The following is a 144,179-nucleotide window of genomic DNA, read 5'->3' on the forward strand; positions in this document are numbered from 1 at the left end:
TAGTCTTCAAATCTCACAAAAGGCATACATATTAAATCCTTGCTCAACTTCTCCTTAATGAAGCATATGTCAATTTCAATGTGATTTGTCCTATCATGTTACAATTGATTGCGAGTAATATTGATGGAAGCTGTGGTCACCATACAATTTCATAAGACTAACATCATGTAACCTCATAGCCGCTAGTAAAACTTGAAGCCATATAAGCTGACAAATGCCATGAGTCATAGCTCCATACTTAGCTTTGGTAGTAGATCTAGTAACCACAGCCTGCGTTTTACTCCTCAAAGTAACTAGATTCCCTCCTAGTTCTAACCAAATTCTATGCTAGATATTGGGTTGATTCTACGATCCAAAACCCCATATGGTGCCTCTGTAATGTTCCAAAAGAAACAAGATGGATCCTTGCAGATGTGTGTTGAATATTGTGCCTCAAACAAAGTTACAACAAGGAACAAATATTCAATTGTTAAGTTCCAACATGTATACATTTAGGCCCCCCTAAACTACGCTTGTTACATCTATAATCATTGTTATTTGATTGTTCTAATGGATTTGTGTTGTGCAGGTCATTCGAGTCCTTGAGATGAATAGTGGCTTCAATTGGTAAAGAAGGTTAAGGAGAAGAAGGGTTGTTCAAGAGATGATTTTTTATCAGCAACGTCTCCAAGCCATGGTGTATGTTTTTTGTAGATGAATCGTGTTAGTGGATGAGATTAGAAAAGGAGTTAATGTGATGTCCCAGGTTTTGGGGCTTGAATAGTATTGTGTAGCAGGGTAGTATGCTTTTCTTTCGGAGTTTGGTTTACCGTGTTAGGTCGTTGAGATTCTCTTTCTACTCTTACTTAACCTCTCATAACTTTTTCGGGTTATAAACTTTGAGTTTTGGACACTAGAACTTGCCTTGGTTTGCAAAATCATTTTCTGAATTCTGGGCAAAACCGCTCATGCGGAATTGAAAACTGCCTGAGTAGAGATCCTCACAGGGTTTTTCAAACTTTTCAAGGTTTTCTGGGCAGAAAATCGCTTGAGCAGATTTCGGGTCCCGCTCAAGCGGATTTTGGGTGATTTTTCTAGGCAACTCTTTGGAGCAATCCACCATTAAGGCAAAATTTTCCGCTCGTGCGGAATTGTAACCACTCGGGCAGATTTCGCCGCTTCTATCTCGATTTCCATGCTCTTTTCCTCAAAACTGATGCCAAAAGTTGTTTTGCACAGATTTTTCTCTCCTCTCTCTCTCTATATATTCATCTTTTCTCTCCATTCTCTCTAAAAAACACACCCAAATGCAATTTCTCTTTAAGAATTAGCTCAAATCTTCAAGAGTTTGAGGGGGCTTTTTACACCAAATCAAAGAGGGGCGACGAGGGCTACATTTATAACCAATTGGATCATGTTTTTGCCAACATTGATTTCTAGGGTTTTCATTCTCTTCATCTCCCAAGCTTGAGATAGGGATAATTTTTGAGTTACATATATATTTTTGCAAGTTTATATATGTTTTGAGTATTTCCTCATTTTGTGAGTCATGATTTTGGGTTGTTGGACCCTATATGATGTTAGAGGTGGATTTCATCTATTTTTCCCATAAACTTTTGAGAATATGAGTATGTCCTAGGGTGTAGGTGTTGTTTTGGAAAAATCTTTTCAAAAATGGAACAAAAACCTTATTTTGATGAAAACCCTAGAATTTGGGAATTTTGGAAAAAAGTTGTAATATTGTGAAATTGATACTTGATAATTTACCATGCAAGTAACTGATGGATGAAATTCTATAGTTGTATCAAATGAAGAGATTTCATGAGAAAATGAGAAATTATAGAATTGGACAGTTAGAACAATAGTTTGTTGTTGTTATTGTGGAAAGACCAAATACTAAAAATGATATTTAACGTGTGGAGAATACATGAATGTTGATATTGTTATATTGCCTCTTGGAAAAATATATTATGATGTGATAAAAGATGTGAAATTTGATCACAATGGAGGATTGTGTAGATGAATTGAGAAATTTCAAGGCATTGATATAGAAATATATTGCATCAGCACTTGATTTAATTATCACCACCTTCCGAATTGTCATTGTTGAGATGTTTAATATGACACTTTATTATTGCATTGGACATTGCATCGTCATTCCATTTTATCATTAATGCAATTGATTTTGAATATTGCATTGGAAAAAGTATTTCTTTGAGAAAGGGAATTGTTTTGTGAGACAATATCATATGGATTTGTTTTTGGGGTAAAGACATTGATAAATTCGGATAGGGGATGTAATTGGTATTGGTAAAGTTGGCCCGAGTGCCCATGGTGAAAGACCGAAAACACGTGTGGAGGAAATACCACGTGCCTTCTGGTTATCTACCGGTAAGTGGGAATTGGTAGTGCTTGTTATGCCTACTTGCAGACACCAACCTAAGGATTACCTGAGTCGTATTTACTGCCCCTTTGAACTACATTGAAATTATTGAATTGTTAAATTCTCAAGATTGCATTGTGCACAAAAGTTTCAAAAGGTAGAGATGTATGTTTTTGAATCTGGCATGGCATATGCATTCATCCCATGAAATTGTATAAAATGTATATATTTTGTGAAGATTTTTCCTATTTTGTGCAAGAAATGATGTGGTGATTCCGCCGAGTTAGAGGCGTGGAATATGTTTTGAGAGCACAAGGCTTTTTTCTTTTGTTGTAATTGTTTTGACAAGTCAAGGGCTTTACATGTATGGGTTCGGAAAACCATTTTTGTGTAACCGGACTTAAGCCTTGAAATTTGTAGTCCTTGAGGGCATTTATTTGTACATGACTTATTATGCCACATGCTAATGTTAAATGTATACTCACACGTGAAATATCTTTTGTAAATCTCTTGATGGTTAATGAATACATATGTTGGGGATTTGAGAATGACGTCAATATTGAGATTTGATTTCCTTTTACATTAAACAATGGAAGTTGGTGAATTTTTCTTGTGTAAATCTTCGGGGTGTGACAGTTAACATTAAGTTGGAGACTTAGAGAGAAACACTTAAATCTAAAGGATTTAGGATAAGCAGAACTAAGACAAAGTACATGAAATGTAATTTTAGTAACAGTAACAATGGAAGCAAAAAAGAAGTGAAGATTGAAAACCAAGAACTACCTAAGAGTGAACATTTTCACTATTTATGATTGATTATCACAATGGTTGAGGAGATTGAAGCGGATGTAGTCTATAGAATTAAGGTTGAGTGACTTAAGTAGAAGAGTCTGGGGTACTGTGTGATAAACGAGTACCCACTAGACTAAGAAAGTTCTATAGAACGACTATTAGACCAGTGATATTGTATGGAATAAATGTTAGGCAACTAAGAAATAACATGTAGATAAGATTAGCGTTGCTGAGGTGGATGTGTGTCAAAACTAGAAAAGATAGAATTAGGAATGAGTATAGTCATGAATGGGTACGAGTAGCACTGATAGAAGATAAGTTGAGAGATAATAGATTGAAATGGTTTGGTCGTATACAACAGAGACTAACAAAAGCAGTAGTGAAGAGATGTGATACAGTTACGGTAGATGGAAGTATTAGGAAAAGGGCTAGAGTTAGATTGGCATGGGTGAGTGTAGTAAATAGAGATATGAATCTCTTTAATTTGACTAACCAAATGGCCATTGATAGAGTCGAGTGAAGAAAAATGATTTATGTAGCCGACCCCATTTGATGGGACTTAAGCTTGGTTTGGTTTGGGAACATCTCCAGGCCAGAACTTGCGACATCACAGAGACATAATTCCAGTGGAAGTGAATAGAGAAAAATTTAGAAATACTTACTTCTTCCTGTCTTGGCCTAACAAACCCAAGGAAACATTTTTTTTTTCTCATTTTATTTTAGTTTTTTTTTAAATAGTCAAACATTATCAAATCTTAAATCCATTAAACCCAAAAACAATACATTTATAATCTGTACAAGAATAAAAGATAGAGAATTTAATACAAACAAATTCAAATTCACACCAAACCAAAACCAAACAACAGCAGCACTAATTCCAGTACTTGCACATGAAGCAAATGGAATGCAACACCAACCAAATCATAAAAGCAGAACGATTTAATTAAACCCCTGACACGTAATCAATCTAAGGATTAAAAAAAAAAAAAAAAAAAAACACTGTAACTAGCAACAAAGTGCGAAATCGACACGCATATGTACATATAAAAGGAGAGGAAGAAGCACAAGTACCTTTGAGAAGAATGAAGAGTTAGGTCTTTTGATGAGTTTTATGGTTGGCTGAGAAAAGAGAAATGTGTATTAACGGGAACTTGATTCTGAAAGAAGAATCTTCTATCTTAATTTGGTGGTGTAAATTTGGGAGAATTGAAAGAAGCTCTATACGCAATTATTACCAACAGTTGGCTCTCTTTATCTCAATCAATGTATCTAGTCTGTTGACTGTGGTGTAGTGGTAGAGGTGGTCAGTCAAGTGGTGTTGTGGCCCAATAATTTTAAATTGATAGTGCTGGGATTGGGTGTGTCCCACTAGAGTGGTCGTTGCCTTTCAAATCACAAAGAAAAATATTAACCATTTTAAAAATTCTATTAAATTTTTTACTAAATGTCTTATGAGATTGTAAAATATATATTATATAGGTCTTACATTCATATAAAATATTTGATAAAAATTTTTATAATCTCTTAACATTACACATGATTTGTTTGAGATGTGCGTTGGCTTTTTGGTTATTGTTAGTCTGAGACTAAAAAGCCTCTTTTAGAACAAACTTTTTGACTTTTATAAGAGAAAAAATAAAATGATTATGACTTAAATGTGATATTTTGTCTTGGGCTAAAAAGTCTATTTTGTCTTTTTTATAACTAATTTAATTAAAAAGTTTCATTTTAATTTATGCCAAACGAATGTTCAATTACAAAACATGAGTTTGACAAGTCCAGATCCTCTCCTTGGAGGATCCCTACTTGGCTCCCTAGTTGGTAGGCCATTGAGCCCACTTTTGAGCTCAATTTCGATAATTCAAACCGTATTGTAACATTTGTCGAGTATATCATACCTATAAAACATCAAGTCGACTAGATATCGGAAACCATGTGTTCGGATCATCAAGCTAAAAACCATTTTATTAAAAAATAAAACTGTTTATTAAATTTTTTTAAGTTTCGTTTAGCGTTGGTTAATATAGTCAACTTTTTTAGCTGAGACTTTTTAGACTTTTTTAGCTTGGTTTTTTTAGTCTCGTTTGGTGTAAATTTTTTGATTTTTTTGACTTTTGTAAAGAAAAAATATAATGATTATGGGTTAAATGTGATATTTTATCTTATTAGCCTATTTTGTCTTTTTATACTTTTTTAGTCTCAAAATGATAGCCAAACTAGCGCTTAATAAACAATTTTTAGTTTGATGATTCGAACACGTGGTTTCCAATATTTGATCAACTTAATTTTTTACAAGTATGATACATTCAACAAATCTTAAAATGTGAACGGTTCAAATTATCGAAATTGAATCAAAAAATGAGTCTAATGGCCCACCAAATGGACAGCTCAGTAGAAATCCTCCAATGTGAGGATCTCGACTCGAGTTTGACTAGCCTTCTTGTTTGGAAATCGATTAATGGTGCTGGGGTTAGTTTTTGGTTTTTTTTTTTCCGTTAGCACAAGATAGCGATTAGTTGTTACAATTCAGATCGTTAAAATCACTGGAGCAATTGTCTGGAGTCCTAAGTGATTAAATTAGTCAGAAATTTAAAATTTTAGTATAAAAGGTTAAACGAATCCTTTTTGTTGCTTTTTTAGTGTGTTTGTAGTTTTTTATAAAAAAAATTGAGACAAGTTCCATTTTTTAGTACTTATTTATTGAAAGATTTCATGAAAATTATTTGAACTCAATAAGTCTTATTTGTTTAAGAATATATCTGTTTGCATCACATTTTATTTTTCTATCGATTATGGCCTGATTGATTATGGCTAAGTTCGATTATGGTTTGTTGATTAAGACCATAGACTATTTTTAAGAATAACTTTGACTACATTTGTTTTTATTATTATTATTTCTGTCAACAAGTATATTGACATAGTATGACAAGTATGCTAGTAACGTGGCATGGAAGAGATGATGATATAGCTTGAAAAGATTAAATAAAGCCAATAAAGATTTTTGTTAAAATCAATTAGAAACGATATGCTAAAATGGGGGGAGTGGGGATTAATATCAAGTCAAAGCACAAAATCTGCAAGTAGTTCCTATAAAGATATGTGATATGGTTGAATAGAGCAAAGATCAAGAAATATCATAGATTGATAACTACAACATAAGGTGGCCAAGCAAGTATAAAAGGAGGACTTGAGGAATGATCAAAAGACATCTCGCAATCATCAAACACTTGCAAAGAATTTATCTAGGAAGAGCAGAATAGTGATAGCTTTCTCCAAACCTCTCACTTTCCCACACTTCTCTTCTTTTCTTCTATCAATTGTTGTATTTCTTCAATCTTTGTTCTTGTTTAAGTTCTTGTAACTAGTGACAAATGACAATTCATTCGAATTAATACATATTCCGTTCTGTTCTGTTTTATTTTCTTCTTCATTCAATCACCTCCAGGGAAGTCCTTAATTTGTTTAAGGCAAAGAACTCAACCACAAAACCTGATTTTTTATTTGTGTTTATTGAAATCTATTTAGGCCTGTCAATCAATTGTTGTCGATTGGGCTTGAACTGAATTTTTACCAACATAAGGCCTCGTTTGGGAATAAACTTTTTTAGTAACTTTTTAACTTTTTGGCTAAAATATGATGTAAAAAAACTAGTATGTTTGGGATATTTTTTAGTTTTTTACGAAAAGATGTGCAAAAAGTAGAGAGAAAAAAAAATCTTTAACTTTTTGTTATAAGTTGTTGGCTTTTTAATTTTTTTAGTGACTTTTTAACTTTTAGACTAAAAAATGATATTGCCAAACGAGGCCTAAATTGGCACGCCCAGTGGGACCATTCTAACTTGGAGTGATGATGGTGAAAAAATAGACTTATCCTTATAGAATCATGCCTTCAACAGGTATGTTTACATCTTCTGAAAATTGTTAGTATTATGGTGGTGGTTCTACTACTTATTGTCAACATAATGGCATGACAAATGATATGAAAAGAACGATTTGGTATTGTGATGATAAAATTTATTAAGTGGCAATGTTTCCATCAATACAGATTATCAGTGAAATACATCATATTTTGAAAATTGTCAGTATTATGATGGTGGTTCTACTACTTATTGTCAACATAATCGCATAACAAATGATGTGAAAAGAATGATTTGGTATTGTGATGACGAAATTTATTACTGCGAGAGTAAAATCTTGGCCCTAAAAAAGGAAATTAATTCTCTTTATAGGCAAAGATTTCAAATAATTTCATCATCTCCATATTATTTTACACAGAGATTTAAGTTACCGTGATGAAAAAATTCATCAATTTAAAGGCCAAATTTTCCTAATTGATGAAGAAATTATATATTTAAAGAAAAAAAATTAGAAGACATAATGGCCAATGAAAAATTAAGATATGAAAATAATGTGGCTCATAAGGTTAATACATAGTTTTGAAGAGCCAATCATTCATGAAGAACCAAGGTATGTGGCTCAAAGGGTTGGCATACCAAGTCATGAAGATAATATGACTTTGAAAATTTTTCATAGGCCATTAATGTCTAAAATTAAAAAAACAACCCCTCATTTCAAAAAATATTAAGAATTCTGATGATAAAGGTTCACTTCGGAGGGCATGATGTTTTGCCAAAAGTGGCAAAATGTGACAAGTCATTAATGGTTAAAAAAGAAGAATAACTCATTCTCTCAAAAAAAATTTAAAATTCATTACAAAATAATGGTGAAGATTCACTTGGGGGGCATAATTTTAAGCCAAAGATATCCGAAAATTATAAACGTGAGGGGGGCATGATTTTAAGCCAAATATAGCTGAAAATTATGAACAACCCATATTTGTTGAATTTGAATTTTTTGACATCGTTAAATTTGTCAAAAGTTTTGATTTTCTAAAATCATTTGATATTATGATTTTTGCTACCCAACGACCATTGTGGGTTTGTGATTCACATCAAAAGTTAATTTTGATGAACTGGTTAACAAAAATAATATCTTATGTAAGTTTGATGGAATAAAAAAAAATGGATATATAATAGCCAATACTTGGCCAAACCAATAATGGCCAATGGCCAATTGGTTACTTTACATGAAGGCCAATTTAATGGCTAATTGTTTAGTGTCGACACATGTCAGTTTAATAGTCGATGGCCAATTGGTTATACTTTGTATTGATAGAGGGCCAATTAATTATTTTAACCACATTTTATTTTTCTGTTGATTGTGGCCTATTAATTATAGCCAAGTTCGATTATGGTCTGTCGATTGAAATCATAAATTATTTTCAAAGAATAACCTTGCCCACATTTATTTTTATTTTTGTTGACAAACATGCTAACATGATTTGAAAAACAACAATGGTTGAAAAATGCCATATGTAGTGAATTCTTTTTAGCCAAAATATGGCTAAGAGAGACTTGTTTTGTTTTAAAAATAAGAGATGTGGCTATTTGTTATGTCACTCAACAGAGCCAAAGATGGAATGTTCACAAATCGACAGTGATAGATTACTATGAGTATAATCTAACTTTTCAAGAAGTCAAATTATTTGTACCGTAAAATATTTTTCTGTCGATTATGATAAAACATCTTATAAATCATTTAATTGGATTTCATTCTTCAATCCATTTAAATAGGGAGGGGGCATTGTTTGCACCACATTTTATTTTTCTGTCGATTATGGCCTGATTGATTATCGCTAAGTTCGATTATGGTCTGTCGATTAAGACTATAGACTATTTTTAAGAATAACCTTGGCTACATTTATTTTTTTTTTTATTATTATTTCTGTCGACAAGTATGCTAACGTTGCATGACAAATATGCTAGTAACGTGGCATGGAAGAAATAATGATATGACTTGAAAATATTAAATAAAGCTAAAAAAGATATTTGTTGAAATCAATTAAAAATCATATGCTAAAATCGAGGGGGATCAATATCAAGTCAAAGCACAAAATCTTCAAGTAATTCCTATGAAAATATGGGATATGATTGAATGGAGCAAAGATCATGGATTGATAGTTACAACATGAAACAAGTATAAAAGTTGGACTTGGAGAATGATCAAAAGACATCTCTCAATCATCAAACACTCGCAACGAGTTAACGTAGGTAGAATAATGATAGCTTTCTCCAACCCCCCCTCACTTCTCTTCTTTTCTTCTGTTGATTGTTGTATTTTTTCAATCTTTTGTTCTTGTTTAAATTTTTGTTATTAGTGACAAGTCACAATTCATTCGAATTAATACATATTATGTTCTGTTTCATTTTCTTCTTCATTCAATCACCTCCGGGGAAGTCCTTAATCTTTTTAAGGCAAAGAACTCAACTACAAAGCTTGATTTTTTATTTGTGTTTATTGAAATCTGTTTAGGCCTGTCGATCAGTCACTATCAATTGGGCTTGAACTAAATTTTTACCAACAATATCCCATGAGTTTTTTTTTTTTTTTGGTTTAATTTCAGTGTTGTTTCATGAGCATTTTTTTTACCCTTGTTATGTTTCAATTTCAATCCATTTATATATGATAATTTAGATTTTCTTATAGATTGAGATTACTGATACATAATTTCATGAGATCATAACAGTCCCACAAATTTCTTCAATTTCTTCAATTTAGGGTTGGTTTGGCATGTTTGAAAAAAGTTAAAAAGTCAAAAAGTCACTATCTATTAAAGTCACATTTATTCTATTTAAGTTACATCACCTCTCTAACAAATCACTTCAAACCCAACCCAAACCCAACCCATATTTCATAAAAAATCAAAAAGTGCACTTATTTAGATCATCCCAAACAACCCTTTAATCACAAATAAGTCTTCAACGGTTTTGAATTCCATAAAGATCTTCCACAACTCTCTAGCCTCCTTATGCCACTCAACATAAGACAACGGTCATTTCCACCATTTCTATATGGTTTAGTTCTTTGAATTGCATCCTTCGCATCAACCACACCTTTTACACAAATAAAATCAAGTCGAGAGAGACGGAGATATTAAAGTGAGTGTCGGCAATAGTAGATTTGATCTTCAATACACTTTATATTGGTTATTTAAATTTTATGTAAAAAGTGTGAATGTTCGCATTTTTAATTGAATGATTTTAAAATGTGATATAGTGTTTAAAAATGTAAAGTTTTAAATTTACAATTTTTTTATGAATATTCACCCTTACAATTTTACGCTTTCCAAAAATTATTTATTATTTTATTTATAAAAAGTGTGAACATTCATATTTTTAAACATTATTACACCTTCAAACCATTCAATTTCAAATAATCAAGATGTTTGTTCATTGTTGACCTCTTTGATTAATGTTTAAAACTAATTTTAGATCCTAAATTAGTGACTTCCTATCTAAAGAATCTCTAAATTTTATCTTATTTAAAATTTTTAAATTACCTAATATATTTCAGTATCTGTTTTAATATTTAATTATGTAACTAGTGACAATTGAGTCATTTTGCATCACATAAGACTTGATGGGTGATAACAATTTTTCATGAGTAATGTTGTCCAAATGGAATTTTTTAATATAAGTGCCTCAATTGTTTAATATTATTTTGTTAAAAAAATTAATTTTTTAGTTAGTAGTTGATTTCCTTTTCATTTTTGTCGGTCAATTGAAAGGACCCGAATCAGGGACGAACCGAGGATTATGATTTGGGGAGGCTAAAGTACATTTAACTTCAAACCAATAAAATTTGAAATTTAATACTAATTTCTACTAACATAAAAAAAATTAATAATGTTACAATAAAATATTTAATTATATATTCCGTGTCAACATAGTTGAGTACAAAAAGATGGTCATACAGTTGAAAATATTTTTTTACCCATATTCACTTACAAAAAGTAGTAACTATTTCTACATGTATTTATTTACTAAAATTAGGCATCTTCAATTGAGCTCGACGAATTAATTTCATAATATCAAAAGCATAAATGATAGAGTCTACGTGAAACCCTCGAGCAATGTCTTTTTTAATGTACGTAATCAAATAACTAGCCAGAAAACCATCTTCCATCTCATTGCGCTAAAAATTTTCAAATAATTTAAAAAATTGGGAGGTTACTCTATATAATTTTGAAATTATCTAAAAAAATTGACGATGCGAACTCCTATAATTTTAAATTATTTTAAAATTTCTAGTATATTATATGATATTTTTCAAAATTCCCCCCAACCGGCCCGGCCCCGGCCCCGGCCCCGATCCATCATTGACCCCAGCACCTCACATTCGGCTTGAACTTGCAACCTCCACTATCGGAGTAGGAGATCCATAATAATAATCCTTGACCCCAGCACCTCACATTCGGCTTGAACTTGCAACCTCCACTATCGGAGTAGGAGATCATAATATTATTATGGTACAATGCACATTCGGCTTGAACTTGCAACCTCCACTATCGGAGTAGGAGATCATAATATTATTATGGTACAATGCTTTGGGTAATTAATATTTGATTAGAAGATCTAAGTTTTGATCATGTTTAAAAAATTTTAAAATTCTAAAGTTTTCATGAGTGAAAAATTTATTGAAATGTGCGAAAAGTGTATAAAAATATTTTGAAATAGGTAAAAAAATAAATTAACATTAAATATTTTTTCATTTTGTGACATTCTTAAAGATAACTCTTAAAACTATCATTAGTCAATCCTATTATTATTATCTGGATGAGAAAAAAAAAAAAAACACATTATAAATGTTAACGAAACAATGAGAGAGAAAATAATGATTCTAAACGTAATAAATACCAAAAAGAATATAGTATTCTCACTAATCTTGACAAAGCAAGGTAATAAAAAAAAAGAAAAGGAAATGCTGTAAATATTAATTGGGAGCTTTTTTTGATAAATTCATTTTCTAAAAATTTATTTTATTTAATTTATATTCTTTTTGACTATTCCATTAGGATCTATTTGAGATAAAAAAGACCAAAATACTCTTTTCATCTACTTATATTCTATTTAGTTCACATTATTTTCTTATGTTTCAATAAGTCCTATGGGTGACATAATTACTAAAATACCCCTAATGTGAAAGTTCACACCGTCAATGTGAATGTTCATATCGTCAATGTGTAGGGGCCCGACCCACGTCGATCCTCGTGGGTGCCCGGAAAAATTCGAGTCAGGCCGTTGACAATGTGAATATTCACATTGACATGTTAACATTCACATTAATAGGAGTATAAAATTGGTCCGCGTCCCGTGGCGGCCCGAAACCCGCTCGCAGCCCATGAGCGGGCCGGGGCGTGCCCGGTCTGGCCCGTTGACAATGTGAATATTCACATTGACATGCTAACATTCACATTAATAAGAGTATAAAATTGGCCCGCGGCCCATGGGCGGCCAAAAGCCCGCGCCGCGTCCCGGGGCGGGCCCTGCCCGGCCCGGCCCGTTGACAATGTAAATATTCATATTGATATGTTAACATTCACATTGATAGGAGTGTAAAATTAACTTGCGCCTCGTAGCTGCCCGAAACCCACCCACGGCCCGTGGCGCGGCTCGGGGCTGGCTCGGCTCGGCCTGTTGACAATGTGAATATTCACATTGACATGTTAACATTCACATTGATAAGAGTATAAAATTGGCTAGCGACCCAGGGCGGGCCCGACTCAGTTCGTTGACAATGTGAATATTCACATTGACATGTTAACATTCACATTAATAAGAGTATAAAATTGGCCCGCGGCCCATGGGCGGCCAAAAGCCCGCCCGCGGCCTAGGACGGGCTTGGCCGGCCCGTTGACAATGTGAATATTCACATTGACATGTTAACATTCACATTGATAGGAGTGTAAAATTAACTCACGCTTTGTGGCTGCCCGAAACCCGTCCACGGCTCGTGGGCGGCCCGAGACGGGCCCGGCCCGGCCTGTTGACAATGTGAATATTCACATTGACATATTAACATTCACATTGATAAGAGTATAAAATTGGCCAGCGGCCTAAGGCAGGCCCGACCCGGCCCGTTGACAATGTGAATATTCACATTGACATGTTAACATTCACATTGATAAGAGTATAAAATTGGCCCACGGCCTATGGACAGCCAAAAGCCCCGCCGCAGCCCGGGGCGGGCTCGGCCCGGCCCGTTGACAATGTGAATATTCACATTGACATGTTAACATTCACATTAATAGGAGTATAAAATTGGTCCGCGTCCCGTGGCGGCCCGAAACCCGCTCGCAGCCCATGAGCGGGCCGGGGCGTGCCCGGTCTAGCCCGTTGACAATGTGAATATTCACATTGACATGTTAACATTCACATTGATAAGAGTATAAAATTGGCCCGCGGCCCATGGGCGGCCAAAAGCCCGCGCCGCGTCCCGGGGCGGGCCCTGCCCGGCCCGGCCCGTTGACAATGTAAATATTCATATTGATATGTTAACATTCACATTGATAGGAGTGTAAAATTAACTTGCGCCTCGTAGCTGCCCGAAACCCACCCACGGCCCGTGGCGCGGCTCGGGGCTGGCTCGGCTCGGCCTGTTAACAATGTGAATATTCACATTGACATGTTAACATTTACATTGATAAGAGTATAAAATTGGCTAGCGACCCAGGGCGGGCCCGACTCAGTTCGTTGACAATGTGAATATTCACATTGACATGTTAACATTCACATTAATAAGAGTATAAAATTGGCCCGCGGCCTATGGGCGGCCAAAAGCCCGCCCGCAGCCCAGGGCGGGCCTGGCCGGCCCGTTGACAATGTGAATATTCACATTGACATGTTAACATTTACATTTATAGGAGCGTAAAATTAGCCCGCGCCTCGTGGCTGCCCGAAACGCACCCATGGCCCATGGGCGGCCCGGGGCGGGCCTGGCCATTTCTTTTAATTTTTTTTAATTTTTTCTACCAAAATTTTATTATTTTTCACAAAAAAAGACAGTAGGCCTCGGCGCTGACCGGGCCTTGGACCGAGCCTTAAATGGGCCTTAACGGGGCCAATGGGCCAAGCCGGGCTTTAAAGTGATAACCCAGACCCTAGCCTAGGGTCTCGGACTAGGCTTGAGCCTAGGCCCAAACGAGCCTTTCCCGGGCCGAGCCGGCCCACGGGCCAAAAAATTAGGCACAGGCCCTAGTCTTGGCACAAGGGTATTCGGGCTTTGGATGGGCCGATGGATCGAGCCTCGGGTCGGGTCGGTGGGCCTGGGCCTAGCCTCGAGCTTAGGTCGGGCTTGGGTGGACCTGGCCATTTTTTTTAATTCTTTTTAATTTTTTCTACCAAAATTTTATTATTTTCCACAAAAAAATTCTTTGCGCCTCTAGCGGGCTAGGCCTCGGACCGAGCCTTGAATAGACCTTAAGCAGGCTGATGGGCCAGGTCGGGCTTCAAAGTGATGGCCTAGGCCCTAGCCCAGGGTCTCGGACATGCTCGGACCCGGACCCAAACGAGCCTGCCCCGGGTCGTGGGCGGGCTATAGGTAGCCCACGGGTCGTGGGCCAATTCTACATTGCTATCAATGTACATGTTAACATGTCAATGTGAATATTCACATTGTCAACGGGTCGGGCTGGGCCTACCCCGGGCCGCGAGCAAGCTTCGGACAGCAGGTAAATTTTACACTCCTATCAATGTTAATGTTAACATGTCAATGTGAATATTCACATTGTCACGGGTAGGGCCAAGCCCGCCTCGGGCTGCGGTCGGGATTCGGGCCGCCCACGGGTTGCGGGCCAATTTTACACTCTTATCAATGTGAATGTTAACATGTCAATGTGAATATTCACATTGTCAATGGGCCGGATCGGGCCCACCCTAGGCTGCTGGCCAATTTTATACTCTTATTAATGTGAATGTTAACATGTCAATGTGAATATTCACATTGTCAACAAGCTAGGCCGGGCCCGCCCCGGGCTGCCCATGGGCCGTGGGCAGGTTTCGGGCAGCCACGAGGCGCGGGCTAATTTTACACTCCTATCAATGTGAATGTTAACATGTCAATGTGAATATTCACATGGTCAACGGGTCGGGCCGGGCCCGCACCGGGCCGCGGGTCAATTTTATACTCTTATCAATGTGAATGTTAACATGTCAATGTGAATATTCACATTGTCAACGGGCTGGACCTGGCCCGCCTCGGGTCGCCCATGGGCCCCGGGCGGGTTTCGCGCCGCCACGGGACGTGGGCCAATTTTACACTCCTATCAATGTGAATATTCACATCGGTCCGGGTCTGCCTCGGCTCGCAGGCGGGTTTCGGGCAGCTTACGGGCCAATTTTACAATCCTACCAATGTGAATTTTAAAATATGAATATTTACATCACAAAATTGTTAACCGTTCAAAATATATTTATAAGGGTATCAAAATTAAATATAGGGGCATAAATGTCCAAGAAAATAGTGTAAATCAAGAAAATGACTTTATGGAATAAAACTATACATACATGGGATTAAATGGATTAAAAAATTTATTCATGAACTTCTTGTATTAAAACACTTTTAAATGAGATTTATTAATAAAAATTTCATATTAAATTAGTGTATCAATTAACACATCAATTAAATACAATATTAAATAAGATCATGTTAAGTAATAGAATATACATGTATGTCTTGTATGTTAGTTGATACGCTCATTAATATTTTTAGCGTTACTCTAAGAAAAGAGGGCAACAGGAGGAGGCGTAAACGAAAAGGTAAAACAAGAAGGAGCTTGAAATTATCTTTCCACTCACACCAATTTGAAGGCGAAAGAGAAAGAGAAAACACAAGGGAACAATGCCAAACATTAAAATGCCTTCTAAAGTAAACTCTGTTCAAAGTCAGCTCTCTCACATCTGAAAATCAATAATCCCAACAGCGGATTATATATCTCCAAATCTTTTAATTTTTGTATTGAAGTACTTATGTCTATAATTTTAAATAACAATATCAAAAAAATGTGTTGGTAATTATCATAACTTGACAATATCAAGAATGTTGAACGATACATATCAAAAATTAGGTCTGCACACATATTCTTTTATTGCACAAATATCATAAAGGGTCTGCACACATATTTCTTATTGCACAAATATTATAAAGGGTCTGCACACATATTCCTTTCTTGCACAAATATTATAAGATAAGATCATATAACTTTACTATATTCCTCATTTTTCAAATCATAGAAGTATTTGATTATTTATTATTAGATAGACACATAATCAATATAATACATCAAAATATAGAGTAATTACCTTTTTTTTGTGGCTAATCATGTCATGCCCCCCAAAAAATTATTAAATATTCTCGGAATATCATGTGTCTATATTTCCTTATCAATTATCACTCATCATGTCTTTTCATAATCCTCAATTATCCAATACAAAATCATAATACGTCATATTCTCCATAAATTATAATACCATAAAGTATCATGTGATCGTACTACAGGACTATCCAATAATCACCCTACGTGAAAATGCAAATCCAATGTAGAGCAAACAACTTGCCGTTAGTGTTTGAAGTTTCGTTTTGTGGTTTTTTTGTTAACTTATTTCTGTCTTTAATGAAAGTTTTAAAAAATATTTTTAGACTTCTGAATTTTATTCACGAGACGAATTGAAAAACTAAAAGATTTATTTAAAAAATCCATGAAAGACAAATAATCCAGTAGATTTTTTAGGTCTTATTTTGATTTTTTCTTATTTTTGAATTAATTTTTATATTCGTCTAGACACAAAAAAAAAAAAAAAAAAGACATTAAAAAAAACGGACAATTTTTTTTTTAAAAAAATGAATTTAGGCCAAGTTTGGCATGTCACAAAAACTCAAAAAGTTATCACTATTCACCAAAAAAAAAATATTAAAAAATTAATTTTATCAATATACACCAACACATCAATCTGACGAAATCAGATCTGTGCTGCGGTTGTGTGACAAAAAGTTACACAGTTGGAAGCAATTTAACCACACTGCTGTTCGGCCCGTGGGGATCCATCACGGGTCCTGTTTTGATAATTTGAACCACTGAATGTGTAGAACTCGTCGAGTACTATATGGCTGCAAAAAATCACATTGATCGGATATCGATAACTACATGATCAAATCAGTTTTGTATAAAAAAATAAAGATGTTATAATTAAGGGTAGGAAAAAAAACAAACATGATCAGATCGTTAACGATATCCGATTAACGTAATTTTTTACAGGTATATAGTACTCGACGAGTTTTACACATAGAACGATTTAGATTATCAAAACGGGACCCATGATGGCCCCCACGAGCCGAATAGCACCGTCTAGTGCAATGTCCAAAAAGTAGACAATTACATCTTACCATCCATTACACCTTTGCTGACATGACAGCCGAACAAGTCACCCTCTAATCTTCTCCTACACTCTAACTACACACTAATTTATACAATATTTTAATACACATTTTTTCATAAAAATTCAAAAAATTAAAAAAATTAACTCAAACAATCATATTTTTTTCCTTAACTTTTTAATTTAAAAAGTCAAAAAGTACACTTATTTAGGATACCCTAAACAACCCCTTACTTGCAAGATCCCAAACAAACAGTGGGCAAAACACGGCGAGTCCGGATCCTATGCAGTGTTTTCCTGCAGGGTCCCTGTAGTTGTTCCAAAACGACGACGTCGTTTTGGCATTATTTATTTATTTTTTTTGATTTTTTGGTTTTTTTTTTTTTCTTCTTCTCTCTTCTGTGTGCGTTGACGAACATTACCGGCGAAGACCAAAACGAAGCTGTGGGGATGTATTTTCTGAATACCAACACGTGGCAAGGTGACACTGACGTGTCAGCCGAAGTGCCACGTGTCCTGGTTGTGACGCCGAGGTTATCTCGGCGAGGTCGAGGTTATCTCCGAAGATATCGGAATCCGAGATAAGTGGATAATGGATAATGGGCAAGAGTCCTAGAGTAAAGAGAAGACTTTGCTAAGATAAGGATAAAGCTCTTAGGGAGTTTATCTTTATCTCTTGAGAAATCCAAAGTAAGTACAGAATTGGAGTCCATAGAAGTCAAGCTTCTAGTGGGATTAGGATTGAGTAAACTATAAAAAAGAGGCACTCCCGTGGGTCTAAGGTACGCAATTTATGCTTTGAATAGTGAGTTTAGCATTTGATTATCTTTGAGAGATATACTGACTTGATCGTCGGAGTGCCCCCGAGTGGAAGAGCCACCGCCGGAGCCTTTTCTTTCTGTTACAGGTTTGCTGAAGCCATTTATTCTGCCGGTGCTCTCCAACTGATTACTAAGCGGGCAGTGTGGTCAGAAAATCACTCACACAATTTGGCGCCGTCTATGGGAATCTTAGAAGAATAGATGGCCAGTAACGGACAGAAGGAAAACATTGGGGGCGACACTCTTGCTGGGAGTGGCAGACCAATTGACCTTGACGTTGAAGGAGACAACCACAATGCAGAAACTCATGACCAAGGCCACGGTGAAAAAGACGTCGGTCAGGAGGGCGATACTTCGAAGAGAACAGACCAAGGCAAGTACTATCACGAAGACAACCTTCACGTATGGAGGGAGAGGTGCCTACGGAGGGATGAAGAAGTAAAAGAATTGGCGAACAAGTTGGCAGACCTATAGTCGGTCGTCAACTTCATGATGCAAAACAATGTCATACAGCCACCATACCCGCTGCAGGATACGCCGATGCCAGTAACTAACACCCAGAAGGGAGGAAGAAGAGTAATCCCCGAAGTCCCTCAGCACACCAGGAGCGGAGGGCACTCTCACCGACCTTCCAGGGAAGGCGGACGAGAGGAGTCCCGCAGCACGTATCACACAAATGACCCAGAACCCAAAGAACATCGGCATGTTCAAGGGCAGGCGTTTTGCTTTGACACAACACATGGAGAGAGATCAAAACGAGCCCACCACGAGGCCGAAAGTAGTGTGCCGAAGAGATTGAAGTCCAGAGATAGCCGAGCTCCAGGAAGGAGTAAAGAAGACTTGAGAGATTACCTCAAGAGAAAGCAACAGAATGCTGAAGCCGAGGTAACTTCCCCAGTTAAGCCGAGGACACCATTCTCGGTGGAACTGGACAAATTTCAAGCACCAAACGATTCAGTATTCTGAGGTTCCAAATATATGATGGAAAGTCAGATCCCAACTTCCACGTCGGGCTATACCTGAATTCGATGGCATTATATAGTGGGAACGAGCCGTTGCTCTACAAAGTGTTCCCCTCGTCCTTTAGGGAAATTGCATCAGATTGGTTCCATAAACTACCGAAGGGAAGCGTAAAGACTTGGGAAGGCCTGGCCGAGATGTTTGTGGCCAGGCTTGTGACGAACAAACTGCAGCCATTGAGGGTGGACGCATTGATGGCTCTGAAGATCAGCAAAGACGAAGGCCTTAGGGCCTATGCGAAAAGGTACTATGAGGTGTTTAATCGAATACCAGAATGTAATCAAGAAGTAGCGGTCGTGTCATTCAAAAAGACAATTGTCCACTACGGAAGTCTTTGGCAAAAACTTTGCCAAAAAGCATGGAAGAGCTCATGGCGAGAATTGAGAAATATGCTAGAGCCGAGGAGGACACATCGGGGAATAAGGAGGTAAAGCAGGAAAAAGGGAACGACTCACCGAAGCGAAACCGAGGTGACAACGGATTCAACAAATCGGAGATAGAATTGAGGGGTAAACAGGCAGTGACGACTGTGTTCCAAATCCCAGTACACAAAGTCCTAGATCAAATCCGAAATCAACCTTATTTCAGAGCACCAGCAAAGGCCCCAGGGGAATACATGGGAAGGAACGTTGGTAGACGTTATGCTTACCACAATGAAGAAGGGCACACAGCTTAGGGCTGCAGAGCCCTAAAAGCATACTTAGAGGACTTAGTAAGGCAAGGCCATTTGAGGGACCTCGTCGATGAAGCCAGGACAAGAGAAAAGCAGGCAAGATTGCCTCAAGCACCAGCGGCCCCGCCTCCCCTAGCACAGCAACCACAGGGAGGGGGACCTAAGGTGGTTAATGTAATTCACTCAAAAGTGAACGAAAGCGACATTCGGGGAGAAACCCAAAGAGTAAAACACCTGCAGCACGTAAACCAGGTCGGACCTTGACCTGAAAAGTGCCGAGGACCGATGATAGCCTTCATTGAAGCTGACCTAGAGATGGTCCAGCATCCGCATAATGATGCCTTGGTAGTATCCCTCCAGGTTAGGGAGTGCCAAGTGAAACGCACCTAATAGATCAAGGCAGCTCTTGTGACATCATGTACGTTAGATGTTACAAGGAGCTAGGCCTTCACCCAGACGACATGGAGCAATCGAATGGCCCGATGGTTGGCTTCAATGGAACGCCGACGTGGCCACTGGGCGCAACAAGCTTGGAAGTACAAGCTGGCACTAAGAAGATCAGGACAGAATTCATGGTGATTGACACACCTTCACCATATAACATCATCTTGGGAAGACCATGGTTGCATGCAATGGGGGCAGTTCCCTCAACATTGCATCAACTACTGCGGTTCCCAACAGAACATGGGATTGAAGAAGTCAGAAGAGATCAACTGTAGGCAAAAAGTTGCTCCATGGTAGCAATGAAGTCTACTTGCAGCGTTCGAGAGCCAAAAGAGGTAGAAATTAAAGATGAGGACGTGGAAGTACTAGAAGACGTCGGCAAAGAACCAGCCGAGAAGAGCGAAGAAGCGCTAAAGAAAATCCACGTCCAAGATGGAGACGAAGAACGCTTCTTTCTTCTCGGCTCGGGCTTAGCCAAAGAAGAGGAAAAAGAGTTGGAGACTTTTTTAAGAGCCAACATTGAGGTGTTCGCCTAGACACCTTACGAAATGCCTGGCATTGACCCCGAGGTCACTTGCCATAGACTGAATGTCGACAGGTCGGCAAAACCTATGATTCAAGGAGCCAGAAGACCGACGTTGATGCACGTCGAAGCAGTGGAAGAAGAAGTGGACAGACTTCTGGAAGTCAGAGCCATCAGAGAAGTCAATTACCCGACGTGGCTATCAAACATTGTGGTAGTAAAAAAGAAGAACGGTAATTGGAGGGTCTGTGTAGATTTTACGAGCCTGAACAAAGTCTGTCCCAAAGACAGCTTTCCTCTGCCCAAGATTGAGCAGTTGGTGGATGCCACATCTGGATATGGAAGGATGAGCTTCCTGGATGCTTATAGGGGGTACCACCAAATAGCCATGTACCCCCCAGACGAAGAGAAGACAGCGTTTATCACCCCAAAAGGCCTGTACTGTTACAGAGTGATGCCTTTTGGGTTGAAAAACGCAGGAGCAACCTACCAAAGGTTGGTAACCAAAATGTTCAAACACCTGATTGGCCAAACATTAGAAGTCTACATCGATGACATGGTCGTGAAGACCAAGGAACCTAAGAGTCATCTTGCCGACCTAAAAGAGGTATTTGAGATCCTCAAAACATATCGGCTCCGACTTAACGCATCAAAGTGCGCGTTTGGAGTTGGATCTGGTAAATTTCTAGGGTACCTGGTAACAAGGAAGGGCATAGAGGCCAGCCCAGATCAGATCAAGGCCATCCTAGACCTACAGAGCCCAACATCGGCAAAACAGGTACAAATGCTTACTGGAAGGGCCGCAGCCCTAAACAGGTTCATAAGCCGAAGCTCAGACAAATGTAAACCCTTCTTCAACCTGGTGAAAAAGACCACGGACTTCCTATGGATTGAGGAATGTGAGGCCGCTTTGGCCGACCTAAAGAAATATCTGACCACGGCTTCGGTCCTCTCGACACCTGAACCTGGGGAAGAGCTGTTTTTGTACTTAGCTGTGTCAGAACACGCAGTAAGTGCAGTGCTAATCCGAGAAGAACAAGGAGAACAAAAGGCTGTTTATTATGTAAGTAAAATCTTGGCCGACGCAGAAACAAGGTATCTACCACTAGAGAAATTAATGCTGGCCTTAGTAATGGCCTCAAAAAAATTGAACCATTACTTTCAGGTGCACAAGATTGTGGTGCTCACAGAGCACCCACTGAAGTCCCTGTTGCAACAAGGAGACTTAACAGGAAGAATCGCAAAATGGGCAGTTGCCTTGGGCCAGTATGACCTGGAGTTCAGGCCCAGAACAACAATAAAGGGCCAAGTTTTGGCCGACTTCGTGGCAGAATTTACTCCTGAAACCATCGAACATCTGGCTCCGTTGAGCCAGGATGAGCATTGTCCCAGCAAGCAAGGAGAATCCCAGCCTAGGGCAAAAGAGCAAAGGAAGCAAAAACTCAAACCCTGCAGCATCTACATCGATGACTCATTCAGACTGTTTGTCGATGGAAGTTCGAACCGACAAGGAGCGGGGGCAGGAGTACTGCTGATATCTCCAGATGGAGAAATAATAGAACAGTCCATCCGTTTGGGGTTCAAGGCCTTAAACAATGAAGCGGAATACGAAGCATTAATTACAGGGCTAAAACTGGCAGCAGCAGTAGCAGAAGCAGATGAGGTAATAGTTTTTTGTGATTCACAGCTTATTGTTAACCAGTCAACAGGAGAATTTGCAGCCAGAGACGAAAGGATATCGGCATATGCAAAAAAGCTCATCAGATTGGCAGCCCTATTTCAGAACTGCCGACTACTCCAAGTTAGCCGAGAAGACAACACCCACGTCGACGCGTTGGCTAACCTGGCAAGTTCAATGCAGACTGGAAAAACAAGGACAATTATGATCGACTATATGTCGGGCTCGAGTATAGAACCATAGAGCACAGAGTAGGAAGCAATGTGTGTAGACATGGGGCCAAGTTGGATGGATGCAGTTGTTACATTCCTGAAAGAAGGAAAGCTGCCAGAAGATCGTAAAGAGGCACACAAAGTTAGATTGAAATTGGCAAGATTCAGTCTGACAGCAGATGGACACCTCTACAGAAGGTTCTTCACTGGACCCCTTTTAAGGTGCGTACACCCTTTGCAGGTTGAAGATTTCCTATATGAAATTCATGAAGGAATTTGTGGAAGACATGCTGGGGGCAGATCACTAGCCCACAGGGCCATTACCCAAGGATATTGGTGGCCCTACATGCAAAAGGATGCTGAAGCCTACGTGAAGAAGTGTGAACAATGCCAAAGGTTTGCACCTTTGATACATCAGCCAGCTGCTGACCTAAACCCAGTATCCAGCCCTTGGCCATTTGCCCAATGGGGCATGGATCTTGTTGGACAACTTCCCCGGGCAACTGGGCAGAGAAAATACTTGCTGATAGCAACAGATTACTTTACGAAGTGGATAGAGGCAGAACCTCTTGCCAAAATCTGAGATGTGGACGTCAAGAACTTTATATGGAGAAACATCATCACCAGATTTGGGATTCCAAGAGCAATAGTTGCCGACAACGGAACACAGTTTGACAGCAAACTCATCAAGAACTTTTGTGCGAAATTCAAGATCAAGAATTACTTTTCAACACCAAGTTTTCCCCAAAGTAATGGGCAAGCAGAAGCATCCAACAAAGTAATTTTGGATGGAATAAAGAAGAGGCTGCAGGCAGCAAAAGAAAAGTAGGTAGACGAATTGCCCAACGTGCTTTGGGCATATCGGACTATGCCGAGAAGATCAGCAGGGGAATCCCTTTTTGCCATGGCTTATGGCACAGAAGCAGTCATTCCACTGGAAGTCGGCATCCCAGGGATCCGAACCTAGGGAGTTGAGAACGGGACAAATGACATACTCTTAGCCCGAGATCTGGATCTTTTGGGAAAACGAAGAGAGAAAGCTGCAATTCAGCTCGCAGTATACTAGCAACAGCTTGCCAAAGCTTACAACAAGAAGGTCAATCCAAGAGATTTTCAAGTCGGCGACCTAGTCCTGAGAAAAGTCGTCGGCAACAAGAAGGATCCCAGAGAGGGCAAGCTTGGCCCAAACTGGGAAGGACCCTACAGAATTACTTCGGTATTAGGCAATGGAGCTTATCGGCTTGAAGATAACGAGGGCAAAGCACTGCCACGACCTTAGAACACTTGTAATTTGAAATTCTTCTATCATTAGATGTGCATTATTTTTGGCCGATTTCATCAATAAAATCTTTTCCCTTTTCTTTAAACACATATGATTGATAAATTTTCATATTGGTGTTTTTGGAGACATGAATAATGAGAACCCAAGTAGAACTCAGGTTCACATTGGGGGCAGAGAGAAGACAGAGACACTTAATTCACTTGTTAAAATTTGTAGCAATTTACAAGTTGAAGTTAAGCCGAGATGGTTCCTTATCTTCACTTGTTGAAATTTGTAGCAATTTACAAGTTGAAGTTAAGCCGAGATGGTTCCTTATCTTTACTTGTTGAAATTTGTAGCAATTTACAAGTTGAAGTTAAGCCGAGATGGTTCCTTATCTTCACTTGTTGAAATTTGTAGCAATTTACAAGTTGAAGTTAAGCCGAGATGGTTCTTTATCTTCACTTGTTGAAATTCGTAGCAATTTACAAGTTGAAGTTAAGCTGAGATTATTCCTTACCTTCACTTGTTGAAATTTATAGCAATTTACAAGTTGAAGTTAAGCCAAGATTACTGTTTTTCTTCACTTGTTTAAATTCGTAACAATTTACGAGTTGAAGCAAAGCCGAGGTTATTGCTAAACACTTGTAGCAATCTACAGGTTGGTTAAACCAAAAAAGATGCTTAACACTTGTTGAAATTTGTAGCAATTTACAAGATAACGTTAAGCCGACATATGATCATCTGTTGAAATTTGCAGCAATTTACAGGTTGAGGAAAAAGCTAAGTATGTTGTTTAAACACTTGTTGAAATTCGTAGTAATTTACAAATAGATTATTGTTTAACACTTGTTATGTTAATCCTTGTTGATCCCTGTTACAGTATATGTTAATCCTTGTTGAAATTTGTAGCAATTTACGAATAGGCTAGACCGAGATCACCGTTTAAACACTTGTTGAAACTTGAGAAAAAGTTTATAAAGTTAACATTGAGTAGTATATGTTTCACACTTGTTAGAATTTATGAAAAGTTTGCAGGACAGTATTTTGCCGAAGTAAAAGTTTTGTAGCTATTATACCCGAGGTATGTAACCCTGAGAAGATTGCACAAAGGAGGCAAAGTATGAAAGGCATACAAAAAATTCTAAGTATAGAATCAAACAGAGGCAGTCAAAGAAAATGCAAAAAAGAATGCAGTCATTCAAAGAAAAGAAGGCACATCGGCCGTACAGAGAAGCTTCTACTGTCCAGGAAATAAAAAAGTACAAAAGACAAGAAAAGAGGGACATCAAAGTTATGATTCTTCTACTTCAGGTGCTATTTGAGACTGGACCTCGGCCAATTCTTGGAGAACTACCTCGGCTGATTCCTGAAGAGCTACTTCGACAATCTTTTCCGCCTCTATTTCGGCGTCAATCTGTGCAAGGGTTTCATCAAGACTTTTTTCGGCTGGAGGAACGTTAGATGAGGCCTGTTCAGGAGTAATTTCCTTGGCAACGGCATCACCATCATCATCTTGAGTCAGGTCCAAGACCTGCTCATTCAGAGAAGGAGACTTAGGCCTAACAGCCTCCTTGGACTTTCTTACTAAAGCCTCATCCTCACCTTCCTCCTCATCTTCAGACTCAGATTCAGATTCTTCTTCAGCTTGACTTGGAGGTGCAGGAGGAGGAGGGAATGGGAGAGGAATAACTTCAGCCTTGCGCAAAGGTGAATTTTCAAGAATATTGAGCTTTTTGACCAGGGACATCCAACCAAGAGAAAAGCCCCTGTTGCATGTCTGCCTAACTTGTAATTTGTATTCCTCTGTAACATCGGCCATTCCTTGGGCATAGGCTTTTTCGTCGGCCGCTTTGATTTCAGCGTCTTTAGTGGCCAGGGCCTCCTGAAGTTCCTTTTCGGCTTGGGCCTTTTGGTCCTCGGCTTCTCTCTTTTCGGCCTCGGCAACCTTCTTGATGGCCTCAGCGGATTCGGCCTTTTCTTTGGCTAGGGTTTGGGCTTTGGTGGCAACCTCAGCCTGGTCTTCCAGTTTTTTCATTTTTGATTGAAGAGTTTTGTTCTCCTTTTTAAGGGCAGAAACCTCCCTCTTCATGTCGGCCAACTTTGCCTTATTTTCAAAAGCTTGCATAGAGAGAGAGTGGGCATGTTGAATGGCCTGAAAGAGCACAGGGCAAAAATTATTACAAAATTTTACAAAGTAAAAGAGAAGACAAGTTTCCATGTAAAGACACTTACTTGGACAGAACGTTGGAGCATAAAGGCATAGTTCTCGTACTCACTCATCTTGGCATTCCGCTCAAGATCACCTGGGAGAAGTAGGATGGTACTGCGTGCTACGCCGACATTAATGTCGTCGGCATTATCGATGACAAGAACAGGCTTATCTTCTAAAGTAATTTCAGGCGTCCAGGGGACTTTTGGTATTCTGGACCCCGAGGTCATCGCAGACGATGACCTCGGCTTCTTTGATTGTGTGGACTCTGATGGCTGTGTCTTAGCAGACCTTTTTTTGGGAACGGAAGCCGTCTTCTCACTCCCTGCCAATTGTGAAATTGTCAGGGTATCCTCAGCCTCAACTTCAGTGGCTTTAGCCTTTGGCTGGGCTTTCTTGGTTCGTTTCGGCTTTGGTGGGGGCATGGTTTGCGTCAGCTGAGCATCGACGTCAACAGGGAGATCGGCAAGGAGGTCTTGAGCAACGGGCTTTGGGCGACCCATCTCAGCAATTTTGATAGGTCTTCACCGACGTTTTCGTTCTTGTATTGGGACCAAGTATGGGGCCCAAGTAGATGGTTGATTGGTTAGGTCAGATGTTGATTCTTGATCTGTTCGTGATGTAGAGGCGGTTTGAGTTGGGGCAGTAGGAGGAGAAAGGCTTTTCTTCTTTCTTTTGGGGACGTCGGGCAAAATCGATTTGTATGTAGGAATAAAGTTGAGAAGAAGAGGTGTTTTTCTTTTGTGAACTGGCAAGTCTAGGAGTTTTTTCAGGTCCTTACTGGGAACGTAAGATTGACAGAAGTTTTTCGCTGGCTTACGAACGTCTGCAAGAAGAAACAGACATTAGAAATAGATAAAATATTGAAGACTTGAACAGAAACAACTAAGTATTGACACTGGGCTCTTACCCTTGCCCTCTTTAATTGATCGGGGAAGAGGGTAGAGATGGGCGTCCTCGTCTGCGCCAAACTCCCAATTTCTCAAAGCAATAACATAATCATCTCCATCTCCCTTGTTGGAGTCTGGGAGGTCGGCTATGATTTTGAATTCTGTAGACCTCGGCTTAAGATAATAAATGAAGCATTTTTCTTTCAAGTTAAGGGCATACATGGTGTAACAATACTGTATGTCGGATAAGGTGATCCTAACGTTTTCCTATTTAGCTAAGGCGATAATACCAAAAAATCACTCGATAAGAGTTGATTGCCAGTTGCATGGTGTTCAACTTATAATAATGAAGAATCTCGCGAAAAAGGATGTTGAGTGGAAGCCAGAGTCCGCACTTAGTAAAAGCTACAATGGGAAAGGGCATGGCGTTTTCTGTAGGCATGATGGAGTCGTCATCCCCAGCCAGTCTCAGGTGGACATCGGCAGGGATGGAGAACTCTTGCCTAAAGTACTCAAGTTTGGTTGGGGTATCTACCCTATGTCTCCACATACCCATGATATCGGCTTCTATTAGAAGGATTGAAATTTAGAAAGATATTTCTTATTGATGGGACCTCGACAAACAGTGAAAGTAGGTGTAGGTTTTTAGTTTTTTCCTAAGTTATGGGTTTTACAATCAAATCCCAAACCTAAAACTATGAAGATGAAGATCAAAGGTACAGATCTGGAAAAGATACAAAAAAACAGAAAACAAATACGAAGTTTCAGAGTCAAGAACAGAGATGGACTATCAAGAACATGAAGAATACAAAGGGTTGAAGGCCAGGAAACAGTAGCAAGACATGCAAGAAACACTAAGAACAGTACATGTATTCAGGGCATAAGCAAAATACAAAATCAACGCATTCAGATGTATGATCTACAAATTGATTATTTAAGTAAAGCAGTAGTAAACAAGAAATTCCAGGAAAGATCAAGAACTGGAATAGAAAGAAACAGATGCTTACCAGAAAAAGGGAGGCCGGAAAGGGATTTGCCGACGTCCTACGACGGTTGCAAGAGCAGAAGATCGGTGAAAATCTCGCCGGAAGGTGTGAACAGAGAAGGATACAGAGCTTTGGAAGCTTGAGCAATGACGGATTTGAAAGAAAGAGTTTTTAGAGAGAGAAAAAAAAGGCAAGAGAACTCAGATGCAAAAGTGAAGAGACGAAAGAAAGGGGGAAAGATTTTGTCAAAAAATGAAAACGGCGGCAAAAGCAATCAATACGCCTAAAAGAGCGCATACGTCAGACGACGCATGTGAAGAAGAGATGACTTATGGGCGCGTCACAGGCACGAGCTAGTAAGAAAGAAATGCGTGTCTAAAACGGTTGAATTGAAGTGCATGACAGCTCATGCGCATAAAAAGTTCCTTAAAAATCTTTGATTTTTTAGGGAAAGCATGTCGGCGAGAAATGAATGATCTCGGCTGTCAAATCTTAAGCCGATTTATTGGAAGAAAATACAGATATAAGTTCCATCACCTCAGAATGCCGAGGTAATAGAACCTAAGGGGCAGTTGTGGGGATGTATTTTCTGAATACCAACACGTGGCAAGGTGACGCCGACGTGTTAGCCGAAGTGCCACGTGTCCTGGTTGTGACGCCGAGGTTATCTCCGAAGATATCGGAATCCGAGATAAGCGGATAATGGATAAGGGGCAAGAGTCCTAGAGTAAAGAGAAGACTTTGCTAAGATAAGGACAAAGCTCTTAGGGAGTTCATCTTTATCTCTTGAGAAATCTAAAGTAAGTACAGAATTGGAGTCCATAGAAGTCAAGCTTCTAGTGGGACTAGGATTGAGTAAACTATAAAAAAGAGGCACCCCCGTGGGTCTAAGGTACGCAATTTATGCTTTGAGCAATGAGTTTAGCACTTGATTATCTTTGAGAGATATACTGACTTGATCGTCGGAGTGGCCCCGGGTGGAAGAGCCACCGCCGAAGCCTTTTTTTTTTCTGTTACAGGTTTGCTGAAACTATCTATTCTGCCAATACTCTCCAACTGATTACTAGGCGGACAGTGTGATCAGAAAATCACTCACACAGAATCTATGTTCAAGATTCATGATTCATAATTCATGGTGTTCTTTCTTGTTATTTATTTGCCCCCAGCAAACACACACATATATAGATATAGATATATGTATATGAGTTGGGTGACCGGAATCCTAAAGAAAATCCTAAGCACGAACGACCGAAGAGGTGGCGGCGGCAACGGCGAGACATACGCAACCCAGCCAACGAAAGACCAAAACGAATCTCTCTCTCGTCTTCGAGAGACTCCTATTCCAACAACAACAATTGCATCTACAATAACAACAGTGTCAACAAAATGCTCCTCTTTCTGGAATTTCAAGCATTGAAGATGAACCCAGAAGACGATTAGAATCCAACAATTGCTTTTCCTCTTGGAATTGCGAAGATAGCATCGTTTCGTCGCCGGTAGCGAGGCAATAACCCCTTCTCTCTCTGTTTTTGCTGCTTCTTCTGAAACATTTTTTTTATTAGTAAATTTCTTAAAAAGCAACAAAGATACATTCATCCAAATACTTTTGCAACTTGATTGTGGTAAATTTGTTGTTTATTTTCAATTACTAATGTCACTCATCTTTGTTATAGCTTTCTGATTAAGTATTAATATGGCTTTGTTTTTTCTCACTGTGCATCACTATCTAGGACAACAAATAGCACTGTGTTTGAAGTTCTTTAATAAAACGAGCTACCTAGAAATTTGTCACAGTTTGGGTCTGAATTAGTAGAGATTAAGTGAAAATGAAGATTGAAAGGACCTCGCCGCTGCAGAGTCGCCGTCTTCTCGCCGACTCGCCGTTGTCGTCCTCCGATCCTTTGTTCTTTCTCTGCTTGGGGGTCTCCTCAAGGTGCTTAGGTTCTCAGATCTGGGAATGGATTCGCGGAACCCCTTAGGGGTTGCCGTTGCCACTCTTGGTCGCCGGTTTCCGTCGACTGCTCTCCCCCACTCTCCGTCTATCTCAATTTGAGTCTCAGATTTAGGAATAGCGTTAAAAAAAAAACAGAAAAAAAAAACAAAAAAGTATCAACAGACGTGGTTTTGACATCACTAGAGGACCCTGTAGAGAATCCGGACTCAAATAGCCGTCAGATTCGTGGAAAATGAGTTTTAGCTTTTTATGTTTTTTGTGGGACTAGTGTAAAATGGTTTATGTCCAAAGAAAAACATGTAACTTGATAACAAACGACAATCATTTTGACACCACCACAAGGGGCCAATTTCCCTTTTCGTGTCATTTTGAACATTTTAGTCCCATTTTAAGGTGTGTTTTTATCTTTATTCCCAAAATAGGGTAAAACAGTTTTCCTAATGCCGTTTTTTAGAAAACGGTTTTCCCAAAACCGTATTCATCGATTAAAATAATAATAAAATTTCAAAATAGAAACCGGCTTTTCTAAAGCCGTTTTTAATTAAGTTTTTAATTATTTTGAATTAATTAAAAACGGTTTTCGTAAAACCGTTTTCCCATTAATTTTTTTTTTAATTTATATTTTCAACATAAATATTTTTTGGTCAAAATTTTTTTTTAATAAAAACCGGTTTTAGAAAAGCCGTTTTTGCATTAATTTTTTTTAAATAAATATTTTATGACAAAAATTTTTTTTTAATAAAAAACGGTTTTAGAAAAGTCGTTTTTAAGAAATTTTTTTTTTTTAAAAACAATTTTACAAAAGTCGTTTTTTGACCAAAAACATTTTTAATGAAAACCGGTTTTAGAAAAGCCATTTCATGCCGTGTTTGATCCAAACCATTTTCTTCTCCCTCTCTCAGCCGAAGAAGACCGACGACTTGATCCAACCCATCTTCTTCTCCCTCTGTCAGCCGAAGAAGACCGACGACTTGATCCAACCCATCTTCTTCTCCCTCTCTCAGCCGAAGAAGACCGGCGACGAAGAGGAAGCACACCACCGGCGGAACACCTTCATCAAACACCCACTTCAGGTTTGTATCGCATAAATGAGGGATTTCATTTTAGATTTGGGATTTTAAATTTTGAAATTAGGTTTCAGATTTGGGATTTTAAATTTTGAAATTAGGGTTTCAGATTTGGGATTTTAAATTTCGAAATTAGGGATTCAGATTTGGGATTTTAAATTTCGAAATTAGGGTTTCAGATTTGGGATTTTAAAATTTGAAATTAGGGTTTCAGATTTGGGATTTTAAATTTTGAAATTAGGATTTCAGATTTGGGATTTTAAATTTCGAAATTAGGGATTCAGATTTGGGATTTTAAATTTCGAAATTAGGGTTTCAGATTTGGGATTTTAAATTTTGAAATTAGGGTTTCAGATTTGGGATTTTAAATTTCGAAATTAGGGTTGTAAACTTTTCATTCAACAACGCCAGAATTTTTTGAATAATTTTCTCGTCAGTTCCATGATATAAAAATGATATTTGTGAATAATTTTTCAAATTAATTTGATAGGTTGTGATCATATATATGAAAATAGTTTCTATGATATTTTAAAGAATTTTGTAAGATTGACGAAAACTTAGTTAATATTAGGAGCTGTAATGATGAATAAATCAATCAAATGCCTATATTTAGATGAATAGCATGATGATTCCAACCATTTCTTCCTAATAACAAGCCAATATCTTATTGAAGACCTAACAACCACCTTCAAAATGAAGTATGTCTTGAGATTTATCATACAGAATGTGATTGAAATAGAGATTCAAGGAAAAGAAAGAGAGAGAGAGCTTACATGTGCAAATGTAGTTATATAAATGTATCAAGAATAAGAGCTGCAAAAGAGAAACCCAAAGAAAGAGAAAGCTCTCTCACAGATACAAATTGGTGTGAGAAGCGAAGCAAAGATAAGCTCACAACCAATATAGGAGAGAGAAGTGCAAAGATGATTCTTCAGTTCTCTCTCTCTTTTAGAACAAAGCTCAAGATAATCAACAACAAATGACAGTTTTTCTAATTAATTTGAGAGAGAGAGAGAGAGAATTGTTGAGTTGGGGATTGTCAATGAGAGTGTGGTGGATTAGCTTAAATAGAATGGAAAGGAATGGTTGGTAATGATTTGCTCTAGTTGAAAAGTCAGGTTAGGGTGTCAAAGAGGGACAAGTGCACATACAAACATATAATTAGAGAGAGAGAGAGAGAGAATCCATGTGAAAGGAAAGTGAGGTGGATTACGATGATAGAAGAAGAGAAAGAAATGGATGGTAGAGATTGGTTTTTGTAGAACAGAGGTAGGGGTGTTAAAGAGGGACAAGTGCACATACAAACCTATAGAGATATAGATAGATACAAAATAGTCAAAAGAGTATTATCGGCCACGTTTTATATTGATTCATTCAACTCTTTATTTGTTTCTTAGCTATTCACACATGCATCCCTACCCTATCATTACACAAATATTTATCCTATGTTTCTGCCCAACTTCCGGATATGGTAAGAAACACTCCCCATGCAAATATGTCTCCAATCTCTCTCTCTCTCTCTCTCTAGAACTTACGTATATCACACGTCTCTCTCTCTCATCAATTGATATACGCGGCAAATACAATTCTTAACTTGAGAATTTGATGCATATCGGATACATGCTTGCTATAGAATTTTTGAAATTTAGGAAAAACAAGATAAATGTTAAAACATTAATAGACGTAATACGGCATGTCTTTAGAATCATGTGAAATTTGATCGAAATATGAAAAATGACATGGCCAACAATATTCATTGCTTCGTCATGGCATACGATGAATTTTGAATAATTTTTAATGTTTATGTCTTCAATTTTGTAATTTTGCTAGTTTTGAAAATAATTGATTCACATATAACTCAATTTAAACGAATCCAATTGGGACTAGATTTTTTTTTGTTCATAACATGTATTTTTCATTGTAATTTTTAGATTTGAGCTTAACGCAAATATTTTCATATTTGATAATTTTTATAATTCCTTTGATTTAAGATTGATGAGCACATATTGTTTTTTTCAATTTATCTTTTAGCTTAATTAGAACCTCGTTCTATTATAAATAACTATTGTAAACTTTAGAAGAAAAAAAAAACCAATTTATTGTGGAGTATTAGTATTATTACCAAAGAGAATATCTTTTTATTAAATTTGTTGTTGTTGTTTGTGTTCGAATGTTCATCTCATTACCTTCCCTGCATCAATACCTCTGAGACCAATTACCGTAAGGGGCCTATGGTGGCTGTATTGCTGTCAAGGGAAAGACAGGGCAAGGGTAGTTAAGTAATTCATTTTACATCATGAAGGGCAATAGAGTAATTTACTTATCAAAGTTAACATCGTCAATATTCTACTTGTTAAATATAGTAACTATATATTTTATCTATTATACATACCATATTATATTCATTACTATACTTAGATTTATCTCCTTCTATATGATGCAATCTTGTATACATTATTACAACATTTAATATGATACAAATTTCTCTTTCTCTCTCTCTCTTACATATTTTAATATAGTATCAGAGTTAGGTTAACTACTAAGTAATTTTTTGTATAAATCCTGCGTTGGGATTGATCTCTCATATTAGTTAGTCAATACGGCCGGATATCAATCCAAATATATATATATATATATATGTATTTTTTAGATCATATTAGTCAGTCATTACGGCCGGATACCAATCAAAAAATATATATTTTTTTGTAAGTGGGTTGAGGAAAGATTAAAAACAAAGGATAACAATGAGTTGCTTGGAGTTTTTGGTGATTGAACATCACATTGTTGTCCTCGAACCCCCTACGGCCATTGATGGACACTTGGACTTCATAATTTTCTGAGACTTTACCTGTTGAGTGATCAACATGGAATTAATATGCCAAATGACCGAGGAATGGAGGGCTATATTTTAGAAGATTTAATTTTAATTTCTACATTTGGATTTTAAATTTGTCAATAGAAATGGCAAGAAAAAAAAGAAAAAACAAGATAAAAAAATTCATAATTCTACAAGTTTGGGAATAACAAATGCCTTCAAATAATAATATAATAAGTTTGAGAAAACTTCACAACAAACTTAACATATTTTTCCTTGTATTTTAATTACTTTTTTGTTAGTACATAAAAAGAAAACTATAAATATGTGCAAGAAAGATCCTTAAAACACATATAAAAAGAAAAAGCCCACATCTACAAAGGGAATCAAACCTTTTTTGAAGAAAGGAAAATTCTATAATTCAGAGCCTCTAGATATAGAAGTCTGGCCCGGTTGGACCAAACCCTACAATAAGCCCACAATTTTCTTGTATGAGCCCACAGCCTAGCCCAACCCACTAAGCTTTTTTTTTCTTTTTTTGTTTGTTTGTTGTTAATTTTGGCTAGTACTTTGTTCGGTGGTACTGTATGGGTGTGCTTATGTGATGTCAAACTTGGGTTATAAATTGATGTTAAAGAAATCAAATGTTGTTATTAAAATGTGATAATTTTAATAATCTTCTCTAATAGGATCAAAATTTCGTTTCCCTACGTTCTTTCGGTTAGGTTGGAAATGAAAATAGAATTGGAAACTTTTTAAACTTTTCGAAAAGTTTAAAAAACAACAAAAGGATTTGAAAGTGTCTGAAAATATTTAGGAAAAAAAACAAAAACTTTGATTGATGTTAATAAATTCTCAATAGTTAATTACTTGAACATGTTGAGTGTTATGCATGCTTAGTTGGATAAAGGGGTTTCCCATTTTAAGAAAAGTATATTTAAATAAATTGCGAAATTCTTGTAACAGTAGGCATGGAAAAATAAACAATCGGTGCATTGCTCCTTAATGGATTTCATACTACGAGCACAATTGGTAGCTAATTTGTTCTCACAATAAAGTCTGAAAAAATCTTTTTTGGTTGGTCTTAATTTTTGTGGTGATTTTTAGCCAAAAGACCCATGCCTAAAGGCACTCCTGTGTAATATATGTGGTGTTTGGTCTCAAATGTGCTTACTTCATTATTTTGAAATAATTGAGTTACTTTGAATGCAAAGTGTAGGTATGGAAGTTGTGAGCATTATGTTCTATTGGGGTGGAAAGATTTTGAGCTATCGCGATGAAGGTGTGTCCTACGACATCGAACCTCAGGGGTTGTATAATGTGTACAGGGGGATAACATTGTCCGAATTGGAGGCTATGATGGTGCCGAAGGTTGGTACGCATGGGGAAATAATGCGATTAGAGTTTAAATGTAGACTCCCATGTCGGGGGCAGTATAGGTTGTTGCCAATCAAAGATAATGAGACCTTAAGTAATGTGTTAGACCTCCCACATAAATTAGGCCCTGATTATTTTTTGGAAATCTATGTGGAGAAGGAGAGCAATTTTGGTAGCACAGGGATGCCATTTCCGGTGGGTGGGACATTCACTCAAATGTTGACACAATTGCAATCCCCTGACAATACACTTACACAGTCTGCACACATGTTCCCTGCAGATAACCCTCTATTCAATCATTCTCAGAGTTACAATGAATTAAATGCATCACAGAACGTAGATGGTTATTACAGTGCCGGAGCAGGTCCAAGTGCTCCGACAACGTATAATCCGATGGTTCTTACAACCCCATATCCCCACTGGAATGAACAATGTCCACCAGTTTGTAATGTTCAACGTACACCGGAGACGGCTGTCCAAAATTATGCATACTCCGATGATACAGTGCCATTGTCTGACGAGGTTGGAGTAAGTGATGAAGATTCCGTGGAAGATTTGGATGTCGCATGGGAAGGTGCAGACAATGACTCCGGCGATGATGAAGTTGGAGGGCATCATGATATGCAGGAGGTACACACAAATGTCCATATCCCTTTCTACCATAATTTGCATTTGGACAATGATGGTTCCATCACTAGCCGTGATGTTGTCGAACGTTGGCCATTGTGGGACTTCGAAACTGCTCATTTGGAGAAAGGAATGATATTTACTGATAAGAAAAGACTAGTGCACGCTGTTCAGTTGTATAACCTGAAGCGCAATCGAGAATGCAGGGTTGTAGAATCCAAAGGAAACAGTTGGGTGGCCGAGTGCAAGCACGGCTGCAACTGGAGGGTTCGGGCAACGAAGTTGAAAGACAAAGATTTCTTTCAAATTAGAAGGTTTGAAGCGCCGCATCAGTGTGTGTACCCCAGAATGAATAGGGACAATTGTAACCTCAAGTCCGAGGTCATTGCTCATTTCATCAAGGCACAAATTGCGGTAAGTGCCATGGTAGATAGATTATTGTTTTTAGGATTTCATTATGACTGTAATGTATTCAAATATAATTTATATTTGCAGATATCACCAGAATTGCCTCTTGCTACCATAATTGAGGTCGTGAAGGAGAAGTTTCAGTTCACTATATCATATAAGAAAGCGTGGCTTGCAAGGACGAAGGCAGTTGCAATGGTGTTTGGTGACTGGGACGAGTCGTACCGAAGGTTGCCTAGATATATGGCTGCATTGCAGTCATTCAATCCAGGCACAGTTGTCATGTGGGACATGATTCCGAATTTGCACTCTACCTCAATCGGAACTGAAATGTACATGAACTATGTGTTCTGGGCATTTAAACCTGCAATAGAAGGCTTCAAGTATTGTCGTCCAGTGATATGCATTGACGGCACACACTTGTACGGTAAATACGAAGGGAAGATTGTTGCGGCCACTGCAGTGACTGCTGCGGACAAGATTATACCTCTTGCCTTTGCCGTTGTTGACAAGGAGATGATAGAGAGTTCGGGTTGGTTCATTACTCTGCTTAGGCGACATGTGTGCCGTGACCGAGAGGGGGTCACATTGATATCCGATCGACACACAACTTTGCTTAGTGTCCTGTCCAGAATTTGGGACAATCCAGCAGTTCAACCAAGAGGGTACCATAGGTATTGCTTGCGACACGTATGCAGCAATTTCAATGAAAAATTCGGCAATACAGTAGCCAAGGATCTTGTCTGGAGAGCTGGTTCTGCACGGCAAGTGCGGAAGTTTAATAAGATTATGGATGATATCTACAAGCTCAAGAAGAATGCTGAACGGTGGTTTAGACGGATGAACCCTATTCATTGGACATTGTGCCATGATGGTGGTTGTCGTTGGGGCATATTGACGACAAACCATATAGAGGGCTTCAATGGTGTATTGAAAGGCGCACGCAGTGTTCCCATTACAGCATCAGTTGAGATCACTTTTTATCGGCTCGTGAAATATTTTGACGAGGGCAGGACCATTGCTGAAAATGCAAGTAATCGGGGTCACTTGTACACGACTAATGTTCAACGATGGATTGACGAGCACCAAGCTAAAGCGAATGTGCATATGTTGGTACCGATTAATAGGTAATTTTTATTGGATGCATCGAATTCACTACACTTTAACATTTTGCACTCGCCGATCATTGATGTTGTGTCATAATTTTATCATATATGCATATTCATCCACGTACATACATTTTTCCTGCAGGGGAATAGGGGAATATGAGGTGAGGACAGCACCGCATGGGATGGGGGGTGGTGCTCGTCAAATAGTTAGTCTCCGACCACCGAGTTGTTCATGTGGGAAGTACACATTATTTCACTTGCCATGTTCCCACATGCTTGCTGTGACAGCAGACTTGGGCGAGGACCCTTTTCCTTTCGTTGCACCAGAGTATAGGTTGGAAGTCCACAAGCGTATCTTCGCGCAGAAGTTTAGGCCCATGCCGCACGAGCAATATTGGCCTGACAATGATTACCCAACTTTGCTTGCTATTCCAGCTCGACAACGTGAAGTTAAAACGGGTCGTCCTCAACATAGCCGCATACACAACGAAATGGATACTTCCAGACAAAGTGGATTGCACCATTGTAGTTTGTGTTTGCAAAGAGGGCATGATAAGAGAAAATGTCCAGCGAGAATCCGATCGATTCGACAGTAGTTGTTTGTCTTCTTTACATATTAGTTCCACGCTACTTTCTTTGAATTGGAGTCAGTATTCAGTAAATTGATAATGTATTTATGACTTCAATTACTAATGACATAGATTTGGTCAAATGTGGCATAACATGTCATAATATGTATTTACTCAGGATTGCATGAAATGCATAACATGTCATAATATCACGGGTATCACTTCTTCTATAGTGCCCCAGCATGCATTATCGTCACTAGATCATCTCTAGTTAACCCCCACTATGATGTCTATAAATACCGATACCCCTAGTATGGTGTTTGTTCAAGTCATAACAATAGTAATATATATCTACAATTACTATTATTATTTGTTTGTTCATTTTATGAACAATGTCTTCAAGAGGTGCAGGAAGTTCACGTCAACAAAGAAATCAGAAAGTGTGGCTGCTACCTCCATTTACTTATGACTACAAGAGCGAAAAGTACTCGAGTCCGAAGGATTATTATGCTGGTATCCGAGCAGAATGGGCGTTTAGGGTAACAGAGCAAGAAGGATTGTTTAATGATCTAAGTAACTTTGGGGCACCGGTACCTCATCGTCGTTCATTAACCATGGCTAGACGAAATGTAAATGACTATGAAAAAGCAGTTAGCAGAATTAAGAAGGAGAACAACAGAATGTTGATGCGGAGATGTCGACATTTCATGCTTCAGCTAGCCACCGAAATGGCAGAAGCAAGCAACAGAGATTTGACAGTGATTGAGCGAAATAATGTCTTAAACAATGAAAAATATCTCTCTGACTACTACATGTCAGATGAGGAATGAGAAATCAAACACCTTTATCTTTCATACATGTTTGTATGTTCTCTCGTATCTTCGTTACTGGAGTGTAAGACAATGTTGTTGTTGTTCATCTAACGTACGGATGTATTTCAAGTATTTGTTTTATGAACCTAAAGTTTATGAAATAACTACATTTATAACTGCACATTTATTAGTTCATGACTTTCTTTAATAAATTGCAATAAGTTAATGAATGTTCTGAATTAATGAATGGATTAATGTATGTTGAATTATGTGAATACTTAAAACACATAAAACAGAACAAGTAGTTCATGACTTTGGTTTTCTCTATTTTTTCCTCGATTTATTTTTATTACAATGGCAACTCATCTTTATTGATATATGTGAGATTCTCAATTCAGAAAGTCACATGGCAACAGTGAATTCATTGATTTACCTGCCAGTGAGCATGCCCTTATTTTGTCCATATATGCAGATGGATTGTCAAGTCATGTGACTTGGTGCACAGGCTTTGGTCTTCTCTATTTTTTCCTCTATTTATTTTTATTACAATGGCAACTCATCTTTTATTGATATATGTGGGATTCTCAATTCAGAAAGTCACATGGCAACAGTGAATTCATTGATTTACCTTCCAGTGAGCATGCCCTTATTTTGTCCATATATGCAGATGGATTGTCAAGTCATGTGACTTGGTGCACAGGATTGGGTTTTCTCGATTTTTGCCTCGATTTTTTTTAATTACAGTGGCAACTCATCTTTTATTGATATATATGGGATTCTCAATTCAGAAAGTCACATGGCAACAGTGAATTCACTGATTTACCTTATAGTGAGCATGCCCTTATGTTGTCCGTATATGCAGATGGATTGTCAAGTCATGTGACTTGGTGCACAGGCTTTGGTTTTCTCGATTTTTGCCTCGATTTTTTTTTTATTACAGTGGCAACTCATTTTTTATTGATATATATGGGATTCTCAATTCAGAAAGTCACATGGCAACAGTGAATTCACTGATTTACCTTACAGTGAGCATGCCCTTATTTTGTCCGTATATGCAGATGGATTGTCAAGTCATGTGACTTGGTGCACAGGCTTTGGTTTTCTCGATTTTTTACTCGATTTTTTGATTACAGTGACAACTCATCTTTTATTGATATATGTGAGATTCTCAATTCAGAAAGTCACATGGCAACAGTGAATTCACTAATTTACCTTACAGTGAGCATGCCTTTATTTTGTCCGTATATGCAGATGGATTGTCAAGTCATGTGACTTGGTGCACAGGATTGGGTTTTCTCGATTTTTTCCTCGATTTTTTTTATTACAATGGCAACTCATATTTTATTGATATATGTGGGATTCTCAATTCAGAAAGTCACATGGCAACAGTGAATTCACTGATTTACCTTACAGTGAGCATGCCCTTATTTTGTCCGTATATGCAGATGGATTGTCAAGTCATGTGACTTGGTGCACAGGATTGGGTTTTCTCGATTTTTTCCTCGATTTTATTTTATTACAGTGGCAACTCATCTTTTATTAATATATGTGAGATTCTCAATTCAGAAAGTCACATGGCAACAGTGAATTCACTGATTTACCTTACAGTGAGCATACCTTTATTTTGTCCGTATATGCAGATGGATTGTCAAGTCATGTGACTTGGTGCACAGGCTTTGGTTTTCTCGATTTTTGCCTCGATTTTTTTTTATTACAGTGGCAACTCATCTTTTATTGATATATGTGAGATTCTCAATTCAGAAAGTCACATGGCAACAGTGAATTCACCGATTTACCTTACAGTGAGCATACCCTTACTTTGTCAGTATATGCAGATGCATTGTGAAGTCACATGACTTGGCACACAATATTTGATTTAGTCTGTTTTTCCATTCTAGTGACAACTCATACCTTGTTCGTATATGTGGGACTGCCATGCAGAGGCATCTTGCTAAAGCTGTTCATAACCAACTATATAAACAACTAAAGGTGAAGACACAACCTTACAACTTATTTCGCCCTACGAAATTATCATTCATTTGTTTTAAAAAATTAGCATGGCTACATGGTTCATGGGAGGGAGTGGGAGTCGCAGAGGTGGTAGGAACTTGCAAAGGGGTGAAAGTTCACGACGAGGAGGGGGAAGGGGAAATGGCGATGCTGAAGATGAACCACCATTTCCTTTGTTGGATGCCTCTTGTGCTTATCATGATAGGTTTGGGAAGCGACATTTTGTCATGCCCAAGTACTATCGAGATCCATGTGTTTTGGTGGAGGATCCATCAGAAAATCAAACAGGATATGGTTATGCAAAGGCTAGACTTCTTAAGTGGCCCGCACTATTTATAGAGCGAGTGCAAAACGAAAGATTATGTCGGGAAAGACGACTGAAGGTGCCAAAAGCACGTTCTGTTGAGATCCAAAAGGAAGATCCTGATAATGTTGATCGACTATGTCAAACACTACAACGTGAGATTTCTCAAATGGGTCGTAGATTGGCCCGCGATATGCAGCTACTCATACTTAAGAAGGATGCCCAGAAGAACAGAACAGAACCAAATGTTGCGGCTATCAAGGGTATCATGGAGGATCCTGAACTTGTCTCTGACGCTGAGCTTTCGGATTGTTCAACTCTGAGCCACCTGCCGATTTAAGCGCGAATTAGGTGTTAATGTCTACACTTCGGCAATATAACAACTTGCATTAATATGTAATGTCTGTGTTAGACTAAGTGTTTCCCTAATGAGTTTGTCAGATTGTCTACCTAATATTTGCCTGTCTAACTATTATGTTTATGTATTATGTGTTCAGTTCATCGTGTCTAGGATGTATGTATTGTGTGTTCAGTTCATGGTGTCCAGAATGTATTTTTGTGGGAGACTTATGTCTGTACTACCTATGTAACTGAAAACTGTTAGATTTGCAACTTCAGTTATGTTGTTTTCACGCATGTATGAGTATTTAGTAAATTAGTGACTTCTTATATTATGTATTAAGTTTTATTACAAAAATGTTGACAAAATTTATTTGTGGAGAAATACACTTTTATTTGTATTAAGCTTTCAATGTTCATCAAATTTTCAGCCCCAAATAGTGAAAGCGTGTTTTGTAATAGCGCTTTAGCCTAATTTGGAAATTCCGTCCAAACTAGGCCTAGTTTGGGAATTAAGATAATAATTTGGCTTAATATGGGAAAAGCCCCCAAATATAGTGCACATTAAAAAAATAAATAAATATTTAAAACATAAAATATTTATTCCCACTCTAGGGTGGGTTTTGTAAACACTTTGAAATTTTGAAATTTTTTTAAAAGTGATTTTGGAATTTTTTTTTCAAAAAATTTGAACTACAAAAATTCGTTTTTTCTGTTTGTTTGTATTTTTGGCATTTAGTGTATTTATGCTAGGTATGTTTAAAAACTTAAAATATTAAAAAATTCAACAAAAACAAAAAAAATTTGAAAAATAAGAAAATAGAATTTTCTAAAAAATGTTTTAGAAAACTCAAAGCAAGCATTACGTTTTAATTTTTATTTTTATTTGTGCTGTAATTTTCTAAAGAAACCCATCTTTGAATGCATTGAAATTGCTGCTCTCTTACTCATCTTTTCATGCCCAAGTCCAACCTTCCCACATGAGAAAACATAATTAAAAAAAAAAAAATTCTAAAACCATTTTTTATTAAAAATATTTGTCGTAAAAAAATATTTATGTTGAAAATTTAAATTTAAAAAAATTAATGTAAAAACTTTATATTTTAAAACCACTTTTTATTAAAAAAAATTTTGGTAGTTTTCATATTTAAGTTGAAAATATAAATTTTAAAAAATTAAAAATTAATGTGAAAAACGATTTTTCTAAAAACGTTTTTTATTAAAAAATATTTTTGGTCATAACATATTTATTTAAAAAAAATTAATGTAAAAACGGCTTTTCTAAAACTGGTTTTTATTAAAAAAAAATTTTGAACAAAAAATATTTATGTTGAAAATATAAATTTTAAAAAAAAATTAATGTTAAAAAACGGCTTTTCTAAAACCGGTTTTCATGAAAAAAAAAAATTTGAACAAAAAATATTTATGTTGAAAATATAAATAAAAAAAAAATTAATGTTAAAAAACGGCTTTTCTAAAACCGGTTTTCATGAAAAAAAAAATTTTGAACAAAAAATATTTATGTTGAAAATATAAATAAAAAAAAATTAATTTTAAGAAACGGCTTTTCTAAAACCGGTTTTCATAAAAAAAAAATTTTGAACAAAAAATATTTATGTTGAAAATATAAATAAAAAAAAATTAATTTTAAAAAACGGCTTTTCTAAAAGCGGTTTTTATAAAAAAAAAATTTTGAACAAAAAATATTTATGTTGAAAATATAAATAACAAAAAAAATTAATTTTAAAAAACGGCTTTTCTAAAACCGGTTTTCATGAAAAAAAAAATTTTGAACAAAAAATATTTATGTTGAAAATATAAATAAACAAAAAATTAATTTTAAAAAACGGCTTTTCTAAAACCGGTTTTCATGAAAAAAAAAAATTTGAACAAAAAGTATTTATGTTGAAAATATAAATAAAAAAAAATTAATTTTAAAAAACGGCTTTTCTAAAACCGGTTTTCATGAAAAAAAAAATTTTGAACAAAAAGTATTTATGTTAAAAATATAAATAAAAAAAAAATTAATGGGAAAACGGTTTTACGAAAACCGTTTTTAATTAATTCAGAATAATTAAAATCTTAATCAAAAACGGCTTTAGAAAAGCCGATTTTCATTTTCAAATTTTATTATTATTTTAATCGATGAATACGGTTTTGTGAAAGCCGGTTTCTAAAAAATCGGTTTTTATTTTCAAATTTTATTATTATTTTAATCGATGAATACGGTTTTGTGAAAGCCGGTTTCTAAAAAACGGCATTACAAAAACCGTTTTACCCTACTTTGGGAATAAAGATAAAAATACACCCTAAAATGGGATTAAAATGTTCAAAATGGCACAAAGAGGGAAATTGGCCCACCACAAGGACCCTGCAGAGGATCCCTACTCAAACACGGCTTCATGTCATAGCCGTCAGATTCGTGAAAAATGAGTTTTATTTTTTTAATTTTTTTGAGAAACAGTGTAAAATGGTTTATGTCCAAAGAAAAACGGAAAAGGCTAAGCATTATGAAGAATATTTCATAAAAATTATTATGAATAAATTTCTATGTTTATATTACATTTCGTAACTTATTACATATCTAATTTAAAAATTAAAAATCTTTGATCATTTTCGTAAAATATTTTTTGATGATATCTAGCAAATGACAATCAATCAGAAGCCACCGCAACAAAACATTGACCTTTTCCTTCCTCATCAGAGTCCGATTGATATTTCAACAAAAATCTCATGGATATCATTATAATTTACACTTATATGCGTGTCAATTTCATATGTATTATTCTGCTTCTCAAATATTTGGCCTGCCATGGGAAGGGCTACGTTTCCACAGGCACGCATTCTCTCTCCACTTTCTTTCTCTCCCTAGGAACTAGAAACAAACTCCATAAGCTCCAAATCACCAGAAATCCAGACCCAATTTTGAGTCACAAATTGTTGTTTGATTCCAAGATCTCATCATTAATTTGCAAAGAGTCTGTCTGGTCTGCTGATTGAATATTTGTACAGAATGGGCAAGTGTATAAGCTTGACAGCGTTGCAAAACCAACGCTACAGGCACTCCTTCGGCAAGGCAGGCCTCAAATCAGTGACCACCGATCTCGGTGACGGCACCGTCATGCACTTCTGGATTCCCAAGTCCCACAAACCCAACAAGCCCACTCTTCTCCTCATCCACGGCATCGGTGCCAACGCCATGTGGCAGTGGAACCCGTTCATATCTCGATTCTCCTCCAAATTCAACGTCTACGTCCCTGACCTGCTCTTCTTTGGCGACTCCTACACCACCCTGCCCGACAGGACCGAGGCATTCCAGGCCCGTAGCATCATGCGGGCCATGGAGGCATACGGGGTGGCGCGGAGCATGCTTGTGGTGGGACTGAGTTATGGCGGATTTGTTGGGTACAGCATGGCGGCGCAGTTTCCGGAGGCGGTGGAAAGGCTGGTGATAGGAGCTGCTGGGGTGTGCATGGAGGAGAAGGACATGGAAGATGGGTTGTTCAAGGTCAAGAGTATAGATGAGGCTGCTACCATATTGTTGCCGCAGACCCCTGACAAGATGAGGGAGTTGGTCCAGCTCACGTTTTACAAGCCGCCCAAGATCCTGCCTTCATGCGTCCTCACCGATTTCATTCGAGTAAGGTCTTCAAAACTTTATGCTTCTCATACTCAAGACTCATACTGCCTAATTAAGTTGTTTGATTGTGACTTTTAAGACTCGTATCATAGTTGCTGCTAGAGGTGGCAAAGGGACAAGTTTGGTGGTGGCGGTGATGGTAACGGTGTTTGGTGGTTGTGGAATTGTGGCGGTGGCGGTGGCGGTGGCGGTGGCGGTGCCCAATCTATTTAAACCGAATGTTAATTGAGCTTGTAACATGAATTCTATCTATTTATGAATTTGGACAAATCTAAATGGATTTTAAATAGATATAATCAGTGGAGTTCATGATTTTGGGTCTAAGTTTAGCAACTCTAGCTGGTATTAAATTGTTTTTCTTTTTAATGGTATGATAATCCAATAAATAAGGAAATTCACTTGTTGGAAACTAGGATTGTATGATTTTGTTCCCTTGTCGAGTCTATAATTAGTGTTTGGTGGAGTCATATATCTTAAGTTGGAAAATGCTGCAATCATTTGCTGCTCTTTTTACAGAGCCTGACATGGAAATTTGTGGATGACAAGAATTGTAAGTTCGTAATATACCTCTGATTATGCCATCATCTATTGAATGTAAAAGTTCATCAAATCTGTGGTCATCATTATTGTTATTTTCTCCTAAATTTGGCTTAGTTTCTTGGTTAATGCTTTTTTTCCATTTAAGATGAAACCCTTATCATTTAGTACTGCAATTTTGAGGTTCTAATGTAAAGAGGAAAGAAATTTCCCTCATAAAACAAGTGCTGAAAATCAGCAGCAGTGTGCTGAAAATATGTTGCGGAATGCAGAAAATCTATATGATTAAGGAAAATCTTATAATGGACTCCATATTTGTCATGTGCTTTCGTGTAAGTGACCAAGATTTCCCAAAATTCTGTTCTCATAAATTGTTTATACTGTCATCCCTCAAGAATAAAAAACTGCAGGCATAGCAAAATATCAATTATATTGGGCAAATATTAATACACTGTTATCAATTGGATTTTGTTTCCAAACATTAAAGGGTCAACTAGTTAGCTTCAATTCCAAAATGGTATGTAAGACAGAGAGAGGGAGAATATATTAGAATTTAGAATTTTACCCTTTTTTCATTTGTGAACCAACAACATTTCTGTCATTTTTATGCTCCTTGTGCTCTTGTCTAATCAGATATGGTTGTATAATAATTGAATCCCCTGTATTGATATCTATCCAATTTTTATCTATTTGCTTCTCATTAACTCACTCTATTATAAGATTTACCTGTTGTTGTTGTTGTTGTTGTTGTTGTTGTTGTTGGTGTAATTGTTGTTTGTGTTCGTGTTATAAAGCTCTAGATGGTGTCCATCGCAGAGTGAGATTTATCAGATATTTTGATATCTGTGCTTGATATCTGACTTTCACTTGTTAATGGATTTGTGGAGTCAATGAATATCCTACATTGTTCTAACTGAAGTTGGTTTTGTGAATTTGGCTGCTCTGCGCTGGGTGGGCAGGTGATGTGTACAGAATACCTTGAAGAAAGAAAAGAATTGATCCAAGCATTGCACAAGGACAGGAAACTCTCTGATCTTCCCAGCATAACCCAGGTTCTCTCTCTCTCTCTCTACTACGCAGTTCACTACATCTTGTTGCTTCTACTTTATTTCTTGGATTCAAGGTTGCTGATGAGAGGCCCATCTAATGGTATAAATTTTTCCTTGATGTAGCCCACATTTATAATATGGGGAGATCAGGATCAGATATTCCCAGTGGAATTAGCACACAGATTAAAAAGGTCAATATCGACTATTATATAGATGTACATATATATGGACATTTTATTTAGTTATTATTGGTCACCAAGGGGCCAGAGGAAAAGAAAAATGACAATTTTGAATCCTAACATGTCTTAAATTCTAGTACAATAATTCTGCAGTCACACAGCTAATTCGAAAATTGACCACAAAAAATATTAGTGAAACAATGTTAGCAGAACACACTTTTCAGTGGCGGATCTTATCTGATGTGTATGACGTGTTATAATTAAAGTATTATTATATGCACTAAACCCTTATTAAAATGTTATCAAAAGTATATATGTCGAAACATCATTTAATATCAAGTATCATTATTTTTTTTTTACAACCAATCATATTTGATCTCTTAACACTCTTAGTAAGATTTTTGTAATAAAAGTGTTATTATCAATAAAATTATTTTATGTGACTAATTTTATAGTTAATTTTGTGCTAGTGAAATTATTCATTTTAATATCCTTTGTCCTCTGGGCAACCAAGTGGGGCTTTTACATTTTTCTAAATCGGCAGTGCTGGGACCCCAGCACCCCACCTTCACGTGGGGGGCTGTGAGACCAAGAAAAAAAAAATAATAATAATTTTTTTTGGGCCAATCAAAAAACAGTGGGGGTGGTGGGGGTCACCCCACTAGGGGTCTTAGCCTTTTTCCTTTCTAAATTTTGAATGGCTTTCATGTTTGGAGGCATCATTTTATTATTTAATTGTTTTCATTTTGATTTTACAGGCATTTGGGTGAGAATGCACAACTATTAATCACAAAGAATGCAGGGCATGCCATCAATATGGAAAAGACGAAAGAGTGGTTCAAACCCATGAGGTCATTCCTTATTGATCCTCTTCCTCTTCCTCCTAAGCATGAAAACCATGGCAATGATGGCAAGGCAGATGAAGAGGTTTAGGGGAAAAGAGGGTAGTCAATTCAAGATAGACTTACCACAGAAATGCATAAGAACAAAATTGAACTGTTCAAGTTTAGTTTGTGATAGACTAAATTGAATATTTTTTTAATTGATCAAAAGATTAACAAATTAAGAGTTTACACATTAATTTACATTAAACTTAATTAATTATAGTCCTAGTCTGAGCTAAGAGAACATCTCATTTGGTTCAAGAATACTCTAGTTATATTTAGCCTGAATTTGTGATTAATTTTTTAATGAATTTTTTTGTTAAACTTTTTTTTTTTTTTTTTTTTTTTTTTTCTATTTACACTTTTAAGTTTTACTTGACTAGACATAGTAGAAAAGTAGATATACATGAAAAAAAGTTGATCAAAAAAAAAAAAAAAAAACGAAAAGAGTTGACTCTTTTTTTTTTTTTTTTTTAAATTAGATTTTGCATTTTTTAAACAACCTTTTGGATCCTTTTTTTTGGCATAAATTTGAAAAAAAAAAAAAAAATTTTTTAATTGGATGTCAAACCACACCTTAATTTGTTGAAATTATTATCCCACGTGGTTAATTTTTGTTGATATTTGGTTTGGTTATGCTAGGGTAATTGTTGAAAGGAGAATTGTTCAACATGCTCCTTTTTTGACTAGCAAAAATAAAATTTTATTGATGTATATTTAATGATTACATAAATAATTAATTCCTTACATGAATATCAATAAAAGACCTATATAGAATGCAACGATAACTGACCCAAATCCTCCTCTATATTGATGTTTCCCATTGTACCCTGTACGTGCTTCATCAATATAATTTTCTTTGCCGATCAAAAAAAAAAAAAAAACGATAACCGACCCAAATACGCCCTACCACATTCCAAAAAACATGAAAATGTAGCTTCTTAACAAATTGAATGAAAATAGGAGTATAAAAAGTCACTAGCACTTACACAAAAAATATTAAAATAAGTTTAGAAACTTGTCACACATTGGAAAGAGAATAAAAGATAGAACTTTCAATAAAGAGTTACATTGAATATTCCTACGAATATGATATTGTGGTATGGACGTTAGTGCATATGCACTTGCACTGCAAGGATTGTATGTCATCCACACACGCCTGTGCATCATGGGATTCGAAAGTTGTCAAGCATTTTGTAAACTTTTTTTCTAATAATATAATATAATATTTTATTTGACATTTTTGATTAATTATTTTTTGTTTGCTTTTAAAAACTCGCCGACCACAAGCTTTTCAAAAGCCATTTTTAAAGCTTTAAATGTCTTGGTCCTCAACTCTGCCTCTACAAAATTAATTTTTAAAAATAATTGTTTGTAAAGTTTGGTGCTGTTACCACTATCATTTTACAAAAAAACCACCATTTAAAAATATATATATATTTAAAAAAAAATGGTGGACAAAAGCCCAAGCTCTTCTCCTATAAGACCATTATCATGGATAGGCTCATGGATAACAACCCAAAAAGTGGTTGGTAAGACCCAAAAATGGGCATGCTGGAACATTTTCTTGCAATCTGCCCAAAGACGGCTAACCCACAGTAAGACCAAAAAATTGGCATGTGGAGATTTCATGTTTTCATTTCTAATGGTGGTATTTAAAAAAAGAAAAAAAGAAAAAGAAAAAGAAAGCTGGTCACAAATTTTCCAATGCAACTTTGCAGAGAATGGTGCGCAAGCCTGAACAAAATAATAGGAAACGTATTAGAGTGGTGTTGATTATTGAACAAAATAATTTGAGTTTGATCACCATAGTTGTTCACTCGAGATACAAGACATACATTATACAATAATGGGTATCATTTATTCTGTAACAGTAAATAACACATCCAAGTAAAAGATTAAATCAACTTTCGTACCATAATCTTCATGCTTTCTTTTTCCTATTTTTCTTTTCCTTCCTTTTAAAGTCGTCGCTATATGAAGGGCTCATGATTCAACCGGAAATTGTGCTATTTTCCCTGCTTAGCTTTTGTGTTAGTATTGCTCACAATAGTGAAGAGCTTCTTTAATGAGCCTATCAAAGTTATTGTAGGATAACCCTCCAACATCAGTTGCTTCTTCTGCTTCCTTCTTCAATTCGAGAACTTTCTTTCGCATTTGCTTCCCCTTATCACCTTCCAACATTTCATTAATAAGTGCTACGACTTCATCGCGCTTCACATCATGATTAACCTCCATTCCAATCCCCCACTCGGTGCATGCATATCGACAATTTGTTTGTTGCTCAGCAAAGAAAGGCCAACAAATTATGGGTACTCCTTCACATATGCTTTCCAATGTAGAGTTCCAACCACAATGTGTTAGAAAGACACCAATTGATGGGTGGGAAAGTACTTGTTCTTGTGGGCACCAACTTGCTAGCAATCCTCTATCTCTAGTCTCCTCAACAAAGTGTTCAGGCAAGATTGCTGAATCGCCCATTACAACATCAGGTCGAACGATCCAAAGAAATGGGTGCTTACTATTTGCAAGCCCCCATGCAAATTCCTTCAGATGTTGGTCTGTCATGATGGTTACACTTCCATAGTTGACATACACAACAGAGTTTGGTTCCTTTTTATCAAGCCATTGGAGACATTTCGTGTCTTCCTTCCATAAACTTGAATTAAGTGACTTGAATTCATCATCAATCACCTGCTTGGATAGCAGAGAAAGTGGCCCAATAGTGTAAATGTTATGGAACTTGGATGCGATAGCTTGCAATACCTGATGCTCCAATGTGTCGAAAGTGTTGAAGATGATTGCAGATGCTTTTAAGCAATTTTGTACTTCCCCACTCTGGTAATTGAATAGGATGTCATTAGGATCTGTGGTTCTGATAAAGGATGGCATGTCCTTAAGCCGAATGTTTCTCATGCCAGGGATCCAATCTATAGTTGTGTCAAGAGAGCCATCTCTTTGGAAACTCTCATCTGGAACACTCAAGGCCATAATTACATTCTTTTTTCACTTTAATTCCAAAAAATTGAAGCAATAATATTCAAACAATTATATAGATATATATATTCCATGCATGGTAAATCAATAAAATAAATAATCAAGTCATGCAATTCTTCTTGGGCATAGCATAATGTGTTTTAGAGTATATATAATAGCATTAATAAACAAACAGCATTGCTGTTTTGGCCTAAAAGTTAGACCTATTTCTTAGAATCAGCGATCACTAATCATCTTCTTGACACATCACTGGGTCTAAAAAGTGAGTCTAAAAAGTAGACTTTTATATCATTTTCCATAAAGAAAGAGAAGCACACCTACTCACTAATCAGTTAGAAAAAGTAATCAATCTCAATTACACATTAATTTATTTTTTTTGTAAACTTCTGGACATTATTGTACGTGAAGTGACATATTTTTAATTAAAAGTCATCTATATTTACCAATTTTGTTTTTATAGTACTTGTATTATCTATACTATTATATTAAAAAAATTCTACAAAAAGGTACATAAGACCGTAAGTTTAAGGTAAAAACAATTTTACCACTTAGACAATATATGTATTATAATAATAATTTCACTAACATATATTTTAATTCTTATTTATTTAAATTACACATAATTCTTTGAAAATTAAGGAGAAAATAACGTTTGTGATAAAATTAGAAACCATTGGAAGGGAAGATTGGCATAAGAATTAAATATAACAACAATGCTTGGTAACCCAAATTTTTATGATTTGAATGTCTCAAAACGACAAAACGACGTCGTTTTGGGATAAAACGACATCGTTTGATGCATTCAAATCATTCGGACCACAAATTCGAGTTACCAAGCAATTCCTTAAATATAATGAGTATTTTGAAGAAGAGGAAGTAAGTAAGTAATACCTTTGAATGGGAAAATGCCTCTTTGGACGAGTTGAGGAAAGTGAAGGTAGGCCATGAAGCCACAAGCCGATGCAGTCCAAAATTGCACCTCTGGAATCCCAGCTTCTTCTGCGGCTTTCATGGCAAAGTTCATAATTCCATCAGATACTACGCACGTAACAGCTGGCACTTGCCGCGATGCAATCGAGTTGTTGTTGTTGTTGAGCTTATTTAATAAAACTCGAAAGGGATCCAAACAGTTGTCTCGAATTGCGATGCAGAGGGTCGGAGGATCTTGAGTGGCATCACGATCGGACGGTGGCAGCCCATCCGGTATAGTCTCAAACTGGAAATCAGCAAAGCCTTTTAGAAATTCAGGACCTTTGGATTGAAGCAAGCGTCTGTGGTTGAACTCGGTGTTGACGAAGGTGATGTAGAAGCCTCTAGAGTGTAGAAGCTTGGCCAGTTGCATCATTGGGTTTATGTGACCTTGTGCTGGAAATGGTACACAACTGCATGGGGCTGCTTTCGGCTACCCATAATAACTAATATCAGCAATGCCAATTCAAACTGTAAAGTTAGTCTGTTTGTATAGAGCTAGAGGTCACCTAATTTAAGCATGTATGCATGGTGTACTTATTTATTAAGGATGCCAATTGAAAATGAATATCCTATATCCATCTATTGGTATATCAATTAGTATATTAATAGATGGTATGACATAATTTTAAAATTTTTGAATTTTTTTAATTTGTATAATGGATAAGATCATAATTTTAAAATAATAATATCATAATATGTATTGATATACTAATGCCGTATTTGATTAGGAGATTTGAGAAGAGATTTAAAAAGAAAAAAAATAAAATAAAATGTGAATAAAATATATGTATATTTCACTTAATTTTACACACAAATTTTTTTTTCCCCTTTTTAAATGTCTCCCAAGTCCAAATTCCACAACTACCACAACTAAACACAGCGTAATTGGTGCGTACTGTACACCGATTAAAAATTGACGCGCGCGTGCTTTGACTGGAAAACTACTGATCAAATAAAGACACAAAAGCAGTTTCGTGTACCAATTAGAATTGGTCAAATAAACCAAGCCAAACTTCTGTTAACCAATCTGTAATGTTGTCAAATTGCTGTAATTTTTAATTCGGTAATATTATAAATTTAGACTTATGTATTTAGAATTTATTTAAAAAAATAATTAATAATTCAAATTTAATTTATTCATAAATTTCACACTTTTATTAATTTAATATTCATCACACAAATACATTTAAATAAATTATGAATTGATAAAAATGGATTCATAGTATTTTTATTTTTAATTACCTCTCTCTCATTTATTTAGTAGAAAATAAATCAAAGTAATATAAGACAAAGGCGGCTTTATTTATTAACTTCTTTGGGATTTTTTATTGGGCTTAAGGTAAACCAATCTAAATGATATGTTTTATACGTGTTTAAATCATAATTTTTTTTTCAGAGTAAATTATACTCTTTTTTTTTTTTTTTTTTTTCTCTTGGTAAATCTTTTCCTACAATCATTGCCAATAGGGATTATATTTCCTACTCTGATGAATGCCATCGAGTCAGGTTAAAACCTTGTAATTATACCACTTAAAGCAGTGAAATACAAACGCGGATTAGATATCGTTGTGATAGACAAAATAATTCCAAATCCAGGAAAAGAAAATCTTGAATGCACAAGAAATAAAAGAATTTTTAAAGAAAAATTGAATATTATTAATAAAAGTTGTCTTTGTCATAAAGTTTACATAACTTAGAATAAGAAAAATTATATAAAAGTTCATTTTCTAGATCAATTTTAATGATGTGTAAAAAGATGATTAACTAATGATTAGAGAATGTGTCTCACTTTTAGAGTAGAATAGTACCACTAAGTAAATTTAGACACTAAGAAATATAAAATTGGGAAACAATAGACTAGTTTAATTCTTAAAAAATAAGGAATCTAAAAATTAAGAAAACAAAACAAATTCAAATTAAGAAATTTAAAATTTTAGAATATAATACAAGTTTGATAATAAAGCCCTATATCAAAAATATGAAAGTTCAAATATAGAAACTTCTAAAATCTTGTCCTTTAACACCACAAGAAGTATATGTTTTAGAACACATTTGAGATTAGGACAATATTTTTTAAACTATTATCATATAGTCATTTAATTTTTGAATTAAAAAAGAAAATAAAAAATTCTAAATTGGTTTGCTAACAACCAACGTGACAATCCAATTAGCAACAATCTAATTGGATGAGCTGGAGAGTGATTGGACAATCCAATTAGTCTACCAAAGCACCAAGGATCCTCTAGAGTGAAACTTCCCTAAAGTTTCCTAGAGTACTACATTGTGTGGTTGAGATTTACTGGCAAGTCACATCAGAAAAATTGATGTGACTTGCCAGTAAATCTCAACCACACAATGTAGCACTCTAAGAAACTTTAGGGAAAAATCACTCTAGAGGATCCTTGCTCCTACCAAAGTATCGACCTTTGCTAGCGACAGAAATAAATAAATAAATAAATAAAATATGACCGAGACCAAATGACTGTGTCTATCTTTTGACAGTTGTATAGGTTTTTTTTAAGGGCAAATTGCTTACGCCCCCTTCACATTTAGTTAAATTACAGATTTTTACTCGAAGTTTCATAAATTACATCTCATCCTTTGAGATTTATATTTGTATAATAATTTAACCTATGCCGTGAACTAAAGAATGGTTACAGAAGCATGCTGACATCACCAAAATATATGTTGATGAACGATATTGCCTCTCATATCTTTCCGAAGCACCAAACAACTTAACTTGAAATCTCTTTGATAAGTCAACAAAATTTACAAAAGAATTATCTTAGATGGAAAAAAAAAAAATAAGTTTTTGGAACCATATTAGGTTTGTTGTTTAGAAAAAAATTTCATAATTTTTTTTTTGAAAAAATGAAACTAATTTAATAAAAATAAATATGAAAAAACATATTTAATTTGTAAAAATTATTTCTAACCAATCAAAAGATAAAATTATATAAAAATAATAATTATTAATTATTTTTTATTTTTATTTCTTAACCAAATTAATTTTTAATTTTTAAAAAAATTTCGGAACAAATTTCTAAAAATCAAACCAAACATAGCCTAAAAATATTTTGATAAGCTATATCTTGTGTTGGTAACTTATGTAATTATTTTTTAATTTTATGATATTTTCACCATCTAATAAGTATTTTTCCATTATAATTTTACATTTCATAACTTATTCAATTAATTAATTGGGTATTCACAATTTATTCAGTTAATTTATTATTTTTTGAGTTTTTTTTTTTTTTTGTGGGTAAATAATTTTTTTTTTTTGGTAATAAATAAGTACCATGGAATCCTCCTCAACATGGAAGGAATGAAGAAAGAGCACTCAAGTAGCTAGAATTGAATATTAGCTTAGAAAAATTTAATACATTATCTTTTTTCTTTTTTTTTTGTATTCAATGGATTTTTAAAATTTTTTTGCCCAAATTCTATATTTTTTAAATATATCTAAATTAAATTGATCTAATCTAAATATAATGGTAGAAATAAAAATGAAAAATTATATTCATATATAAAAATTTACACAAAACATATCATAAAAATATTGTAATAGTGATATTGTTGTAAATATATAAATCAGGTTTATAAATGTTTTGTTTTAAAGTGAAAGGTCACCATTAAGTTATATCATTGTGTTTGAAAATTCTATATAAAGTTTATATTTGTATATCATCACTCAATAACAATATGTTCAGATAGAATTTAATGATGGAAAGTTGTAGAATGTAGTCATGATGATAGAAAGAAGAAATGGTAGGAAAAATGACAAGACGATCACTTAGAAAATTTTAGGATATGACATCAACAATTAGGGAGCAACTTGTAATGATATTACAAATCTCAGAGAAGTGAATGTAATTTTTCAAATGTGAGGGGAGATCTTTATTAAATAAAAATCTTAGAGGTATTAGTGTAATTTACTCAAGGGCATTTTAGTCAATTTACTATATCCGTTAACAGTGTTAATTGTGGTAGGGTGGGATGTAATTTCTGAAACCTCAAGAAAAATCTGTAATTTAGCTAAACCTTAAAAGGGTGTAGGTAATTTGCCCTTTTTTTAAAGAGACTTACGTAGGTCCTAAATGGATTTATAATTAATGACACTTTTCATTAGACATTATTAAAAACAATTCACTAATTGTTAATTTTTTGAAATAGTTTGAAAATTTTGTCAGAAAAAATGTCACTAATTATAAGTTTTAGTGACAGTTTAAAAAAATATCATTAATTTATAACTTTCAACAACAGTTTGAAAAATTCATAGTAGAAAAGCATCACTAATTGTAAATTTTAGCAACAATTTATAAAAATTATGACAAAAAAAGTTACTAATCATCAATTTTTAACAACAGATATAAAAAAATCTTCACAAAAAAATTATTTTTAGTGACGATTTTATTAAAATTATTGTTTATGAACAGACTATTTTAGTAATTTTTTAAAATTTTAGCTAAAATATGAGATAAAAAAACTAGTATGTTTAGAATGACTATTTTTTATGAAAAGATGTGCAAAAAAGAAAGAAAAAATAAAATCTTTGACTTTTTTATATACGTTATAGGCTTTTTGATTTTTTTAATAATTTTTTAACTAAAACACTAGCATGTCAAACGAGGTCTTATTTTCAATAACTTCATAAAAATTAAATCTAACAATTAAACCTTATTGATAATTTATCTTTTTTTTAATCCCTCGAATTTATCCCGAATTATTATACTTGCAACTACAACATTTGTCGTTGAAAGTGCCCAGTTTTTATTTTTTATTATTAATATTATTTTTTAATATTTATTTTGGGATCATCTATGTGGTTATTCTCACTTTTCTATACAATCTAGACGCTATCTTACAGCTCAGTCCCTTTTCTCAAAGTCGTTTCTGGATGGTCAAGGAAAGCAAGTGGACTTTTTATTGCATAATTTATAATCATTGGATTTTTAAAGGGAAAAAAAAATAAACTCTTTATTTAGTACAAGTAATTTATATAAATAACAGAAGCAATAGCATGCAATATGTCTACGACACACATGGATCTATTCATTAGCAAATACAAATATATTAATTTACTCAGAAGGATGAATCAGTGCAGGAAGGCATGAAAATAGTTCTATGTGCATGTAAAGAAGCAAAATCATGAACTAGCAATTAATCTACAGAAAACGGAACAATAGCCTATTCATATAAATTACTTAAATCTCTAAACATGCAAATTTATATTTTGTATCATTGAAACAGTGAGCAATTCCACAACAGTTCCTAGTAACAATATGCAGAGCTAACCTAATTGTCTATATAAATCTATTTCATAGAAAATATACGAAATCTGTTTTAAGCTTGTTGTCCAAATTGTAAAATTAAATAAATAAATTTACGAAAAAATCAAAATTATATACCAAGAATATATGCTAATAATTACAACTAAATTACAACAAAAATACATAATACAATAAAATGGTAAAGAAACCAAACCGAAGCCTGCATGGTAGTAGTTTCTTTAAAACAAATTCCGCAGCCTCATGGGTCGAGTGCTTGAGGAATTCTGGCGTCTGTCTCCTAGGATACAATGATCAAAAACTAACTATGACAGAAGCACTCTATGTCTAGTTTAGTGAATAAAAACTGTGGCAGCACTCTCTCACTGTAGGAACTTTCTGGCAAACTGACTTGTAAAATGAAAGCAAAAATTTCTATATTGAGACTTGACAGGAGAGTTTCAATTTATACATGCATAGGGGAGAGAGGAAGAGCCTCCAGCCTTTATGGCTGGTCAAAGCACTATTAACCAGCATTCATAACCCCTTTTCAAAAAGTTGATAAGTTTGGATGCCAAAAGGGTTCACACCCTTTAGCCAAGAAAGATTTAGATATTCTTTAAAATCCTTTTCATGAAGCTAACTTTAAGAGGCAATATCTTATTCAGTTCTCAATAGTTTTTGGCCTACTTCAAACAATTAAAGTCATCAAAAAATCATTTTTTCCAACAATCCCCCACATGAATAAAATTGACCGAATGACTCAAACAAATGGACACCGTTCAATAATAAAGACTCGAAGAGAGAGTACAACAAATTAACCCCGACATTAGAGAAGGTACCTTTTGGCTTTGAACCTCTCCCAGTGAAAATCTATTGAGTTTACTAGCTGATCAGTGAATATAACATCTTGAACTACTCTGCTGTTTATGTAAACTGAGACAATGGATCTCACACGGGAATTGCTCCTACTACCATTTTGTTCTCATTGGTGTGCCCTGTATGGCCTTGGGCACTAGCCTGGTTTAGTGAGGGGTTTCAAAGAATCTTGGCTTGCCCAATTCTTCTAGAAGCAGCCCCACTTCACACTCATATATGTGACTCTTCAAAGTATCTTGCTATACACTGTTTGAATCCTCAACACATAAGAGTCATTAAAAACTTTGCTTAACCTTCACCTCCGCAGGTGTCACTGCTTAAAGGAATGGTTGGAGGGTGTTCTCCCTACAATGACATACTATTGTTACACGCAATTAGATTGTCCCATTGAACCTAAATCTTGGGATCTCCAGTCAACTAGGTTGGGTTTCCATTCCGGTAACTTCCAAAGGCCTCAACCCCATTCCTTTTGACGACGTCTCGACTAACACCCGATTTAACCCTTTGGTTAGCGGATTCGCAATGTTGTCCTTAGACTTTACATCGTCTATAGAGACAACTTCATTTGAGAGTAGTTGTCGTATGGAATTATGTCTACAACGGATATGTCTAGACTTTCCATTATACATATTACTTTGTGCCCTACCAATTGCAGATTGACTATTACAATGAATACAAATAGCTGGCACAGGTTTAGACCAACGTGGGATATCTTCAATGAAATGGAGAAGCCATTCAACTTCTTCTGTTGCTTTATCTAAAGCAATAAACTCTGATTCTATTATTGATCTAGATATACACGTTTGCTTGGAAGATTTCCAAGACACGACTGCCCCACCAAGAGTGAACACATATCCACTAGTGGATTTTGAGTCCTTTATATCTGATATCTAATTCGCATCACTATAGTCTTCTTGCACCGCTTGATATTGAATATAATGCAGCCCATAATCCCGAGTCTAGCATAAATACCTTAACACCCGCACAATGCCCTTCCAATGAGTAACATCGGGATTACTAGTATATCCAGCCTAGTATAACTCATCAGATACATTAAACTTCCAATTACCCAAGAATATTCTAACTGAGAGACACTCTCTTTATTATTCTTGGTAAATTGTAGACTTAAGTCTACAAGTGTCGGTGACACACTCGTATCTGATCCACTAAACTTCTCAAGTATCTTATCAACATAATGAGACTGACGAAATACAATTCCGCCAGATGTTCTAATAATCTTAATTCCCAGAATAACATCTGCAATGCCCATATCCTTCATGTCAAACTTAGAGTTTAACAATTTCTTGGTAGTTTTGATCATTTTATCATTACTACCTATAATGAGCATATCATCAACATATAGACACAAAATGACATAACCTCTGTCAGTGTCTTTGACATAAACACACTTATCGCATTCATTGATTCTAAACCCACTTGACAACATAACGCTGTCAAACTTCTCATGCATTGTTTACGCACTTGCTTCAAACCATACAATGATTTGACAAGTTTACAGACTTTCTTGCTTTGCCCTGGAGCTGAAAACCCTACAGGTTGTTCCATGTAGATTTCTTCATTCAAATCCCCATTTAAGAAATCTGTCTTTACATCCATCTAGTGTATCTCTAGATTGCGCAAAGCTGCTATCGCAATCACTATGCGAATGGATGTTATCCTAGTTACAGGTGAGTACGTATCAAAGTAATCCAAGCCTTCTCGTTTCTTGTACCCTTTGATAACGAACCTAGCCTTATACTTAACAATTGTCCCATCGGCCTTCATCTTTCTTTTAAAAATCTACTTGCAGCCTAAAGGCTTACTACATAGAGGTAAATCCACCAACTCCCAGGTGTGGTTCTGTAAGATAGAGTTAATCTTACTTTTGATAGTTTTTTTCCATAAAGGACTCTTAGAAGACATCACAGCTTCGTGCAAAATTTGAGGTTCGTTCTTAACCATATAAGACAAGAAGTTTGGACCAAAAGATTTGGACATTTTAGCCTTTTTACTCTTTCTAGGCTCATCTAAAACCTCAATTTGATTATCACCTTGATCATCAACTTGATCATCAATATGATCATCATCACTAGCAAGCTCATCAAATTGCTCCAAAGACCTCGAAACCCCTTCTTGGGTTCGGCAAGGAAAAATGTCTTCAAAAAAACATGCATTCCTTGACTCCATGATGGTATTCCTGTGTATGTCTAAAATTTTAGACTTATGTACCAGAAACCGATATGCACTACTATTATGTGCATAATCAATGAATATACAATCCACAGGTTTCGGACCTATCCTAACCCGTTTGGGTGTAGGAATCATCGCTTTTGCAAGACACCCCCACATTCGTAAGAATTTATACGAAGGCTTAACGCTTTTCCATAACTCATACGACGTCTTGTCCACCTTCTTCCAGGGTATTTTATTCAGAATGTAATTCGCAGAGAGAATTGCTTCCCCTCACATGTTCTGTGACAATCCAGAACTTATCAACATTGCATTCATCATTTCCTTTAGCATCCTATTCTTTCACTCAGCAATCCCATTTGATTGAGGAGAATAAGGCACCGTAGTTTGGTGGATAATCCCGGATTGAGCACAAATCTCAATAAACGAAGATTCATACTCACCACCACGATCACTTCCTAAAGCCTTAATCTTGCGGCCTACTCGATTCTTAACTTCATTCTTATAAAGAATAAACTTGTCAATGGCCTCATCTTTACTTTTGAGCAAATAGACATAACAATACTTTGTACAATCATCAACAAACATGATGAAGTACTTATTGCCACGACGTGATTGTGTAAACTTTAAGTCACACACATCACTATGCACTAAGTCTAACGGTTTGAACTTCTTTCAATAGAATAAAACGAAGATCTTGTCAACTTCGCTTCAACACAAGTTTCATACTTGTGTTTTGGATTAATCTTAAAAGATGGTATGTGATCTAACTTGATTAATCTACATAAAGATTCAAAGTTCACATGTACTCTACCATACCACAAATTAGAAGACTCAAGCATGTAAGCAGAAGAAAATGCATCTTTATTCATCTTTGGAATAATAGTCATTATATTGAGTTTAAACATACCCCCCAATATATAACCTTTACCCACATATACACCACTCTTGGTCAGAACGACCTTGTCGGAATCAAAAACCATGCGAAAACCATGTTTACTGAGAAGAGACCCTGAGACAAGATTCTTACGAATGTTCGGAACAGACATGACTTCATTCAAGGTTAGCTCCTTTCTTGAGGTTAACTTCAAGATCACCTTTCCTTTCCTGTCAATATTGAGGTAGCAAAGTTTCCCATAAACAACTTCTTACTATATGTAACCGGTTCGAAAGTTGTAAACAGCTTCATCTCAGAGCAGATATGGTGTGTAGCCCCAGTATTAATCCACCATTCTCTTGGGTTTGAACCCACCATATTCACCTCAGAGACAATAACAGACAAGTGCATGTCATCCTCATCATAGGAGTGCTCTTGGGTGTCTTGTATGGCTTCTTCTGCTTGCAGCAGTCACTAGCCCGATGCCCCTCGCTACCACAGTTGTAGCATTTCCCTAAGAACCGATAACTGAGTTCCTAGGGCTTGTATGCCGACTTCTTTGTAACACTAACCCTTGGCCTTAGCTTTGAGCCCTTGTTCACAGGGGACTTCTTCCTCACCCCAGAAGATTTTCCATGCTCAATGACATTGGCTTTTACTAAGGAGGTACTCCCTCATTTCTTTCTATTATCCTCCTCAATTTGGAGTCAGACAATCAGGCATTCAACTGACATTTCCTTACGCTTGTGCTTCAAGTAGTTCTTAAAGTCCTTCCAACCATTGGGAAGTTTCTCAATGATCACAGCAACTTGGAATGACTCGCTCAAAGGCATTCCCTCCGCATGAATTTCATGCAAGATCACTTGGAACTCTTGGACTTGGCTTATCACAGTTTTTGAATCTACCATTTTAAAATCTAGGAACTGGCTAACCACAAATTTCTTTACCCTGACATCCTTAATCCTGTACTTTTTGTCCAGAGATTTCCATAACTCTTTTGCTGAGCTCTTGGTACAAAACACACTATAGAATGAGTCTGCCAAGCTGTTGAACACATAGTTCCGGCAAAGATAGTCTATCTGTTTCCATGTGTCAAGCGCCATGACTTTCTGCCTGTCTGGCTCATTCTCTGCCACGGCTGGAGGAGCCTCGCTCAAAACCTTTTCAAGGTTTAGTGTGGGCAAGTAGAACAACATCTTTTGTTGTCATCTCTTAGAGTTTACCTTAGGAAATTTTTTTGGGCACCCATAGTGACTAAGCAGTCCTCCTAGAACAACTGGAGTAACACCAGGGTTGACTGCAGAGGTCACAGTTGGGGTTGTCAAGTCAGTTGCCCCGGGGTTCAAAGCCGACATTAGTAGTAGCAGGATCATTGGTGACAGTTGCTATTTCTAAAAAAGACAACAGAATATTATTTCTATGTTTCCAGAAATTAAACTTAACCCTTAGAAATTCCTCAGTTGGAAATTTAATTCAAAACTAGTCTCACCACTTAACCAAGAATCGAACATGGTCAAGAATGTTCCCAGGAAGACTGGAGGGGTCACATCGGTCCCACTTAAAATCCAGTTAACCTTTTGACAAAACTTTCAAGAGCATGTTGACTCCTAGTCCGTGAGAAACATTTTTTTTAGAATTAAATTTTCTAGGGATAAATTAGGTTAAAACAAACCAGTTCCAAACTTACAAGCAATTAAAATAAAATTGCTAACAATTATAAGCATAAAAACTATAATATGCCAAGCAAACAACCTTGCTTTAAAAAATTGACAAGTAACTACTACTAAACCTCAAGTAACAAATGCTTAAATTATATAGTTCATAAAAGTCGTTTGTGCAACCCAAATTTATTCATTTTTTTTCCCTTCTTTTGCATAGGTATTTTTGTAAAAAAGGTTAGTAGAAAACCACAACAAAATACAAACAAATAATCTAAGCAAAAAGTAAATATAATAAATTAATTGAAACCATCTAACCAACTATTAATTTTATAATTAACCAATTAATATAAGTTACCAAAACAAAATATAATTTGTAACTTCAAAATTAAATTACAACTTTAATATAAAATTTAATAGTCATGAGTTATTAATTCACAACAAAGATGTAAACTTATAACTCCAAATAAATAAATTAAAACCAAAAATTAATGCACCCAAATAGATAATTTAGATTAATGCACCCAATTAGATAATTCAGATTAATACACCCAATTAAATTCAGAATATTCATGTACACAAATTCATACAAGTTACAAAACTCTATAACTCCAAAAAACATTAAACTAAAATTAATAGGCAAGAGTTATATATAATTGTTACAAACCAATAACCATTTAGCAATTAACATATGCAAATAATTCTAAAAATTAAATTATGTAATCTAGTCTAGAAAATAAAAAGCATGTAACAAATTAAAATCTAGAATAGAATTAACATGTCAAAAATTGCAACACCCATAAATTATATTATAACCTTAAAATTCATGCAAATCATGGTAGGGGAATGATGAACCATACACATAAAATAAGATCATACTAATACAATTAAGTATGCAAAGTATGCTAGAGCATTCTAATTAAACTAAGCAATTAGAGAATAACATTACATAATTTACCATCATTGAATTTCCAAAGGAAAAAAAAAAAAAAAAAACAGTGGACTTTCTATTTAGTACATGTAGTCTACATAAATAACAGAAGCAATAGCATGCAATATGTCTATGACACACATGGATCTATTCACTAGCAAACACAAATATATTAATTTACTCAGAAGGATGAATCAGTGCAAGAAGGCATAAAAATAGTTCTATGTACATGCAAAGAAACAAAATCATGAACCAGCAATTAACCTATAGAAAATGGAACAATAGCCTATTCATATAAATTACTTGAATCTCTAAACATGGAAATTTATACTTTGTATCATTGAAACAGTGCGCAATTCTGCAACAGTACCTAGTAACAATATACAAAGCTAACCTAATTGTCTATATAAATCTATTCGATCAATTTCATAGAAAATATACGAAATTTGTTTTAAGCTTGTTGTCCAAATTGTGAAATTAAATAAATAGATTTACGAAAAAATCAAAATTATATACCAAGAACATATGTTGATAATAATTACAACAGAATTACACAATATAATAAAATGGTAAAGAAACCAAACCGATGCCTGCATGGTAGTAGTTTCCTTAAAACAGATTTTGTCACCTCACGGGTCGAGTGTTTGAGGAATTCTGGCATCTGTCTCTCAGGATACGATGGTCTCTCAGGATACGATGGTCAAAAACCAGTTACGGCAGAAGTACTCTCTATCTAGCTTAACGAACAAAAACTGTGGTAGCACTCTCTCACTATAGAAACTTTCTGGCAAACTGCCTTGTAAAAGGGAAGCAAAAATTTCTATATTGAGACTTGATAGGAGGTCTCAATTTATACATGTATATGGAAGAGAGGAAGAGCTTCCAGCCTTTATGGTTGGTCGTTAAAGCACCATTAACCAGCATTCATAACCCCTTTTCAAAAAGTTGAAAAGTTTGGATGCTAAAAGGGTTCACACCCTTTAGCCAAGAAAGATTTAAATACTCTTTAAAATCCATCTCATGAAGCTAACTTTAAGAGGCAATATCTTATTCAATTCTGAATGGTTTTTGGCCCACTTCAACACAATTAAAGTCACCAAAAAATCATTTTTCCCAATAGATGTTTTGGTTGGTGTTAGACCTCTACAAATGATGCTTGTTGAGGATTTTTTTTAGTGTAATTTGGCCTCCTTTTCTTGTTGTAATTGCCAGAATGTGACAGTTTTAGGTTTTATCATATGTCCTACGAGCTTTACCTTGAGACCCAAATTTACCAACTACCTTTGACCACCAACTTTTGTTCTCAACAATCATCACCATTTTACTATTTTCATAGCCCACTCAACCTCTTGATTTCCCCTATGTCCATTGTCCTTGACAAACATGGCCTAAATCACTTGCTAGGAACTAGGCCTCAACCACTACCTATTTTATAGAAACGATTGAGGCCTTCTCTTACTATTATGTCCTCGTTTGACATAAGACTTTTTGAAGGTTAGAAGTTAATTAGAGCTTATTTTGAAAATTTGGCTAAAAGTTAATTTTTTTAACTTTTTCAAGTTAAATCATCAAAATGTCAGTTTTTAATCTACTTCCTAAACCAAGCCTTAGACAAAGATAAAATAGACTAAAAATTCAATAAGATAAAATATCACATCCAAACCATAAGCATTTCACTTTCTCTCTCATAAAAGACAAAAAATTCAAAAACTTCAATCCAAATAAACTTTTTAATTTCAAACTAATAGCCAAAAAACTAACTCACTTCGCAAACGAAAGGTGAGAGGAAGATTTGTGCCGAACAATGGGCCGAGCTTCACCAACATGGAATTTGGTGTTGGGTGAGAAGACCCTGGGACGCGTCATTGGGCTGGACTGAGGTTATTTGAGGTGCGTTTGGCCAAGCAGGATCCGCACGGAATGTAGTGCCAGGCCGAGCTAGGCCTATGTAGAATATCGTGTCGGCCAGACCCAGCCGAGCTGACTCAGCTGGAGGGCAGAACTACTTTATCGTTAAGTTCCAAGGCAACAGAGTCACGTGAAGACCGAGCTGCGGACTAATACTATCACTGAGGCAGGCGGTCCGTGAGACCGCGGTCAGAAGTCGAGATGCCGAACGATGTGCCTACCTCCAGTCAGTAATGATAGGCTGGTTATGATCCAGCTTGGCACGAAGCGACCAATGTAGTGTTATTGGTTCACAAGTAATAGCCCGGTTGAGCATCCTACGTGGACCAATAAAGAGAAAAGAGAAATACACTCCTGGTATGTGTCAATATCATTTGGCGATACGACAAGCACTGTTTGGAGGTTTTGGTCTCTATACGTGTAAGAAATGTAGAGGGGAGCACAGCCGCCTATCTAGAGAAGAACATCAGAGGAAGTGCGCCCACAATCTCTGAGGTTGCATGGCCAACCTTGAAAAAGAGGAGCATGTAGACGTTGGAGGTAAGCAATTTTGTGCAACTCTCTCTCTCTCTACCGCGCTCTGCCTTCTCTCTTCTCTTAGCAAGCTAACTTGACCATCGGAGGGGTTTTCTAGCAAACCCACCCACCGGGTAGCTTACCTTAATCTTATTTTCAGTGTGACAGAGCTTTAATGGAATGCAACAAGCTTGGAAGCAAGTAAGTATGGAGTGAGGCGATTATTTCTTTCCCCCTACAATTAGTGCCATCTGTGGAAAGCTTTTTGATAGACAACCCTTGTTTTACAAGCTTTTTTGACTGTTTTCCATGGCAAACACTGTCTGTTATCGACGGAATCACTCTAGAGTTAGTCTGGAGAAAAGATGGCACTCCCGCCATTTCGACAATGGCGGGCCTGCAGACCTCCTCTAGAGGGCTATCCAGAGACGCGTGAGACAAACGCGCGAGGAGCACTGATCATTCGTAAAGTCCTGAGGGACGTCGACAGAGAGGAGAATTGCACGCTCAGCGCCTTGAGCATAAACTCAGAGACCAGGACCCCCTCATTCGGAAGATGGCGGCTGATATGGAGACGTTGAAGCAACAAATCAGAGGGAAGGGTGTTGCTGGAGTGGGAAACCACAGTGAGCGCACCCAACCCAGTCGCTCAGGCAGCCAGAGTTTCAAATACTCCCTACCACATTCCAAAAAACATGAAAATGCAACTTCCTGACAAATTGAATGAAACCAGGAGTTGACAAAACTATAAAAAGTCACTAGCACTATCCACAGACACAAAAAAAAAAAAAATATTGAAATAAGTTTAGAAACTTGTCACACATTGAAAAGAGAATAAAAGATAGAACTTTTAATAAAGAGATATATTGAATATTCTTATGAATATGACATTATGGTATGGATGCTAGTTTATATGCATATGTCATCCGCACACGCGCCTGCATCATGGGATTCAAAAGTTGTCAAGTCTTTTGTAAACATTTTTTTTTCTAATAATATAATATAATATTTTGTTTGACATTTTTGATTAATTATTATTTATTTGCTTTTAAAAACTCGGCGGCACTCATAAACTTTTCAAAAGCCATTTTTAAGTATTAGGATCCTATGAAGTATTGCCCCTGCAGTGATCCCTGAAGTGTGTTGATCCGACGGCTGAAAATATAACTAACCAAAATGACGTCGTTTTGGTTAGTAATTTCAAAAAAAAAAAAAGAAAAAAAAAGTTGATTTCATTCAAAATGAAAATCATTCCCTCCAGTATCAACACAGCTGTGTGGCGGGAAAGAGAGAAGAAGACAGAGAGAGAAGAGAGGCGGGAGTGTCGTCCAGCCGTTGCCGCCGTCGTCCCTTCGCCGCCACCATCGCTGAGGTGTGGGAATATTTCATTCATCCCTTTTAACATTGTAAAAATCTATACATATATACCCCAATCCCCATAATTTTTTCGACTCAAATTTTTATGTACTTTTGAGGTTTTTTTGTGGTTGCCATTGTGTTAGTTCATGGAAGATTGAATTTATTATGATTTCTGTTGTAGTTTCTCATGATGATGGATCGAGCTGCTTAGTTTCCAAATTTCGTATGAAAATCTTGTTAATTGTAAAATCAGCCTCTGGGACCAAACTTGTTAATTGTAAAGATTTATTGATTAGCTCCAAACTTGTAGAGTTGATTGTTTCTGGGACCTCATTCTGTTAATAAATTTGAAATTCAGTTTTTTTTTTGTTTTGTTTTTTTTTTTTTTGCATTGTTCTGGCTTAGCAAGAGGACTGGCCCGCACTCAGACTCCCATGTCTTAGAAAGAAAATGAAGATCATTTTTTGAGTTGATCATGGTTGTCATGAATTCAGTATATGTATCGTTTAACTATAAGTTTATAACCCTTCTATGCTTTTTGCACATCATTTAGGCAAACCTTATTTATTTTTTTATTTCATATTAGTAATTTAGATATTATCTTGATCAATATTGTGCAATTGTAGGTTATAGCCATTTGATTGATTTTCTTACCCTTTTCTTTTTGTTTGCTGTGGAGGTGTGGAAACTTGTGGGCATTTTCTTTAATAGGGATGGTTAAAACAAAAAATCAGCTTTAACTGACCTAGATTAAAAATTATCATCATGGTTTATTGTTATGGTTATCACTTTAGCTGATAAGTGATGTTTGTTTTTTAAATGTTTGGTGCAGTCAAAGATAATGTATATTAATAGAAGTATCTTACATTTCATTCATCCCTTTATTTTGTTTGTTTTTGTCATTTAATTTTAATTTTGATTTTGTATGTTCACGTGTTGATTATAAGAAAATTAAGGAATTTGTGTTAAATCTGGATCATTTAAAACATAATTTACCATTGAAGGGATTTGTGCCCCTTTATTTATATAATCTAATATGATTCCATTCTTGTAGTGTTTTTATTTAGTTTGTATTATTTTGCAAACATAATTTACAGTTTTTATGCTAATATTGAGCACTTTTTTTTTTTTTTTTGAAGTGACTTGGCACATTGATATGGAACCTAACAATGCTGAGAATGACAGGGGTGATTGTGATTGGAAGCCTAGAGTTCACATGACATTTGATACAGAACAAGAAGCATATAATTTCTATAATGCTTATGGAGGAAGGATGGGGTTTAGTATTAGAAGGGGTTATGTAAACAAGAACAAGGAGGGGCAAATCACATCAAGGCTATTTGTTTGTTATAAGGAGGGGTTTCAGGGTGTAGACAAGCGAGATCCATTAACAAAATATCCTAGGCAGGAAGTGAGGACTGGTTGTCAAGCCCGACTTATCATTAAGTGGGATAGGAATATTCATAAATTTTTTGTTGGTGAGTTTGTTGAACAACATAATCATATTTTTGTACCAATAGAATGTACGCATATGTTACCATCCCAAAGGAAGATATCTGCATCACAGGCAAACGAAATAGATTTAGCCAAAAACTCTGGAATCCGGCTTAATGCTGCATTTGAGCTCATGGGTAATGAAGCTAGTGGAAGGGAGTCGCTTGGGTTTACAAAAGTGGACCAAAAAAATTATTTGAGAACAAAGAGGCAAAACAGTTTAGCATATGGGGAGGCAGGTAGCATTTTGCAATATTTTCGTGAGAAGACATTGGAGAATCCATCTTTTTTTTACTCAGTCCAGTTAGATAGTGAGGAGCAGATTACAAACATATTTTGGGCCGATGCTCAGATGATCATGGATTATGGGCAATTTGGTGATGTTGTGACTTTCGACACTACTTACAAGTTAAATAGTGCACATAGACCATTTGCGTCTTTTGTTGGATTTAACCATCATAGGGAAACTGTTATATTTGGCGTAGCTTTGATGTATGATAAGAGTGTTGATTCTTTTATATGGCTTTTTAGAAGATTCTTGGAGGCAATGTCAAGTAAGGCTCCGAAAATAATTTTTACAGATTAGGATGCTGCAATGGCTAAGGCCATACCTATTGTCATGCCTAACACAAAACATCGCCTTTGCACTTTGCATTTGATGCAAAATGCATTAAGGCATGAAAATTCTATCTTCAAGGATAAGGAGGTGAAGGATAAGGGGATGAAGAGCGTTTTATCCAAATTTATGTACGACATTGAGGATAAGGATGATTTTATGTTAAAATGGGAGGAAATGCTTGACAAGTATGATGTGCGAGATAATCATTGGTTGAAGTTAACATTTGGGGTCAAGGAAAAATGGGGTTGACCATATGTTAGAAATGCATGGAGTGCGGGTATGAGTAGCACCCAACTTAGTGAATCCTTTAATGCATTCTTGAAGGATTTCATTCAGTCTGATCATAACTTAATGCAATTTTTCATGCATTTTGATCGAGTTCTTTGTGAGAAGAGGTACAAAGAGTTACAAGCCGAATATGCTCTATGCCAAAAGTTGCCAAGGGTGAATATTAAAGTGAAGATTATGGAACAAGCTGTAGATGTTTACACAAATAAAATTTATGAAGAATTTCAAGATGAGTATGTCAAGTCCCTTGAAGTAAACATTGAAGAAACTGAAATTTGTGGTGAGAGTACCATTTATACGATTCTTGATAGTGATGGTGTAAAGGTTAGGAAGGTGGCAGTGGAGTGTGATGGTTCACTCACTTGCAATTGTAGAACGTTTGAAATGAAAGGCATTTTGTGTAGTCATTGTTTAAAGATCCTTAGAGAAACCCTCAAATTCAAAGAGATTCCTTCCCAATATATTCTCAAGAGATGGACTGAAAAAGCAAGAGTCGAAAATGTGAAAGATAGGTGTGGGCATGATATTAAGGTTGATGTAAGATTGCATCAAACTTCACGCTTTAGATCATTGATGGCAATTTTCAGAGCAGTAGCGTGTAGAGCTTCTGAAAGTGAGGAAACATATAACTTGACGGTAGAGAAAGCGGATGACTTAATTGCAAACATTGAAAGCATGTTAAACGCAAAATTCAATATGTCTTTTTCAGATACTATTGAACAATAAAGCCCTCCCGACACATGCCTCGAAAGCTTTGAAGTGGATGGTGTAGTGGATACAAATGTAGTTCAAGCAAAAGGACTCAAACGAAGAGAGTGCACTAGCAAGGGACGAAGGCGGACAAAAGGTGGTTTGGAACTTGCATTGGCAAAGAAAAATAAAACAAGTTCACATAATGCTTCTCAAACTCCAATGTCTATTGCTCCTCAACCTAGTTCACAAAATGCTTCTCAAACTCCTATGTCTGTTGCTCCTCAACCTCCTCCCTTATTTTCGGCGAGTGCTCCTGAACCAGCTCCCTTGTTTTCACCGAGTATTCCTCAATCAGCTCCTTTATTTTCAATAAGTGCTCCTCAACTTCCTCCATTCTCGACGTGTGTTCCTCAACATAATGCTTCGTCTACTCAATTTATGTATCTCGCCTATGATGTAAGTTAGTTTAATAAGAAGTTTTATTATGACTTATTTGTAAATATTTTGTACCATTTTAAATTGATATGTGTTTGTTATTGTTGCAGCCAAGTATTCCATTTTCGACGTGTGTTCCTCAAGTTAATCCTTTTTCAATGCCATCGATGTATTCCATCCATGGAAGCTATCAAGCCTTGCTTAACAATGCAAGCGGTTATGACTTGCAAGCCTCGAATAGTCCTGCATATAATCAAGTAATTTATTTTTCACCTTTCCTTTTTTATTTTGCCATTCATTCATTTAAAGTTCCATTTTATTTTATGGTTCCTTATATATATTTGTTTTCTTTTTTAGGTACTATATGGGAATGTGGATCACACGTCAATATCATAGCGTTGAATTTTTTTGTTGGATATGTAATATTGAACACTTTTCATGTGAATGTAGAAATTTCTGAAATTTGTAAACTTTTTTGTTGGATATGTAATATTGAAGACTTGGCAGATTGTACTGAAATTTGAATGTCAAAATGACCTTAAACTTTTTTTTTATGTGAATGTTGATATGTTGTTGAAATATGTGCTGAAATGGTGCTGAAATTTGTGTTGATATGTTGCTGAAATTTGGTTGAAATGGTGCTGAAATTTGTGCTCATATGTTGCTGAAATTTGTGCTGCTATGTTTGTGAAACTTGTGCTGATATGTTGCTGAAATGGTGCTTAAATTTGTGCTGATATGTCGCTGAAATTTGGCTGAAATGGTGCTCAAATTTGTGCTGATATGTTGCTGAAATATGTGCTGAAATGGTGCTCAAAGTTGGCTGATATGTTGCTGAAATGGTGCTCAAAGTTGGCTGATATGCTGCTGAAATTTGTGTTGATATGTTGCTCAAATATGTTCTGAAATGGTGCTAAAAAATAAACAGAAGAGAAGCCCAGGCAGACTCAACTTCACATCATACTTGACATAGCAACACATTTAGGTTATGTTCAAATCATGGAAATCTCATTCTAGTTTGATATCAGCAAAAAAATAAGTTTATTAGGGCAACGAACATGATTTCCACCAATTCTCAATAATCATAACCCTTCAATTTGAATAAAACATTATTCCATTTGAATTTCCAAAAATTTGAAAATACATGTTTGGTCATAACAATGGTGATCAATTGAGTGGGACACAAATCTGAGCATCACAAGAGGATATAGATCATTGGAGTGTCCTGATTTACATCTCAGAAATAAGAAGAGGACCACTCTCTCTATATCCAACACAGTAATCAGCAATGGGCCACTGATAACATTTTCATGTACCATCAAAGTTAACAAATGGCAACAGTCCATGGAAGTCTATATATGTATACATGGACCATTGTCCTTGATATCTTCAGTAACAACATAAACTAAAAGCACAAAAACAGTAACATACCATACCAATAATCCAAACCAACAATCCAAACAAACAAACAAAGTTAACAACCAACTTAATTTACACATAATATTTAGTTCACAAAAGGCGAAGTCCAAATCCGAATTTAAATTACACTTAATTTTTAAACAACAAAAGAAGTCCAAATCCAAATAACATTATTACAACGGCGTAGTGCAACCTTTTCCCAAGTTGTCTAATCTCTACAACCATTTGTTTACTTTCTTTCGTAAACTTTGTACCCATCTCTTTCAGCTCATCATTGGACACAATCACTTCGTTGGCCAAAGAGTTGATATTACAATTGTCGTCGCTTTCCTCCCTTATCATCTTCAACAATTGACGCTACTTATGTACAGGCATCCACCACTCAAAGAAGCCGCATCCATTGGTGTTGTTTGAAGGGCAAGCAAAGTATACCATCCTTGGATTGCCTTTTGACTCTGAAATCCTGAATGCTGCTCTCACCCTGCAACGACATTTTCGATTTCTAAACTGAATTTCACTAATATCAGTCATAGATGCATTTGATGTTGACATTTTTTTGCCTGACATAACAACAATGGAACAAAAATGAGTAGGACTCAAATTCTAAATCACACGAAATGGATAATGGGAGTGAATCACATCAAATTCTAAATCACATGTAATGGGTAATGGGTAATTGATCAGTGGATTTTGATATATATTTCTTATTGGTATGAAATGTTTAGATATGGTAATATGTTGTTTTGATTTATGAAAGGCATTATCAGAGTAAGTATGCATGAACCCTTTAATTGCTAGTGTTGCATTTTCGAGTATTGTCAATTTATTCTTATCCTTCTCTGAGTCATAAAAATATACAGTTAGAAATAACAAGGGCCATTGGATGAAAGGAATTAAGGCACTGTTTGGATGGATGGTTTTCAAACTAGTGGATTCAGGATTAAACTTTTTTAAAAATGTAGGAGAGTTGATTATTATTGATAGACTGAAAAAACTAATGGGGAAGAAAGATTTGACTTAGAAGATAAGTATTTTCCTATGATTTTACCCAATTAGAATATGTGCATTGTTATTTCAAATCCATTATAATTTATCATGAGTCACGACAAAACTCTCAAAGTCAATCAACAACCAAATTTAAATTTGAGTTGTCCCCATGAACAATAAGTTTTCAAATCTTTTTTCCTTAAAATCCATAATCCAAATACACGAAATATGTACACACTTTTTGTCATCTCAAAGTAGTAAGTGATGTGAAAAAGGAAATATTTTTTCAGACTCTAAATTCCAATATGTCTAGGGAATTCCAAAGCCTCAATAAAATGAGAAGTAAATAAAAAGATTAGCCCTGTAACAACTATCATCATCATACCGACAAAGACCCAATTGCAAATTGAAGAATAAAATATACCCAATTCACCAAAAACACCAAAAATAGGGCTTTCAATTTCTAATTCACACATAAGTTTGTTAAATTTCTCATCAAATTGTTCTATTCCAGTATTTTCCATTAGGGTTTTTGTACTACAATTGAAAATTTTGACCTACCAAAACATTTCCCTTCCCCCAATGTCAGATCCTATATGAAATTCAAATTTTTTTTAACCATATCTCAAAAAACAAAATTCAGATTGGAGGATTAACAAAACACTATATACACAAAGATTCTTGTATAAACATCATGATCACATTTACAATGACAGAGTGTGCCAAGTTTAGATTTTCTCTAATTTTTGGATTCAAAGCCCTAATTTGTTATGTTTGAAGGATGAACGAACTTGTGCTCTTTTCCTTCAATCTACTGGAGTATGGCGGGGCAGCAGCGAGTCGGGGGTGGATCGGAAGCTCCTCCTCTCAGCCCTTTTCGTTTTCTCTGTCTCTGTCTCTGTCTCTGTCTCTCTTCTCTGTAATGCTTCACGTATCACAGAGCTGAGGGAATTTTGAATGAATTCAATTTTTTTTTTTTTAAATTACTAACCAAAACGACGTCGTTTTGGTTAGTTATATTTTCAGCCGTCAGATGAACACACTTCAGGGATCACTTCAGGGGCAATACTTCATGTAAGATAAATTGATAGAGAAAGAATAAATTGTATGTATTATGATTGATGTATTGAATATGTTTTATAACACTCTCATTTATAGAGAGTAAATAGGGTACATTGGATGCTAACCCACCGAAAGCATAAAGATACAACATCATTAGTATGACAGCTATATATTACACTATATTACACTAACACTATAATACACTAACACTTCAGAGGATTCTGATATCATTTTTAAAGCTTTAAATGTCTTGGTCCTCAACTTTGCCACTACAAAATTAATTTTTAAAAATAATTGTTTGTAAAGGTTGTTGCTGTTACCATTATCATTTAAAAAAAAAAAAACACCATTTAAAAATATATATATATTTAAAAACAAGCCAAAAAAAAAAAAAAAGCTCTTGGACAAAAGCTCAAGCTCTTCTCCTATAAGACCGTTATCATGCATAGGCTCATGGATAACAACCCAAAATCACGCATAGGCTCCTGGATATCAACCCAAAAAGAGGCCGGTAAGACCCAAAAATGGGCATGCTAGAATTAGGGGTGAGTGCGGATAAGTTGGGATTATGAAATTTCTAATGTGTCATTCGTTTGTTGCCCGTTAGATTGGTACATTGGAGAAAATCAATCCGCATCTGTCTGCCAATTCAGTGGATGTGGATTGAGCAAATTAGCAGATGGATGCAAATCAGTTTGGTGATTTAAAATTTTATAAATTTTCAATATAATTTAATTTGTATACTTTCTCAAAAAAATAAAATAAAAAGTATTACAGTCAATGACTTAAAAAAGTATCACAATCACTGAATATTTCATCCAAAGAAAGAACGTTTTAAACTTTAGAATATTATAATCACTGTATATTTCATCCACATATCACAATCATAGCATGCCTTATTCACATAAAGTATTACAATCTGTGATTTTTAAAATACAAAAATAATTCGAACAACAAAAACTATGAATAGAGTAGTAGTAGAGATTGTATGTCTCTATATTATTACATCTATATTTGTTTTTGAAAACAAAACCCAACCGGCATATATCATCTTTTTTTATTTATTATTTTTAAAGTTAGATTTAAAAACCAAAAAATATAGATAAATAATACATTTATTTTTTTAAATTCAAAAAATATATTCAAATTGAAAACTCTGTTTCAACAGAATATATTTAACAGAATATTTAAACTCTTTTTCAATTAAAAACACAAAGAGAATATCTAAATTAATTGAAAACACAAAATCTTACAAATTACTTGGGGTGCTCGCGGTTTGGCGGTTCGATTGGGGTCAAAGGAACTTCAAATTCGTCATCCGTCCAAAACTAGACGGATCGAAAAAAATCAATTTGCAACCTTCCATTCGTCATCATGCATCCATCTAAAATGTGACGGATCGATTTGGTTCGATCGATTTGAATGGATCGGTATATTCCCTACTCACTCCTAGCTGGAACATTTTCTTGCAATCTACAGAAAGACGGCTATCCCACAGTAAGACCAAAAATTGGCATGTGGAGATGTTTTCATTTCTAATGGTGGTATTTAAAAAAAAAAAAAAAGGAAGGCGCTGGTCACAAATTTTCCAATGCAACTTTGCAGAGAATGGTGCGCAAGCCTAAAAAAAATGGCAACAGAGGATTGCCTACAGAGGCCAACAATAGAAAAAAATACCACAGTTCAAAATTTACTTTGACATTATAAATTGAGGGTGTTAAACTAATAATTTGTAATGTGAATTTGACAGCCACAAGCTGCATTGTGGCTGCCGTCAGTTCACGCACCAAAGATGAATGTGTGCTAGCGTGCACCATTTGAGTTCACATTGTATTGATTGCCTATAAAAAAAGAGAAAAGTTAGGGATCATGAAATTTATGAAAATAATCATGAAAAATTTGTGACATTTAGATTACCTTGATTAGTATGTGGTGCTTTATTTTAAGTGTAATCCAAAGATCATAAATCTTTCATGATCACTTTTATAAATTTTTTTTCATGATACATAACATTGCTCGCAATTTGAGATTCATGCACTGAGTTCTGAGTAATCAAGTACAATTCTCTCTCTCTCCCTCTCTCTCTCTCATCTTCATCCAATTCAACCACCTTACTCTCCTCTCAATTGATTCATCTTCATCCAATTCAACCACCTTACTGTCCTCTCAATTGATTGCCCTTACCCCCCCCCCCCCCCCCCCCCCACACACACACTCACACACAAAAAAAAAAAAAACACACACACACAAATCTTGTACAGGATACCATTAACTGTAAAGTATCTATTTCCAATTTTTTGCTTTCATCCACCTCATATTGCTCCTGCATTCCTCCTAACCCAGTGGTGGTTTTAAGTCCTAGTATGTACAATAGGTAATAATAGGAAACGCATTAGAGTGGTGTTGATTATCGAACAAAATAATTTTAGTTTGATCACCATAGTTGTTCACTCATGATACAAGACATACATTGTACAATAATGGGTATCATTTATTCTGTAACAGTAAATAACACATCCAAGTAAAAGATTAAATCAACTTTCGTACCATAATCTTCATGCTTTCCTTTTCCTATTTTTCTTTTCCTTCCTTTTAAAGTCGTCGCTATATGAAGGGCTCATGATTCAACCGGAATTTGTGCTATTTTTCCCTGCTAAGCTTTTGTGTTAGTATTGCTCACAATAGTGAAGAGCTTCTTTAATGAGCCTATCAAAGTTATTGTAGGATAACCCTCCAACATCAGTTGCTTCTTCTGCTTCCTTCTTTAATTTGAGAGCTTTCTTTCGCATTTGCTTCCCCTTATCACCTTCCAACATTTCATTAATAAGTGCTACAATTTCATTGCGCTTCACATCATGATTAACCTCCATTCCAATCCCCCACTCGGTGCATGCATATCGACAATTTGTTTGTTGCTCAGCAAAGAAAGGCCAACAAATTATGGGTACTCCTCCACATATGCTTTCCAATGTAGAGTTCCAACCACAATGTGTTAGAAAGACACCAATTGATGGGTGGGAAAGTACTTGTTCTTGTGGGCACCAACTTACTAGCAATCCTCTATCTGTAGTCTCCTCAACAAAGTGTTCAGGCAAGATTGCTGAATCGCCCATTACAGTATCAGGTCGAACGATCCAAAGAAATGGGTGCTTACTATTTGCAAGCCCCCATGCAAATTCCTTCAGATGTTGGTCTGTCATGACGGTTATACTTCCATAGTTGACATACACAACAGAGTTTGGTTCCTTCGTATCAAGCCATTGGAGGCATTTTGTGTCTTCCTTCCATAAACTTGAATTAAGTGGCTTGAATTCACCATCAATCACCTGCTTGGATAGCAAAGAAAGTGGCCCAATAGTGTAAATGTTATGGAACTTGGACGCGATAGCCTGCAATACTTGATGCTCCAATGTGTCGAAAGTGTTGAAGATGATTGCAGATGCTTTTAAGCAATTTTGTACTTCCTCACTCAGGTAATTGAACAAGATGTCATTAGGATCTGTGGTTCTGATAAAGGATGGCATGTCCTTGAGCCGAATGTTTCTCATGCCAGGGATCCAATCTATAGTTGCGTCAAGAGAGCCATCTCTTTGGAAACTCTCATCTGGAACACTCAAGGCCATAATTACATTCTTTTTTCACTTTAATTCCAAAAAATTGAAGCAATAATATTCAAACAATTATATAGATATATATATTCCATGCATGGTAAATCAATAAAATAAATAATCAAGTCATGCAAATCTTCTTGGGCATAGCATAATGTGTTTTAGAGTATATATAAAAGCATTAATAAACAAAGAGCATTGTCATTCTGGCCTAAAAGTTAAACCTATAATCAGAGATATGTCAAGAAGATGATTAGTGATCACTAATCATTTTCTTAACACATCACTGGGTCTAAAAAGTGAGTCTAAAAAGTAGACTTTTATATCATTTTCCTTAAAGAAAGAGAAGCACACCTACTCACTAATCAGTCAGAAAAAGTAATCAATCTCAATTACACATTAATTTGTTTTTTTTGTAAACTTTTAGACATTATTGTACGTGAAGTGACATTTTTTTAGTTAAAAGTCGTCTATATATTTACCAATTTTGTTTTTATAGTACTTGTATTATCTATACTATTATATTAAAAAAATTCTACAAAAAGGTACATAAGACCTTAAGTTTAAGGTAAAAACAATTTTACCACTTAGACAACATATGTATTATAATGATAATTTCACTAACATATATTTTAATTCTTATTTATTTAAATTACACATAATTCTTTGAAAATTAAGGAGAAAATAACGTTTGTGATAAAATTAGAAACCATTGGAAGGGAAGATTGGCATAAGAATTAAATATAACAACAATGCTTGGTAATCCAAATTTTCATGGTTTGAATGTCTCAAAACGACAAAACAAAGTCATTTTGAGATAAAACGACGTCGTTTTGATGCATTCGAATCATTCGGACCACAAATTCGAGTTACCAAACAATTCCTTAAATATAATGAGTATTTTGAAGAAGAGGAAGTAAGTAAGTAATACCTTTGAATGGGAAAATGCCTCTTTGGACAAGTTGAGGAAAGTGAAGGTAGGCCATGAAGCCACAAGCCGATGCAGTCCAAAATTGCACCTCTGGAATCCCAGCTTCTTCTGCGGCTTTCATGGCAAAGTTCATAATTCCATCAGATACTACGCACGTAACAGCTGGCACTTGCCGCGATGCAATCGAGTTGTTGTTGTTGTTGAGCTTATTTAATAAAACTCGAAAGGGATCCAAACAGTTGTCTCGAATTGCGATGCAGAGGGTCGGAGGATCTTGAGTGGCATCACGATCGGACGGTGGCAGCCCATCCGGTATAGTCTCAAACTGGAAATCAGCAAAGCCCTTTAGAAATTCAGGACCTTTGGATTGAAGCAAGCGTCTGTGGTTGAACTCGGTGTTGACGAAGGTGATGTAGAAGCCTCTAGAGTGTAGAAGCTTGGCCAGTTGCATCATTGGGTTTATGTGACCTTGTGCTGGAAAGGGTACACAAACGGCATGGGGCTGCTTTCTGCTACCCATAATAACTAATATCAGCAATGCCAATTCAAACTGTAAAGTTAGTCTGTTTGTATAGAGCTAGAGGTCACTTAATTTAAGCATGTATGCATGGTGTACTTATTTATAAAGGATGCCAATTGAAAATGAATATCGTATATCCATCCATTGGTATATCAATTAGTATATTAATAGATAGTGTGACATAATTTTAAAAATTTTAAATTTTTTTAACTTGTATAATAGGTGAGATTATAATTTTAAAATAATAATATCATAACATATATTTATATACTAATACCGTATTTGGTTATGGAATTTGAGAAGAGATTTAAAATGTGAACCCTTGGATTGATTCAATCCAACGGCTAAAAAATGTCCAAGACAAATTATATTTCAATGGTGGTGATTGAATCCTACGGTGAGTGGGTTTATTCTTCCCTTCCATCCATCCATCCATCCATCTATCTCTCTCTCTCTCTCTCTCTTCAAAATTTAAAATTGAGTTTTCTCCCTCATCTCTCACTCTCAGAGCTCACTCTTAAAAGAACCAGCAGATCGGCATCAACACATAGCAGATCGCCGGTTTCAAAGAAAAGCAGCATCAAAGAAAAGCAAAGATAGAGAGAGTGCGAGGGTGTGCAATGCGTATTTATACACACATTCGCACTCTCGCTCTCTCTTTCTCTCTCTCTGTAAATTGTGTTTGAAGATGGTGGATTTCGCTCGCGTACAGAAGGAGCTTCAGGAATGCAACAAAGACAACGATTTCTCGGGCATAAGCATCAAGCCTAAAGGCGACAATCTCACGCATTTGGCCGGAATGATTCCTGGTCCCCTCACTACTCCTTACGAAGGCGGCACTTTCAACATCGACATTATCTTGCCCGGTAATCTTTTCTTCTTCTTCTTTGTTTTCTTTCAATTTTTTTAGGGTTTTAGATCAATTTATTGTCGCTTTTAGCACTGATGTTACATATATGTATATATGTTTGCAAAATTTGAGTCTGGAATTTAGGCCTAGGGTTTTTAGTTCTATTCTGGTCAACTAAAAATTGTATATTTTTTGCTTCAATTTTAACCTTCTGTTAACATTTTGCTACTATAAGAGAATGGAAAAGTGACAAAATTGATCATTTGAGATGTGGGTTCCATAGTCTGGTTATAAAATTGGGTTACGCGTAGGAGAAAGGGAAGATATATACAGATCTTTTGCATATTTGTAAATAAACCAGTTTTTGAGTGATAATTTTGGTCATAAAATTGGAATAGGCGGCTCACATATCATTTTTTTATTCTCTTTCATAACAGAATATTAATAGAAGGTTGCGATTGAAACAAATAGAGTGATAACGGTCCATACTGGAGGGTGGTCATCCAATGCATTTAATGCACTACTTGAAAATCTCTTTTTGATTACTAGCTAGATACGGCTGGAAATGTGTTGGAAAAATAGGTTTTAGAAATAGGAATACGAGGTTTAATTTGAGGTAATGATTTGAAGTCTACATTTTGGTAGAAGGTAGTGCTTTACAATTTTGAGGACAGGCTGGGGTTATAGTACTTTAGGAACTAGAAGTAGGATGGAAAACTGTGGAATTGCTTTCAGTAGAAGGTAGTGCTTTCTACAATATTTAGGGCACTTTTGGAAATGCCTTCGTTTTTTTTTTTGTTTTCTGTTATTAAAAACAGAAAAACCGGAAATTGACGCAAAAGAAATTGTTTGGTAAACTGTTTTTGGGAAAATCTTCTGGATTTTGAAAATGTTTTTGCATAATCATAAAGCCGTGTTTTCAAACTTTTTGTTTCTAATGACACAAAAAATTAAGACATCTAAAATGAAAATGGCACTAAACTTAGCCTGTTTTTGAAGAAAAGAAACTGATATTTTTAAGAGTGATTTTTGTTGATTTTTCTTACACTTTTATAAGAAATTGATCAGTTGATTTTTCTTAAACTTATACAGATAATATACAAGAATTTGATTTTTCTTACACTTTTATGAAGAGTTGGTTGGGTTTCACGAATTTGATTTTGATTTTGGGTTTGGGTTTCGCAAAATCAACCCATTTACTATCATTTGGTTCTATATTCCTTACTTATTAAGTGTTTGATAAAATGTTTTATTGGAATTAGTAGGCACACAATTGGAATTATTCTCTAAATCCAGTTGATGGTATCCTCTAAATTAATATTCCTCTAAAATGTTTCTTGGATGATTCCCATTATCCTCTAAATTCCATCAACTGGAATTATTGGGATAAAATTCCATTAACCATTCAATTTACACACAAGAAATCTCAAAAGATGTCAGTATTGTTGGGTGGGTCTGAAGATGTGAAGTTGATAACCATTCAATGGGTGGGTCTGGAGATGTAACCATTCAATGTTTGATAATTTACTCAAATTTTATTTGGAGATGTGAAGTTTTGTTGGGTGGGTATGGAGATGTGAAGTTGATAATCGAGGGTTGGGTATTGTTGCGTCACCCTTTTTATTCCATTAAATTAATTTAATATAATATGTACGGCCCCATTATAGTCACGGTGGAGCAATAACCCACCAGCCATAACCAGTCATAATAAAATAATATTAAATTTTTAAAAATGGAATTATTCAACAAATTCGATGCTTTAAATACTAAAAGGATAATGGGAATCATCCTCTAAATCCAATTGATGGTATTCTCTAAATCCAGTTGATGGAATTTACACATTTTCTCTTCTTCTTTTCATATTCTTTACGCCAGTTGATGGAATTTACACATTTTCTCTTCTTCTTTTCATATTCTTTACGCGTGTTGTGACTGGAAAACTATCGATCAAATAAAGACACAAAAGCAGTTTCGTGTACCAATTAGAATTGGTCAAATAAACCAAGCCAAACTTCTGTTAACCAATCTGTAATGTTGACAAATTGCTGTAATTTTTAATTCGGTAATACTATAAATTTAGACTTATGTATAGAATTTATTTAAAAAAACAATTAATAATTCAAATTTAATTTATTCATAAATTTCACACTTTTATCAATTTAATATTCATCACACAAATACATTTAAATAAACTATGAATTGATAAAAATGAATTCATAGTATTTTTATTTTTAATTACCTCTCTCTCATTTATTTAGTAGAAAATAAATCAAAGTAGTATAAGACAAAGACGGCTTTATTTATTAACTTCTTTGGGATTTTTTATTGGGCTTAAGGTAAACCAATCTAAATGACATCTTTTATACATTTTTAAATCATAATTTTTTTTTTCAGAGTAAATTATACTCTTTTTTTTTTTTTTTTTCTCTTGGTAAATCTTTTCCTACAATCATTGTCAATAGGGTTTATATTTCCTACTCTGATGAATGATATCGAGTCAGGTTAAACCTTGTAATGATACCACTTAATGCAATGAAATACAAACGAGGATTAGATATCGTTGTGATAGACACAATAATTCCAAATCCAGGAAAAGAAAATCTTGAATGCACAAGAAATAAAAGAATTTTCAAAGAAAAATTGAATATTATTAATAAAAGTTGTCTTTGTCATAAAGTTTACATAACTTAGAATAATAAAAATTATATAAAAGTTCATTTTCTAGATCAATTTTAATGATGTGTAAAAAGATGATTAACTAATGATTAGAGAAAATATGAGAATGTGTCTCACTTTTAGAGTAGAATAGTACCACTAAGTAAATTTAGGCACTAAGAAATATAAAATTGGGAAACAATAGACTAGTCCAATTCTTAAAAAATAAGGAATCTAAAAATTAAGAAAACAAAACAAATTCAAATTAAGAAATTTAAAATTTTAGAATATTATACAAGTTTGATAATAAAGTTCTATATCAAAAATATGAAAATTAAAATATAGAAACTTCTAAAATCTTGTCCTTTAACACCACAAGAAGTATATGTTTTAGAACACATTTGAGATTAGGACAATATTTTTTAAATATTATCATATAGTCATTTAATTTTTGAATTAAAAAAGAAAATAAAAAATTCTAAATTGGTTTGCTAACAACCAACGTGACAATCCAATTAGTCCGGCATAGCAACAATCTAATTGGATGAGCTGGAGAGTGATTGGACAATCCAATTAGTCTACCAAAGTATCGACCTTTGCTAGCGACAGAAATAAATAAATAAATAAATAAAATATGACCGAGACCAAATGACTGTGTCTATCTTTTGACAGTTGTATAGGTTTTTTTTAAGGGCAAATTACTTACGCCCCCTTCACATTTAGTTAAATTACAGATTTTTACTTGAAGTTTCATAAATTACATCTCATCTTTTGAGATTTATATTTGTATAATAATTTAACCTATGCCGTGAACTAAAGAATGGTTATAGAAGCATGCTGACATCACCAAAATATATATTGATGGACGATATTGCCTCTCATATCTTTCCGAAGGACCAAACAACTTAACTTGAAATCTCTTTGATAAGTCAACAAAATTTATGAAAGAATTATCTTAGATAAAAAAAAAAATTTAAGTTTTTGGAACCATATTAGGTTTATTGTTTAGAAAAAAATTTCATAATTTTTTTTTTGAAAAAATGAAACTAATTTAATAAAAATAAATATGAAAAACATATTTAATCTGTAAAAATTATTTCTAACCAATCAAAAGATAAAATTATATAAAAATGATAATTATTAATTATTTTTTATTTTTTATTTCTTAACCAAATTAATTTTTAATTTTTTAAAAAATTTCTGAAACAAATTTCTAAAAATCAAACCAAACATAGCCTAAAAATATTTTGATAAGCTATTTCTTGTGTTGATAACTTATTTAATTATTTTTTAATTTTATGATATTTTCACCATCTAATAAGTATTTTTCCATTATAATTTTGCATTTCATAACTTATTTAATTAATTAATTGGGTATTCACAATTTATTCAGTTAATTTATTATTTTTTGATTTTTTTTTTTTGGTAATAAATAAGTACCATGGAATCCTCTTCAACATGAAAGGAAGAAAGAGCACTCAAGTAGCTAGAAATTGAAATATTAGCTTAGAAAAATTTAATACATTATCTTTTCTTTTTTTCTTTTCTTTTTTTTGTATTCAATGGATTTTTAAATTTTTTTTGCCCAAATTCTATATTTTTTAAATATATCTAAATTAAATTGATCTAATCTAAATATAATGGTAGAAATAAAAATGAAAAATTATATTCATATATAAAAATTTACACAAAACATATCATAAAAATATTGTAATACTGGTATTGTTGTAAATATATAAATCAGGTTTATGAATGTTTTGTTTTAAAGTGAAAGGTCACCATTAAGTTATATCATTGTGTTTGAAAATTCTATATAAAGTTTATATTTGTATATCATCACTCAATAACAATATGTTCAGATAGAATTTAATGATGGAAAGTTGTAGAATGTAGTCATGATGATAGAAAGAAGAAATGGTAGGAAAAATGACAAGACGATCACTTAGAAAATTTTAGGATATGACATCAACAATTAGGGAGCAACTTGTAATGAGATTACAAATCTCAGAGAAGTGAATGTAATTTTTCAAATGTGAGGGGAGATCTTTATTAAATAAAAATCTCAGAGGTATTAGTGTAATTTACTCAAGGGCATTTTAGTCAATTTACTATATCCGTTAACAGTGTTAATTGTGGTAGGGTGGGATGTAATTTCTGAAACTTCAAGAAAAATCTGTAATTTAGCTAAACCTCAAAAGGGTGTAGATAATTTGCCCTTTTTTTAAAGAGACTTACGTAGGTCCTAATAAATGGATTTATAATTAATGACACTTTTCATTAGACATTATTAAAAACAATTCACTAATTGTTAATTTTTTGAAATAGTTTGAAAATTTTGTTAGAAAAAATGTCACTAATTATAAGTTTTAGTGACAGTTTAAAAAAATATCAGTAATTTACAACTTTCAACAACAGTTTGAAAAATTCATAGCAGAAAAGCATCACTAATTGTAAATTTTAGCAACAATTTATAAAAATTATGACAAAAAAAGTTACTAATCATCAATTTTTAACAACATATATAAAAAATCTTCACAAAAAAATTATTTTTAGTGACGATTTTATTAAAATTATTGTTTGTAAACAGACTATTTTAGTAATTTTTTAAATTTTTAGTTAAAATATGAGATAAAAAAACTAGTATGTTTAGAATGACTATTCTTTATGAAAAGATGCACAAAAAAAAAAAAGAGAAAATAAAATCTTTGACTTTTTTATATAAGTTATAGGCTTTTTAATTTTTTTAATAACTTTTTAACTAAAACACGAACATGTCAAACGAGGCCTTATTTTCAATAACTTCATAAAAATTAAATCTAACAATTAAACCTTATTGATAATTTATCTTTTTTTTAATCCCTTGAATTTATACCGAATTGTTATACTTGCAACTACAACATTTGTCGTTGAAAGCGCCCAGTTTTTATTTTTTATTATTAATATTATTTTTTAATATTTATTTTGGGATCATCTATGTGGTTATTCTCACTTTTCTATACAATCTAGACGCTATCTTACAGGAGTCCGGATTCTCGGCCGCCCTTCCCGGCGGCCGTTCCAGCAACCCCCCAAAACGACGTTGTTTTGGGGGTTATTTTTTTTTATTTTTTTATTTTTCTTTCTTCTTCCTCGTTGGAAGACCGAACCAGAGGAAGGGGAGGGGAGGGAGAGAGAGAGGGGGAGGGAGAGAGAGAGGGGGAGGGGAGGGGAAGGAGAGAGAGAGGAAGGGAGAAGAAGAGGGAGCACCGGACTGGAGGGGGCCATAATCACCGGGGGAGGAGGAGGAGGAGGCGGAGGCGGGCCGGACACGGAAGCGACGGCAGATCGGGCGACGATCGACGGCTGGCGAGCTCGACAACCTACGACGGCGAGCTCGACGACCTGCGACGGCGAATCCGGACCCCAAAATCTGGCGAGCTCCCCTCCCCTCTGCTCTGTCCTCTGGTTATGCGGAAAAAAAAAAAAAACGAAAAAACCCCCAAAACGACGTCGTTTTGGGGGGGCTGCTGGGAACGGCCGCCCAGAAGGGCGGCCGAGGATCCAAATTCATCTTACAGCTCAGTCCCTTTTCTCAAAGTCGTTTTTGATTTTTCTAAGTATCTGGATGGTCAAGGAAAGCAAGTGGACTTTTTATTGCATAATTTATAATCATTGAATTTTTAAAGGGAAAAAAAAAGACTTTTTATTTAGTACAAGTAATTTATATAAACAACAGAAGTAATAGTATGCAATATGTCTATGACACACATGGATCTATTCATTAGCAAATACAAATATATTAATTTACTCAGAAGGATGAATCAGTGCCAGGAAGGCATGAAAATAGTTCTATGTGCATGCAAAGAAGCAAAATCATGAACTAGCAATTAATCTACAGAAAACAGAACAATAGCCTATTCATATAAATTACTTAAATCTCTAAACATGCAAATTTATATTTTGTATCATTGAAACAGTGAGCAATTCCACAACAGTTCCTAGTAACAATTTGCAGAGCTAACCTAATTGTCTATATAAATCTATTCAATCAATTTCATAGAAAATATACGAAATCTGTTTTAAGCTTGTTGTCTAAATTGTAAAATTAAATAAATAGATTTACGAAAAAATCAAAATTATATACCAAGAACATATGCTAATAATTATAACTAAATTACAACAAAAATACATAATACAATAAAATGGTAAAGAAACCAAACCGAAGCTTGCATGGTAGTAGTTTCCTTAAAACAAATTCAATAGCCTCATGGGTCGAGTGCTTGAGGAATTCTAGCGTCTGTCTCCTAGAATACGATGATCAAAAACTAACTATGACAGAAGCACTCTCTATCTAGTTTAGTGAATAAAAACTGCGGCAGCACTCTCTCACTGTAGGAACTTTCTGGCAAACTGACTTGTAAAATGAAAGCAAAAATTTCTATATTAAGACTTGACTGGAGGGTCTCAATTTATACATGTATAGGGGAGAGAGGAAAAGCCTCCAGCCTTTATGGCTGGTCAAAGCACTATTAACCAGCATTCATAATCCCTTTTCAAAAAGTTGATAAGTTTGGATGCCAAAAAGGTTCACACCCTTTAGCCAAGAAAGATTTAGATACTCTTTAAAATCCTTTTCATGAAGCTAACTTTAAGAGGCAATATCTTATTCAATTCTCAGTAGTTTTTGGCCCACTTCAAACAATTAAAGTCATCAAAAAATCATTTTTTCCAACAATCCCCCACATGAATAAAATTGACCGAATGACTCAAACAAACGGACACCGTTCAATAATAAAGACTCGAAGAGAGAGTACAACAAATTAACCCCGACATTAGAGAAGGTACCTTTTGGCTTTGAACCTCTCCCAGTGAAAATCTATCGAGTTTACTGGCTGATCAGTGAATATAACATCTTGAACTGCTCTGCTGTTTATGTAAACTGAGACAATGGATCTCACACGGGAATTGCTCCTACTACCATTATGTTCTCATTGGTGTGCCCTGTATGGCCTTGGGCACTAGCCTGGTTCAGCGAGGGGTTTCAAAGAATCTTGGCTTGCCAAATTCTTCTAGAAGCGGCCCCACTTCACACTCATATATGTGACTCTTCAAAGTATCTTGCTATACACTGTTTGAATCCTCAACACATAAGAGTCATTAAAAACTTTGCTTAACCTTCACCTCCGTAGGTGTCACTGCTTAAAGGAATGGTTAGAGGGTTTTCTCCCTACAATGACATACTATTGTTACACGCAATTAGATTGTCCCATTGAACCTAAATCTTGGGATCTCCAGTCAACTAGGTTGGGTTTCCATTCCGGTAACTTCCAAAGGCCTCAACCCCATTCCTTTTGACGACGTCTCGACTAACACCCGATTTAACCCTTTGGTTAGCGGATTCGCAATGTTGTCCTTAGACTTTACATAGTCTATAGAGACAACTTCATTTGAGAGTAGTTGTCGTATAGAATTATGTCTACAACGGATATGTCTAGACTTTCCATTATACATATTACTCTGTGCCCTACCAATTGCAGATTGACTATCATAATGAATACAAATAGCTGGCACAGGTTTAGACCAATGTGGGATATCTTCAATGAAATGGAGAAGCCATTCAGCTTCTTCTGTTGCTTTATCTAAAGCAATAAACTCTGATTCTATCGTTGATCTAGATATACACGTTTGCTTGGAAGATTTCCAAGACACGGCTGCCCCGCCAAGAGTAAACACATATCCACTAGTGGATTTTGAGTCCTTTATATCTGATATCCAATTCGCATCACTATAGTCTTCTTGCACCGCTGGATATTGAATATAATGCAGCCCATAATCCCGAGTCTAGCATAAATACGTTAACACCCGCACAATGCCCTTCTAATGAGTAACATCGGGATTACTAGTATATCTACTGAACCTACTAGCCAAGTAGGCTATATCCAGCCTAGTACAACTCATCAGATACATTAAACTTCCAATTACCCAAGAATATTCTAACTGAGAGCCACTCTCTTTATTATTCTTGGTAAAATGTAGACTTAAGTCTACAAGTGTCGGTGACACACTCGTATCTGATCCACTAAACTTCTCAAGTATCTTCTCAACATAATGGGACTGACGAAATACAATTCCGCCAGATGTTCTGATAATCTTAATTCCCAGAATAACATCTGCAATGCTCATATCCTTCATGTCAAACTTAGAGTTTAACAATTTCTTGGTAGTTTTGATCATTTTATCATTACTACCTATAATGAGCATATCATCAACATATAGACACAAAATGACATAACCTCTGTCAGTGTCTTTGACATAAACACACTTATCGCATTCATTGATTCTAAACCCACTTGACAACATTACGCTGTCAAACTTCTCATGCATTGTTTACGCACTTGCTTCAAACCATACAATGATTTGACAAGTTTACAGACTTTCTTGCTTTGCCTTGGAGCTGAAAACCCTACAGGTTGTTCCATGTAGATTTCTTCATTCAAATCCCCATTTAAGAAATCTGTCTTTACATCCATCTAGTGTATCTCTAGATTGCGCAAAGCTGCTATCGCAATCACTATGCGAATGGATGTTATCCTAGTTACAGGTGAGTACGTATCAAAGTAATCCAGGCCTTCTCGTTGCTTGTACCCTTTGATAACGAACCTAGCCTTATACTTAACAATTGACCCATCGACCTTCATCTTTCTTTTAAAAATCTACTTGCAGCCTAAAGGCTTACTACATAGAGGTAAATCCACCAACTCCCAAGTGTGGTTCTGTAAGATAGAGTCAATCTTACTTTTGATCGCTTTTTTCCATAAAGGACTCTTAGGAGACATCATAGCTTCGTGGAAAATTTGAGGTTCGTTCTTAACCATATAAGACAAGAAGTTTGGACCAAAAGATTTGGACATTTTAGCCCTTTTACTGTTTCTAGGCTCATCTAAAACCTTAATTTGATTATCACCTTGATCATCAATATGATCATCATCACTAGCAAGCTCATCAAATTGCTCCAAAGACCTCGAAACCCCTTCTTGGGTTCGGCAAGGAAAAATGTCTTCAAAAAAACATGCATTCCTTGACTCCATGATGGTATTCCTGTGTATGTCTAAAATTTTAGACTTATGTACCAGAAACCGATATGCACTACTATTATGTGCATAATCAATGAATATACAATCCACAGGTTTCGGACCTATCCTAACCCGTTTGGGTGTAGGAATCGTCGCTTTTGCAAGACACCCCCACATTCGTAAGAATTTATACGAAGGTTTAACGCTTTTTCATAACTCATACGACGTCTTGTCCACCTTCTTCCAGGGTATTTTATTCAGAATGTAATTCGCAGAGAGAATTGCTTCCCCCCACATGTTCTGTGACAATCCAGAACTTATCAACATTGCATTCATCATTTCCTTTAGCATCCTATTCTTTCACTCAGCAATCCCATTTGATTGAGGAGAATAAGGCACCGTAGTTTGGTGGATAATCCCAAATTGAGCACAAATCTCAATAAACGGAGATTCATACTCACTACCACGATCACTTCCTAAAGCCTTAATCTTGCGGCCTACTCGATTCTCAACTTCATTCTTATAAAGAGTAAACTTGTCAATGGCCTCATCTGTACTTTTGAGCAAATAGACATAACAATACTTGGTGCAATCATCAACAAACGTGATGAAGTACTTATTGCCACGACGTGATTGTGTAAACTTTAAGTCACACACATCACTATGCACTAAGTCCAACGGTTTGAACTTCTTTCAATAGAATAAAACGAAGATCTTGTCAACTTCGCTTCAACACAAGTTTCATACTTGTGTTTTGGATTAATCTTAAAAGATGTATGTGATCTAACTTGATTAATCTACGTAAAGATTCAAAGTTCACATGTACTCTACCATACCACAAATTGGAAGACTCAAGCATGTAAGCAGAAGAAAATGCATCTTTATTCGTCTTTGGAATAATAGTCATTATATTGAGTTTAAACATACCCCCCAATATATAACCTTTACCCACATATACACCACTCTTGGTCAGAACGACCTTGTCGGAATGAAAAACCATGCGAAAACCATGTTTACTGAGAAGAGACCCTGAGACAAGATTCTTACGAATGTTCGGAACAGACAGGACTTCATTCAAGGTTAGCTCCTTTCTTGAGGTTAACTTCAAGATCACCTTTCCTTTCCTGTCAATATTGAGGTAGCAAAGTTTCCCATAAACAACTTCTTACTGTATGTAACCAGTTCGAAAGTTGTAAACAGCTTCATCTCAGAGCAGATATGGCGTGTAGCCCTAGTATTAATCCACCATTCTCTTGGGTTTGAACCCACCATATTCACCTCAGAGACAATAACAGACAAGTGCATGTCATCCTCATCATAGGAGTGCTCTTGGGTGTCTTGTATGGCTTCTTCTGCTTGCAGCAGTCACCAGTCCAATGCCCCTTGCTACCACAGTTGTAGCATTTCCCTAAGAACCGATAACTGAGTTCCTAGGGCTTGTATGCCGACTTCTTTGTAACACTAACCCTTGGCCTCAGCTTTGAGCCCTTGTTCACAGGGGGCTTCTTCCTCACCCCAGAAGATTTTCCATGCTCAATGACATTGGCTTTTACTAAGGAGGTACTCCCTTATTTCTTTCTATTATCCTCCTCAATTCGGAGTCAGACAATCAGGCATTCAACTGACATTTCCTTACGCTTGTGCTTCAAGTAGTTCTTAAAGTCCTTCCAACCATTGGGAAGTTTCTCTATGATCACATCAACTTGGAATGACTCGCTCAAAGGCATTCCCTCCGCATGAATTTCATGCAAGATCACTTGGAACTCCTGGACTTGGCTTATCACAGTTTTTGAATCTACCATTTTAAAATCTAGGAACCGGCTAACCACAAATTTCTTTGCCCTGACATCCTCAATCCTGTACCTTTTGTCCAGAGATTTCCATAACTGTTTTGCTGAGCTCTTGGTACAAAACACACTGTAAAGTGAGTCTGCCAAGCTGTTGAACACATAGTTCCGGCAAAGATAGTCTATCTGTTTCCATGTGTCAAGCGTCATGACTTTCGGTCTGTCTGGCTCATTCTCTGCCACGGCTGGAGGAGCCTCGCTCAAAACCTTTGCAAGGTTTAGTGTGGGCAAGTAGAACAACATCTTTTGTTGTCATCTCTTAAAGTTTACCTTAGGAAATTTTTTTGGGCACCCATAGTGACTAAGCAGTCCTCCTAGAACAACTGGAGTAACACCAGGGTTGACTACAGAGGTCACAATTGGGGTTGTCAAGTCAGTTGCCTCAGGGTTCAAAGCCGACATTAGTAGTAGCAGGATCATTGGTGACAGTTGCTATTTCTTAAAAAGACAACAGAATATTATTTCTATGTTTCCAGAAATTAAACTTAATCCTTAGAAATTCCTCAGTTGGAAATTTAATTCAAAACTAGTCTCACCACTTAACCAAGAATCGAACATGGTCAAGAATGTTCCCAGGAAGACTGGAGGGGTCACATCGGTCCCACTTAAAATCCAGTTAACCTTTTGACAAAATTTTCAAGAGCATGTTGACTCCTAGTCCGTGAGAAACATTTTTTTTAGAATTAAATTTTCTAGGGATAAATTAGGTTAAAACAAACCAGTTCCAAACTTACAAGCAATTAAAATAAAATTGCTAACAATTATAAGCATAAATCTATAATATGCCAAGCAAACAACCTCGCTTTAAAAAATTGACAAGTAACTACTACTAAACCTCAAGTAACAAATGCTTAAATTATATAGTTCATAAAAGTCGTTTGTGCAACCCAAATTTATTCTTTTTTTTTTTCCTTCTTTTGCATAGGTATTTTTGTAAAAAAGGTTAGTAGAAAACCACAACAAAATACAAACAAATAATCTAAGCAAAAAGTAAATATAATAAATTAATTGAAACCATCTAACCAACTATTAATTTTATAATTAACCAATTAATATAAGTTACCAAAACAAAATATAATTTGTAACTTCAAAATTAAATTACAACTTTAATATAAAATTTAATAGTCATGAGTTATTAATTCACAACAAAGATGTAAACTTATAGCTCCAAATAAATAAATTAAAACCAAAAATTAATGCACCCAAATAGATAATTTAGATTAATGCACCCAATTAGATAATTCAGATTAATGCACCCAATTAAATTCAGAATATTCATGTACACAAATTCATACAAGTTACAAAACTCTATAACTCCAAAAAACATTAAACTAAAATTAATAGGCAAGAGTTATATATAATTGTTACAAACCAATAACCATTTAGTAATTAACATATGCAAATAATTCTAAAAATTAAATTATGTAATCTAGTCTAGAAAATAAAAAGCATGTAACAAATTAAAATCTAGAATAGAATTAGCATGTCAAAAATTGCAACACCCATAAATTATATTATAACCTTAAAATTCATGCAAATCATGGTAGGGGAATGATGAACCATACACATAAAATAAGATCATACTAATACAATTAAGTATGCAAAGTATGCTAGAGCATTCTAATTAAACTAAGCAATTAGAGAATAACATTACATAATTTACCATCATTGAATTTCCAAAGGAAAAAAAAAAAAAAAAACCGTGGACTTTCTATTTAGTACATGTAGTCTACATAAATAACAGAAGCAATAGCATGCAATATGTCTATGACACACATGGATCTATTCACTAGCAAACACAAATATATTAATTTACTCAGAAGGATGAATCAGTGCAAGAAGGCATAAAAATAGTTCTATGTACATGCAAAGAAACAAAATCATGAACCGGCAATTAACCTATAGAAAATGGAACAATAGCCTATTCATATAAATTACTTGAATCTCTAAACATGGAAATTTATACTTTGTATCATTGAAACAGTGCGCAATTTTGCAACAGTACCTAGTAACAATATACAAAGCTAACCTAATTGTCTATATAAATCTATTCGATCAATTTCATAGAAAATATACGAAATTTGTTTTAAGCTTGTTGTCCAAATTGTGAAATTAAATAAATAGATTTACGAAAAAATCAAAATTATATACCAAGAACATATGTTGATAATAATTACAACAGAATTACACAATATAATAAAATGGTAAAGAAACCAAACCGATGCTTGCATGGTAGTAGTTCCTTAAAACAGATTTTGTCACCTCACGAGTCGAGTGTTTGAGGAATTCTGGCGTCTGTCTCTCAGGATACGATGGTCAAAAACCAGCTACGGCAGAAGTACTCTCTATCTAGCTTAACGAACAAAAACTGTGGTAGCACTCTCTCACTATAGAAACTTTTCGGCAAACTGCCTTGTAAAAGGGAAGCAAAAATTTCTATATTGAGACTTGATAGGAGGGTCTCAATTTATACATGTATATGGAAGAGAGGAAGAGCTTCCAGCCTTTATGGTTGGTCGTTAAAACACCATTAACCAGCATTCATAACCCCTTTTCAAAAAGTTGAAAAGTTTGGATGCTAAAAGGGTTCACACCCTTTAGCCAAGAAAGATTTAAATACTCTTTAAAATCCATTTCATGAAGCTAACTTTAAGAGGCAATATCTTATTCAATTCTGAATGGTTTTTGGCCCACTTCAACACAATTAAAGTCACCAAAAAACCATTTTTTCCAATAGATGTTTTGGTTGGTGTTAAACCTCTACAAATGATGCTTGTTGAGGATTTTTTTTAGTGTAATTTGGCCTCCTTTTCTTGTTGTAATTGCCAGAATGTGACAGTTTTAGGTTTTATCATATGTCCTACGAGCTTTACCTTAAGACCCAAATTTACTAACTACCTTTGACCACCAACTATTGTTCTCAACAATCATCACCATTTTACTGTTTTCATAGCCCACTCAACCTCTTGATTTCCCCTATGTCCATTGTCCTTGACAAACATGGCCTAAATCACTTGCTAGGAACTAGGCCTCAACCACTACCTATTTTATAGAAACGATTGAGGCCTTCTCTTACTATTGTGTCCTCGTTTGACATAAGACTTTTTGAAGGTTAGAAGTTAATTAGTGCTTATTTTGAAAATTTGGCTAAAAGTTAATTTTTTTATCTTTTTCAAGTTAAATCATCTCTTTACTTTTTTTAAAAAAAAGTCAAAATGTCAGTTTTTAATCTACTTCCTAAACCAAGCCTTAGACAAAGATAAAATAGACTAAAAATTCAATAAGATAAAATATCACATCTAAACCATAAGCATTTCACTTTCTCTCTCATAAAAGTCAAAAAATCCAAAAACTTCAATCCAAATAAACTTTTTAATTTCAAACTAATAGCCAAAAAACTAACTCACTTCGCAAACGAAAGGTGAGAGGAAGATTTGTGCCAAACAGTGGGCCGAGCTTCACCAACATGGAATTTGGTGTTGGATGAGAAGACCCTAGGACGCATCATTGGGCTGGACTGAGGTTATCCGAGGTGCGTTTGGCCAAGCGTGATCCGCACGAAATGTAGTGCCAGGCCGAGCTAGGCCTATGTAGAATATCGTGTCGGCCAGACCCAGCCGAGCTGACTTAGCTGGAGGGCAAAACTACTTTATCGTTAAGTTCCAAGGCAACAGAGTCACGTGAAGACCGAGCTGCGGACTAATACTATCACTGAGGCAGGCGGTCCGTGAGACCGCGGTCAGAAGTCGAGATGCCGAACGATGTGCCTACCTCCAGTCAGTAATGATAGGCTGGTTATGATCCAGCTTGGCACGAAGCGACCAACGTAGTGTTATTGGTTCACAAGTAATAGCCCAGTTGAGCATCCTACGTGGACCAATAAAGAGAAGAGAGAAATACACTCCTGGTATGTGTCAATATCATTTGGCGATACGACAAGCATTGTTTGGAGGTTTTGGTCTCTACACGTGTAAGAAATGTAGAGGGGAGCACAACCGCCTATCTAGAGAAGAACATCAGAGGAAGTGCGCCCACAATCTCTGAGGTTGCATGGCCAACCTTGAAAAAGAGGAGCATGCAGACGTTGGAGGTAAGCAATTTTGTGCAACTCTCTCTCTTTCTACCGCGCTCTACCTTCTCTCTTCTCTTAGCAAGCTAACTTGACCATCGAAGGGGTTTTCCGGCAAACCCACGCACCGGGTAGCTTACCTTAATCTTATTTACAGTGTGACGGAGCTTTAACGGAGTGCAACAAGCTTAGAAGCAAGTAAGTACGGAGTGAGGCAATTATTTCTTTCCCCCTACAATTAGTGCCATCTGTGGAAAGCTTTTTGATAGATAACCCTTGTTCTACAATCTTTTTCGACTGTTTTCCATGGCAAACACTGTCCGTCGTCGACGGAATCACTCTAGAGTCAGTCTGGAGAAAAGATGGCCCTCCCGCCATTTCGACAATGGCGGGCCTGCAGACCTCCTCTAGAGAGCTATCCAGAGACGCGTGAGACAAACGCGCGAGGAGCACTGATCATTCGTAAAGTCCTGAGGGACGTCGGCAGAGAGGAGAATTGCACGCTCAGCGCCTAGAGCATAAACTCAGAGACCAGGACGCCCTCATTCGGAAGATGGCGGCTGATATGGAGACGTTGAAGCAACAAATCAGAGGGAAGGGTGTTGCTGGAGTGGGAAACCACAGTGAGCGCACCCAACCCAGTCGCTCAGGCAGCCAGAGTTTCAAATACTCCCTACCACATTCCAAAAAACATAAAAATGCAACTTCCTGACAAATTGAACGAAACCAGGAGTTGACAAAACTATAAAAAGTCACTAGCACTATCCACAGACACAAAAAAAAAAAAAAATATTGAAATAAGTTTAGAAACTTGTCACACATTGAAGAGAGAATAAAAGCTAGAACTTTTAATAAAGAGTTATATTGAATATTCTTATGAATATGACATTATGGTATGGATGCTAGTTTATATGCATATGTCATCCGCACACGCCCGTGCATCATGGGATTCAAAAGTTGTCAAGTCTTTTGTAAACTTTTTTTTTTTCTAATAATATAATATAATATTTTATTTGACATTTTTGATTAATTATTATTTATTTGCTTTTAAAAACTCGCCGACACTCATAAACTTTTCAAAAGCCATTTCTAAGTATCAGGATCCTATGAAGTATTGCCCCTGAAGTGATCCCTGAAGTGTGTTGATCCGACGGCTGAAAATATAACTAACCAAAATGACGTCGTTTTGGTTAGTAATTTCAAAAAAAAAAAAAAAAAAAGTTGATTTCATTCAAAATGAAAATCATTCCCTCCAGTATCAACACAGCTGTGTGGTGGGAAAGAGAGAAGAAGACAGAGAGAGAAGAGAGACGGGAGTGTCGTCCAGCCGTTGCCGCCGTCCAATCATCGTCGCTGTTGTCCCGTCGCCGCCGTCATCACTGAGGTGTAGGAATATTTCATTCATCCCTTTTAACATTGTAAAAATCTATACATATATACCCCAATCCCCATAATTTTTTCGACTCAAATTTTTATGTACTTTTGAGGTTTTTGTGTGGTTGCCATTGTGTTACTTCATGGAAGATTGAATTTATTATGATTTCTGTTGTAGTTTCTCATGATGATGGATCGAGCTGCTTAGTTTCCAAATTTCGTATGAAAATCTTGTTAATTGTAAAATCAGCTTTTGGGACCAAACTTGTTAATTGTAAAGATTTATTGATTAGCTCCAAACTTGTAGAGTTGATTGTTTCTGGGACCTCATTCTGTTAATAAATTTGAAATTCAGTTTTTTTTTTTGTTTGTTTTTTGCATTGTTCTGGCTTAGCAAGAGGACTGGCCCATACTCAGACTCCCATGTCTTAGAAAGAAAATGAAGATCATTTTTTGAGTTGATCATGGTTGTCATGAATTCAGTATATGTATTGTTTAACTATAAGTTTATAACCCTTCTATGCTTTTTGCACATAATTTATAGGATGTGCTTTTGGGCAAACCTTATTTATTTTTTTTTATTTCATATTAGTAATTTAGATATTATCTTGATCAATATTGTGCAATTGTAGGTTATAGCCATTTGATTGATTTTCTTACCCTTTTCTTTTTGTTTGCTGTGGAGGTGTGGAAACTTGTAGGCATTTTCTTTAATAGGGATGGTTAAAAATAAATGAAAACAAAAAATTAGCTTTAACTGACCTAGATTAAAAATTATCATCATGGTTTATTGTTATGGTTATCACTTTAGCTGATAAGTGATGTTTGTTTTTTAAATGTTTGGTGCAGTCAAAGATAATGTATATAAATAGAAGTATCTTACATTTCATTCATCCCTTTATTTTGTTTGTTTTTGTCATTTAATTTTAATTTTGATTTTGTATGTTCACGTGTTGATCATAAGAAAATTAAGGAATTTGTGTTAAATCTGGATCATTTAAAACATAATTTACCATTGAAGGGATTTGTGCCCCTTTGTTTATATAATCTAATATGATTCCATTCTTGTAGTGTTTTTATTTAGTTTGTATTATTTTGCAAACATAATTTACAGTTTTTATACTAATATTGAGCACTTTTTTTTTTTTTTGAAGTGACTTGGCACATTGATATGGAACCTAACAATGCTGAGAATGACAGGGGTGATTGTGATTGGAAGCTTAGAGTTCACATGACATTTGATACAAAACAAGAAACATATAATTTCTATAATGCTTATGGAGGAAGGATGGGGTTTAGTATTAGAAGGGGTTATGTAAACAAGAACAAGGAGGGGCAAATCACATCAAGGCTATTTGTTTGTAATAAGGAGGGGTTTCGGGGTGTAGACAAGTGAGATCCATTAACAAAAAATCCTAGGCAGGAAGTGAGGACTGGTTGTCAAGCCCGACTTATCATTAAGTGGGATATGAATATTCATAAATTTTTTGTTGGTGAGTTTGTTGAACAACATAATCATATTTTTGTACCAATAGAATGTAAGCATATGTTACCATCCCAAAGGAAGATATCTGCATCACAGGCAAACGAAATAGATTTAGCCAAAAAATCTGGAATCCGGCTTAACGCTGCATTTGAGCTCATGGGTAATGAAGCTAGTGGAAGGGAGTTGCTTGGGTTCACAAAAATGGACCAAAAAAATTATTTGAGAACAAAGAGGCAAAACAGTTTAGCATATGGGGAGGCAGGTAGCATTTTGCAATATTTTTGTAAGAAGACATTGGAGAATCCATCTTTTTTTTACTCGGTCCAGTTAGATAGTGAGGAGAAGATTACAAACATATTTTGGGCTGATGCTCAGATGATCATGGATTATGGGCAATTTGGTGATGTTGTGACTTTCGACACTACTTACAAGTTAAATAGTGTACATAGACCATTTGCGTCTTTCGTTGGATTTAACCATCATAGGGAAACTGTTATATTTGGCGTAGCTTTGATGTATGATGAGACTGTTGATTATTTTATATGGATTTTTAGAAGATTCTTGGAGGCAATGTCAAGTAAGGCTCCGAAAATAATTTTTACGGATTAGGATGCTGCAATGGCTAAGGCCATACCTATTGTCATGCCTAACACAAAACATCGCCTTTGAACTTTGCATTTGATGCAAAATGCATTAAGGCATGCAAATTCTATCTTCAAGGATAAGGAGGTGAAGGATAAGGGGATGAAGAGCATTTTATCCAAATTTATGTACGACATTGAGGGTAAGGATGATTTTATGTTAAAATGGGAGGAAATGCTTGACAAGTATGAAGTGCGAGATAATCATTGGTTGAAGTTAACATTTGGGGTCAAGGAAAAATGGGGTTGGCCATATGTTAGAAATGCATGGAGTGCGGGTATGAGTAGCACCCAACTTGGTGAATCCTTTAATGCATTCTTGAAGGCTTTCATTCAGTCTGATCATAACTTAATGCAATTTTTCATGCATTTTGATCGAGTTCTTTGTGAGAAGAGGTACAAAGAGTTACAAGCCAAATATGCTCTATGCCAAAAGTTGCCAAGGGTGAATATTAAAGTAAGATTATGGAACAAGCTGCAGATGTTTACACAAATAAAATTTATGAAGAATTTCAAGATGAGTATGTCAAGTCCCTTGAAGTAAACATTGAAGAAACTGAAATTTGTGGTGAGAGAACCATTTGTACGATTCTTGATAGTGATAGTGTAAAGGTGAGGAAGGTGATAGTGGAATGTGATGGTTCACTCACTTGCAATTGTAGAAAGTTTGAAATGAAAGGCATTTTGTGTAGTCATTGTTTGAAGATCCTTAGAGAAACCCTCAAATTCAAAGAGATTCCTTCCCAATATATTCTCAAGAGATGGACTAAAAAAGCAAGAGCCGAAAATGTGAAAGATAGGTGTGGGCATGATATTAAGGTTGATGTAAGATTGCATCAAACTTCACGCTTTAGATCATTGATAGCAATTTTTAGAGCAGTAGCGTGTAGAGCTTCCGAAAGTGAGGAAACATATAACTTGACGGTAGAGAAAGCAGATGACTTAATTGCAAACAATGAAAGCATGTTAAGCGCAAAATTCAATATGTCTTTTTCAGATACTATTGAACAAGAAAGCCCTCCCGACACATGCCTCGAAAGCTTTGAAGTGGATGGTGTAGTGGATACAAATGTAGTTCAAGCAAAAGGACTCAAACGAAGAGAGTGCACTAACAAGGGACGAAGGCGGACAAAAGGTGGTTTGGAGCTTGCATTGGCAAAGAAAAATAAAACAAGTTCAGATAATGTTTCTCAAACTCCAATGTCTATTGCTCCTCAACCTAGTTCACAAAATGCTTCTCAAACTCCTATGTCTGTTGCTCCTCAACCTCCTCCCTTATTTTCGGCGAGTGCTCCTGAACCAGCTCCCTTGTTTTCACCGAGTATTCCTCAATTAGCTCCTTTATTTTCAATAAGTGCTCCTCAACTTCCTCCATTCTCGACGTGTGTTCCTCAACATAATGCTTCGTCTACTCAATTTATGTATCTCGCCTATGATGTAAGTTAGTTTAATAAGAAGTTTTATTATGACTTATTTGTAAATATTTTGTACCATTTTAAATTGATATGTGTTTGTTATTGTTGCAGCCAAGTATTCCATTTTCGACGTGTGTTCCTCAAGTTAATCCTTTTTCAATGCCATCGATGTATTCCGTCCATGGAAGCTATCAAGCCTTGCTTAATAATGCAAGCGGTTATGACTTGCAAGCCTCGAATAGTCCTGCATATAATCAAGTAATTTATTTTTCACCTTTCCTCTTTTATTTTGCCATTCATTCATTTAAAGTTCCATTTTATTTTATGGTTCCTTTTATATATTTGTTTTCTTTTTTAGGTACTATATGGGCATGGGCGTGGTCGTGGCAAAGGGCATGGGAATGTGGATCACACGTCAATATCATAGCGTTGAATTTTTTTGTTGGATATGTAATATTGAACACTTTTCATGTGAATGTAGAAATTTGTGAAATTTGTAAACTTTTTTGTTGGATATGTAATATTGAAGACTTGGCAGATTGTACTGAAATTTGAATGTCGAAATGACCTTAAACTTTTTTTTATGTGAATGTTGATATGTTGTTGAAATATGTGCTGAAATGGTGCTGAAATTTGTGTTGATATGTTGCTGAAATTTGGTTGAAATGGTGCTGAAATTTGTGCTCATATGTTGCTGAAATTTGTGCTGCTATGTTTGTGAAACTTGTGCTGATATGTTGCTGAAATGGTGCTTAAATTTGTGCTGATATGTTGCTGAAATTTGGCTGAAATGGTGCTCAAATTTGTGCTGATATGTTGTTGAAATTTGTGTGGATATGTTGCTGAAATATGTGCTGAAATGGTGCTCAAAGTTGGCTGATATGTTGCTGAAATTTGTGTTGATATGTTGCTGAAATATGTGCTGAAATGGTGCTCAAAGTTGGCTGATATGTTGCTGAAATTTGTGTTGATATGTTGCTCAAATATGTTCTGAAATGGTGCTAAAAAATAAACAGAAGAGAAGCCCAGGCAGACTCAACTTCACATCATACTTGACATAGCAACACATTAGGTTATGTTCAAGTCATGGGAATCTCATTCTAGTTTGATATCAGCAAAAAAATAAGTTTATTAGGGCAACAAACATGATTTCCACCAATTCTCAATAATCATAACCCTTCAATTTGAATAAAACATTATTCCATTTGAATTTCCAAAAATTTGTAAATATATGTTTGGTCATAACAATGGTGATCAATTGAGCGGGACACAAATCTGAACATCACAAGAGGATATAGATCATTGGAGTGTCTTGATTTACATCTCAGAAATAAGAAGAGGACCACTCTCTCTGTATCCAACACAGTAATCAGCAATGGGCCACTGATAACATTTTCATGTACCATCAAAGTTAACAAATGGCAACAGTCCATGGAAGTCTATATATGTATACATGGACCATTGTCCTTGATATCTTCAGTAACAGCATAAACTAAAAGCACAAAAACAGTAACATACCATACCAATAATCCAAACCAACAATCCAAACAAACAAACAAAGTTAACAACCAACTTAATTTACACATAATATTTAGTTCACAAAAGGCGAAGTCCAAATCCGAATTTAAATTACACTTAATTTTTAAACAACAAAAGAAGTCCAAATCCAAATAACATTATTACAACGGCGTAGTGCAACCTTTTCCCAAGTTGTCTAATCTCTACAACCATTTGTTTACTTTCTTTCGTAAACTTTGTACCCATCTCTTTCAGCTCATCATTGGATACAATCACTTCGTTGGCCAAAGAGTTGATATTACAATTGTCATCGCTTTCCTCCCTTATCATCTTCAACAATTGACGCTACTTATATACAGGCATCCACCACTCAAAGAAGCCGCATCCATTGGTGTTGTTTGAAGGGCAAGCAAAGTATACCATCCCTGGATTGCCTTTTGACTCTGAAATCCTGAATGCTGCTCTCACCCCGCAATGACATTTTCGATTTCTAAACTGAATTTCACTAATATCAGTCATAGATGCATTTGATGTTGACATTTTTTTACCTGACATAACAACAATGGAACAAAAATGAGTAGGACTCAAATTCTAAATCACACGAAATGGATAATGGGAGTGAATCACATCAAATTCTAAATCACATGTAATGGGTAATGGGTAATTGATCAGTGGATTTTGATATATATTTCTTATTGGTATGAAATGTTTAGATATGGTAATATGTTGTTTTGATTTATGAAAGGCATTATCAGAGTAAGTATGCATGAACCCTTTAATTGCTAGTGTTGCATTTTCGAGTATTGTCAATTTATTCTTATCCTTCTCTGAGTCATAAAAATATACAGTTAGAAATAACAAGGGCCATTGGATGAAAGGAATTAAGGCACCGTTTGGATGGATGGTTTTCAAACTAGTGGATTCAGGATTAAACTTTTTTAAAAATGTAGGAGAGTTGATTATTATTGATAGACTAAAAAAACTAATGGGGAAGAAAGATTTGAGTTAGAAGATAAGTATTTTCCTATGATTTTACCCAATTAGAATATGTGCATTGTTATTTCAAATCCATTATAATTTATCATGAGTCACGACAAGACTCTCAAAGTCAATCAACGACCAAATTTAAATTTGAGTTGTCCCCTTGAACAATAAGTTATCAAATCTTTTTTCCTTAAAATCCATAATTCAAATACACGAAATTATGTACACACTTTTTGTCATCTCAAAGTAGTAAATGATGTGAAAGAGGAAATATTTTTTCAGACTCTAAATTCCAATATGTCTAGGGAATTCCAAAGCCTCAATAAAATGAGAAGTAAATAAAAAGATTAGCCCTGTAACAACTATCATCATCATACCCACAAAGACCCAATTGCAAATTGAAGAATAAAATATACCCAATTCACCAAAAACACCAAAAATAAGGCTTTCAATTTCTAATTCACACATAAGTTTGTTAAATTTCTCATCAAATTGTTCTATTCCAATATTTTCCATTAGGGTTTTTGTAATACAATTGAAAATTTTGACCTACCAAAACATTTCCCTTCCCCCAATGTCAAATCCTATATGAAATTCAAATTTTTTTTAACCATATCTCAAAAAACAAAATTCAGATCGGAGGATTAACAAAACACTATATACACAAAGATTCTTGTATAAACATCATGATCACATTTACAATGACAGAGTGTGCCAAGTTCAGATTTTCTCTAATTTTTGGATTCAAAGCCCTAATTTGTTATGTTTGGAAGATGAACGAACCTGTGCTCTTTTCCTTCAATCTGCTGGAGTATGGCGGGGCAGCGGCGAGTCGGGGGTGGATCGAAAGCTCCTCTTCTCAGCCCTTTTCGTTCTCTCTCTCTCTCTCTCTCTCTCCTCTATAATGCTTTACGTATCACAGAGCTGAGGGAATTTTGAATGAATTCAAATTTTTTTTTTAAAAATTACTAACCAAAACGACGTCGTTTTGGTTAGTTATATTTTCAGCCGTCGGATGAACACACTTCAGGGATCACTTCAGGGGCAATACTTCAGAGGATTCTGATACCATTTTTAAAGCTTTAAATGTCTTGGTCCTCAACTTTGCCACTACAAAATTAATTTTTAAAAATAATTGTTTGTAAAGGTTGTTGCTGTTACCATTATCATTTAAAAAAAAAAAACCATTTAAAAATAAATATATTTAAAAACAAGCCAAAAAAAAAAAAAAAAAAAAAGCTCTTGGACAAAAGCCCAAGCTCTTCTCCTATAAGACCGTTATCATGCATAGGCTCATGGATAACAACCCAAAATCACGCATAGGCTCTTGGATATCAACCTAAAAAGAGGCCGGTAAGACCCAAAAATGGGCATGCTAGAATTAGGGGTGAGTGCGGATAAGTTGGGATTATGAAATTTCTAATGTGTCATTCGTTTGTTGCCCGTTAGATTGGTATATTGGAGAAAATCAATCTGCATCCGTCTGTCAATTTAGTGGATGTAGATTGAGCAAATTGGCGGATGGATGCAAATCAATTTGGTGATTTAAAATTTTATAAATTTTCAATATAATTTAATTTGTATACTTTTCTCAAAAAAATAAAATAAAAAGTATTACAGTCAATGACTTAAAAAAGTATCACAATCACTGAATATTTCATCCAAAGAAAGAACGTTTTAAACTTTAGAATATTATAATCACTGTATATTTCATCCACATATCACAATCATAGTATGCCTTATTCACATAAAGTATTACAATCTGTGATTCTTAAAATACAAAAATAATTCGAACAACAAAAACCATGAACAGAGTAGTAGTAGAGATTGTATGTCTCTATATTGTTACATCTATATCTGTTTTTGAAAACAAAACCCAACCGGCATATATCATCTTTTTTATTTATTATTTTTAAAGTTAGATTTAAAAACAAAAAAATATAGATAAATAATACATTTATTTTTTTCAATTCAAAAAATATATTCAAGTTGAAAACTCTGTTTCAACAGAATATATTTAACAGAATATTTAAACTCTTTTTCAATTAAAAACACAAAGAGAATATCTAAATTAATTGAAAACACAAAATCTTACCAATTACTTGGGGTGCTCACGGTTTGGCGGTTCGATTGGGGTCAAAGGAACTTCAAATTCGTCATCCGTCCAAAACTAGACGGATTGAAAAAAATCAATTTGCAACCTTCCATTCGTCATTATGCATCCATCTAAAATGTGACGGATCGATTTGGTTCGGTCAGTTTGAATGGATCGATATATACCCTACTCACTCCTAACTGGAACATTTTCTTGCAATCTACAGAAAGACGGCTATCCCACAGTAAGACCAAAAATTGGCATGTGGAGATATTTTCATTTCTAATGGTGGTATTTAAAAAAAAAAAAAAGGAAGGCGCTGGCCACAAATTTTCCAATGCAACTTTGCAGAGAATGGTGCGCAAGCCTAAAAAAAATGGCAACAGAGGTTTGCCTACAGAGGCCAACAATAGAAAAAAATACCACAGTTCAAAATTTACTTTGACATTATAAATTGAGGGTGTTAAACTAATAATTTGTAATGTGAATTTGACAGCCACAAGCTGCATTGTGGCTGCCGTCAGTTCACGCACCAAAGATGAATGTGTGCTAGCGTGCACCATTTGAGTTCACATTGTATTGATTGCCTATAAAAAAAAAAAAAAAAAAAAAGTTAGGGATCATAAAATTTATGAAAATAATCATAAAAAATTTGTGACATTTAGATTACCTTGATTAGTGTGTGGTGCTTTATTTTAAGTGTAATTCAAGGGTCATCAATCTTTCATGATCACTTTTATAAATTTTTTTTCATAATACATAGCATTGCTCGCAATTTGCAATTCGTGCTCTGAGTTCTAAGCAATCAAGTACAATTCTCTCTCTCTCATCTTCATCCAATTCAACCACCTTACTCTCCTCTCAATTGATTGCCCTTACCCCACCCCCACCCGCCCCCCCCGAGCAAAGATCCTCTAGAGTGATTTTTTCCTTAAGTTTCCTAAAGTGCTACACTGTTTGGTTGAGATTTACTGGCAAGTCACATCAATTTTTCTGATGTAACTTGCCAGTAAATCTCAACCACACAATGTAGCACTCTAGGAAACTTTAGGAAAATTTAACTCTAGAGGATCCTTAGTGCCCCCCAAAAAAAAAAAAAAAAACACACACACACAAATCTTGTACAGGATACCATTAACTGTAAAGTATCTATTTCCAATTTTTTGCTTTCATCCACCTCATATTGCTCCTGCATTCCTCCTAACCCAGTGGTGGTTTTAAGTCCTAGTATGTACAATAGGTAATAATAGGAAACGCATTAGAGTGGTGTTGATTATCGAACAAAATAATTTGAGTTTGATCACCATAGTTGTTCACTCATGATACAAGACATACATTGTACAATAATGGGTATCATTTATTCTGTAACAGTAAATAACACATCCAAGTAAAAGATTAAATCAACTTTCGTACCATAATCTTCATGCTTTCCTTTTCCTATTTTTCTTTTCCTTCCTTTTAAAGTCGTCGCTATATGAAGGGCTCATGATTCAACCGGAATTTGTGCTATTTTTCCCTGCTAAGCTTTTGTGTTAGTATTGCTCACAATAGTGAAGAGCTTCTTTAATGAGCCTATCAAAGTTATTGTAGGATAACCCTCCAACATCAGTTGCTTCTTCTGCTTCCTTCTTCAATTTGAGAGCTTTCTGTCGCATTTGCTTCCCCTTACCACCTTCCAACATTTCATTAATAAGTGCTACAATTTCATTGCGCTTCACATCATGATTAACCTCCATTCCAATCCCCCACTCGGTGCATGCATATCGACAATTTGTTTGTTGCTCAGCAAAGAAAGGCCAACAAATTATGGGTACTCCTACACATATGCTTTCCAATGTAGAGTTCCAACCACAATGTGTTAGAAAGACACCAATTGATGGGTGGGAAAGTACTTGTTCTTGTGGGCACCAACTTACTAGCAATCCTCTATCTTTAGTCTCCTCAACAAAGTGTTCAGGCAAGATTGCTGAATCGCCCATTACAATATCAGGTCGAACGATCCAAAGAAATGGGTGCTTACTATTTGCAAGCCCCCATGCAAATTCCTTCAGATGTTGGTCTGTCATGACGGTTATACTTCCATAGTTGACATACACAACAGAGTTTGGTTCCTTCGTATCAAGCCATTGGAGGCATTTTGTGTCTTCCTTCCATAAACTTGAATTAAGTGACTTGAATTCACCATCAATCACCTGCTTGGATAGCAAAGAAAGTGGCCCAATAGTGTAAATGTTATGGAACTTGGACGCGATAGCCTGCAATACTTGATGCTCCAATGTGTCGAAAGTGTTGAAGATGATTGCAGATGCTTTTAAGCAATTTTGTACTTCCTCACTCAGGTAATTGAACAAGATGTCATTAGGATCTGTGGTTCTGATAAAGGATGGCATGTCCTTGAGCCGAATGTTTCTCATGCCAGGGATCCAATCTATAGTTGTGTCAAGAGAGCCATCACTTTGGAAACTCTCATCTGTAACACACAAGGACATAATTACCTTCTTTTTTCACTTTAATTCCAAAAAATTGAAGCAATAAAATTCAAACAATTATATATATATATATATATATATTCCATGCATGGTAAATCAATAGAATAAATAATCATGTCATGCAAATCTTCTTGGGCATAGCATAATGTGTTTTAGAGTAAATATAATAGCATTAATAAACAAAGAGTTAGTGTGTTTGGTTTGAGTTTTCTGAATTCAGTTTTTTGAAAATTGTGTTTTTTTGTTTTTCATGTTTTTTTGGTTTTAGTGAATATTTTTTAAATTTTAGGATTTTTTTTTTACTTTTTTAGATGTATCTCACTTAAATGTATTTAAATAGAAAAATATTTGTGAAAAAATATTTTTAAAAATTAATAAAAACACAAAAATATAAAAAAAAATGTACTGAATTTTTGTATTTTTGTATTTTTTGGTATTAGTGTATTTTTTTTAAAAAAAAATTCACAAATATTATATCTTTTAAGTGTATTTATGTTAGGTGTGTCTAAAAATTTTAAAAAAAATGCTTAAAATATTAAAAAACTTTATTTGAAAAAATTAAAATACGAAAAATAAAAAAGTAGAATTTTTTGAAAACCAGAACCAAACAAGTTGATTGTTATTCAAGCCTAAAAGTTAGACCCATTTTTTAGAATCAGTGACTTGTCAAAAAAATGACCAATTATTTTCTTGATATATCACTAGTTTTAGAAAGTGAGTCTAAAAAGTAAATTTTTATATCTTTTTTCATAAAGAAATAGTAGCACACCTACTCACTAATCGATTAGAAAAAGTAATCAATCTCAATTACACATTAATTTATTTTTGTGTAAACTTTTAAACATTATTGTACGTGAAGTGACATATTTTTAAATAAAAAACATCTATATTTACCACTTACTTGTATTATCTATACTAATTATATTAAAAAAAAGTTCTACAAAAAGGTACATAAGGCCGAAAGTTTATGGTAAAAACAATTTTACCACTTGGAGAACATATGTATTACAATAATAATTTCACAAGCATATATTTTAATTCTTATTTATTTGAATTACACATAATTCTTTGAAAATTAAGGAGAAAATAAGCATTTGTGATAAAATTAGAAACCATGGGAAGGGAAGATTGGCATAAGAATTAATATAACAATACTTGGTAGTCCAAATTTTCATGTTCCAAATAACTCAAATATTTCAAAATAACGTCATTTAAAAATAAAACGATGTCGTTTTGATACATTTAAATCATTCGAAATTCTACAAATTCGAGCTACCAAGTATTTTTTTAAATATAATGAGTATTTTGAAGAAGAGGAAGTAAGTAAGTAAGTAAGTAATACCTTTGAATGGGAAAATGCCTCTTTGGACAAGTTGAGGGTAGTGAAGGTAGCCCATGAAGCCACAAGCCGATGCAGTCCAAAATTGCACCTCGGGAATCCCAGCTTCTTCTGCGGCTTTCATGGCAAAGTTCATCGCTCCATCAGATACTACGCACGTAACACCTGGCACTTGCCGCGATGCAATCGAGTTGTTGTTGTTGTTGAGCTTTTTTAATAAAACTCGAAAGGGATCCAAACAGTTGTCTCGCATTGCGATGCAGAGGGTCGGAGGATCTTGAGTGGCATCACGATCGGACGGTGGCAGCCCATCCGGTATAGACTCAAACTGGAAATCAGCACAGCCCTTTAGAAATTCAGGGCCTTTGGATTGAAGCAAGCGTCTGTGGTTGAACTCGGTGTTGACGAAGGTGATGTAGAAGCCTCTAGAGTGTAGAAGCTTGGCCAGTTGCATCATTGGGTTTATGTGACCTTGTGCTGGAAATGGTACACAAACTGCATGGGGCTGCTTTCTGCTACCCATAATAACTAATATCAGCAATGCCAACTCAAAATATAAAACTAGTCTCTTTGTATAGAGCTAGAGGTCACTTAATTCAAGCATGTATGCATGGTGTACTTATTTATTAAGGATGCCAATTGAAAATGAATAATACTACATCCATCTACCAATTAATATATTAATAGCTGATATGACATAATTTTAAATATTTTAAGTCTTTATAATTTATATAATGAGTGAGATCATAATTTTAAAATAATAATATTATAACATATATTAATACACTAATATTATATTTGATTAGAAGATATGAGGAAAGATTTAAAAAATAAAATAAAAAAATAAATAATATATAAATAAAATATACTTATATTTTACTTAATTCTATACACATTTTCTCTTCTTCTTTTCATATTCTTTACGCGTGTTGTGACTGGAAAACTATCGAACAAATAAAGACACAAAAGCTGCTTCGTGTACCAATTAGAATTGGTCAAATAAACCAAGCCAAACTTCTGTCCCAATTGTATTGGTAGTTCCGTGTACCAATTTGATCACTTCTATTAACCAATCTGTAATGTCGTCAAATTGCTGTAATTTTTAATTCGATAATACTATAAATTTAGACTTATATATTCAGTATTTATCAAGAAAAAATAATTAATAATTTAAATTTAATTTATTCATAAATTTCATACTTTATCAATTTAATATTCATTGTACACAAATACATTCAAATAAATTATGAGCTGACAAAAGTAGATTTATAGCATTTTTATTTTTAATTACCTCTCTCACATTCATTTGCTAGAAAATAAATCAAAATAGTATAAGACAAAGGCGGCTTTATTTATTAACTTCTTCAGGATTTTTTATTGGGCTTAAGGTAAACCAATCTAAATGACATCTTTAATATATTTTTAAATCATATTTTTTATAAGAGTAAATTATACTTTTTTCTCTTGTGAAATCTTTTTCTACGATCATTGTTAATAGGATTTGTATTTTCTACTTTGATGAATGCTATCGAGTCAGGTTAAACCTTGCATTGATACCACTGAATGTAGCGAAATACACATGAGGACTAGATATCGTTGTAATAGACCAAATAATTCAAAATTTGAAAAAAAAATATTTTGAATCCACAAGGAATAAAAGAATCTTCAAAGAGAAATTAAATATTATTAACAAAAGTAGTCTTTCTCATAAAATTTACATAACTTATAATAAGAAAAATGATATGAAAGCTCATTTTCCAAATCAATTTTAGTGATGTGCAAAAAGGTGATGGACTAATGTGACAATCCAATTGGCATAGCAGCAATCTAATTGGATGAGCTGGAGAGAGATTGGACAATCCAATTAGTCTACCAAAGTATCGAGGTTTGCTAGCGACAGAAATAAATAAATAGATAAAATATGACGCAGACCAAATTACTGTGTCTATCTTTTGACTGTTGTGTAGGTTTTTTTTAAGGGCAAATTATTTACACACACCCTTCACGTTTAGTTAAATTATAGATTTTTACTTGAACTTTCGGAAATAACATTTAATTCCTTGAGATTTATACTTCCATAATAATTTAATCCATGCTGTGAACTAAACGTTAAGAATAATTACAGAAACATGCTGATATCCCCAAAATATATATTGGTAGACGATATTACCCCTCGTATCTTTCCAAAGCACCAAACAACCTAATTTAACTTGAAATCCCTTTGATAAGTCAACAAAATTTACAAAAGAATTACGGTAGATGAAAAAAAAAAATTAAGTTTTTGGAACCATGTTAGGTTTGTTGTTTAGAAAAAAAAATTACAATTTTTTTTTTTGAAAAAATGAACACTAATTTAATAAAAATAAATATGAAAAAATATATTTAATTTGTAAAAATTGTTTCTAACCAATCAAAAGATAAAATTATATAAAAATGATAATTATTTTTTATTTTTTATTTCTTAACCAAATTAATTTTTAATTTTAAAAAAAATTCTAAAACAAATTTCTAAAAATCAAACCAAACATAGCCTAAGAATTTTTTGATAAGCAATTTCTTGTGTTGGTAACCTAATTATTTGTTAATTTTATAATATTTTCACCATCTAATAAGTATTTTTCCATTTTAATTTTGCATTTCATAACTTATTCAATTAATTAATTTGGTATTCATAATTTATTCAGTTAATTTATTATTATTATTATTTTTTATTTTTTGGGTGAATAGTTATTTTTTTGGGTAATAAATAAGTAACATGGAATCCTTTTCAACATGGAAGGAATGAGGAAAGAGCACTCAAGTAGGTAAAAATTGAAATATTAGCTTAGAAAAATTTAATACATTATCTTCTTCTTTTTTTCATATTCTATGGATTTTTTAAAATTTTTTTGCACAAATTCTATATTTTTTAAATATATCTAAACTAAATTGATCTAATCTAAATATAATGGTAGAAATAAAAATGAAAAATTATATTCATATATAAAAATTTATACAAAACATATCATAAAAATTTGCGATAGTGATATTGTTGTAAATATATAAATCAAGTTTATAGATGTTTTGTTTTAAAATGAAAGGTCACCATTAATTTATATCATTGTGTTTGAAAATTCTATATAAAGTTTATGCTTGTATATCATCACTCAATAACAATATGTTCAGATAGAATTTAAGGATGGAAAGTTATAGAATGTAGTCATGATAATAGGAAGAAGAAATGATAGGCAAAAAGGCAAGATGATCACTTGTAAAATTTTAGAATATGACATCAGCAATCTAGGGAGCAATTTGTAATGAGATTACAAATCTCAGAGAAGGGAATGTAATTTTTCAAATGTGAGGAGAGATCTGTATTAAACAAAAATCTCAAAGGTATCAGTGTAATTTACCCAAGGGCATTTAAGTCAATTTACTATATTCGTTAACGGTGTTAATTGCGGTGGGGTGGTATGTAATTTTTGAAACTTCAAGAGAAATCTGTAATTTAGCTAAACCTCAAGGGAGTGTAAGTAATTTGCCATTTTTTTAAAGAGACTTATGTAGGTCCTAATAAGTGGATTTCGTGTTCAATAGATCCTATAATAATTAAGAAATTGGAGTCACCACTATGTTAAAGGCACAACACTGTGCATTATGAGCTTATTTCTATGATCTGAACCGTTCATTTTGTAGGGTTTGTTGAGTACTTCATGCCTACCAAAAATCATATTAATTGAATATCAATAACTATATGATCGATAACCAAAAAAATAAACAATAAGTTTTTTTTTTTTTTTTTAGAAATAGCATAAAAAATATGCAATTTGATCATATAGTTATTGATATCTGATTAATATGATTTTTGGTAGGCATGAAGTACTCAACAAACTCTACAAAATAACGGTTCAAATCACAAAAATAAGCCCATAATGCACCTCAAATTGAGATACAACAGTCACTACTGTGCCTTTAGCACAATAGTGACCCCATTTTCGATTATTAATGGCACTTTTCATTAAACATTATTACGTATTTGTTTGGCATGTTATTTTAGCACATCATCTTATTTGGGTCACATCACTTATTATTTGAGTCACATCACCTCTCTACAATATCACTTCAAACTCAACCCATATTTCACATTTTTTCATAAAAAGTCAAAAAGTATACTAATTTAGCACTTCTCAAATAATCCCTAAAAAAACTTCACTAATTGTTAATTTTTAGCAATAATTTAAAAATTTTGTCAGAAAAAATGTCATTAATTATAAGTTTTAGTGACAATTTAAAAAAATATCAGTGATTTACAACTTTCAGCGACAGTTTAAAAAATTCGCAGTAGAAAAATGTCACTAATTGTAAGTTTCAGCCACTATTTACAAAAATTATGACAAAAAAAAGTTACTAATCATCAATTTTTAACGACATATATAAAAAATTTTCACAAAAAAATTATTTTTAGTGACGATTTTATTGAAACTATCGTTTGGAAACATACTATTTTAGTAACTTTTTGACTAAAATATGGGATAAAAAACTAGTATGTTTGGAATGACTTTTTGATTTTTTAAGAATCGTACTGAACGAAATTTCGACTTACAAACAAAATATTATTTTCTGCCCATTTTTTACTTCTTCATTTAAGAAAGGAAATGAATTAAAGGGGCTAGTATATAGGGGCCTCTCTCTTTTGTAATGATCCCTTGAAAATGTTTTTAATTGGGGGTATTTTGTGACGTAATCGGTGGGACATCTTTCTTTACAGAGAGCAAAGAATTGTTCCTCCGTTTCTGCTTCGCCAAGTATTCCCCTCCAGAGTTCGTCTCTGTTTTTCGAAGGACTTTTCCCCTTAGATGAAAATTCTCCCCATTCGACGAACTCGCCCCCTTTTTGTATATACTGTCGACTTGCTGTGGCGAGTAGAGTTTTTCTATATTTGGATGGTAGATCCTCCCATTGGTTCCAGTGAGATCAAAAAATCTCGGGTTGGACGTTTGGATCTTCTTTGTGCATTGAACCATGGTATGAAGGTGAGGGTTTCCATCTTCATGGAGCTCCCTTGCGACAAGTATGTAGTATGGCTGACAGGCTAGTTGGAGGAGAGATTGGAGGAGTTCTAAGAGTTGTTCTTTTGGGCATGGGCATTGTGGATAGGTAAGGAAAACATTCTTGGCATAAAAACGGAAAGAGGCTTGGCGAGGCATTATTTAGCTTATTTAGTGATTAACACTTAACTTACATAGGTGTGAATGTTGTTTGTCGAGGCTTTATATAGGGGGAGGTCACACCAGCTGGGGGGGGCGCTATATATAATATTACTAGTGCCCTCCTGTTGAAATTGTACCCGTTAGGCAATTTCATCCGTTGATGGACGTACGGATGGTGACGTGTAAGGCGGAGATTAAATCCGTAATCACACCAAATAGTAATCACTATTTGGTGTGAGTAGCCGGGGCTTGGTGTGAGTAGACGTGGCCATCTCCTGTCCACCCACGTGTCACGATCGTAGTGGTTTTGCTTGGATATAAAGCAAAGGTGCACAAAATTCCGCGTGAATGAACAGTAATGAGCGGGAATTCAAATTTTAAATTCCGAATCTCCGTATTTACAGCTGTCTATATATCTGGGTGCAGCCTTAGATATTTGTCAGTGGAGAGAGATAAGAGAGATATGCTTTTGCAGTTGGAGAGTTATTACACTGAGGTGATTTTCTGGTACCTTGTTTCGTCCCTCCTTTTTTTTTTGCCATTTTTGTCGATTTATTTGGTATACAATATTGTACTCCTTAGAAGAGTATCCCGAGAATTACGGGCAGTTCACTCAAATGTGTGTAGATCGCTTTTTGACATGGTAACTAGGACTGTGGGAAGAGAGCCGGCGGAGAGCTCTGGTGAAGTTTGTTCCGGTGTACGAAGAGCAGAGGGCAAAAATATCAAAGCTAAGGTGTCTAAAGAGAAGGGTTAGCAGAGGTAACAGATCCTGTAGAAGTGTTCGTATAAAAGATTTGGAGTTATTTATAAAAAATGGAAGGAATATGAAGCAGCCATTATCGGACCCCCCTTGCATACCGGAGGTCAAGGACACCGGCGGCCAATGGATATAGGCGTAGTTACCGTAGTCGTGCACTTTTTAAGACCTAGTATGTTCGCAAACGATACGTTCAGAATATTCCCCGATTTATTAAGAAGACTAAGAGGGGAGTAAGGAAATTACAACTATACGATGAACAATTAAGGGACGTTAAGTTTGATAATAAAGGCGTGACGAGATTACTTAATGGTATTGAGTTGGGTAATAAGAGATCTGACCGTCAATCAGACAAGATCGTGGTTAAGGGTATCAAATTCATTGGTAATGTTCAATTAGGACAGGATGCTAAGGACGAAGCTGTGGTCCACCACGTGTTGTTTTTTGTCATCAGTGATAATAGTCCGTCAGATTCCGTCCCTACACCTGACAAGATATTTATTAGCGCTCCCCCCAGCTGGTGTGACCTCCCCCTATATAAAGCCTCGACAAACAACATTCACACCTGTGTAAGTTAAGTGTTAATCAATAAATAAGCTAAATAACGCCTCGCCAAGCCTCTTTCCGTTTTTATGCCAAGAATGTTTTCCTCACCTACCCACAATGCCCATGCCCAAAAGAATAACTCTTAGAACTCCTCCAATCTCTCCTCCAACTAGCCTGTCAGCCATACTACATACTTGTCGCAAGGGAGCTCCATGAAGATAGAAACCCTCACCTTCATGCCATGGTTCAATGCACGAAGAAGATCCAAACGTCCAACTCGAGATTTTTCAATCTCACTGGAACCAATGGGAGGATCTACCATCCAAATATAGAAAAACTCCACTCGCCAACAGCAAGTCGACAGTATATACAAAAAGGGGGCGAGTTCATCGAATGGGGAGAATTTTCATCTAAGGGGAAAAGTCCTTCGAAAAACAGAGACGAACTCTGGAGGGGAATACTTGGTGAAGCAGAAACGGAGGAACAATTCTTTGCTCTCTGTAAAGAAAGATGTCCCACCGATTACGTCACAAAATACCCCCAATTAAAAACATTTTCGAGGGATCATTACAAAAGAGAGAGGCCCCCATATACTAGCCCCTTTAATTCATTTCCTTTCTTAAATGAAGAAGTAAAAAAATGGGCAGAAAATAATATTTTGTTTGTAAGTCGAAATTTCGTTCAGTACGAGTTATGTCAAAATTGTTGTCTCACCGTTTGGAGGGAAGACGACTTCCTTAGATTAGGGATACACAAAAACAATATCAATAATTTATATACTGACGAAGAACTCTCCTCCTCCTCTGATAACAGGAACCAGAGCAGAGGCCCATCCGCCCAATCTCCCTCTACCTCGAAGGACCCTCAAGAACAGGCAAAACCGCCTGGGCCAGAAGCCTCGGACGACACAATTACTTCTCCGACAGAATAAGCTTCAAGGACTACGACCAAGACGCCGTCTACAACGTCATAGACGACATCAAATACTCGACAGTCCCTACCGAATTAATGAAGAATTTAGTAGGCTGCTAGAGAGATTTCCATGTATTTGTTAAGTTCCAACCAGATCTCACTATTAGAAGAGGAATTCCTTGTATTTTATTAACAAATGGAGACAGTAGTTGGTTAGATGCAATGTCCCCAAAAATGAGAGAATGGTTTGATGTTAATGTAACCACTGTCATGATTAATGAAAAATTTTATTAAATGGAAGGAATAGGAAGCAGCCATTACCGGACCCCCCTTGCGTACCGGACACTTCTACAGGATCTGTTACCTCTGCTAACCCTTCTGTTCAGACACCTTAGCTTTGATATTTTTGCCCTCTGCTCTTCGTACACTGGAACAAACTTCACCGGAGCTCTCCGCCGGCTCTCTTCCTACAGTCCTAGTTGCCACGTCAAAAAGCGATCTATACACATTTGAGTGAACTGCCCGTAATTCTCGGGAGTACAACATTGTATACCAAATAAATCGACAAAAATGACAGAAAGAAAAGGAGGGACGAAACAAGATACCAGAAAATCACCTCAGTATAATAACTCTCCAACTGCAAAAACATATCTCTCTTATCTCTCTCCACCGACAAATATCTGAGGCTGCACCCCGATATATAGATAGTTGTAAATATGGAGATTTGGAATTTAAAATTTGAATTCCCGCTCATTACTGTTCATTCACGCGGAATTCTGTGCACCTTTGCTTTATATCCAAGCAAAACCACCACAATCGTGACACGTGGGTGGATAGGAGATGGCCACGTCTACTCACACCAAGCCCCGGTTTTTAATTGGGGGTATTTTGTGACGTAATCGGTGGGACATCTTTCTTAAATGAAGAAGTAAAAAAATGGGCAGAAAATAATATTTTATTTGTAAGTCGAAATTGCGTTCAGTACGAGTTATGTCAAAATTGTTGTCTCTCTGTTTGGAGGGAAGATGATTTCCTTAGATTAGGGATACACCAAAATAATATAAACAATTTATATATTAACGAAGAACTCTCCTCCTCCTTTGATAACAGGAACCAGAGCAGAGGCCCATCCGCCCAATCTCTCTCTACCTCGAAGGACCCTCAAGAACAGGCAAAACCGCCTGGGCCAGAAGCCTCGGACGACACAATTACTTTTCCGGCAGAATAAGCTTCAAGGACTACGACCAAGACGCCGTTTACAACGTCATAGACGACATCAAATACTCGACAGTCCCTACCGAATTAATGAAGAATTTAGTAGGCTGCCAGAGAGATTTCCATGTATTTGTTAAGTTCCAACCAGATCTCACTATTAGAGGAGGAATTCCTTGTATTTTATTAACAAATGGGGACAGTAGTTGGTTAGATGCAATGTCCCCAAAAATGAGAGAATGGTTTGATATTAATGTAACCACTGTCATGATTAATGAAAAATTTTATTAATTTTATTTATGAAACCACTCAAAATTTTATGTACTTACTACATTTCCCTTATCATCAACTATTACATCTTGAGTCACATTGTAGACACCCTATTTTTGACCGACCTTAAGACTCAGACGTCACCAGTTGAGCGCTTGGTGATGTTGCATATTGTGCTCGTTCTGAGGTTGCAGAGTCTCGGTTGCAAGCCTTGCTTCCAAACTTCGGAGCTCTTTTGTGCTTTGTCTCGGTTTGCAAATCAGGTCCTGTTTTCTCTGTTTTCTCTTTCCGAAGGGAGGGAGAGGTCTCATAGACCATCTTTCAGTGGTCGTAGGCTATGTTTCCTGGTCGTAGGCCATTTTTCCCGTTTGGAGCTTGGTTTCCGGTTTTCGGAGCCGTCGGCTGTGTGCCTCGATTCGGGACCGCTTAACTACCTCTGTTTGCTCCGATTTTTGACACACACCTTATTTCCTCCCTTTAGAGGGACACTGTGGCCCGGGAGACCACCTTCGTGGTCATATGCCACTTCCGGTGCCTAACAGCCTGTTTTCGGGGCCCCAAACCGCGCGTTTTGGCCCCCGAACCTTCGTTTTGCATCCGTTTTGGTCCGTTTTTGGTAGAGACCCTATTTTCACTGTTAGGGAGGGGGTATTATGGTGGCCGGCCACCTTTTCCCCTGAAAAACCAGTTTTCTCATTTTCTCTCTCCAAAAGCCGATTTTTCTGACAAAAAGCTGGTTTTTCTCACTTTTGAGCCATATTTTCTGGCTTTTCATACCACCATTGTATTGTGCTCATCTGGGAGGCCACCAATATGGGTAGGCTGGCCAGAAATTCATCTTGACCCTTTTGAACCTTGCTTAAAAGTTAGCTTTTCTCTCTCCTGGGTCACTTTTTCTAGTTTTTCACTGCACAGCTGTGTTGCACTTATCTGGGAGGCCACCTTTTTGGGGTGGCCGACCAGAAATTTTTATTGTCCCTTCTGATCCCTGGTCGGCCGACCAGGGGGAGTGGCCGGCCGGCCACCTTAGCTGGTCGGCCAGCTTCCTGCTTTTTGCTCTTCTCAAGTGCAACACAGCTGTGCCAACTGTTTTGCGCTTGACCCACTGTTCGAGGGTTTTGTCCCTGTTTTGGTCCTTAAAAAGGGGTTTTGACCCCTTTGCTTGGGGAGGGAGAGGAATTGGCCCCTTTGGTCAACCTTCTTGGGGAAGCTTGACCCTTTTGGTCTAGCTTCTCCAAGAAGCTTGACCCCTTTTGTTAAGCTTCCTTTAGAAGCTTTGAACCCTCTCTTGGCTTCTCCAAGAAGCCTCACCCTTCTCCCTCTATATAACACACTCAACCTCCATTTGCAAGGGTTAGAAGCTTTGGGCTGAGACATATACATACAAACCTCCATCTTTCCACTTCAAGCCTCCAAACACCCTTGTTCTTGGCCATTTTACACTACAACTCCTAGCCTACCACCTCCGACATCCATTCCAGCCCCTTGAAGCTGATTTTTAGAGGTTGAAGGTTCACTAACTTGGTCCAAAAACTCCAGCTTTGCTGCTCTTCAAGGGTAAGTGCCTATTTCCCTTAAACTTGTATTTTTTTGCATGATTGGTTAGCCTTATTTGCAAGCATTTTGGGCTTCGACCCAAACTGTAAAGTGTCTTATTTTGACCCCCTCTTCAGCTTTGTTTAAGGGTACTTTACTGTTTGAGGTGATTTACTTCCCCTTATCCTCTATCTCTCTTTTAGGGCTTTTTTTGCATCCTATTTTAGCCTTACTTGTGAGTATTTTCAAGATTTTTCATAAACTGGAAAAGTTCTTATTTTGAGCCCCTCTTCAAGTTTTGTTAAGGTCCCATTTCTGTTTGGGGTCATCTTCCCCCTATGCATGCTTCATCTCTTCATGATTAAGGCTATGCATTAGAGCACTTGCATTGGCCATGGTTTGGCCTCTTAACCACTGAAATCCAGTGGATTTTTAGTGGCTTAGATGTATTTTTCAGGGCCAAAATTAGAGGGGGGTGACCCCCTCTCTCCTTGTCTTGTTTGGTGGTCTTTTGGGCCTTCCAAAGGGACCCTATTTTGCATGCATCGAAGTCATGTTTCAGGCCTCATTCTGTGAGTTTTGGGGTCTGCCTTGGCTTTGTCCAAGGCCCTTTTGGCCATATTTTATACCTACAATGCATGTGTAGAGCAATCCCATCCAAGGCTCTTCAAAGGAGCCTTTCTTTGCATGATTCCTGGACTGATTTCAGGGCCTATTTGGTGAGTTTTAGGGCTGTCATAATCCATTTCCAGAGTTGGTTTTGCCATGCTAAGTGTCTATCTTGTATGTGCTTAACAACTCCTTACAAGGCCCTCCAAAGAAACCCCTCATTTTTACATGCATTGGCTGCATTTCAGTGATTATTTGGGCATATTTTGGCATATTTTATTCATTATTTTTTGCTGGTTTGATGAGTTCTCATTTGCTTCATATACATGCCATGTAAACCATGCTTGCTAGCCAATGTTGCATACTATTTTAGTCCATCATGTTAGCATCTTTTGGCCATGCTCTAAACTAGAAATGTGCATGTTTTGGGACTTTCTTGGCTCTGTCTTTTGACTTCATGATCAAATAATGCTTGCTTTGTGTACTTGTGGTTCAATACATGTGCCTAGTTTTGAGTTTCGAGACTTATTCCATGCATCGGGTGCCATATTTCCATGTTTCGGGACCATTTAACATCATGTTTCAGTGCTAGAAATTACATGTTTGTATGCCATCTTTCATCCCTTGCCATGCTTTGGTAGAGTGGCATTTTATGCTTTAGGTTCGGTCCTCGGTATGCGTGCACGTGTGCACGCATTTCGGTTATCTCTTTTTCATCTCATGGCTACTGATGTGAGTGTGGCTGAGGTCTACTCATGTTGGTGTAAGTCCATTATGCATTGTGTATGCCTTTTCAATTCATAGCATTGCGTATGCTAGGTTGCGTGTTAGTGTATTGTGTATGCCATCTCATAGCATTGCGTATGCTAGGTTGTATGTTAGTCGCATTGTGTATGCCATTTCATTTGCATTGTGTTTGGGATAGGAGTTAGCCCAAGCACGGGAAACGAGGGACGTTTCGTACTCCGAGTGACGAAACGTGTCTCAATTTCCCGTCGCCGACACTCCGGATTACCCATGATGGAGTTTAGGTCTTGTTGTGTTTTCATGTGCATTCATTTCATATTGAGTCATGCAATTCGACTCCTCGACCATCATGCATCGATATGCGTGATTGGTGGCACGAGGATCGAGGACTACACTCCCTGAAGAGTAGTCATGTATGCATATATGAAATACTTTGCCATGCCCCTTTCTTGCTCTCTGTTGCAGTAAATCAGAAATCAGCGGCCTTCTGGAGCATTGCGCAATCTTCCGAAAACAATTACAAACAGAGGCAAACCAGGGCATCGTAATGGATTTCTGCGCAAGGCAACTCAAGCATGCATCATTCATTATTTGGAACAGAGCTGAGGTGGTCCATGGATTTGCGTGCTAATTTACTTGCTTTCCTAGATTAATTTGTTAATTAATTAGGATTTTGTATTTATTCGGACTGTACTATTTATTCGGACTGCATTATCCTTTCAGACCCTCCGAGCGAGGGCACAATTGTAATAAGTGTGCGTGAGTGTGATGTATGTCTTCCAACCCCACGTCTTTCTCCCTTTTATTTACCAGCTTATGATGGTTAGATTAGGGCATGTTTCAATTAGCATATAGTATAATAGCATGTCTGCATTTATTCATCTGTCTTGCATGCACCGGGTTCGGCGCATCATACTAACTGCATTTGTATTTCAATTCCAAGTTGAATACGTGTTAGCTGTAGCATTTCATATGCCATCTTAGAATAGCCGAGCCTATCTTAGTTGCATTTTGCATGTGTTGCATTAGGCATTTCTGTATAGTTAGGATCATGCATGGATTTCTAACATAGCTTTTGTTTTGGCTTGGAGTACTCGGTAAGTGTTTATGCTTTAGCATCCTTGCATGTGTGTGAGTGACTGCCATGATAGCATGCTTACCATGAGGCAATGTGCTTATATGATATAACTGCCTGAATGCCTGTGGGTGAAGGTTGGGTTATTTGAATTGGAACAATTCATCAATTGCGAGTTTTAAGCCCATTTAAGAGTGGCAAATCATCATGTTTTCTAAGCCCACCTGAGAGTGGCAAATCCACATTTTAGCCTTCTTGCGAGTAGCAAACCGTTTTCAAATAAACAAACATGAAATGTCTTGTTCCAATTCAAGCGACCCAGTCTATATTTGTATGCTGTGCGCATCACATAGTAAATCTAGGCTAATAACCGGAATAAGAACGCATAATGTTTTCAAAACTAGATATCATGGTTAGTAGAGGCCGATATTTGATCGGGCGAGCGGGGGTGCTCACGAAGTGACCTTCCCCAATTGTACCCAAGTTCCCGAGCCGAGGCAACTTTGGTGATGACGGACACGTGGCCTTAGGCAACGAGTCAGGGTTTCCTAAATTTCCCAAAATAAAATATTTAGGTGGTGACTCTGTATCTGGCAAAGCAGTCCATGTTTAGCACTTCTTTCAAAAAATCTGTTTTAAAAAACGATTTGCCGGATTTGGACTCTTTGATGATTCATCGGTCTTGCATTGCACTCTGCGAGATTAGATACAGGACCGTGACACTAATTGAGTCCGAACTGTAGTGAGGCTCAAGGGCGCGCCTACACACATCATTATTTTTTACACTGATGATTACATTTCGTAAAACATTAGAAAATTCTGCTGCATCCATAACAACTGATCCTCTACAATCAACTTCCTCTTTGCTAACACCAACCTCTGAAATCGACGGACCAGGATCAACATCACTAGTGTCATCACCGCCTCTGCGTATATCAATCTCCGACAAACTCAGACGACCTCTGCGTTCATGAATAACTGAACCACTTTTCCCAAAACCTTCTAACAACAAATCTCTTCGCCTCTTCGGTAAACCAACAGTCTTGGTCCGTGTCAGAATCGGAATGGCCTTCGTTGGAGGACAATGCCAGACATCAACATTATCCTTAGTATATTTTTTAGATAACACAACAATAGAGGGGGCCCTCATTTGCGAATCTTCTGGCATGTCACTCGTAGAATACTTCAGATACCCCTTCATTTTACAATACGTAACCCCCCTTTTAATATTGGAATTTTCAAGTCGATACTTCAGCATCCATGGCACCTGTTTGTCGTTAATTGAACAATAACCATTCCCATAATAGACTAACTCGCATTGACAATCTACTAGGAAAATAAACCATGCCTGCAAACTGTCATTACCGTCTAACCTCCGATCATATACATTTACTCTGACCAACCCACTAGCATTGGGTGCACAAAGGGGAGAATATTTTATCAATATTTTATCAACCTTAATACTTTTTTGTTTGTATCTTAACCTTAATTGAGAAAATAAATTAGGCAACGCAAGTTCAATACAACTGAAATCACTTGCCGAAACACCTTCAACAACCCCAGTTTTTATATCATCCACCTCCATTAACCTGAACATTAAAAATAAAAATACATCACATTATAATTCTAAACAGTTTTAAAGTACATTTGACTCCTTAAAGTAATTTTGCATTCCTTTCCACTAACAGTAGTAGCTACTAAATATATGGCACCCTTTTGAATGCTTCCAACATTTCCCAACAGCGTATCTTTGTAGTCCGTCCAAACATCAACTGGGAAGAATCGGTCTACAACTTCTATCCCGTGACGAACGTACTCTTTGTCCTTGCCACCAACGAGCTTGAATCTCATTTTCTTTAGCATCCGAAAACGGTCGGACTGGTCAGAATCAACAATCCAAGTCTCAGGATTACCCTCGCCAACTCCAATAAATATCTTGTCAGGTGTAGGGACGGAATCTGACGGACTATTATCACTGATGACAAAAAACAACACGTGGTGGACCACAGCTTCGTCCTTAGTATCCTGTCCCAATTGAACATTACCACTGAATTTGATACCCTTAACCACGATCTTGTCTGATTGACGGTCAGATCTCTTATTACCCAACTTAGTACCATTAAGTAATCTCGCCACGCCTTTATTATCAAACTTAACGTCCCTTAATTGTTCATCGTATAGCTGTAATTTCCTTACTGCCCTCTTAGTCTTCTTAATAAATCGGGGAATATTCTGAACATACCGTCTGCGAACATACTGGGTCTTAAAAGGTGCACGACTACGGTAATTACGCCTATATCCACTGGCCACCGGTGTCCTTGACCTCCGGTACGCAAGGGGGTCCGGTAATGGCTGCTTCCTATTCCTTCCATTTTTTATAAATAACTTCAAATCTTTTATACGAACACTTCTACAGGATCTGTTACCTCTGCTAACCCTTCTGTTCAGACACCTTAGCTTTGATATTTTTTTCGTACACCGGAACAAACTTCACCGGAGCTCTCCGCCGGCTCTCTTCCCACAGTCCTAGTTGCCACGTCAAAAAGCGATCTACACACATTTGAGTGAACTGCCCGTAATTCTCGGGATACTCTTCTAAGGAGTACAACATTGTATACCAAATAAATCGACAAAAATGGCAGAAAGAAAAGAAGGGACGAAACAAGGTACCAGAAAATCACCTCAGTATAATAACTCTCCAACTGCAAAAACATATCTCTCTTATCTCTCTCCACCGACAAATATCTGAGGCTGCACCCAGATATATAGACAGTTGTAAATACGGAGATTCGGAATTTAAAATTTGAATTCCCGCTCATTACTGTTCATTCACGCAGAATTCTATGCACCTTTGCTTTATATCCAAGCAAAACCACCACGATCGTGACACGTGGGTGGACAGGAGATGGCCACGTCTACTCACACCAAGCCCCGGCTACTTACACCAAATAGTGATTACTATTTGGTGTGAGTACGGATTTAATCTCCGCCTTACATGTCACCATCCGTACGTCCATCAACGGATGAAATTGCCTAACGGGTACAATTTCAACAGGGGGCGCTAGTAATATTATATATAGCGCCCCCCAGCTGTTGTAATCTCCCCCTATATAAAGCCTCGACAAACAACATTCACACCTGTGTAAGTTAAGTGTTAATCACTAAATAAGCTAAATAATGCCTCGCCAAGCCTCTTTCCGTTTTTATGCCAAGAATGTTTTCCTCACCTACCCACAATGCCCATGCCCAAAAGAACAACTCTTAGAACTCCTCCAATCTCTCCTCCAATACTTCAGATACCCCTTCATTTTACAATACATAACCTCCCTTTTAATATTGGAATTTTCAAGTCGATACTTCACCATCCATGGCACCTGTTTGTCGTTAATTGAACAATAACCATTCCCATAATAGACTAACTCGCATTGACAATCTACTGGGAAAATAAACCATGCCTGCAAACTGTCATTACCGCCTAATCTCCGATCATAAACATTTACTCTGACCAATCCACTAGCATTGGGTGCGCAAAGAGGGGAATATTTTATCAATATTTTATCAACTTTAATACTTTTTTGTTTGTATCTTAACCTCAATTGAGAAAATAAATTAAGCAACGCAAGTTCAATACAACTGAAATCACTTGCCGAAACACCTTCAACAACCCCAGTTTTTATATCGTCCACCTCCATTAACCTGAACATTAAAAATAAAAATACATCAAATTACAATTCTAAACAGTTTTAAAGTACATTTGACTCCTTAAAGTAATTTTGCATTCCTTTCCACTAACAGTAGCAGCAACTAAATATATGGCACCATTTTGAATGCTTACAACATATCCCAACAGATGTGCGAAAAGTAAAGAAAAAAAAAATCTTTAATTTTTTGGTATAGATTATAAATTTTTTAATTTTTTTAATAATATTTTAATTTTTTAATTAAAACACTCACATACCAAACGAGATCTTATTTTCAATAACTTCACAGAAATGAAGTCCCACAACAAAACTTATTGATAATTTATCTTTTTGTTAATCCCTTGAATTTATCCCGAATTATTATAATCGCAACTACAACATCTGTTGTTGAAAGTGCCCAGTCTTTTATTTATTTATTTATTTATTTTGGGATCATCTATGTAGTTATTCTCACTTTTCTATACAATCTAGACGCTATCTCACAGCTCAGTCCCTTTATTCAGAGTCATTTTTGACTTTTCTAAGTATCTGGATGGTCAAGGAAAGCAAGTGGGCTTGCTTCTATACAATAATGATTGACATCTTTTTTTTTTTTTTTTTTTTTTTTTTTTTTTTTTTTTTTTTTTTTTTAAGACTCTCATCAATTTTTTTGAATCTCAATCATTGATAATATGAGCCTCACGCATATATGAAAGGGTCTCACATATGCATCTGAGATCTAAAGGGAATTGTGGGGTCTTTAAAAAAAAGGGATCCGTAGTATTTTTCAACAACATACCATGCTATGCACACGAATTCTTTTTTGAAAAAAACGTTGTCTCTTCTTCTTAAAATAATAAATTTTTAAAAAAAATTTAATTTTTTTGACAGTATAATTATTACATTTTAAAAATATTAATTTTTTAAAATTAGCTTTTGATAGTATATTTTTTTAGGAATATCAATTGTCATAATTATACATTTTATGTTATTAATGAATTTTAAAAAAAGACAAATTAGTAAATTCATATTATTTTATTCCTTAATTTTTGAAAAATGACTAATATTTTGAGACAATAAAAAATGAAATAAGCGACTAATATTTTAGAACGGAGGAAGTATAATTTTTACTTAAAATACATCAGTTTTGGCATTCGGTTCAAAAGTCCAAATATATCGGTTGATTGTTGTTTTGTAAAGTAGTTGTTGATTGTTTGTTGATTGTTGTTGTTGTTGTTATTGATAATGATGTGTTGTTGTTGATGATGATGATTGCAACAGATAAACAAAAACTTGAATAGATAGTCTAAAATTTTGAACAGATAGATAGAATTTAGGAGAAAAAATTGAATAGATAAATAAAATTTAGGGAAAAAAATTGAACAAATAGATAGAATTTAGGAGAAAAATTGAACAGATGGGAGGTAAAATTAAGTAGATAGTCAAAAAATTTGAATAAATAGATATAAATTTGAACAGATATACAAAAAAATGAAAAGATTGATCTAAATTTGAATAGATAGTCAACGAAAAGTCAAATAGAAAAAAAAATCAAGGGGTAAAATTAAAAATAAAATATCTTCTAAAACTTCTCATCAAATTATTTTACAAAATATAAATTTTTCACCAACAAAAAATATTCTCTCGGACTAATGCCTGACACCCTCCTTAAATTGGATCACCAATTAGATTTTTTTAATTAATAACTCTTCATTTTTTATAGTTTAGCCTCTTAAAAGAAGAACGTAAGATAAAAGTATAATATAAAAGTTACCATAATTTTTATTTATTTATTTATGGATGCTACTTTTTATCAATTTGTTTTAGATACCACGCTATAAATGATTAAATGGGTTCATATTATTTTTATTTATTTTTTAGAGCTAGAAAACATGAATCGAATTATAGTTTTTTTTTTTTTTAAACTGTAAAAATCAAAATTAAAAATAATATTTGAACATGATAAGACTAAGAAATTATAAATTTTCTTGTTACTATTTAGAGATTTCAACTTTACATATTTAATAATTAAATTTTCTAGTACTTGCTTAACTAGAGGTAATCTACTAGAAATCTACTAGAAATTGCTAAGAATGATGTTCAAATGAGTGTGTAAAAATAGTTATTGGTTGAGTTGGTGCTGGACCGGAAGTAATTAAGCTAAGTAAAAAATCATAGAAGAATTTGATAGCATGATGATGTTTTGGTTGGTGTTGAACCTCAGCAAATGTTACCTTTTGAGGGTTTTTTTAAGTGTAGTTTAGCCTCCTTTTCTTGTTGTAATTGCCAGAAAAAAAATGTTTGGGAGCTTTCAATTGGGAGCACTAAAGGAGCTCTAGAGAGTGAGTTTCACTGACTGATGTGATGTTTTAGCCTCAAGTTTTTTTTTTTTTTTTTGAATTTCTATCTCATTAGTGGTCCATTAATGCTCCTAAATTAGTAGAATGTATCATTGTTGTTGCCAGAATGTGACAATTTTAAGTTTTATCAGATGCCCTATGATCTTTATCCTTTTTTTTTTTTTTTTTTTTTTTTTTTTTTTTGCGTGGAACCCCCTATGAGCTTTACCTTGAGACCCAAATTTAACAACTACCTTTGACCACCGGCCACTATTCTCAACAATCATCTCCATATTACTGCTTTCATAGTCCACTCAACCTCTTGATCTCCCCCATGTCCATTATCCTAAACGAACATGGCCTAAATCACTTGCTAGGAACTAGGCGTCAACCACTACCTATTTTATAGAAATGATTGAGGCCTTCCCTTACTATTTTGTCCTCATTTTTTGAAGGTTAGAAGTTAATTCAAGCTTATTTGAAAATTTAATTAAAAGTTAATTTTTTAATTTTTAAAATTTTTAAACTTAAATCACTTCTTTATTTTTTTTATATATTTTTTTAAAAAAATTTAAAAAAATTAAAAAGTCAATTTTTAATCTATTTCCCAAACCAAGCCTCAAAAAAGATAAAATAGACAAAAAATTTAATAAAATAAAATATCACAGTGAAACCATAATTATTTTACTTTTCTTCTCATAAAAGTCAAAAAAAATTCAAAAATTTCAATCCAAATAAACTTTTAAATTTTAGACTAATAGTCAAAAAAAAAAAAAAAACTCACTCACTTAGCAAACAAAAGCTATATATTATTTATTTACCCTTACCACCTGGACTAATGTCAAGTCATTTTTGTTGTAACAACTGGCCTACTAAAATCGTGCCATGTCATTCCTTGGGTCGCGTGGGCTTTTGTCAAATAGTGTACAAACGCCCCCTATAAATTGGATGTTTACCAACTCTAATTACATTACTTTAGTTATAATTTTAGTGCTTTTATATGATTTGTCTCTTCCTTGTGCTTCAGTTTGGCATCTCTAAAAAAAAATTTAAAAAGTTAAAAAATTATTAAAAAAATTAAAAAATTATTACTATTTATAAATTAAAAATATAAAAAAATAAATTTATTACATATTTTAATACAAAGACGTTACTGGTACTGAGAATTGATGGAAATGCTGTCAAAGGAAAAAAAAATAGGTATATATATTTATTAAATTGGAGGGTAAGGTTGGGCCAGTAGGGGGCCCACCACAGGTCCTATTTTAATAATCCGAACCGTTAATATGTAGAACTCGTCGAGTACTATATGCCTATAAAAAATCATGTTAATCGGATATGGATAGCTACATGATTAAATCAGTTTTGTATAAACAATAGATGATGTTATAGTTAACGGTTGACAAAAAACTAATACAATCAGATAGCTATTGATATCCGATCAACGTAATTTTTTCCAAACATATAGTACTCAACGAGTTCTATATATTGACGGTTCCGATTAGCAAAATGGGACCCGTGGTGGGCCCACATGGGCCGAACAACACTGTTCAATTCAAGTCAAAAAAGGAGGCAACCATTTTTCATCTCCTAACAGCCGACTACACTACAAGCTACTCAATCATTTCTCCTATACACTTACTTATATAATTTTTTAATACACATTTTTTCGTAAAAAGTCAAAAAATTAATCAAAATATTCATATTTTTTTTCTCAACTTTTAATATAAAAAAATAAAAAATACACTTATTTAAAACACATCAAACAATCTAGTTGGGATAAAATTTGTTTTGTCGTGATGTATTTTACACTTTTGATCGTATGAATGTGTTTTGAGATGTAATGGGGTACCTTTTGGTGAACCAAATCATTAAAAAACAAAGGTTGTGACTTTTGGTGAACCAAATCAAGCATAACTTAAACTAGACTTAGGTCTCATTTGGAAATATATTTTTTTAGTAATTTTTTAATTTTTTGACTAAAATATGATGTAAAAAAATTAGATATTTGGGATAATTTTTTAACTTTTTACGAAAAGATGCACAAAAAATAGAGAGAAAAATGAATCTTTGACTTTTTTGTATATGTTGTTGGCTTTTTGGCAGTAACTTTTTAATTTTTTGACTAAAAAAGCCAATTGCCAAACGAGGTCTAGGGCTCGTTTGGTAAGTAGTGATTTTAGTCAAAAAATTAAAAAGTTAAAAAATCATTAAAAAAATTAAAAAACTAATAATTTATACCAAAAAGTCAAAGATTTTATTTTTTCTTTATTTTTTACATATTTTTTTGTAAAAAAATAAAAAGTTATCCCAAACATACTAATTTTTTTTACATTATATTTTAACTAAAAAATTAAAAAATTACTAAAAAAATATATTCCCAAATGAGATCTAAGAGGCTGGATTGTAAAACCAAAATTAATATGTTTTTTCTCCCAAAGTTTAAAATATGTTTATCTAATTGTTTGGCATCATTTTCATAGCGTCATTATCATTTATTTATTTATTGAATATAAATGAAGAACATTTACAATTTTGATAATTGTATTTACAATAATCTCACATTTTGGACTTGTGTATTATGGAATACTATTAATGAAAAGGCAGTAGAGTTTGGATTTATATATTTCACATCATTTACTAATGAGCCTAGCCTTTTAGCAATGTTGTATTTTAGATCTAAATTTTAATTTTAAATAACTTTGTTCATACTATAATTACTTGAAATCCTTTCACCTGTACAACTATCCTATTTCTATCAGTCCCCCACTTTAGGCAGTGTTTTTTTTTTTTTGTTTTTTTGGAGCGGTCACTTTAGGCAGTGTTTGGTTTAAAAATTTGAAGAAATATTTAGAGAATGACGGTGAAATATCAATAAAATATATTTATAATTTACCTAATTTCATATATATTTTTTTATTTTTCTTTTCAAATGTCTCCTCAAATTTTTGAACCAAACACAACCTTAAAATTATCAATGTTTCTTCAGTAGCTCTATCTTCCTCCAATTTTATAAATTTTACGTCAAATCCCTTAATTTCTAATTCACTTCTCGCAATATAGCCTAAATTGTAAATTTGGTAATTGCCTCTCAAAATCGGAATTGGGTTGCCTGCTGTGCACCTAGTACAACAGGCATTGTTGTGCTTCCCGATGGGCTTACTTCGGGATTCGTTTTGATTATCCAAACTGTTCATATTTTACAGTATATCGAGTAGAACATACCTGTCAAAAATCAAGTTAATCGGTTATCATTAACCCTTTCATCAACCCACTCACATTTGTATCTTGAAAAATAAATGATATTGTGATTTAAAGTACTAAAATGAATACAAATGTGAGTGGATGAAAAGGTTAATGATATCCAATTAACTTAATTTTTTACAGATATGTTCTACTCGATATACTCTAAAATGTGAACGATTCAGATTATCAAAACGAAACCCGAAATAAGCCCATAAAACTGCACAACAGTGCCTGCTGTGCACCCAACACAGCAGGCACCCCCAATCCCTCAAAATCTGATTCATAAACTTTTGAATTCAATTTTGATATCATTCAATCATGGCAGTGATTGTGCTAATGCTATACATCAAATGCCATTATGCCAACTCCCTAACAGCCAGACAATTCAAAATCAAACATGCTCAAGCCTAAGGCCCTTCCCAGCCTTACACTCATATTTTGAACTCCCAATTTTTAACCTAAGGTAGAACAACTAGGTGTATTCATTTGATCACAATGATCATTGTCACGCTCCGGATTTACGAGATTTGGCCCACGTGAGTAAATCACCCAACGATAGACGATCACTAACAATACTCATGCAGATGTATATAATATAAGTACACAGTACATGTGTTATTCCAATTTTATACATTCTTAGATACAACATTTAATTCAAATGGATGCACTGCAACAAAACATATAAAGATGTTATAAATCAAATTAAAATGCCCAAAGGCTTACATCATATACAAAGGGTGTAACCCTTACAAGAATGGCACACGGCCAACAAATACATATATGACCCTAGGCCGACAAATAAAGGAACCACCCTACACGGTTCCAAACACAACTCCAATGTCTCAGTCCGCATCCGCATAAGCATACTTGAAAAACATTTGCAACCATGTAAGGTGAGCATAAAACTTAGTAGGAAATATTTCAAAAACTAAATGTGCTTCACCAGTGCCAATGATCATGAATGCAATACATACGTATATAGTATGCCCAAATGCATTCTCAAATCCACTAGCTTTTTCAATAAAATCCTTTCTTCCCAATTTCCAAACCTTTCGTTTATTCAAAACTTTTTCTAAATTCAAAACATTAGTCTGATATAAAATCTATTTCCAAAGTCAATCTAAGTATCTCAACACGAACTAGCAAATAGATTATCAATTCCAATACGAATGCATCGTTAACCAACAGCAAATACATTGCTAAAACCGTTTTAAAATTATTTCTTTCCAAAACCAAAATGATAATAAATGAAATAGGTAAATCTCCAAAACCAATACAACCTTTCACAGAAATTTCGTCCACGAGAAACCGTCAAACAGGACCCATGTAAATGCAGGCTATACAAGCACTACCATTGTCATTTTACGAATATTTTGTCCGCGGGAACCGGCACCCATTTATACGCTTGATTTTCGAGACTTTCACTCTGGACATACAAGCCAACTTGTTTGATGTAACAACAACCACTTCTCAGATTTACCCTTTCCAAATAGCACAATACATGTGATCCAAAATATGATTTTCAAAATGAAACAATTGCTCTTCAAACATAACACAAGAATTTTCAAAATCTCTATCCAAAACATACAATTTGAATTCTCAAAATCCATTATATGCTCCATGATATGCATGATTTATAAACAGTCCAGTTTGCCTAATTCACATGCAATGTCTACAACAATCATAGTTATCCTCCACCAATAGTCCAAAGCAAATATCTCTGAATAGATAAATAAATTCCATTAAAGATACACTTTTCCAAGACCTCAAGTGAGAGTAATAATACATATCTAACTCTACCATCATTATTAATCATCATTTCAATTTCACATTACTCAATATTTATTCCATTACCTCTTTACAATCTCAACAATTACATTTTAGGGCATATCCCCCTTCCTCTTTGAAAATCCATTTCAATACAAGAAATAGCTCATTTCAACATATATCAACTCCAATTTTATAATCATAACATTTTTCAAGAAAACATTTGGAAACTCAATTTTACATTTTGATTTAATAATCCAACAAATTTCAAAAATGGTCAACATTTTAGGGTTTCTCCAAAATTAGGGCTTTTTACTTTTAAAAACTAATATATATTTTTGTAAGTGAAAAATAAAATTTTTGTAACTAAACCATAGCTCAACAATCCCATTTGGAACAAACCCTCACTTACAATACAAACTTCTAAAAAATAATCCAAGATCAATGGAATCTATATATTTAAAATACACCACAAATATACTACTGAACTCATATTGAGTTTAAGAAATGAATCCTAGCTCTTGAAGCAAGAAGGAAACAAGTCGGAAAAATCACCGGCGACGAAACAATGATCCGTTGAGATTAAATGGAAGCCCTCGTTGAGCTCTACATTTTTGTATATGGAACTAAAGGTCAAAGATGTATAGAAATAAATGAAATCAAGCCTAAAAAGCTTGAGAAATCAAAAATGGTGGAATGAGAGAGAAAGATAAGTGAAAAGTGAAGAGATTTGATCCAAAAAGTGACTTTTAAAGATTTGATTATACGCTATACGCTAGAGCATTGAAAGTTGTGCTCGAGCGCACTATGTTCACAGAACAGATTCGCAAATTTTAAACATGTATATATCTCTCTCATCCATATTCCGTTTAGGGTCGTTCTTATGTCCAAATTGAAGCCCTGGAAGTAAGCTTTCTAATAGTTCTACCCCCACATCAAGATTCAAAGTGTAGAAAGAGAAAATGATAAAAGAGTGAAGACTACTTAATAACAACTATTTGAATTTGGAGTTTTTGATTCAATCTCGCCCAACCACTATGATAACACCTCAACAAGGCTCAAATATTGACTAAGAAGGTTCCCAATCAAGATATTCAAAAAGTCTAATATAATTCCATTATAACATGAAGTACAGAGTGCTACAACCTCTCCACTTTTGGAAATTTTGTCTCCGAAATTGATGTAATGCCAAAACCAAAAACCACGCAACGATAACAAGGGATACAACATCAACCCACATTTAGATCCATCATGGGATAAGTTCCTAGATTCTAGGCTCAACACCTCAGGGCCCCAAAGATGCCTGAACAACAAAACACCAAGGAATAAACATGTATGCCTCTTCGACCATATGACTCGTAGTGGTCCATGAGACAAGAAACAACAACCACAACCACAACAACAACAACAACAGTAGCCTACAACACCAAAATCACCACCGAGTACTCAAATGCTCAGACACAGAGAATAAAAGGACTCCTCGCACACCAGACTCTCGACCAACTCTCGGAACAAGAACACAAGGTAAAATACGACTAAAGAATAAAGAATAACGAATACGGCATAACAAGCCTTGAACAAATTCTAAACCCCCATAAAGTAAACATACAGCACATAACTAGTAACTCAAGCTAGATCACAACGCACTACACAACACAAGGTACCACATCCAAGTTAAAGAAAATTCATTACTTTGCCCATTTGTCTTAAAACACTTTGCTTTCCCAAAAGGTGTTCAGATCCGCACTGTCACAATCTAAATATTTTTCCACCGCCCACAACAAAACTTAGAGATTTCCAAACTGTTTTTCCAAAAACCTTAGATGATATTTATAACACAAAGCCATTTTCATTTTGTTTCTGATTTGTTAGATTCAACTTTTATTAAATCGAAAACTTACGTTTTAATTCAAAACTGTTTTAGTTCAAGAAAAATACCCAAGGCCACAACACCAAAAGAAATTTTTTTTTTTTCCCTCAAAATCATTCATTAGCATTCATCTGGTGACCAAAACACGATCACCCAACAAAACCCATCACACCCACGGTGATGCCACAATTCCAAAACCAAATTTCCACAATGAGAATCCCGAGAAATTTCCAAAATGCCAACAACGCAATAACACCAGAAAAAGAAATTTTACACTCACAATCACATAATGGCGCAAAAGCATAGTAAAACCGTAACCCTGAACCGATTACCACAAACTCAAAATAACTTCTCCACTGTTCATATGGAATTTACATGCCACACTAAGATATCGACAATTACACAATCCTTCAATTCCATCTTATTCTTGATGTGACTATATATCAGTCAATCCAAATGCCAACCAATCTATTATTCAACACCACTATCTCGTACTAGCCTCCAAAACACTGGCATACCACTTAACTCCATATCTCAACACTACTGTCACGGCCCAAACACGCCCCTATGGGTTTAGCACCGTAACCGGCCAGTAATCCGTGGATTACCAAAGGCCTCTAAACAGATTGACAAATAATAAGGGGCTACGGAAGCAATAATACAAAATAGACAAGATCCAATGAGCTGTGACAACATACATGGGACAGAGCATTTCAAAACTTACTATTAGATATATAAACATGCCAGTCCAGATACACAATATTTACAAAATATTTACAGAGGTGAACTTCCCAAGATCTGACTTTACAAACAGTTACAGAGACTATCATGAAAATAAAAACAGCCTTGGTGTTAAACTTCGATCGGAACCTCCTTGGGAGGCATAAAGGTTGGCTGACAAAACAGTACAGAAAGCCGTCAACTCTGGCCCTGGTCATGTGCCGGCTCACCTACATACATAATATAAAATTGAGAGCGAAAGCCCAGTGAATAATAACAGGGTAAAGGGGTTATATGAATGATGTCCAGCACAAGTTAGAATCCAGCATTTAAATCAGAGCATAATCAGACTTCAACAAAAACATATTCATATACATTTACATATTCAGATTTTGCATAAGATCATACGTGGTACATCCATTAGCTATCATATCAGATTGGTCTAGAAACCCACATACATAGTTGGTACCAACGACCATAAAGGTCCATATCTTGCGCGCAAGTAGCCATGGTATTGTTACCCCCAAGCAAGGGCCACGTGCAGATTGTCCGCGGTATTGTTACCCCCGGGCGAGGGCCACGTGAACTAAGGGTGCCACAATTACTTTTCAGAAAATTGGACATTCATTCATAATTCGTAAGATAGCATTTTAGAAAACAGATCATACAATACTAGTCAGAAAATACTTAAGTTGAACATAACTTTACAGAGTTATTACTCATAGTGGGCTTGGAGACAGACAGACAGAGCAAATCGATCAAACAGGACGTGGCATGTGACCTACACGACACATAACAGATACACACTTGAAACACACGTTCTAATTGTACAAAACTTATGTCGATAGTTCTTAGTGTGTTTCTAACCTTAAATCCTCACTATAGAGTCTTAAACATGGCCTAGGAATGCCTAGGATGGAATGAGGATGCAAAGATGCGCTTTAAAACACTTTTCAAAATTTTGCTGAAATAGGGGTCTCGCTCGAGCGTGGCCTTCTACGCTCGAGCAGACATGCAGACAAAAGGAATCCGCTCGAGCGGATTGCAAGCTACAGTAAAAGTATTGGATGCACGAAATTCACGCTCGATGGGCGCTCGATACCCGCTCGAGCATGAGACACAAGTCCTCGCTTGAGCGTGCATTACCCCGCTCGAGCGGACTGTAAACACGTGCAAAGTACTGGATACACGCATTTCCCGCTCGAGCGCTACTTTTCCCGCTCGAGCGGACTGCATGAACTCAGTGTGTACGCTCGAGTGAGGAGTTCCCCGCTCGAGCGTGAGTCCAAAATCTGGAATTTTCAGATTTGAACCTCAAGCTCAAAACTCAACTACAATGCATCAAATTCGATCCTTTTGGGCTAATTTTCTGGAAAACTCTTGTAAACTCATAATATGACATGTTTTGAAGATCAATTTGCTAAATCAAAGCCCAAAGGTAGTTCAATTAAACACAATTTCAAGGAAAACTTCAAGAACAAAACAAGAGCTTACATGCAAGTGTTCATTTTAAATCCAATGCTCTAAAACATGACCAAATGTAAGATTGAACTCAAAATCATGATGAACTCATGGACTATAACTAGATTGTGGTCTTGCATGCAAGAATTTCCATGAAAACACTTCAAAATGCTAAGATATGGACATGCATGCATGATACAAGCTTCAATTCAACATTTTCAACCAATTCTTGTCTTTAAACTCTACACTTCCATGAACCATGCAAGAATTAAACTTAAATGCACAATTGAAAGGGAAATCTCCTACCTTAAACCTTGAATTCCAAGTCCAATGTTCCAAGCCCAATCTCCTATGTTCCAAGCCCAATCTCTAGATGAATTCAACCTCCTACCTCTCCCTCTCTCTCTAGTCGGTTATAACAAGGAAAATGGTTGAGGAAATATGTTTCAAAGTGTAATAAGGTTGATCTCCAAATCAAGCCACTAAGTGGCATAATGGTAGATAAGTCTAACTAATGTAATTTAGCTTTGTTTAATCATACCAAATCAATTTAAACTAAATTTACCATAAAATTCTATAAATCCTAACTAGCACATAAATCAAGTCAACTTTTGATTCGGACGCCGATAAGGCTTTCAATTCGCAGTTTAAAGTCAAAGACATGAACAGATCATTTTACGGCAAACAGATAGAAACACATAAATAATGCAATACACATGCAGACAAATCTTAAATCCTTCCTAAATTACTGTTAAGCATAATTAATCATGAATTAGTATTAATCGGAGGTCGGGGTCATCACAACTACACCAACACATATTACCTAACCAAATCTACTTCGAGATGGAGCTCCTCGTACAATCTTACATTCTCATTGAATCACACCGAATTTCACAAGTTAGCCTATACTACCTCAAATCCTTGCTCATCCCCTACACTTATGCCTATATGGCAACGCTTCCTCGCACCACACTTGAGTTCGAGTTGAACTCCCAAAGATCATAATACATACTCACCCCAAGACTAATGAAGTAAATAACAAACTTACACAACTCACTACCCGCTCCACACAACCTTACCATACCACCAGAAGTTCCATCCTCAAACTAAAACCGCAACAGAAAATCACCCCAACACTGGGGATCTTACATGGGGTTCATAAACAACCTCCACTTATGACAAAAATAATTTAACTTAGCACATATTAAACCACGCAACCACACAACAATACAATAAACATAATAGTACCACACCAAGGCAACCTCTAAGGATAGTCCCATGACCTATTCCTTTCTACACATCTCCTAACAACATACTTCTACATGCCACCAATCCAAAACAAAAAAATCTATACTTAAAAACAATTTCATAAAACCGACAACTCCCTCAGTAGACTAAAACTAACTACCCCACAAAAGAAACTCAAGTCGCTTTCATGCCAACCACTCTTACTAACTCAAACACCAACACTGCCAACTCCCAAAGACCCAAAAAAGAATTCTTAAAGATGTTATAAGGACATCGATCAATCTAACCCACTTCTTGGTATGAACAACAATACTTCAATACCAAACACCCCCATAATGGGTTCCAAATACGCACAAACCACTCGAGCGACCAAAACACCACACTTCTAGAAATTACAAATAGAAGTTAACTGCTAGAGCGTAAGAAGTACTACTCGAGCGCAACACCGCTTGAGCGCAAGAAACACTACTCGAGCGAAGAATACTAACTATCAAAAGACCATCGCTTGAGCGCAAGAAGGGCCGCTCGAGCCAAGACCGCTCGAGCATAGAATACACTCTTCCAGTAGTTTTGCAAACCTGCAAAAATACTGAGAGTTTGCAAAGACCGCTCGAGCGTAGAGGCCAAAATCTGGGTAACCAAAATTTTGAAAAAACAAGCTAATAACCTGTTCCAAATGCAACCAACACAACCCAAAAGCCAAACTCAAGGAGGGAAATGAGAAATAAGACATGAACAACAATATAAAACTACGAAACCCGAATCTAGAATATTAAATGGGTTGGGTCTAAATCAAAATCATCATATCTTTGACATAAACAAATTACCAATATCAACCAAACTAAATATATTGACTGGTAAAACTCCACCCTCATAATAACCCAACAAGTCACAATGACCCTCAAAGTACTCATCTTCCACAACCAACTCTATTGTCCATCAATTCTAAATCAATTTCAACCAAACACATTATTTAACATAGCATACAAACCCTAATCAAAATAAGGCTCTCTAACCCTCACATTCACAAGTCAAACCGCTATAGTTCTTACACGTTCAAATGAAAATTTCCCAATTCCACAGTAACTCACATCCCCACCAACCACACTCCACTACTAACCTCTAGGTTACCAACACCATAGGCGGAACTATACAACAACACTACCCACATCTACAAAGGCAATCCCAACTCTTTGTGTTCTAAAAACTCTGACACTACCAACACCTTTTCCATGGGTTACAAGACTTAAAACAATTCACTCAATTGGGAAACAAACCCAATGCCTCTGACGACTCAAGATCATAACCAATTCCAACATATACTAGTCCATGGACTAATAACCCACACCAAACCTACACGACGTCATTTAAATGAGTATAATAACTCCATTCAACCACTAAGCAGAAAGGACTTAAAACACCACTGTCTCTTAAAGGCATACAAACTGTCACTAAAGACAAACCAACATCAACTCTCAACTTATGCTAATACACAACATATCACCAGTATAGCACTCACCGAGGTGCCCACTGTCCATTACTCAATCCAAAACGTTTCTATAAGAAGGGAAACAAACAACTTAGGATACATAACACTGGCACATTTTCCCAAAATAGTAACACAACACAATCACATAACAATCACTCAAACAACCCCATAGATGCTCCAATTAATTTACATACCATCTACCACATAACACGTAACACGTAATTGCACTAAGTCTACAAAGATAATCATTCGTTCCAACACTCGCTTAGATTTCTCATTAGAAACAACATTGATCAAGCGCATTTCTAATAAGACCTCCAAGTTAGTCAACTAGACACCGAATAATATCCATGAGTCTCAACACCATGCCCACATAAAATGTAACACACAAGCATGTTATCATTAAGCACACAACATACAAATGTCATCACCGAGCATGATAAACCCATTATGGCTAACCACTTCCTGCGAGCCCAAGGTTTTCAAATTCAGTTAGCTTTGATACCAAATTGTCACGCCCTGGATTTACAAGGTCTGATCCACGTGAGTAAACCACCCAACGATAGACGATCACTGATAACACTCATGCAAATGTATATAATATAAGCACAAAGTACATGTGTTATTCCAATTTTATACATTCTTAGATACAACATCTAAGTCAAATGGATGTGCTGTAACAAAACATACAAAGATGTTATAAATCAAATTAAAATGCCCAAAGGCTTACATCATATACAAAGGGTGTAACCCTTACAAGAATGGCACAGGACCAACAAATACATATATGGCCCTTGGCTGACAAATAAAGGAACCACCCTATATGGTTCCAAACACAACTCCAATGTCTCAGTCTACATCTGCATAAGAATACCTGAAAAATATTTTCAGCCATGTAAGGTGAGCATAAAGCCTAGTAGAAAATATTTCAAAAACTAAATATGCTCTACCAGTACAAATGATCATGAATGCAATACATACGTATATAATATGCCCAAATGCATTCTCAAATCTACTAACTTTCTCAATAAAATCCTTTCTTCCCAATTTCCAAACCTTTCATTTATTTAAAACGTTTTTTGAATTCAAATCATTAGTTTGATATAAAATCTATTTCTAAAGCCAATCTAGGTATCTCAACACCAACTAGCAAATACATTGCCAATTCCAATACGAATGCATCGTTAACCTACAGCAAATACATTGCTAAAATCGTTTTAAAATCATTTTTTTCCAAAACCAAAATGATAATAAATAAAATAGGTAAATCTCCAAAACCAATAAAACCTTTCACGGACATTTCATCCGCAGAAAATCGTCAAACGGGAACCATGTAAACGTAGGCTATACAAGCACTACCATTGCCATTTTATGGATATTTCGTCCACGGGAACTGACACCCATGTATACGCATGTTTTTCGGGACCTTCACCCTGGACACACAGGCCAACTTGTTTGGTGTAACAACAACCACTTCTCAGATTTACCCTTTCCAAATAGCACAATACATGTGATCCAAAATATGATTTTCAAAATGAAACAATTGTTCTTAAAACATAACACAAGAATTTTCAATGGCCCTATTTGGTAGGGCTTATTTTCAGCTTATTTCCGCTTTTAGCTTAATTTAAGCTATTTTGATGTGTTTGGTTCAACTTAACAATACAGCTTATAGCTTTTTGTAAGTAAAAAATCAACTTATTCTTTGAGTGGGGGAAGAGAAGCTTAATTTATAAGTCAAAAATCAGCTTATGTTCACAGTTATAAGTTATAAGCTATAATCATTTTCCCATAGCTCTACCAAACGGGGCCAAAATCCCTTTCCAAAACATACAGTTTGAATTCTCAAAATCCATTATATGCTCCATGATATGCATGATTTATAAAGAGTCCAGGTTGCCTAATTTACATGCAATTTCTACAACAATCATAGCTATCCTCCACCAATAGCTCAAAACAAATATCTCTAAATAAATAAATGAATTCCATTAACGATATACTTTTCCAAAATCTCAAATGGGAGTGATAATACATATCCAACTCCACTATCATCATTAATCATCATTTCAATTTCACATTACTCAACATTTATTCCATTACCTCTTTATAATCTCAACAATTACATTTTAGGGCATGACCCCCCTTCCTCTTTGAAAATCCACTTCAATGCAAGAAATAGCTCATTTCAACATATATCAACTCTAATTCATAATCATAACATTTTTCAAAAAAAACATTTGGAAACCCCTCTTTTACATTTTGATTTAATAATCCAACAATTTTCCAAAAGGTTCAACATTTTAGGATTTCTCCAAAATTAGGGATTTTTACTTTTAAAAACTAATATACATTTTTGTAAGTGAAAAATAAACTTTTTGTAGTTGAATTATAGCTCAACAATCCCATTTGGAACAAACCCTCACTTACAATACAAATTTCCAAAAAATTTATCCAAGAACAATGGAATCTATATATTTAAAATACACCACAAATACACTATTGAACTCATATTGAGTTTAAGAAATAGATCCTACCTCTTGAAGCAAGAAGGAAACAAGTCGGAAAAATCACCGGCGACAAAACGATGATCCGTTGAGATTAAATAGAAACCCTTATCGAGCTCTACATTTTGGTATATGGAACTAGGGGTCAATAATGTATAGAAATAGATGAAATGAAGCCTAAAAAGCTTGAGAAATCAAAAATGGCGGAATGAGAGAGAAAGATGAGTGAAAAGTGAAGAGGTTTGATCTGAAAAGTGACTTTTAAAGATCTGATTTTGCGTTGTATGCTCGAGCATTGAAAGTTGCACTCGAGCGCACTATGCTCATAGCACAGATTCGCAAATTTCAAACAGGTATATCTCTCGACCGGACTATGTTTAGGGTCATTCTTGTGTCCAAATTGAAGCCCCGGAAGTAAGATTTACAATGGTTCTAGCCTCACACCAAGATTGAAAGTGTGGAAAAAGAAAATAATAATAGAGTAAAGACTACTTAATAACAACTATTCAAATTTAGAGTTTTTGATTCAATCTCACCCAACCACTGTGATAACACCTCGACCAATGCTCAAATATCGACTAAGAAGGTTTCAAATCAAGATATTCAAAGAGTCAAATATAATTCCGTTATAACTGGAAGTACAGAGTGCTATAATCATCAGGAATCACCTCCTTATTTGTAAAAGCAATACTTGTTTCTTAATCTTCATAATGAAGAGTGTCCTTAATGAATCTATGAAAATTATCATAGCATGATCCCCTAGCATCAGTAGCTTTTATAGCTTTCTTCTTTCATTCCTTAGCTTGCATCTTCATTTGATTCCCTTTATCCTCTTTTATCATTTCCTTAACAAGAGCTTCAACTTCGTTGCGCTTCACATCATGACCGACCTTCATTCCAATTCCCTAATGGGTGCATGCATATTAACAATTAGTTTGTCGGTCAGTGAAGAAAGGCTAACAGATCACGAGCACACCTCTGCATACAGTTTCCATAGTAGAATTTCACCCACAATGTATTACAAAGGCACCAACAGATGGGTGTGCGAGCACTTGGGTTTAAGAGCACCAACTCACTAGCAATACTTTATCTTTGGTCTCCTCCAAAAATTCTTCAGGCAACATTGGTGAATCGCCCATCATAACATCAGGTCTAACAATCCACAAAAATGAGTGCCTGCTATTTGCAAGCCCCCAAGCAAATTTTGATAGAAATAGAGATGACCACACCATAATACAGTGTGACTCTCCACATTTGATTATTTCTTATGACTTGGTGATTGATCCTTCCCATAAGGAGGATGTAAATCTGGAAGGTTTGGTTTAAATTCAAAATGAACAGACACAATTGTATGAAGCATTGTGACTATTAGGTTTGAAAACTCAATACCAATGGTTGTAACAATTGACAAAAGAGACATCATATAGCCTATAAATAGATGGTTGAAACAGTAGAACAACACATTTAGAATTGTTCATTATTTTCTCTCTTTGTTTGCACTTTCGGATTGTATATTCTTCTTGCATGATAAACACCCTCACGGGATTATCGATCGTAGCCATTGTCTGTTTTTCCTTTCGTGGTATCAGAGCAGTGTTGTATTATTGCGCAAGAATGGATAACCATAGTTGGGAAGAAAAAGAATTTTCAAAATTTGTTTGGAAAAAATTCAAATTACCATTGACAAACAAGCGCACAGATTGGTTACATCGATTTGTTTATTCGACGATCATCAACATATTGTAAATCCTT

General features: G+C 35.3%; 8 protein-coding genes, 1 long non-coding RNA gene and 3 pseudogenes across 11 annotated transcripts in view; 6 read left to right on the forward strand and 6 right to left on the reverse strand.

The window, feature by feature from the left end:
• Window positions 1–4,464, reverse strand: part of LOC114256461 (putative LRR receptor-like serine/threonine-protein kinase At5g10290) — a 23,905-nt gene extending 19,441 nt beyond the window's left edge. For both annotated transcript variants that reach the window (XM_082866844.1, XM_082866843.1), the window contains exon 1: window positions 4,226–4,464. The gene's annotated coding sequence lies outside the window, so the exon portion shown is untranslated. The remainder of the gene's footprint in view (window positions 1–4,225) is intronic.
• A 20,771-nt stretch (window positions 4,465–25,235) lies between these two features.
• On the reverse strand, window positions 25,236–26,904 carry LOC145789663 (uncharacterized). The gene is made up of 2 exons (XM_082866846.1): window positions 26,291–26,904; window positions 25,236–26,210 (listed from the first exon to the last, which is right to left on the reverse strand). The coding sequence occupies exons 1-2, from the start codon at window positions 26,768–26,770 to the stop codon at window positions 25,350–25,352; spliced, it is 1,341 nt and encodes a 446-aa protein (XP_082722972.1). The 5' UTR covers window positions 26,771–26,904; the 3' UTR covers window positions 25,236–25,349.
• Window positions 26,905–29,123: 2,219 nt separating this feature from the next.
• Window positions 29,124–48,001, forward strand: LOC114278299 (uncharacterized). Its single transcript, XM_028220327.2, has 5 exons — window positions 29,124–29,647; window positions 44,547–45,174; window positions 46,671–46,763; window positions 46,884–46,951; window positions 47,698–48,001. Exons 2-5 carry the CDS (start codon window positions 44,548–44,550, stop codon window positions 47,870–47,872), a joined length of 963 nt encoding a protein of 320 aa, XP_028076128.2. The 5' UTR covers window positions 29,124–29,647; window position 44,547; the 3' UTR covers window positions 47,873–48,001.
• Window positions 29,366–30,249, reverse strand: LOC145789664 (uncharacterized). The gene is made up of 2 exons (XR_014327873.1): window positions 29,987–30,249; window positions 29,366–29,684 (listed from the first exon to the last, which is right to left on the reverse strand). It is a non-coding gene; the product is annotated as an uncharacterized LOC145789664 (long non-coding RNA).
• LOC114317146 (uncharacterized) lies at window positions 35,300–39,132 on the forward strand. The gene is made up of 3 exons (XM_082923002.1): window positions 35,300–36,397; window positions 36,479–37,518; window positions 37,643–39,132. Exons 1-3 carry the CDS (start codon window positions 35,336–35,338, stop codon window positions 38,094–38,096), a joined length of 2,556 nt encoding a protein of 851 aa, XP_082779128.1. The 5' UTR covers window positions 35,300–35,335; the 3' UTR covers window positions 38,097–39,132.
• A 1,569-nt stretch (window positions 48,002–49,570) lies between the features above and the next one.
• LOC114278298 (linamarin synthase 2-like) lies at window positions 49,571–52,245 on the reverse strand (annotated as a pseudogene). Its single transcript, XR_014327872.1, has 2 exons — window positions 51,712–52,245; window positions 49,571–50,795 (listed from the first exon to the last, which is right to left on the reverse strand). The product of XR_014327872.1 is annotated as a linamarin synthase 2-like (transcript).
• Window positions 52,246–68,533: 16,288 nt separating this feature from the next.
• On the forward strand, window positions 68,534–69,457 carry LOC145824210 (protein FAR1-RELATED SEQUENCE 5 pseudogene; annotated as a pseudogene).
• Window positions 69,458–69,769: 312 nt separating this feature from the next.
• Window positions 69,770–70,504, forward strand: LOC145824211 (protein FAR1-RELATED SEQUENCE 1-like). The gene has a single exon (XM_082923832.1). It carries the CDS (start codon window positions 69,770–69,772, stop codon window positions 70,502–70,504), a length of 735 nt encoding a protein of 244 aa, XP_082779958.1.
• A 6,273-nt stretch (window positions 70,505–76,777) lies between these two features.
• Window positions 76,778–79,741, reverse strand: LOC145789665 (linamarin synthase 2-like). Its single transcript, XM_082866847.1, has 2 exons — window positions 78,914–79,741; window positions 76,778–77,978 (listed from the first exon to the last, which is right to left on the reverse strand). The coding sequence occupies exons 1-2, from the start codon at window positions 79,431–79,433 to the stop codon at window positions 77,041–77,043; spliced, it is 1,458 nt and encodes a 485-aa protein (XP_082722973.1). The 5' UTR covers window positions 79,434–79,741; the 3' UTR covers window positions 76,778–77,040.
• Window positions 79,742–97,099: 17,358 nt separating this feature from the next.
• Window positions 97,100–101,384, forward strand: LOC114293975 (uncharacterized). Its single transcript, XM_082866848.1, has 3 exons — window positions 97,100–100,844; window positions 100,934–101,080; window positions 101,181–101,384. Exons 1-3 carry the CDS (start codon window positions 99,873–99,875, stop codon window positions 101,247–101,249), a joined length of 1,188 nt encoding a protein of 395 aa, XP_082722974.1. The 5' UTR covers window positions 97,100–99,872; the 3' UTR covers window positions 101,250–101,384.
• LOC114283865 (protein FAR1-RELATED SEQUENCE 5 pseudogene) lies at window positions 98,827–99,375 on the forward strand (annotated as a pseudogene).
• Window positions 101,385–106,688: 5,304 nt separating the features above from the next.
• On the reverse strand, window positions 106,689–110,170 carry LOC114297131 (linamarin synthase 2). The gene is made up of 2 exons (XM_082866849.1): window positions 109,251–110,170; window positions 106,689–107,889 (listed from the first exon to the last, which is right to left on the reverse strand). Exons 1-2 carry the CDS (start codon window positions 109,768–109,770, stop codon window positions 106,952–106,954), a joined length of 1,458 nt encoding a protein of 485 aa, XP_082722975.1. The 5' UTR covers window positions 109,771–110,170; the 3' UTR covers window positions 106,689–106,951.
• Between the last annotated feature and the right edge of the window lie 34,009 nt (window positions 110,171–144,179).

The sequence above is a fragment of the Camellia sinensis genome, chromosome 4, assembly GCF_055761805.1.
Source record: "Camellia sinensis isolate YWXY chromosome 4, ASM5576180v1, whole genome shotgun sequence".
Taxonomy (NCBI): Eukaryota; Viridiplantae; Streptophyta; class Magnoliopsida; order Ericales; family Theaceae; genus Camellia; species Camellia sinensis.

Excerpts from the sequence above, each read along its gene's own strand:
- LOC145789665 (XM_082866847.1), bottom strand. The coding sequence starts at position 79,433 with ATGGGTAGCAGAAAGCAGCCCCATGCCGTTTGTGTACCCTTTCCAGCA. Across the intron at positions 77,979-78,913 it reads AGGCATTTTCCCATTCAAAG|ATGAGAGTTTCCAAAGAGAT; the intron begins GTATTACTTACT and ends TGAGTGTTCCAG.
- LOC114297131 (XM_082866849.1), bottom strand. The coding sequence starts at position 109,770 with ATGGGTAGCAGAAAGCAGCCCCATGCAGTTTGTGTACCATTTCCAGCA. Across the intron at positions 107,890-109,250 it reads AGGCATTTTCCCATTCAAAG|ATGAGAGTTTCCAAAGTGAT; the intron begins GTATTACTTACT and ends TGTGTGTTACAG.
- LOC114317146 (XM_082923002.1), top strand. The coding sequence starts at position 35,336 with ATGATGGTGCCGAAGGTTGGTACGCATGGGGAAATAATGCGATTAGAG. Across the intron at positions 36,398-36,478 it reads TCATCAAGGCACAAATTGCG|ATATCACCAGAATTGCCTCT; the intron begins GTAAGTGCCATG and ends TTATATTTGCAG. Across the intron at positions 37,519-37,642 it reads ATGTTGGTACCGATTAATAG|GGGAATAGGGGAATATGAGG; the intron begins GTAATTTTTATT and ends TTTTTCCTGCAG.
- LOC145789663 (XM_082866846.1), bottom strand. The coding sequence starts at position 26,770 with ATGGGTCGCCCAAAGCCCGTTGCTCAAGACCTCCTTGCCGATCTCCCT. Across the intron at positions 26,211-26,290 it reads TGCTCCAACGTTCTGTCCAA|GCCATTCAACATGCCCACTC; the intron begins GTAAGTGTCTTT and ends GTGCTCTTTCAG.
- LOC145824211 (XM_082923832.1), top strand. The coding sequence starts at position 69,770 with ATGAGTAGCACCCAACTTAGTGAATCCTTTAATGCATTCTTGAAGGAT.
- LOC114293975 (XM_082866848.1), top strand. The coding sequence starts at position 99,873 with ATGGAACAAGCTGCAGATGTTTACACAAATAAAATTTATGAAGAATTT. Across the intron at positions 100,845-100,933 it reads TTATGTATCTCGCCTATGAT|CCAAGTATTCCATTTTCGAC; the intron begins GTAAGTTAGTTT and ends TTATTGTTGCAG. Across the intron at positions 101,081-101,180 it reads ATAGTCCTGCATATAATCAA|GTACTATATGGGCATGGGCG; the intron begins GTAATTTATTTT and ends TTTCTTTTTTAG.
- LOC114278299 (XM_028220327.2), top strand. The coding sequence starts at position 44,548 with ATGGGCAAGTGTATAAGCTTGACAGCGTTGCAAAACCAACGCTACAGG. Across the intron at positions 46,764-46,883 it reads ATCTTCCCAGCATAACCCAG|CCCACATTTATAATATGGGG; the intron begins GTTCTCTCTCTC and ends TCCTTGATGTAG. Across the intron at positions 46,952-47,697 it reads TTAGCACACAGATTAAAAAG|GCATTTGGGTGAGAATGCAC; the intron begins GTCAATATCGAC and ends TTGATTTTACAG.